At 42.7% G+C, this 102,373-nt stretch overlaps 13 protein-coding genes and 2 long non-coding RNA genes across 21 annotated transcripts; 9 read left to right on the top strand and 6 right to left on the bottom strand.

Moving 5' to 3' along the window:
• Positions 1–1,147: 1,147 nt before the first annotated feature.
• Positions 1,148–4,950, top strand: selenot1a (selenoprotein T, 1a). Its single transcript, XM_086129216.1, has 6 exons — positions 1,148–1,350; positions 2,168–2,278; positions 2,825–2,951; positions 3,218–3,305; positions 3,744–3,911; positions 3,982–4,950. The coding sequence occupies exons 1-5, from the start codon at positions 1,208–1,210 to the stop codon at positions 3,866–3,868; spliced, it is 594 nt and encodes a 197-aa protein (XP_085985342.1). The 5' UTR covers positions 1,148–1,207; the 3' UTR covers positions 3,869–3,911; positions 3,982–4,950.
• Positions 4,852–8,168, bottom strand: LOC147195151 (glutamate-rich protein 6). The gene is made up of 11 exons (XM_086129217.1): positions 8,093–8,168; positions 7,554–7,615; positions 7,354–7,455; positions 6,911–6,997; positions 6,632–6,819; positions 6,492–6,541; positions 6,244–6,405; positions 6,075–6,156; positions 5,828–5,986; positions 5,502–5,721; positions 4,852–5,231 (listed from the first exon to the last, which is right to left on the bottom strand). Exons 1-11 carry the CDS (start codon positions 8,109–8,111, stop codon positions 4,974–4,976), a joined length of 1,389 nt encoding a protein of 462 aa, XP_085985343.1. The 5' UTR covers positions 8,112–8,168; the 3' UTR covers positions 4,852–4,973.
• On the top strand, positions 8,165–11,919 carry LOC147195150 (uncharacterized). 2 transcript variants are annotated; one of them, XM_086129215.1, is made up of 4 exons: positions 8,165–10,467; positions 10,549–10,695; positions 10,806–10,927; positions 11,116–11,919. In XM_086129215.1, the coding sequence occupies exons 1-4, from the start codon at positions 10,209–10,211 to the stop codon at positions 11,884–11,886; spliced, it is 1,299 nt and encodes a 432-aa protein (XP_085985341.1). In that variant the 5' UTR covers positions 8,165–10,208; the 3' UTR covers positions 11,887–11,919. The 2 variants fall into 2 exon arrangements, with proteins under 2 accessions (XP_085985341.1, XP_085985339.1); XM_086129213.1 differs by having other exon boundaries at positions 8,165–10,695.
• A 1,415-nt stretch (positions 11,920–13,334) lies between these two features.
• Positions 13,335–15,675, top strand: LOC147195149 (uncharacterized). Its single transcript, XM_086128376.1, has 4 exons — positions 13,335–13,539; positions 13,882–14,028; positions 14,187–14,305; positions 14,815–15,675. The coding sequence occupies exons 1-4, from the start codon at positions 13,335–13,337 to the stop codon at positions 15,673–15,675; spliced, it is 1,332 nt and encodes a 443-aa protein (XP_085984502.1).
• Positions 15,676–17,003: 1,328 nt separating this feature from the next.
• Positions 17,004–24,076, top strand: LOC147195148 (schwannomin-interacting protein 1). 2 transcript variants are annotated; one of them, XM_086129857.1, is made up of 8 exons: positions 17,004–17,194; positions 17,319–17,589; positions 20,655–20,764; positions 21,228–21,345; positions 21,564–21,770; positions 22,259–22,382; positions 22,542–22,635; positions 23,165–24,076. In XM_086129857.1, exons 2-8 carry the CDS (start codon positions 17,398–17,400, stop codon positions 23,214–23,216), a joined length of 897 nt encoding a protein of 298 aa, XP_085985983.1. In that variant the 5' UTR covers positions 17,004–17,194; positions 17,319–17,397; the 3' UTR covers positions 23,217–24,076. The 2 variants fall into 2 exon arrangements, with proteins under 2 accessions (XP_085985983.1, XP_085985984.1); XM_086129858.1 differs by lacking the exons at positions 17,004–17,194; positions 17,319–17,589 and adding an exon at positions 18,319–18,481.
• Positions 24,077–25,043: 967 nt separating this feature from the next.
• LOC147195146 (zona pellucida sperm-binding protein 3-like) lies at positions 25,044–31,064 on the top strand. Its single transcript, XM_086128990.1, has 8 exons — positions 25,044–25,547; positions 26,555–26,667; positions 26,915–27,018; positions 27,087–27,264; positions 27,351–27,468; positions 28,155–28,240; positions 28,322–28,557; positions 28,716–31,064. Exons 1-8 carry the CDS (start codon positions 25,167–25,169, stop codon positions 28,751–28,753), a joined length of 1,254 nt encoding a protein of 417 aa, XP_085985116.1. The 5' UTR covers positions 25,044–25,166; the 3' UTR covers positions 28,754–31,064.
• On the top strand, positions 30,325–30,756 carry LOC147195147 (putative membrane protein C3orf80 homolog). The gene has a single exon (XM_086129452.1). The coding sequence runs from the start codon at positions 30,325–30,327 to the stop codon at positions 30,754–30,756; it is 432 nt and encodes a 143-aa protein (XP_085985578.1).
• A 150-nt stretch (positions 31,065–31,214) lies between the features above and the next one.
• On the bottom strand, positions 31,215–33,699 carry arl14 (ADP-ribosylation factor-like 14). The gene has a single exon (XM_086128993.1). The coding sequence runs from the start codon at positions 33,444–33,446 to the stop codon at positions 32,835–32,837; it is 612 nt and encodes a 203-aa protein (XP_085985119.1). The 5' UTR covers positions 33,447–33,699; the 3' UTR covers positions 31,215–32,834.
• Positions 33,700–37,436: 3,737 nt separating this feature from the next.
• Positions 37,437–43,971, bottom strand: ppm1la (protein phosphatase, Mg2+/Mn2+ dependent, 1La). The gene is made up of 4 exons (XM_086128992.1): positions 43,573–43,971; positions 41,132–41,306; positions 40,263–40,424; positions 37,437–39,790 (listed from the first exon to the last, which is right to left on the bottom strand). Exons 1-4 carry the CDS (start codon positions 43,969–43,971, stop codon positions 39,435–39,437), a joined length of 1,092 nt encoding a protein of 363 aa, XP_085985118.1. The 3' UTR covers positions 37,437–39,434.
• Positions 41,147–52,795, top strand: LOC147195143 (uncharacterized). Its single transcript, XR_015102826.1, has 6 exons — positions 41,147–41,279; positions 41,613–41,704; positions 44,988–45,083; positions 46,033–46,087; positions 48,982–49,154; positions 52,672–52,795. It is a non-coding gene; the product is annotated as an uncharacterized LOC147195143 (long non-coding RNA).
• Positions 50,335–58,208, bottom strand: LOC147195142 (T-cell acute lymphocytic leukemia protein 1-like). Its single transcript, XM_086128991.1, has 4 exons — positions 58,020–58,208; positions 56,295–56,960; positions 54,915–55,003; positions 50,335–53,182 (listed from the first exon to the last, which is right to left on the bottom strand). Exons 2-4 carry the CDS (start codon positions 56,858–56,860, stop codon positions 52,674–52,676), a joined length of 1,164 nt encoding a protein of 387 aa, XP_085985117.1. The 5' UTR covers positions 56,861–56,960; positions 58,020–58,208; the 3' UTR covers positions 50,335–52,673.
• Positions 56,702–63,135, top strand: LOC147195141 (uncharacterized). Its single transcript, XR_015102825.1, has 4 exons — positions 56,702–56,836; positions 60,869–61,078; positions 62,148–62,343; positions 62,991–63,135. It is a non-coding gene; the product is annotated as an uncharacterized LOC147195141 (long non-coding RNA).
• LOC147195140 (uncharacterized) lies at positions 59,698–71,658 on the bottom strand. Of its 3 annotated transcripts, none has more exons than XM_086128987.1 (10): positions 70,007–71,658; positions 67,853–67,916; positions 66,408–66,560; positions 65,397–66,325; positions 65,154–65,312; positions 63,831–63,969; positions 62,982–63,198; positions 62,708–62,820; positions 62,139–62,329; positions 59,698–61,058 (listed from the first exon to the last, which is right to left on the bottom strand). In XM_086128987.1, the coding sequence occupies exons 1-10, from the start codon at positions 70,935–70,937 to the stop codon at positions 60,865–60,867; spliced, it is 3,090 nt and encodes a 1,029-aa protein (XP_085985113.1). In that variant the 5' UTR covers positions 70,938–71,658; the 3' UTR covers positions 59,698–60,864. The 3 variants fall into 3 exon arrangements, with proteins under 3 accessions (XP_085985113.1, XP_085985115.1, XP_085985112.1); XM_086128989.1 differs by having other exon boundaries at positions 65,154–66,325; positions 70,007–70,839; positions 71,151–71,658; XM_086128986.1 differs by having other exon boundaries at positions 65,154–66,325.
• An 85-nt stretch (positions 71,659–71,743) lies between these two features.
• rc3h1b (ring finger and CCCH-type domains 1b) lies at positions 71,744–85,481 on the top strand. Of its 2 annotated transcripts, none has more exons than XM_086128984.1 (19): positions 71,744–71,902; positions 72,900–73,302; positions 74,708–74,828; positions 76,200–76,439; positions 76,535–76,710; positions 76,850–77,050; positions 77,727–77,859; positions 78,002–78,120; positions 78,189–78,301; positions 78,402–78,641; positions 78,910–79,121; positions 79,197–79,606; positions 80,174–80,374; positions 80,457–80,612; positions 80,701–80,920; positions 81,006–81,148; positions 81,734–81,955; positions 82,283–82,386; positions 82,487–85,481. In XM_086128984.1, the coding sequence occupies exons 2-19, from the start codon at positions 73,072–73,074 to the stop codon at positions 82,641–82,643; spliced, it is 3,399 nt and encodes a 1,132-aa protein (XP_085985110.1). In that variant the 5' UTR covers positions 71,744–71,902; positions 72,900–73,071; the 3' UTR covers positions 82,644–85,481. The 2 variants fall into 2 exon arrangements, with proteins under 2 accessions (XP_085985110.1, XP_085985111.1); XM_086128985.1 differs by having other exon boundaries at positions 71,745–71,902; positions 80,219–80,374.
• A 9,713-nt stretch (positions 85,482–95,194) lies between these two features.
• On the bottom strand, positions 95,195–101,093 carry LOC147195138 (presenilin-associated rhomboid-like protein A, mitochondrial). Of its 2 annotated transcripts, XM_086130160.1 has the most exons (10): positions 101,004–101,093; positions 100,486–100,675; positions 99,412–99,516; positions 99,200–99,332; positions 98,475–98,570; positions 98,229–98,378; positions 97,535–97,605; positions 97,352–97,453; positions 95,928–96,025; positions 95,195–95,533 (listed from the first exon to the last, which is right to left on the bottom strand). In XM_086130160.1, the coding sequence occupies exons 1-10, from the start codon at positions 101,081–101,083 to the stop codon at positions 95,380–95,382; spliced, it is 1,179 nt and encodes a 392-aa protein (XP_085986286.1). In that variant the 5' UTR covers positions 101,084–101,093; the 3' UTR covers positions 95,195–95,379. The 2 variants fall into 2 exon arrangements, with proteins under 2 accessions (XP_085986286.1, XP_085986287.1); XM_086130161.1 differs by lacking the exon at positions 99,412–99,516.
• Between the last annotated feature and the right edge of the window lie 1,280 nt (positions 101,094–102,373).

Here is a 102,373-nt window from a genome sequence, read left to right as displayed (position 1 = left end):
CACACTTTTCTGCTTCATCTGTTTCGAGCTGGCATAGCGCCCCCTTTTGCCACTACCAACCAATCAAATTGGACAGTCCTTCACAACAGTTCTGCTGCCCAGTGCTTCCATATGACTTTCAAAAAAACACTTCTCCAAAGGTTGGGGGTGAAAATGTATTTGGATGCTGTGCACTTGACTCGTACTATGGCAGATGAAGGAGCCCTGGAAAATAATTTCAAGAAAAGAGTGGGAACAGTTGTGTGGGGGCCTCATGTGAACAGTCAATACTCTAATAACATGGCTGTCTTTCTTGGTGTAGAGATGTGTTTCAATTGAATACAGTTTGGGACTTATCTGAAAGCAATTCCCAAACCAACCTGGGGAGTTGGCTTTATTCGGTATCTCGCACACTCTTGGTCAGACCATCTCTCCTTGACTGTTGGATTAAATGCCAGAAATTCAGTTATAAACTCAAGACTCCACATCTGGTAAGTAAAACAAAGTTAATGAGGTTTGGTTAATTATGCATTATATTTCATGTTTTAATACAATAAACTAGACTTTAATAGTACATGGCTAAATGAACAGCATACTGTTTTATTTTTGTTCAAGTAGCCCTGATGATGCAGTTATCTATCCTACTTGGTGCTGTATTGTTGTGGAAATCAACCCCAGTTAGGGCTTAAAACACATGTTTTGCATTTGTACTCATTATTATGCATCAAAGGACTATTCATAAGTGATTGGTAAATTATGATGAAAAATAAGACAATGGATGATAAGCAATGCTGCCGCATCTGGTCGTACCTGACATTTAAACTTGCGCTGAGCGCATCATTCCGTTCACTTCCTCGTTCTCCACCAATCACATAACTCGCATACAGTCACGACGATCAAGGTACTTTGACAATCCCTCGGAATTCAGACAACGAATTAACATCCAGTTTACCCTCCCCTATTCCTACCGACATAAATCCCGTCCTTATCAAATAAATATGAAGTCTTATTTCACTTCAACTTCACTTTGCCCCGACCGCCACCCCCGACCCTTATGTAATGACAACCAAAAACTCTAGGCTGTGCTAAAGTTAAGAGGCAAGTGGTTTACGGTGATGATTCGTTGGAGAAGAAGACTAGCGAACAATATTAAACCAACCGTCTCATCCGATTCAGCTGTCACTCACTCGGGTTCGGTCGAGTGGGGAAACACTCTACCCGGAAAGAAATGGCGATGAAGTGGATTCGCTTCTCCTTCCTCGCCCTCGCTGTCTTGTCGCTGTGCCCCGACGCGTCCGGTGACAGCAGCAGCGCCGTGAAGAAGATGAAAATGCAGTTCGCTGCGGGCCCGTTGCTCAAGTTTCAGATTTGGTAAGCGTGACGGAATATGGCGAGTCATCGCGAGCTAGCACGACGATGTTAGCTAAGGCTAACTGTTTTTAAAATCGAGTGTCTTTTTGAATCGTTAACCTTGGAGTAACACACACCAAATCGTTTGTGTCCTCGTTACAATGTTCAAATTCGGGGCGAGTATTTTATGTACTTTTGTCAGTTCTTGTTGAGGCCCTTCGGAGTGTTGACAGGGGGCAACTCGGTTTACGACGGAGGAGCGACGTAAGCCGAATGTCTACGCACCTGCTGTCGTCACATGTTACATTCATAATTGCAATAAATATTTGTATGACAATAATTTTGCTTAAATGTAGCACGACCAAACAACAAATCGCGAGTCCGTCCAGTGGCGATCCTTGCTTGAATGGTACACTGTGCGAACCCACTTCAACCACCACCATTTACACACCAATAGAAAACCCCTGTAGTTGAGTTAAATATTTTCTTTAAAATGCATAATTTATAAACGACAAGACTGCACCAGCAAAGAACATTTGAAACTAAGAAAACATAAGAAATGTCGTATTTTACAAATAAAATCTTAAACGAACCTTATTGCAATCATTGAGAGTTTGTTTCTCAGCGTGTTTGCTTTGTTTCATGTTTAGGTTTAGATTTCACAAGATTTATTGCGGCTGCACATATTCCGCATGCCAGAAACCATTACATACAACAAATGTTCTCCAGAGAAGTTAGCTCTGTAAGAGTTCCAGGTTAAAGTTTACACTGGAGCCGGAAGAATAGCAGTCTACTCTTGAAAACAGTTTGTAAAAACTGAATGTTTGTGTCCTGGCAGCATTTCCTGAGGGTACAAGCGGGTGTTTGAGGAGTACACGCAGGCCTTGTACCAGCGATACCCGGACATCCGCATCGAGGGGGAGAATTACCTTCCCATCCCCGCCTATCGGTGAGAGATTAACTGACAAGTCACGAGCGCCTTGTAATCTGCTTTAAGTGTCTGGCAGGACGACCTGGATTATTTGAAAGGCTCTTATAAATGAAATGTTTTATTATTATTATTATCCATTGAAGAAATTCTCATGAAAGGTGCTTGAATGTGAACACGTTCTAAGTTAAAGGAGACGAACCTTTCAACTCTTAAGTGTCAAATAACATGTTTGACACGCTCTTTTCTACCCTCAGATGTAGAAAAAAAAATTAAAGGAATTTAAAAGAAATTGTTCCTTGTCAAGACTGTGGCTACTCCGAATTAGGGGCTAAATAAGCCTTCGGAGTTTGAACAGTAGGGACATATTTTTCACAGCTTTTGCTTGCTAGGAAACAAGCTAACAAATTAAATCTTGGCCTTTTATCTGTGCTGCTGTCCATGTGACTTCAAGTGTGTTATCAACAAAGTTCGGCCTCTCGTGCATCAAGATAGCATGAATCAAGTTGAACACGTGGTTGATTTTAATCCCTGGTTATTGTCTTTGTTGTGTCTCCCCTCCCCCAGGCACTTTGCTTCCTTTCTGTCTGTCTTCAAACTGCTAGTGATTGGGATGATCATTATCGGCAAGGATCCGTTCGCTCTCTTTGGCGTGCAAGCCCCGGGGATCTGGGAGTGGGGCCAGGGAAATAAGGTACGGGATTGTTGTGGTTGAAGTCTGCTGTTTTGGTTCCTTTCTTTAGTTGGTGGACGTCCTCAAGGGTGTTGGCTGAAGGACGTGTCGCATGCCGGGTACTCTTAAAGCCCCACGGGAGTTAATTAGCCTTCAAGAGTAATGTTTGCGAGCGCTCTACGGACCGGGGCTCACATTTGTGTCAGAGGCTCAGAAGGAACAGCGAGTGTTGTGATTGGCTAGCCGCTCTTGGGCTAAATCTGGTTGTATTTCAACGTTTCTTTCAGATATACGCCTGCATGATGGTGTTCTTTCTCAGCAACATGATTGAAAACCAGTTGATGTCCACTGGAGCTTTTGAAATAACATTTAATGGTAAGTAACTTTGGACTCTGAGCCACGAGTGATGTGAATATGGACCGGTCTGAAGTTTTATAGGAATGAGTGGTCACTAACTCTGGGTTTTGATTTGTCTGTGGATCCACCTTGTCTTTATAATGAACGTACCGCGTGTATCAGTTGTGCTTACAGTTGAATGGGCCATTCAGCACGCGGACGAGCTAACAGTTAGCCAGTTAACAGCCAGTCAAAAACCCGACTCCCACATCACTCACCAGAATCAGGCCCCACCATTTAAAGCCGCACACACTCAGATATTATGTGGAACAATAATACCTCTCGTGCACATTTTACTGTTTAAAAATGGAACTCTATTTTTTTTAATCTGATTGTGTCCGTCAATGAGAATCAACAGAATAATGGTTTGTAAAAATATTCGACAGCTGCAAAACCCTATTGTGTGTGTGATTGTAGATGTGCCAGTATGGTCCAAACTCGAGTCGGGCCACCTGCCCTCCATGCAGCAGCTGGTGCAGATCCTGGACAATGAAATGAAGCTGAACGTTCACATGAACACAAAGCCGCTTCACCACTCCTAACAGCACTCCTCACTGTGCAGGCCGCAGCCGAAAGCCCTTCCGTGTAAGGACACTGCCATCTTCCCACTATTTGCGTTTCTGCTCTTTCTAATCCACTGCCCGCACCCCTCCAGGTTTGAGGTGGGCCTCTCGCAGGGCTGTGACGTGATATTTATGAAGGTCTGCGCTGAAGGCAGGACCACTGCTAGCACAGACTGGATGACCCCCCCTCACACAACACAGCCCTCAGAGATGATCTGCCCCTGACAGCAGAGCGGGCTTGATGGTGACACTGCCAACCAGTCGGTCATTTTCTTGAACTATTCACTCAACATTTGATCCAAGCAAAAAGTCGAATTACGAGTTTTACATGCTTGCGTATAAAGTAGTCCGATAAAACATATAGCACCTGAGCCAAATGTACACGCTGCTTAAAAAGTCACCCTGCACTGGCATTTTTTTGATGAGTGCAAATCTACCGTCTGTATTATGCATTGAAATCTTCAAGTTGGCTATATTCAAGCTTTTAAAAGACTTTTTGTCAACTGAAGTACATTAGAGAGGTGTTGGCTCTTCCTGCTTGAGGTTCTGGACCGAATCCTCTCCGCTTCTCCAGCGGCTCAAGTCAGGGATTCCTGAACTTGAGTGCCAATTCCACCGATTTGCCGACATAGCGGTAATAAGTCGGCACACACTCGCTTGTCGTTTTCTGTTCTGTTGTCTTTATTCATTACTTGCCACACGCACACAGTGAGAACTCAACCTGATCAGATATGGAATACCCATGAACTTCCTGCATTCTATTTTTGCGACATATACATTTTCAGTATCATATACCGTATGTACCTTGTGTAGTCCAGATTGCATCATGTTTTCAAAATTCAAGTGCACGGTGACTTCTCGAGCATCCTGTCGAATTAACTCTCAATTTATTGTCGTCAAAGTAGCTTCAGCCCTTGTAGAAAAGCGACTCGTCACGCTGTTGTCAAACTAACATCGGGTGGTTGTTTTTTTTTTCTGCTATGATTTCTGAGTAATTTTTATATTTGCATAACTTGGAATGAGTTGATACAGTGAATTAAAAAACCTCTTGTGACGATGAAGCAGTCGGGGTGGTCTTCTTCCATTAGAGACAGTCCTGGAGGCAGCCCCTGATGAAGGCGCGTTCGTGCTGGCTCATCAGTACGTTGGTGCTGACCTCCAGGAGCTTTTTGCCGAAGACGCGGATGCTTTGGGCCGGCGTGCTCTTCTGGTGCAGAGGTGTCAGAAGACTCCAGTTGAGATGCTGGATACACAGGTGGATCTTCACTCGAGCGGCCAGCACGAACAGCTCGTCTTTGAGCAGCGAAGGTTCGCCCGCGGGCGTCTCTCTTGTGCATTTACACTGCAGGGGGGGGAACGCATTTGCTCCTTAATGGAGCTGTCTGGATTTTTACATGCGCATTAATCTGACATTGGAAACGTTTATTTCAAAGTACGCATCACAGAATCCATTTTCCGAAAGGTTTTGAGCACTAATGGGTTAGAGAAGCTCCTCAGAGAGTCGTACTGCATTTATGAAAAGCTTTCAACAAAATATTACATTCAGTGCATTTGTTGGCCTGATAGCAATTCCTTTTTGAGGTTTTAATGAGGAATTTCCTGATTACGTTACCTGAGCGCTGCAGCTCCCCACGCTACACCGTGCCTGTTGACCGTGAGCTAGGAAGGAGACAAAAATTTGATCCTTCCCCAGGACCCGCACCCCGATGTGCTTATTGAGGGACAAGAAGAGAGGAGGCAGGTGAGGGGGCGGAAGCGTTTTCCAGCTCCAGCGACGAACCCTGGCACCCGTCTCATCCAAACACTGACCACCGGAACTATTTAGGCTCAACCTAAAGCGAGCGGAGAATCGGTGCGGTGTAAATGGCATGTCCGTCTTTCGATTATGAGCGAAGCGGATGAACGGCAATGTTTCTTTTTTTTTTACCCTCTGTTTACCATATATTTCCGTTGCCATGGTAACATGTTGCCTTGCCGTTAGCCTGGAAGATTGCTCGGATGGCTCTCGGGGGTGTCTGGTTGTTGTCGTACACGATGCAAACCCTTTCCTTCTTTTTGGTCACGACAAAGACGACGGCCAAGAGGTCTCCCGGGTAACTGTCGGCAACGATGAGTCGATGTGACTTGCCTACGTACAAAATCGTGTGCTCTGTGGTCAAAAAGGTACTTTGCAGAGAGCGCATACTAGAGCTGAGCTGAGCCATCTGGGAACAGGTTCAGAAAGGTCCTGCCATCCATGTAAAATTTCTGGTGGAATTCTCCATCCTGTCAACACAGAAATGATTAGAATGGCTGAGTGATAAAAGTTAGCAAATGTGATTTTTGCTTGAGAGCGAGAGTGTGTTTTCTCCCCTTTTGATGACAGATGCCAAACAGAGGCGGCTTGTGGTCGCAAACGGACTCTCTGGCCTCTTCCTTTTTCAGTTGCACAACATTCTCCGCGACATTCTTGAGTGTCCAGCCGCCCTCTTCCGCAGAACCGCCGAGCCGGAAGCTGAGGATTTTGGCCTCTGAGGCTGTGAGTCAACAGACAATAATCCCGGTGCAACAATACATCCCTGAATAAAATGGGACCACGGATGAAATGTCTTTCTCCACTCACAAGGTTCCTGTTGGGAGGCGTCGTCGTCTCTCTTTAACCCCGCCAGTTCCCTGAGGCGACACGTTGTTTCCGTTCAAAGACTCAAATCGTTCATGTCTGTTGCAGGCTTTTTTTTTTTTTTTTGGTTTAAAATGTCTTACATCAGTCCACGTGAAAGGTCACTAAAATTTTGGGCGTTCTTTTTCTCTCTGCCGCTGAGCAGCGCCTCTACGGCTTTGTCTTCCCGCCTGTGCAAGTCCTCGTCCAGTTCGTCCTTCACCGAAGGCCTTTTCCTCACCAGGGCCATGCATAGCCTCCTGCGCTGGGAGCAGCAATAGCTTGGCACCGCCTGAGTAGAGTCGGGACACACACGCACGGTCGACCATGAGCTTTGCCCAGTGGCACTTACGGTAAGAACACCCGCGTCCATTCTGTCTCACCTCCAGCTCGTCTTCCCATCTCACATCCAGTACGGGCCTGGCGGTTCTGTGGCAGTATTCACATTTTCTTGGACACTCAAATGGAGGCTGGGAGCATAAAAAGGAATGCTTCAGAAGAACGGTTTATCAGGGGAGGAGCTAAGATTAACCTGGGTTGTTAGCGGAAGTTCCAGAGAGTCTTTGCTGCGTTTGCACATGTATACGCATTTTTTTCCAAATCATATCTGCAAGCAAATTATTTTTGTGGATAATGGTTTAAAATCAGTTGCAGACGATTGATGTGATGTGAAATCAAGTGTTATGTGTTATGTCATCTTACACTTGAGAGGTGGGCACACCCTCCCAACTATTTGTAAACAAAAAGTCAATTTTCCATTTGATGCCCCCCCCCTTTTTTTTTTCTACAGATGGTCCGATAGCGCTGTCAAATTTCATCGGAATACCTCCAAATGTGCAGCTGTGATGGAAAGTCGGGGGTTGTCAGACTCGCGGTGGTAGCTCAGGACTCCCGCTCTGATGCAGTGGGTGGGCTGGTCACAGAAAGCCTAATCGAGGGAGCATGTCACTCTGATCAATCATGGAAGTGAAGAAACCAAATGATGTCAGCATGCAGTCATATCCTGCCTGCTTGGCTTGTACTTACATAGTTGTTCAGGTCACGGAGGAGCTCGCAGATATCATATTCTAACTTTGCCACTGCATTTTCTACGGGCAAAATAGATTTCTTTTAGAGTGAAGTGGAAGCTGTAGTCAAAACTCTGAAGTGGTACAATTTGGGAGTTCAACCACAATTATTTGGGATGCAAATCTTGGACTTCAATCCGTTAACATCAGTGATAGTGTATACTTGGGGTGATTCTCAGTTTACATAAGTTTGAATGTGATTGGTTCATTCCGAACGCAGCTACAACCTCAGTAAGAGGAGGGTGTGCACACTTGTGCAACTGCATTATTTCATTTATTTTTAATTTTCCTCTTGACAGGCAAATAAATCTTATATTTGGATTTTTTTTTGTATCCAGCTCAACAGGAGTCAGCGCCTCACTGGAAAAGGAATGTCACTGCAATGTTTTGTTTTGTTTTTTTCAATTGAACAGGGGTGTGCAGACTTTTTTTACATCCATTGTAGATGTATTTGCCCCTTCTTCAGGAGAAGTTACTTGCGTCTTGGAGAAAACTCACTGGAAATGCTGGACCTCATCGTTTTCTGTTTTTTCTTCTTCCTCTCCACGCTGCTCTTGCTTCTGGTGCAAAGCTTCTATCCTGCAGACCCAAGAGGAATTTAAGATGCATTAATAAGCAAGTGGTTTGCATTAGCATGTCTGCCAAACAGCCCTTTAGATTCCGGGTTTGAATCTCTTTGTCGCGTCGGATTTTCAGGCTTTTTATCTAGGTGCCCCCTGCGATTTGCTTGTATAATAGATGAATGGACGCAACATTTAATGACAAGTAAGATCATCATGTCTTGTAATTTCTTCTCAATTATGTTTGAGTAGTGTCAAGTGGATATGGCTGCCAAGTTGGAATCCATGCACTCCATACACACGCAAGGTATTTAGATTGTAACATGAAAGATAACGTAGAAAAAGAAGATAAAAGTTTGGTCAGACGTTAAGGTGCAAGTCAACTCACCCACGCTCCAGGCATGCATGCAACAATGTTTCATACCCCCTATTGTTGTCAGTAACCACGGAGATGAACTACTTGTGGCTATTATGTGTTACCGTAGCAACCTCAATCTGATACAATGTCCAGTGGAGAGGGGTGTTAGTTAGTAGCTCATTTTAGTTAATCACTTGTCTGTTCGTTTTCAAGTTAACCTGATCTCAACCAGCAATGTCCTGTTTGATTATCCACCCACTTACAGTATTTTCATCCTTACGAGCTGCAATTTTTGGGATGTAGAAGGAATTTAGTTGGACAAAATTCACATGAAAATGCTATTACGCGCAGGAAGTCCGGAGCCGAGATTCAAACCCAATATGAATATGCAAAAAAAAAAAAAAAAAGAATGAACTAACCAATTTTGCCATGTGGTGGCTGCTCCAGAGCGTTTAAGCAGCAGATTAATTTGGTTTTGTTTTCATGGAGAAATCCCTTTGATACACATTTAGTGGCTGAAACCTGGAAAAATCAATGACATAACCTTTTACTTACCAAGAATAGCAAATGACTGAAACGGCATACTGCAAACCTTTGTTTCGTACTTTCATTTATTGACCTGCGAACGTCACAAGCCCTTTTGGGAGCAACCATATCAGTTCAGATGCATGGTGTCATTCTTCATTTCTCCAGCAGATGGTGTCAATAAGCAAACTAATTGTGGTTTAACATTCGTAACACGAAAATAACACTAATTTGGGACATTTATTTTCACCCTCCGTGGACTTCAAAGGGATATTGCAGTATATCACACGTAGGTTATTTTCGGTAGGTCAAATAAAGTTGAAAGAGTGATGAACAACAAGCATTTTGCGAGACGGGACTGTAGAGCAGAGTTGAACGTCGATGCGAAAGTGATTAAAACGCGAGTATGACGCCAGATTGGTCAAAAGGCGGGGGGAGGGTGAACGAAGTCCAAATAGTGACGTTGCTCTACCTAGCTAGGCTTATCACAGCTATCTGTGCAGTACTGTACTTATTTATTATTATTATAAAAATGACATATTATTATTTACTTTTCTCACTTTTTATTTTGACACAATATATGAAAAGTGTATAGCTCAAAATAACTATCCATGTTATAATTTCATATTTGATGTTACAAGCCTTCCGGCTCCGACTTTCCCGTGTGGAATTTACATATTCTCCCCGTGCCTGTGTGGGTTTTCACAAGGTACTCCAGTTTCCTCTCACATTCCTAAAACATGCGTGGCAGGTTAATGGAACACTCCAAATTGTCCCTAGGTGTGTGTGTGTGCGCGTGCGCGCCCGGATGGTTGTTCGTCTGTGTGCTCTGCGATTGGCTGGCAACCAGTTCAGGGTGTACCCCGCTTACTGTCCGATGACAGCTGGGATTGAATGCTCTTGCACGCCCTGCGACCCTTGTGAGGATAAAGCAGATAGGAAATGGATGGATGGATGGATGGATGTGACAAGCCCCGCCTTTTTTTAACTCTGGTGCCCTGCCAGGTGTGACCAATTTGCAAATAATCAATTAATCCCTCCTACCCAGGCTTCTGATTGGTTGCTGCAGCTGCCACCAGTCACACTACCAGGAAGTGCTGCTCAATTCAAAAAGTAGCTCACACCTGGCACAGTCTGGCCTTGGCACGAGTTTCACGCATTTAGCAACAAGATGCACAAAGACAAAAACGCAAGTGCTACGTTTGGCCAGATTACCGCAGTACTTATTTTAGCCTGCTTTTTGGCACACACGGTTGATAGCTATCGCCTGAAGAAGGCGGACAGAAGAAAATATGTTCCTGATGGCTTTCGGCGGGGTAAGATTATGTTTGGGAAAGTTCCTCAATGGGATCCTTCAATGCTGGATGAAGAAGCCAAGAAGTCAAACACTTCAGTGGAGGATGACGATGCTTATCAGGCCGATTCTGCAGGTATGAGTACATTTTTAAATTGCCCCATTTTCCAGCTCGGCTTATGTGTTTGTTTGTTTTTTCACTTAATATGTTGCTTAGGAGGCTGGGCCGTGAACCCTCTGCCCGTGCAACCACCTGCATCGCAGGAGGCCTCATGGAGACGCATGACTTCCCTGCAGTGTGGAGATAACCACATGAAGCTCAGTGTCAGAAGACCAGGCCTAACCCACATGACAGTGCAGCAAGGTTAAGTGTCAAGCTTCGGACAAAGAAAAACAAAACCAAACAAAATTGTCATTATCAGTTGAGTTTGATTGTCCCCCTCCCACCCACCCCCTGTCTCTTTTATTCTGCAGCGCCCAATGCACCTCCATTGCCTTTGCCTCTTGTGCCCTTAAACTGTGGCTACAATATGCATCGAAATTCCTTTGGGTTCCTCATGTATGTTCCATATGGTGGTTGTTACATGCTTCAACAGGTAATGCTCACACAATGTCAGGTCTTAAATGTCCTCTCCAAATGGGAATATCTTATAAGGGCAAGCCTGCAACAATTAGTTTCTCAAATTATTATTTTTGGTTTAATACTTTTGTCGTCTACCCATACCCGGTGGTGCGCAGAGGTAATGGTGTCATTTCTCCCCTCTCCCCCCCCCCCCCCCCCCAGGCTGGAAGTTACGTGCTTCCCATGTATTGGCAGGGAGTTCCAGTCATCCTCATGTGCACCAGACTGACTCCAACTGATGCCCCTAAGGTTACCAGTCCATTTCACTTTGATCAAATGGTCACCAAGGGGCCTGATGCTCAACATGTCCCCAAGTGGCCCCCGGCCCAAGGTCCAGTCTCCCCACTAGGCATTTGGGAACCAGTTGACCCCCGCAGCCAGGCCCAGTCTCCGGTCATGAGCCCCAGGGTCCGATCTCACCATTCTGTGCCGCATGTGCCCAAGTGGCCGTTATTCCCCAGGTGGCCACCAATGCCCCATAGTCCAGGCTCCCAGCCTGGGCTTCAGAAGCCCCCAATGCCTCAGGACCCCATGTTCAATTTTGGGCTGCAAGCACCTCGGAACCCCTTTGCGTCGCAGTACCCCAACATGCCTCACATGCCCTATATGCAAAATCTGCCTCGCCCATACCCTGATCCCCAGGTGATGGGCCAGTACCCATATTTCAATCCCTCCCTCTGGACCTTCCCCGGACATCCAGCACCAGCTGGGAACAAGTACCCAAAGAATCCAGTTAAGACAGCAACTTTGTCAAAAGTTCCTACTTCGATACCTCCAGCGCAGACAACAACCAGCCCGCCATCGACCACGACTGCGGCAACAGCCGCTGAGACCACGCCGTTACCGTACAACCCATTGTACCAATTTCCCCCTGAGCTGATGCACTATATCTCCTATGAAGACTTGCTTGCTGCAATGTATGCTAATCAGTGAAAATTACTCCAATAAATTCTCTAAACAAGCGGCTATCATTTGTAACATTTCATGGTTGGTGCCAAATTTCTTCACTGACTTCAGAGAAGGGAATGACATCGCATGCTTTAATCTGAAAGTGACAACGTATGAGTTGGATTTTGACCGGCCTAGAACTCTCAACTGCAAGCGTACTTTTTTTTTTTTTTTTTTTTTTTTTTTAACTTTAATTTAGGTTTCATACCCAAATGTGTAACCGAAGCGTAAGGGTTAGTTTATCATGCTACATGCAAGATGGCGGGAAAATAGTGTGCCGACTTATTTTCAGTGCAATCACGCACCATCATTGCGTCAACCTGGAAAGTTGATACAAGGATCAGTTTAGTTTTGAGTAACTCTCGTGACTAGGGCAAGTTGCTATGGTGATAATTTGAAGACACTGCGCCCCCCCGCCCCCCCAAGTAATTTTTCGACATTTAATGTTTGAATATAAAAGCTGAAAAATGTACGGATTGAACTAGTGAGTTATATACACTTGTGTGAAACTCAACTGTTTTTGGGTGTGGCTAAAACGAGGCCCACTTCGGCCCCCCCCCCCCCCCCCGAGTTGCCCACCCTAACTACATAACGGACCGCTCTCATTTCATCATTTGCAAATGTGTTTATGATTTGACCCATTTCTACCTCTACAGCATGTAGTTTGCTAAGAAGCTATGTTAACAGTATCTGCTGTGTAAACCCATGCGCAGCGTAAGGCAGGGTATTGGTATATAATCCTGATCGAGACTAACATTCTATTTTTTTTTTCTGGTGTTAAGAGCGATTTTATTTTTTCCTCAATCTGCTCAGAAAATGAGGGGCGGTTGTCCCCAACAATTGTAAATGTAACCTGTTCAATTCACAGTATGTGTGGCTAACACCACGTCGGGATGAACAACAAAGTGTGATTTTGATTGAGTGTCGCGATGAGAGCTGCTTGAGGAAATGACTTGAAGCTTGCACTTGCCAAACGAGATGCGGACATGGTTGTGTTGAGTGTATCATATATTTTTTTTACAAATCATTCACCACCATAGAAATGTCAAGGACTACAGGGAGTACTACGGGGAGTGCAGTAATCAAATAAGCTAACAGTTAGCCTACCTTATTTCTTTTTCTACTGTAACAATATTTTATTACTGCATCCGGGCACACAATTGCCAATTTAAAAAATCAACGATAAAAACGTGCGTTTGTGTGTCCCAGGCATAAGTGGTTGTCATGACAACAGAAGAAGCGATGGTAAGGAAGGGATGGTAAGGACCTAACGAGCTCACCTGTTCTGCCCTTAATGAGCACAGGTGTGAGCTCCGGCCAGACCGACGCCCACCAGCTAAAGAGCAACCTTTTTTTTTTCCCTTTAAGAGCTGCTCTGCAGTCCCCTTGTCTCATTGTCGAGTGTTCCCACCCTTTGGTGAGTGTCCTCAAGTATGGCGGTGGACGCTCCGATATGTCGTACCGTAGCAGTTGTCTTGCTCCTGTGTTCCTTTGTGCCGAGTTTCAGCTGTTTACCGCAGAAGAGCCTTGGTAAATTTGTCCCATGGCAATTAGCTAGCGAGAAGCTCGGAGTAAGAAAGGGGAAGATTCTCTTCAATGGGAAAGAACTGAACTCCTTGTCAGAATCTGATGCTTCGGGTAAGTCTGTGCCTTCTCTTCCACTTGATTGCCTGAAACTAGATGGCTGGTTGCATTTGGCACCCGAGACTTCACTCTTGACCAAATAACATGACAAAAACATTTAAATAAAGGCATCTAATTACGGCTGGATGGCGGCTCTTGAGGATCGGCCCTGGTCTTGTGCTCTATTAATGTAACCATAAATTGCTTGCCTGCAGTATTGGGCCGAATGGCCTTGGGGCCCAGTAAAAATAAAAATGTTTATCTAAGTAAGAAATGAAAAGAATGCAACTTCTTTCCATGCTGTGAAATGATCAGCTTCATGTGACTCTACTTTGTACTCTCACTTTTTCTCTCCAGGAACGTGGGAGGAGGCATCACAGTCTGACGAGCTCGGAGAAGTTGAAGCAGCATGGCGGCTCACCAATCCCTCATTGCGATGTGGTCCTACAAAAATGACTTTAAAAGTCATGGGCCGTGGAGCTGTGAACTTGGAACTCGACCTGGGTAACGCCAATGTTATTAATTTCATATTTGAGCCACAGAATACCCGAGTGGGTTGACTCCAGTTTGTCATTTTGCAAATATTGAGCAACAACAAATGGCGTTAGCCCAATCTAGTTCTTGTTGGCGCACTTTTCATCTGCTAACTGTCCTTGTTTCAGGCTCTGGGCGTTCCCTACCTCTAAGCCAGATGCCGGAATCTTGTGGCCATTCGCTCCATCAGAATTCTCTTGGCCTTGTCTTGGTTGTTTCATATGGTGGCTGCAAAGTGATGCGAGAGGTATGTGGGTGTTAGTCAAATGGGAGATGCTGTTTTTTTTCTGGTTCACAATATTTCATGGGTGTTTTTATTTTTTTGGGGTGGGGTGTTTGCATGTGTGGTGTAGGTCTCCCTTGTTCACAGCTAACCATCATCCATCCAGTTCATTTGTGTGTTAGGAAACTTGGTCATCATCTGCAGTTAAATTTACTCGCTTGACCCTCCCGGTTGTAGTACTCGCGAGAGAGTCCAAACAATCACAGTGCACCATATTTTGCTCCTCCCACACATGTTCGACCCCTGCCCAGTTTCCATCAGGTAAAGGGGTTGTAACTATTCAGTGGCATCATAACATTTGTGGAAATTAGTTTGGTAGAAACCTGCCCCGGAAATTTCAAAGTCACTCTTTCTCGGAAGGATTTTAATTATTACCGGCACTAGTTATCAACAGTCTGCTCAGTTTTATTGCCTCAAATCTTAAACTGACCTCCAGTGCTGCTAGACATTTTTTTATTTTTATTTTGTTTCAGAATGGATATCATGTGCTGCCAATGAGCTTCATGGAGACTTCCGTTACACTCGCCTGCCCCGTGTTCCCACCCTTGACCCCGCAGCATCCCATCCCTCTAATTGCCCGAAACGTAGACCGCTCCAAGCGTGACGAGGACAAGCCCGCATCTGACGAGAACCTTCACCTCCGATACCAGCACTATCATAACTATTTAAAGTACCTGTACTACTTGCACATCCTAAAGAATCCCCACATGTATCCTCTTGTACATCGCGCTTACAATCCCATGTACCAAAGCCCGCATCTTGTTTCTCACGCCTATCCGTATGTTCCAGTGCATCATCCACTTTATGCTCACTATCCACAGAACCCCGCGGCCCCCTATTGCCACCCACCCGGGGCGCTTTGTCCTTTGCCCCATTATCTCCATCCCCATCCTCAAGCGCTCCAAAATAGTGAAATACTTATGGACACCAACCACGGTCCAGAAACATTAACGACGCCGCCCTCTCCGACCGCCGATCCCGCAACTACTACTACTACAACAACCACTGCAACTACTACAACTAGAAAACCTTGTAGACGCATCATCCCCACTACTACAGTTAGTCCTACGGCTGCTGCTACTACAACCAAACGACGGTGTCGACCCAGAACCCATCCGGAGAATAAGCACTTCACCCCTTTTGCCACCAACCCCTTCGCACAAGAAATCTCGTACGACGAAGGCGCTCCAATTGCAGGTAACCCTAAGAGTTCACCTCTTGCTGGCTACAAATCTGGACCACTACAGAGCTACCAGTACTGGCAACAGGAGCCCTGGTTTTCCCAAGAGGAGGATAAAGACATCCCCTTTGACTGGGATGATCTAGAACCATAGCCCCTGGGTAAGAGTCACTTGGTCGTGAAATCGTTTTGAATGGCGGTGTGGTAATGTCTACTTCTCTTTTTAGGGACTGGCATTCAATAAACGTTTTAAGGAAAAGTTGGTTTGTAGTGTGTGTCATCTTTGCTGTCAAATGTTACTCAAAGCGCAATGCAATCATGGATTTCAGGAAATCTTGAGACCTCAATTCGGCTATTGACTAGTTTTGCGGGGGTTTTTTTAAACGTTTTTAGAGCAGGCTACTACCAAGACGAAAATTGTAGTAACCCTGCAGTGGGCAATGCATTTGGTCCCTGGGTCTTCCGACTTAATCCACCTGTTACTGTCACATTGCTATTAAAACACTAGTAAAACTGCTGATTGAGACATTTCCCATGTGTCAAGTCAAAAATTTTAGTTGCTGTACCCCGCTAGTCTAAAGATTGCATTCTGATATTTGTGGAATAAGAATTAAGCAGCAGAATGCACCTATTTTTATCAATCTCGTGGGCGTCCATTTAGATGGTTGCTGTAGACTGTAAATGACATCGCAGGGCCTCGGGGCTCAGCGACCGGCCAATCGAGGCTCATCTGTTTACTGGGTTTGGTCATGTGACGGTCACAAGCTGAGCCTTCATCTATTTTGATGTCCTTTTTTTGGCCAGCAAGTGACAAAATGGATTTTGCTGCTTCATATTCCGCAAACACTATCAGTATGCCAAGTTTAGGATGTGTGGTTGGCTTGAATATATTGTGAAGAAAAAGTTTGAGTGTATTTGCGTTCATGAACTAAGTCTTGAGGCATCTCAAATCTGGGCAAAAAAAAATTAGAATTCTGTTTGAAATCAACCTCCATCATACAGAAATGTAGATACTCTAACCCCCCCTCCCACCCTCCAATTTTTAACGTAACCCTTGATGTTTAACAAGCCTCCTGGAACGGATGCCATGTGACTATTTTTTCCAGTGACCAGAAGGAGCAAAACTGGTAACTTCAACCGTGCTGTCATTGCATGTTTTGAGCACGAAATTGAATGTAGCAGTATTTTTCTTTTTTTTTTTTTTTTTAAACGTGGATTAGATGCAGTCAAAAATGGTAATAGTAAACAAAAATGAGGAGGGGATAAACTGCCCATTGTTTTTCTTTTTTTTTTTCTTTTTATTAATCGTTTATGTGCAAAACTTGCTTTGCTTCACAGTGCGCATGCCCCCTCCACCCCATTCTGTCCGTTCATATATATTTCCACATGGCACCATCTCCTACTCCGGGCACCCCTGGCCCATGATGCGCATCTCCACGCATCATTGGAGCCAGGCCGCACGTGACCTCCTAGTTCATGTAGCATTGCCAACACGGGGGATGCGCGCTTGTGTTGCTGCTCTTCGCCGGGCACTGAGCCTCATGACCCTCCTCTAGTTGCAAATTACAACCACAAATGCTTTTATAAATCCCATTAAGACATTGGAGAGGAAGCTTCTTGTTTCATTTGCAGCGCTTGGAACTACATTGAAAACCAGACGGTCTCCAATGAAGGTGAGTGCTTTTTGTGATATTTGCGGCCCGGATGCATTTTAATTTCAGGAGCGTTATGACCGCAATGACACTATCGCATCCATTTTTAATGTTCTGTTTAATTTCCTTTCCGTTTATAATCCAGAGAACATGAAGACGGATACAGCCATTGTTCAGGTTATCTGATTTTCTGCACGTCTCGGGGCAACCAGGCAATCCTGTCCATGGAGGAGGACTATGACGTGGACATGGGTGAAGTGTTCATGGGAAGGGTCGGAGCAGGTCAGTGGTGGATGGACTTTGGGAAGGCGGACGGCACAGAGTCGGAAAGAGGCTTCATGGTGAATAGTCGCAGCTGGGCTGAGGAGCTGCAGGAATGTTACAGCGGTGGAGCAGGCAGACTGTCCAGCATTTCGGTCAGTTGTGTTTTTTTTTTTCTTTTTGCGGTAAGGGTTGCATGTATCAAGTCTTGGATCTGTAAATCTGAACAGAACAACTATGTTTGAGCACAGATTTTTCACTCTCTTCTATAAACAAGACATGCTTGATGTAAGCAACCAGAATTGGTCGCAACGATTACCCTGATGCACAAATAGGTCATTTAATCATGTGTGGGGAAGATGATAAGCACAAACCATTCAAATGAGGATCGCATTGTGCCATCTGGACTTATTTTGCCCCTGAATTTGGTTATCATTTTTATAACCAGTTTTTAAAAGGAGGCAGAACTCCCTGGAGAAAAAGCGCAATTGAGCAGGAGCTGGGATTCGAACCTCAGAACTATTCGGTAGACGTACTAATCATTCCATTGTTCTCCTCGAGGATAAACCAATCATTCCAAATGCATGGCGCGGTACAGTCGGCCCAGCCACTGACATGCAATCAAATCAGCTCACATTTACTCAAAGTGACTATTGGAGCAATTGATTCGGTATCGACATGGGTTGCGGGTCACATTCATCAGACTAGTCAGCCATGACGGGCAGTTACTCGTGCCAACCATTGAGATCGATGCGCTCACAGTTTTCGGACTTGAAAAAGACAGCAAGAATGGAACCAGTGAAAAAGATGGAGGAACAGATAGCACATCTGGAGGCCAACAAGCACCTCCTTCCATCCTTCCTCTCCCGCATTTGTCTTCCCAGGCTTCCCCCTCGCCCCTCCTCCGTGCCTCTCCCTCCCTCTTGCAGTATATGAGAGGGTCTCCAGGGTCCGGCTCCACTGCAGTGGAGAGGAAGGGCAGGGTGTGCTTGCGTGTTCAGTACGATGCGATGAAGGATGGTGCACCAGGAGAAACGCGTTTACCAGGTGTGTGTCGCTTCGTATGCGCGTGTGTGATGTCGTGTCATGTCGAAGCAGTTGTCAGGTGTTACGTGATTGGCACCCATCCCTGTTGTGATGCTTATGGATGATTCAGCGATACAGGGGGGCGGTCGTGTTCTTGTTGTCGTCTGTGTATCTCTCCGACTACATCCATTAGATAAGATGTCTGCGTAAAAAAGGTGTTCAAGTGAAATGTATAGTACCGCTACGTAAGTGTATGTGAGTCTGATGGAGATCTGTGATCTTTTATCACACATGATGTGCCACTAATGAGTGTGTGTGTGTGTGTGTGTGTGTGTGTGTGTGTGTGTGTGTGTGTGTTTGTGTGTGTGTGTGTGTGTGCGCGTGTGCGCGCACCATGAAGAAAAAAAAAATCTGTCATACACATAGGTAGCCTTGGGACATGCATCTCATTAGGCAAAAAAAAAAAAAGCCAGAAAAGAAACATAGGTGCTCCGCTAAAGCTTTGTGATGACATTTCGATAAATGGTGATGCTAGAATGCAGTAATAAAGTGCATTTATGGGAACACGGTGAAAACGTGATGCATGGTTGAGGTGAATGAAATGAAGGAACTATCTTGAAATGGGTAAAATATCAAATATATTGCTCTGCACTATACAACAATAAAGCAGGAGCTTTACCACAAGTGGTTAATGTGGTTCGTTCTAGAAGGTTTCGAGACTGAATGTGCCTCATCATTCCTTCATCCATTTCTATTGCATCCAGGGTGCTCCCTGTCACTCTCATGATTCACTGCCAGGGCCGACATGTCACCTGTCCATCCAATATCTGATCATCTCAGGATGCACGTTGTGCATTGTTTTTTTCTTCACAGTTGCAATCAGTTCCCTCCTGTCAGCACATTTGTCGTGGTCTCATGCAAGTGAGCGAGCCCTTATCCCACCCCGCACGGTGTGAGGCCAAAGGCTATACTGGATTTCGCTACCATGACAACCGTGTGGAGGCAGAAGCTTGTGCACGCCACCAATCGCAAATTCCAAACACGTATACAGTACCCACTTAGACTCCGGTCGGTGTGTCAGTTAGCTTCATTGTAAGATCCCATAAGGGTGGAGGTCCAGAATGGCTTGCTTAAAGGCACATACGGAAATATGCAGATGGCAACATAATTACTTGCTGATTTAGTTTCACACTTGATCTGTGGGCATTTTCATGATAATACTGAATGCCGCCTTTAAAGCACTCTATACAGTGTTATATATTGTCCCCACAATATCTGAGAGTTGTGATGTTGTTAACAGATGTCTATATTCAAGAGTTACAGGGGATTAAACTCTGGCTGGCTGGTTCTATAAATGTAAACAATTAATATAGTGGTGCCTTGAGATACAAGTTTAATTCGTTCCGTGACTATGTTCAAAATTACTCAAATAATCTCACAGATACTCTTTCCCCATTGAAATGAAAGGAAATACCATTAATCTGTTCCAGGCCCCTCCTAAAAAAAAGGGAAAAATGTTTAACATGCTTTTAATAAGGAAAATAACATCTTATAATCTTGCAATTGCCCAACACGCAATAATGACATGAACAGAATGTGAAGAATTGAGCAGGTTTTGACACATTTTTTCCCCTTCACTTTAATGGACATTGTGCTACTCCTTGTGGTGTGCATATCTTGGCCACCTTGGCAGTGTAACTGACTCATTAAGCTGTAGTAATAGAGGTCAAATTTCACAATGGATAAAGAATATCTGTAAGACTATTGATTTACCCGCTTACATGTGTTGCTCCACCATTTCTGTTGAAATAGCCATTGCTTAAAGGGATGATAACACTTTGAGTCAGATGCCAATTGTTAGGCATTTTGCATTGTTAAACCGACTTTCTTCAGGCAACACTATGTGGTTATTTTAAATACTTTGTATACTCTTTATTTTATGTTTAGTTTGACAGTAAACCTGGAGTGGCATTAAATAACTTGAAACTTTTTTCTAAAGTAGAGACTGGCATTAAAAATCAAAATAACTCCAAAAACGTCATCAAAACCAGAGAAGAATATAAATTTGAGAATATCTGACAACAATATATTAATCCAGAATGTTCGTGTTGAAGAATGACCAGCATCATCCCGTAACCAGGACATTAGTTTCCTTTAATTGTATTTGTCTTTTTTTTTTTTTTTGTCCTGACAGGCCCAGCGAAATGAGAGAGAGTCTATTAGGCAGAAACTTGCCCTGGGCAGTTTCTATGACGACGAGCCAGTCATCTTCACCAGCTGCAGCAAAAACGACCCGTCCTCTCGGTGGGTTTTTTGAAAAGGAGCCTGTGAAGTCTTGTTTTTCTTTTCGATTCTGACTGACATGTTTGATCTCACCGTCTATTTTCGACACCGGCTGCTGTTCCCTCCCGCTAACATCATGGATATTTAATTATGTTTGCCACTTGTTCTATTTTTTGTTTTTCAAAGGCAGCTCTACTCAGTATTGAAACAGCCGATGAATACTGTATGAATGCGTACAAGGAGGCCTCAAGATTCAATTTACTTCGACATAATGCTGTCTTTATAGTGTGTCCGTGTGCATGTGTCTGTCAGTGGTGCCCTTCATATTTAAATCCTATTTATATCTGACCTCATTCTGGATTCAATTACTCTTCAAATCAGATTTTTTTTGTGTGAAATAATGATGTATCAAAGGCACCTTACGGCGATTCGTATCACCTTCATCACAAACCCTTTTTTTGTCTTGTCTTGGTTCTACTATCAGGTTCTACAGCGGAGTCAACCTGCAGGTGTGTTTTGTCAACGACAGCAGCAGCGACAAGGACAGCGATGCCGAGGACAGCAGGACAGAGACCAGTCTGGACACACCCTTGTCACCAGTGGTATGCACAGCTGGAGCGAGCCTGGACTGTACTTTGAAACTCTAAATGAGGTTCAGTACAAGAGCTATATCAAACAAAATTGCCTTTACATAGATGATAATGCTCAGGCAGTCCTTGGAAACATTTCCCCCTCTCCAACAGTTTGAGAATCCACGCAATGTGCAACCAACGTCTTTCGTATGTTCCTCATGACACTAATCCAAGTCCTTCTGCTTCAGAGCAAGCAAAGCTCGTCATTATCGGATCGAGACACGGCGGAAGAGGACTCGGATCCGCTGGACGACTGCGGCGGCTTCTGGCGGGTGCAGCGGAGGCTTCAGGAGGAGGCTCGGGTGGCTCTGGCTCTGGCTCGACCCATGGCCCGTATGCAGGTGGAGGTGGAGAGGCAGATTCAGCAACATAGACGCTCGCCTGTGGCAGATCTGGTTAGTCAGGAATTACATTTGACTTGAAAGGGTACAGCACGGCTTCTCAAACTTAGCTAAACAGCTAAAAAAACAAAACAAAAAAAAAACTTTATTCTCCAAGTGTTAATAAAAAATATATATACAGTATATATATGTAACGATGGATGTCTTGAACTTAAAGTTAAATGCAACTGAATTGTAGTCAAGGTAATGGGGCGTTTGCATACCACTAAAGCAGTGCTTCTCAATTATTTTATTGAGTTTTACACCTCCCTGGGAAGAAAAAACACTGAGCGTCATCTTTAGGCATTTTGATGTCATTTTCAGGTGACAGCTAGTAGCAAAATGCCCCTCCACCCCCGACATAATTAAAGAGGTTTGATTTTGCTACTTAATTCATGAAAATATTCATCAGAATGCCGTGTTTGGGGCCTTTTTTTTTTTTTTTTACTTCCCTTTTAAATTGGTAGCAAATTAATGCGTTTCGCTTTTGTGGATGCACGCAGCTTCCCAATCTGCCTCACATCAGCGAAGGTTTGATGAAGAGGAATCTGAGGCGAGGCGACATGAGGGATATGAGTCTTGGGCAGCTACAAGTCATCACAAACGACCTGCACTCGCAGATCCAGAGTAAGTAGATCAGACTCGAGTATTTCAGTCACGCTTCGTAATCCATTTCTGCCTTTGGGCACAGAATGTGGGTAGCTGCTTTTACTCGGATCTCCTTTACGATGCACGGTGGCTTTGTGGATAGCATGTCTGCTTCACAGTTGTGAGTGTACATTCTAGGTCTAAGTGAGGAGCTGGTGCAGCTGCTGCTGCTTAGAGACGAGCAGCATGTTGAGCAGGATGCCATGCTGGTGGACATCGAGGACCTCACCAGGTGAACGCATTCCGCCCAATGGCCACTCACTTGATCACCTACAAGCATTTAAAACAGCTAACAACATCCAGAGGCAAAGCGGAAGGAACAAAAAGATTTTTAAATGTTTAGATGACCTTAACGAAAGGTATGGGGGAGTGGGGAGTGGGGGGGGGGGGGTGGAATCAAAGTTTTTAACCAGGTTTTAAAAACATTTACTCTTTGGGGTGACTTCACTTCTGTTGGCACGTTATTCCAATTGTGTGCAGCATAACAGATAAATGCCGCTTCACCATGTTTACTGTGAACCCTGGACTCTGCTAATTGAGCCAAGTCTGCAGATCTTAAATCCCTACTGGGCTTAAATTCAATCAGCATGTTTTCAAGCCCCAAACCATTCACTGATTTATAGACCAGGAGCAGAATTTTAAAACACCTGTATATTAGCTATTGCATTTCAGGTTGGGAATGTAGGTCAGCGCTCGTAGGCGGCCCACCTCTGATAAATCCACATGCACTGTACGAGCTCTTTGTCTTTGTCTTGATACAGACATGCTCACAGCCATCAGCGGCACCAGGCTGAGAAGGCAAACGCTAAATGAATTCCCGTGTGTCCATCTGCACGCCGTCCGACGTAGTACCCACTCAATGGATTGTCACTTGTGTTGCCAAGGAAACTCCGTCTGTGCTGTCTGTGGAGAAAAGAAGAGGCCATATCGTGTTTGTACATGCACATAAAGTATTGCACCACTGGACCCAGTTGACAGGCTTTTTTGCTTTCCACTCTGCTGGATTAAAGATGGCATATTTCATAGAGTTAAAGGAATCTTCCTGACATATTTCCATGACAAAACCAACCTTATGGGTTTTTGCAAAGTGCATTCTTAGAGGGATAGAAGGGGAGCACTTGTACACTTTGTTCTTTATTTGTCCGTCATAGTTGAAACTGGAATTCACTGTTGCAATAGAAGTGTAGTCTCCCATGTTCATTTAAAGCATCGCTTCAACGCTGCAGCACTACTGAGAATTCCGAAGACACACAACTGGATGTACAACAATCGCTGCTATATAGTGCATACTTTTATTTGTACTTTTTGAGCTTTACCTTTGCACATTTCCATTGCGTACATCTGTACAACCCATAAAGCATATGAAAGGTATTTTGTCCGAGTCGAAAAAGCATCATGAACTGCCTCAAAGCAAACGTTTTTTTTTAAGGCTCAATTTACAAAGCAAGAAAAACTGAATAACTTCATCCCAGACTGAACATATATCTATTTTTTGTGATTGAAAGGTTTATGGACTGAAAGGATGCCTCTTCAAAAAAACAAAAACACTTATTGCTCATTGTCAATGTGTCCTTTTAGCACAAAGTCAACTTTGTTTTTCTATTGTATGCTACGTGGATACATGTCCTGTATAACGACTGTAAAGATATGGGATAATAAACATTTTAAGTGTGTGCAATAGCCCTACCTCGTGAGTTTTTTTGGAAATTGCATATGACCCAACAAAATTGCTACTTTAAAAATGGTGTGACATTTTGGGTTATTTTAAATTAAAACATTTTGAGTAAAAACACATTTTGTTCCAGCTGTTCATCCTATTACAGTGGCCTTGAATTTGTTTTTTTAAATTCAAATACAATACTTTTTAGTGCATTTCGGTTGTATTTAACATTTAAGTACAGTACTTTTGCATGTAATGATTTCGAAACGTTTGTTTTCAAACTACTTTATTATTTATCATTAAAGTGGTACGGGGGAAGCCGTTTTTTTTTTCTATTTTGAGGTGGTACTTGATGTTAAAAGTTTGGGAGCCACTGGTATTGATATCTATTGCTGCGTTGTGTCCAAATTTGGCCTCGACACCCCAGTGTCCAAATTCAGGTGGCCTTCATTTCCATGGTGACGGACGCTGAGCAAACGCTACTTCATAGCACTTTGATAGCCTAAATTACGTTGCGCTTCCTGTACACTCAAATTCTACACTTTCTTACGTCTCGTCTACCAGCTGAGAACTTTGCCGGAGGATCAGTCAAGTGTAAGTCGGTTGCCTTAAAACCACCAAAAACACACACTACAGTCTTGTGAACTCTCAAGTATACTGAACTCAAGTGTAGTCTTCCTAAGAACATAAGCAAGGATGTTCTTCATAAGAAGGCCAGTCTCTTTGTAAATTGGAACGACTGTTTATTTTTCAGTTTACACTATTTTACACGTTTTATTGCGTCGTGGATCTGGATAAATACACATTGAGATAAAACAAATAATGTTCACTTTAATTCCTGTAAAAGAGCGGCTGCAGTGACCGGAACCGGAAATGGCGTCGTGACCCCACAACTGACGCCAATTGTGTCTAATTAAGGGTGGTGGTGGGGGGGTTAGTGGTGACAATCAATAAACGCCATAAGGGAATAAGAGACTGAACATAGCTGAACGCTATCATCACTTAGCCGGCATAGTTGCTCGTTGGTGTTGACGAGAGACTTCCCGGAGCGGTGGGGAGGCTTAGCTGCGCTTTTACCGACTTAACCACTCCAACCTAAAAAAATGAACCGCTCCCGTTATAGGGCCTTTTTCGTCCTCTTTGCCGTTTTCACCGTCACAGAAAGCCGCCGCTACCACTTGGTATCATCCAGCCGAGGTGGAGCTCAAGGGCCGAGCGTGCCTTTACCTTCCGCCGGTTCTCATGTGCCTTCACAGAAGGTGGAAGATCAGCCCAAAGCGGTGCGTGTGAAATGTCACTCGGACGCAATGGAGCTCGTGCTTCAGGCGGACTTGTTCAACACGGGGCTTCCCGTGGAGCCGGCACACCTGCGTCTCGGTTCCGATCCAGCGGGTGCAAGTGGGGCATGCCGCGCGCGACCCACTGGTGACGGCGACTCGTTGACCATATCGGCCGACCTGCTGGACTGTGGAACTCGGCGCTCGGTAAGCACAAGTTTGCACAGTTGGTATTTTGAAGTCATTAAAAAAAAAAAAAACTCAATTGTTTTAACATCTTAATTTTGATTGCGCTCCGCCATCATGGTGTAACTTGAAAAACTTTACGGTGCATTGCTTTGTTAAAATTGCTTTTTAGGGACAAACCGAATTTCTCCATAAAGAATAACTTGGCTTTTAAAAGTCTTTAATAACGTCATGTGAAAGTGGAATATGTGATCCAGGGATGGGCAATTTAAATGCTGGATTTAGCCATCATTTTTCTGCAGTACTGTGTTGGTACTACTGCACCAAGTGCAAAAGACTCTTGCATAAAAAAATTGCAAGAACAGCACAAAACTACTGAACAGCAAACGAAGTGCTCGTTTGATGTACCCCCCTATGAAATAAACTTGCTCGATTTGAATATTGTTAAGTACTATGGTTGTCTTCATATCATAGCCAATCTGCAAAAGAAATTTAAGCCTACTCAAGTTGTAGTATGGGGCCCCCTTCCTGATTTCTTATTTTTGTCACACTTAAATGTTTCAGATCATCACATTTAAATATTAGTCAAAGATAACACAAAATGCACTTTATAAAGGGAAGTCTTTATTATAAATGAGAAAAAATAATCTCAATTTACATTGCCCTGTGTGAAAAAGTGTTTGCAAACCCACCCCCCAGGTCAATTTCTCTAGCCAGACCCAGGCTTGGTTGCTGCGACACTTGTTCCCAATTAAGAAATCACTTAAATTGGACCTGCCTGACCGAGGGAAGTAGACCAAAAGCTGCCTGAAATCAAAAGAAATTCAGGATCAAATGAGAAATTGAGATCAATCAGTCTGGTAAATTCTAAAGCTTTGGGACTCCAGCAACCCACATTGAGAGCCATTATCCACAAATGGCAAAACCATGGGACCGTGGTGAACCTTCCCAGGAGTGGCCATCCGACCAAAATTTGTTCAAATGTATGAACCCTTTAAGACCAACTAAAACCGCTTTTCTATCGCTAGTCAACACAGGACAAGATAATCTATTCGAATGTGCTGGTCTATTCGCCTGAGCCATCTGATGGCTTCTTTCGACTGGACGGAGCAACGATTCCGGTTGAGTGTCATTTTGACAGGTAATTTTTAGTTTCACAAAGGTCTTGACTGAATGCCATGATTTGACTACTTACGCATGCGTTGGATTGTCAAATGTGTGTTCATTGTGGGCCACATTGCAGACGTTTGCTCTGAGGGGAATTTAAACACACATTCGTATGACCATATTGCATAGTTAAGTCCAGCATCATTTGGTTCTCATTTTAACTAATTGGATGCATTTTTAAATCATGAAGTAAAATTGAGATTACGCTATTCTGTTTCCAGGAGGTGTTCTGTGGGTGGAATTTCCCTGCACCCTACCTGGATTCCTTCGGTCTCAGTAGGCTCAGCTGAGAGTAGCATCGACTTCAAACTGCGCCTCATGACTGGTGGGCAGCATTCCATTTTTCAATTTTATTTGTACCACTGATTTATTTATTTTTAAAAAATGTTTTAGACAATTGGCAGTTTGAGAGACGCTCGCGTGCATACTTCATGGGTGACCCGATTCACTTGGAAGTGTCCGCGGCGGTCCGCAAACACCAGCCCATGCGCGTCTACGCGGAGCGTTGCACTGCCACAGCCGGCCCAGACCCACACGCCGCCTTAAGATATGACTTTGTTGAGCGAAATGGGTGAGTGCTGAATGGTACGGAATGCATCATCCCGCAACTCTAAATGATAATGAATAACCCACCCTGATTTACATTTCCACCACCAGATGTCTCACCGATGCCTTGCATACAAACTCCAGCTCTCACTTCCTGACCAGGCAGGAGGGGCACACGCTTCAACTTCAACTCGAAGCATTCAGATTCTACCAGCAGCCTAACAGTCAGGTTAGAATCTCAACTGTGTTTATACAGCACTTTAAAACACCCGCTGTACATGAGCAAAAATAATACGTACAATATAATGAAGATGGAGAAAAATAAAGCCTCATGCCGAGTCAAAAGCCAAAGAATAAAAAGTTAAGAGTCTTAAAGATGACAGCAATGCCTAACGTTCAGCGAGAGGTCCTTGCAAAGAGGAGGACAAGAAATGGAAAAGGCTTGAGTCCCTCTTTTATTCAGAGCACTTACTCTTGCGCTTTAAATTATTTTGAGTATTTAGTTTAAAAATATCCTCTTGTACATTTTTGTCTCTTCCCCATGTATGTCGTCATGCGAACCTATGAGAGCTAGCATGGTGCCACTGGACATTCAGAATGAAAGAAAAGTCCAAGAAGCTAGGCTAACTCTTAGCTTATCTGCTAACTATATGGCAGTTGCAAACTCTTGCCTTGGTGTGCACGTTATACGAATACTCAACACAACCAGTCGCTCCCATTTGTCTGGCACAAGCATCAAATCTGACTTGTACACTAATAATCGCTCGATCTTTTAGGGACCTCTGAAAACCGTACCTTTTTTTGTCGCCTTTGATCGCAAGGTGAAGCTCAAATTCATTCTGATTGGCATGTACCACGCTTTAGCCAAATGCAATGTTTGGAAATGACTAAAGTGCTTAGTTGTGTGTGCCATAGGTCTACATCACTTGCTGGCTGAGGGCTGTTCCAGACTCCTTAGCTGTCAGCTCTCAAAACAGGGCCTGCTCTTTTATTGACAACAGGTAATCCTTCGGTGCGACACTTGTTACAAGCATGACAGTGACTTTCACTTTTTGGACGATCACGTTTGCTCTCATGTACAGATGGAGGTCCGTGGACGGGGACCACGGTGACTGTAGCACCTGCCATCCACTGGCAGCCCCAAAGGAAACGACCACTACGACAGACAGGAGGCTGTATGCAAATTCGGGCTGGAATTTTGCTCCTAACAAACCGAGGCAACCAACTACTTCTTTGCGCTCCCGGCCTGAAAGGTTGCAAAGCCACACGTATCGGCAGACCTCTTCTGGTCTGATGAGGCAAAACGATCACAAACCAGGTGAGAACAAGTGCACAAAAAAAAAATCAGGAAAGGTAAGATGGTAACGTTGATATTCAGTTCTCTGCTTCAGAATGTCCGTTTAGAGGTTAAACTTGTGTGGTGTGTTTGGTTTAGTGTTACTGACGTGTTTCCTCATTGCCATGTGTGTTTTACAGTGAGATTCGTCCAGCTTGGACCTCTTACTGTTGAATAGACATCGTCACTCAGGATATTTTGACCGGCACCTCCTGCCTGCTGTTGGATGCACAATCCAAGATGAACTTCGCACAATGGAAATTGAATATCTTAAAATTCACTCTACTGGCCTACATGTTTGTAGTTTTTTTTGAACTACCTGTCTCCAAAATACATGTTTTACAGTAACCCTGAATTTTTTATTTTTTTTTTACCCACTTGACTGGTTTGGCTCGCTTGCGATATCTCGGTCCGAATGACATTTGATTAACGTTGGGTTTCGAAGCACTCAGCATAATTAGCCCCAAGAAAACAAATGGATTTAAAAGATGCACTCTCTCTCTGAAGTACACAAACGTACTTGTGGAGCCTTTCGGCATCCTCTGATCAATCAAACATATCGTCTGTTCTGTACAGAAGGATGCTATTAAGCGCTTCCTTCCATTACCACCCACCACATGCCCATCATGCAGTCCCAATATTGATTGTTTGTTGTGAGGAGGTGCCTGATGTAAGCAAATGAAGGGTTCGCTTGAGAGATAAAATGTGGATCTCTGGGCAATTTTGTACATTAATTTGCCCAAATAACAGTGTGCGAGACTGACACAGCAAAACTGAGATGGTGAAATTTTAAGACGTGCACCCGCGTTGCTTTTAAAACGGTACAGTACAACTACAGCGTTTATGCTGCCTTGTTGAACGAAGATGGAAATCCGGTACTTAAAGATTGAGACCATTTGCCATAAATCCCCCCAAAAAAGTAACGTCAAGCATATTTAAAGAGTCCATTTGGAAAGGCCACTGAAGAAAATGGGTATGGGATGTGGAAAGTCAATGTTAAATCATTGAAATGTTTAGTGTGTTTTAAATTTATAGAAATGTATGAATCGGTGAACTTGGACTGGGTCATAAATTGAGATGCCAATCAACTTGGATACGTCATTTAACGCCCTGTAATTCTGTAGCATTTTAATTTAAAAAAAAAATCCTAGAATTGTAAGAATAAACTCCAAACAACATCCAAGTATCCATTCCAAAAACATACAATTACAGCGCACCACTAGGGACCGTTTTACCACACAAGACCACTTTTGTAGACGAGCTTTTAATCCATTAACATTTTATCCACGGGGGGCTTTCGGCGTGTGGCACAAATACTTTTACGAGCATCTCCTTCACCTCTGGGCAGCATCGCTTACGTTAAAAGTTGCAGGGGGGTGTGAGGAGCGCTGGCTGTGGTTCTGAAGCTTGTTTTTGTTCCTCTGATCATGCATTCGTTGTCTTTCAGTGCTCGGTAGATGACCCCGTTCGATTTCCCCGGCGCCCATTTACTTTCATAGCAAATGAATACGCATTGGAAGGCTTTTGGTTGCAATTCACGAGAAGCTACGACGAGCTCACTAAGTGCCTCATAAATCTGCCGAGCCTTTTGTGTTGCGGACCACATGCGAGTGGCGGACGTGGTGAGGAACGAGGCGCTCTCCTGATGCCTCGGTGACTCGTCTCCGATGCACCCCGCCTCTCCGCAAGCTCGTTTGATCACTCGCAGCAATGTTTTCCCACCGATACCAAATGTTGGCTGTCCTCACCATGTGTCCTGTTCTTGGCACACACTCCAGCCAGAGATGCGGACCCGCTTTTTGCCGGGATGACCAGGAATGCTGCCTTCGGGGAAACGCCAGCGCCTGTTGCAACCCCTTGGAGGACGACGCCTACTACCACGTCGCCATGGCTACTCGCAAACTCTCCGGCGTTCTCATCATGCTGCTCCTCTTCGCTTTGGGATACTTCGTCCAACGTGTGTTATGTTCCCGATCCAGACAGCTCAGCTCGGACAATGGCGGAGACCCGACCGTCGCGACTTCCCGGGAGCTGCTGGTGGAGCTCGCCACGCCGGACAGCCTCCTGGACGGCCGGAGCGCGGCTCATCTGCCCACGTACGACCAGTGCAAGCGTCTACCCACTTACGAGGAGACGGTACGGTATGGACAATCTCAGTCGTCTGTGGGACAAACTACCTGACGAGGACCGATGTCTTTTAGAAAGACACTTGCGTTACTTTCGGATGTGCCTCAAAGAAATATGGTCAAGAAAACATTTCCTCATGAGACGCCACTGATGCTGCATAAGTAGCAGACTTTAATGGCTTTTTTTTGGGGTTTGTTTGCTAATGTTTATGAATAATTCACCAATAGCTGATAGCAGATCTGGAATAAACTAAATGACGTTGTTTCCTGTGTTTTAGTGCTTTCAATCATAGGTAAGGAATGTCTCATATAATACCCTGCCATCTTATTCGATGCGGTCTGTTTCAATGTGGGAAGTAGCAATTTGCTTTTATAACGGGCCAGGGTGAAGAATATAGCACTGCATCACATAAGATGCTGAGATATTGGCAGTAGTTTTATTTTAGCCTTTTCTGTAGACAAGGTAACATAATCCAATTTCAACAGCACCGCCCAATAACAAATATCCCAATGTGAGAAGCTAATAGGTGATTTTATTTTCCATGATAAAATTAGAATCAAACAGCCACATGACCGGTCCCCATATTAAAAATGAATACTGTCGTCATATTAACTCAAGTGATGAACATGTTTTAATACAAATGCATAGCCCTGGTTCTGTTTAATATTCCTCAAAATGATAAAACATCTCAACGCTGCTACGTCTACCACTGAAATGTGAATCAAACTAAACGCCTCTACGTTCATTTCAAATGACCTATGTCCATGACTCCAGTTTCAGGGATGCAAAGTAATGAACTGTATCTGTCTGCAGCGTCTTGCAGCATAACAAGGATCATGTTACAGTCAAGTGATGTCAGTGTTGAGTTATTTTAGCCACTCAATTTAATGCCAGCTCATTGTTTGATCCACTTGACTTTTTTTTTCTTCTTCCCCCTTTGCTAAATTTGGCAATGTGTCACTGTCGGCGTTCATCACAGAAATGTAACATTGTAGACAAAAAGAATGAGCTGATGGATATTTGGGGGGGGGGGGGAGAGAACCGAGTGAAAACATTCCTAGAGATCCAATGTGTTGTCTGGTAAACATTTACCCCTGAATTTATACACCCACTGCTGGTCATTGGAAAGAATGCAGAATTTTACAAAAGTTCCCCAAGCATAAAAATTGTAATATTTAAACATTGCCCATTTTCATTCAAAGCAACTTGTGCTAACTTGATTTCAAACCAAATTTGAAATTAAATATATTTAACTATCATACTAATGCACTTATAAAAGTAAAATGCTGATTGTTTATCCATCCAAAGCTGTTAATCTCATGAGAGTAACATTTCAATATACGTCTATTTTTAGTAGAGTACAAAAACGTTTTAAGAGTATTTAAATGTTGTGGTTGAAACATTGCCACAATTCAAATCCAGTTGACAAAGCGGTGTAGATGTTCATTTTTGGATTGATATAAGTGGTAACTTTTCCAAACCATAATTCAAATGAAATGTATGACTGCAATATATTGTATATCAGTGTTGAATATAAAATTTCAATAATTTCATCCATTTTCATCAACACAAAGGCTGTTACATGTTTTGTGTGAAACATGCCACAGTTCAAACTAAGTTGCTTACAAAATAGTGTACATATGTCCAATATTGACAATATCCCCAAACCACAATTCAAATGAAATGTATTGCCTACAATATAGTCATGTTCGTTCCATAACTTTGTTTTTTTTCTTTTGCACGGCACTTTGAGTTGCAGATTTATGTATGACAAGTGCTATATCAATAAACTTTGATTTATTGATATGAAGGAAGATTTCAAAACGTCAGCCCATTAGTGCACTATAGTGTGATTGCATTTGATGAAAACGGAATAAAGTAATGCTGCAAGTGTTTTAAGATTTCAAAACTGCAGTCCATGTTTAGTTTAAATGACGTCGACGTTTCAATTACAATATTGACGTTTACCCAAGTTAAGCTCGCTTACAAAAGTGAAGTGAAAATGAAATTTGAATCGTGGGAGATGTATTACGTTGCCCACTTTTCAAGACCGCACCTCAAATCAATTCTGGTACAAACCACAACTGTGTCAGTGTTAACATACCGAGGGAGTCCAAAATCCAAATCCACCTTCATCGATTAACAGACTTAGTTCTTATGTAGTTCACGGTGTCTTTAATGTTCTCCTTCATCGTGGCCGAAGATTCCGACGGGAGTTTGACCATGTGGCCGATCCTAGTGAGAGCCTCCGCCAAGCCGAAGCCCACGGACGCGGAGCACGGTTGGATGAACCAGTCCCTGTTGCCGCAAATCCTCCGCAGGTTAAATTCGTCCATGATTTCCATCACGGTCATAGCGCCGTCCACGTCCTGCTTGTTGGCGAGCACGGCGAGCGGGCTGCCGCGGAGCTGCTCGCTCCTCAGCGTGCGCTCCAACTCCCGCTTTGCCTCCGCCGCCCTGGCCCGGTCGGCGCTGTCTACCACGAAGACGACGGCCGCCGTGTCCTGGTGGAAGCTCCGCCAGTGGCGACGCATTTCCGCCTGGCCGCCCACGTCCCACACGGTCAGAGCGAAGTTCTTCTTTTTCCTTTTCACGTCGAACATTTCCACATTGAAGCCGACTGTGGGGACGGTGCCGACCAACCTGTCGTGTTTCATCTTGTACAGGAGGGTCGACTTGCCCGCGTTGTCCAGCCCCAGAATGAGGACCCGGGCCTCGGGTTGCGTGGAGCCTCGCTGCCCCATTCAGGTCATACAAGTACAGGCACGTACTCACGCAGTCTGATGAAGACGTTTTCTTCTGGCTTAGTGTTCACCTTTTACCTGCTCAAATGTCGTTTAAGGTGTGGCATCATTTCCTGTGGAGAGTGTGTCTGACGTTAATAGATCAACTGTTAGCTGAGCTGACGGGACAGTCTTTTTTTTTTTTTTCAACCGTGTGGACACCTTGAAGGAGAAACTGGTGGTGTTTCCAAATACTGTCGCCAAGTGTAGTGCCTCACTGTGAGTATAATTATTTTCCGTATGCATAAAGCTCAATTCTTGTTGTATACGGAACACTTTTGGGCTTCCGATCAAAATATGAATATGAGACAAAAGTTTATAATGGCAGATTTTATTTGATATTTACATTTAGTTGTGTTTACCCACTCCGGACAGAGCACCTTTTGTTTGAAGTCACCCATTTTTTTCAAGTGAGCAAAAGTATGCGAACCGACATTTTTAAAGTGAATAACACTTCATGTTTCAAGTCAAGTCAACTGTATTTATAGAGCACTTTCAAACAGCCATCGCTGCATACAAAGTGCTGTACATGGAGCAATTTAACATGCACAATAAACAGTAAGACAAATCGGTAATAAAGGCGGTAGAAAGCACCAAACAGTAAAACCAAGAACAAATCTAAGTCATGCTGAGTCGAATGCCAAAGAATAAAAGTGAGTTTTGAAGATGGGCAGCGAGGAGGCTTGCCGAATGTTTGGTGGTATAACCCTTACTTGCAATAACTGTGTCAAACTTGCAAGCCATTGACTTCACCAAACTGTTGCGTTCTTCATTTGAAGTCATTTTACAGGCCTTTACTGCAGCCTCTTTCAGTTCTTGTTTGCTTCTGGAGGTTTTTCTCCCTTCAGGCTCCCCTTCATGGGGTGAAATTCATGCTCTGTTGTGTTACGGTCTGGTGAAGATTAACCTCTACTAAATTGATGGAAAGGCCAAAGTATAGAGAAATGAAGGCTTTGCTTTTGACCCAAAAGACACAAGCTCATTTGCGAAGCATGATGTAGGGCGGAATGTTCTGGTTTACGCTTGCATGGCTGTTTTTGGAACGAGTTCCATAGTCTTTATTGATGTTCGTCTCTTCATATCAAAATAGGGTGAAGCATAAGTACAGGTTGTGGGTCAATTTTTATTAGGATTTCTTATACTATAACATTGTACGTTCAATTTTCTCATATTTTTGTGAATTGTGTCATAATGCCTGCATATCATCATAGCTTGGAAACATTATCGTTTTACACATACAGTATGCCAATAAAACTTGGCATGATTTGATGAGTCAACGAATTTTGTCATGTCAACTCACATTTACTCGTGAGATGGCTAATAGCTCAACCACATCATAACAATAGATTGCAACAACGCCAAAAAACATTATTGTCCATCACACAGTGCCTAAAAATACAAGCAAGAGGCTTTATTGTTCAACATGATGAAATGTCGACTGCTTTATTGGTTGTGCTACAAAACAGTCCACTTGGAGAAGTCAAACCTGATTGTACAGGCATGTAGTGACATGTGACAAGGGAAGAAATACCATCTGATTTCCACGCCCTTCAACACACCGCAATTTAGAAGACTTCACGGGCTCATTCAACTATATTACATCCACAACGAACCATAGTCAGGTGCTTCTGGAAAGAAAATGAAATTGGGCTCATTTGGCCCAGTGTGGGACAAATAAAGGATATCTTATCTTATTTAACCCTTTGCTGGAGACCTTCTGAACAACTTGCCATTTCCTCAATCAAACCCAATATCATTCTCAGTCGATAATACAGAAAAGCAAATGTGTTCAAACAAAGGGAAGACCAATGCCAGAGACAATAAATACATAAACATTGCGTTTACCTTGACAGTGTATCTCTCACTTTCTCTTTTATTCCAGCCCATTTCATTTGTATAAATACCATGCATGTAAAGAATACTGTGTTGTGTTCTCGGTTCCCTAGAACACAGCTGCAGAGTCTGCATGTAAACAAAACAGGGTTTTTTTTCATCTGATGGCCCACTTCTCTTCATCTTGGGCTCACGTTCTCCCCCAATGAACTCCAGCATTGACCGCATGAATGTGTCAAGTGACTAAATCAATAAACGCGATCGATCCACTCAAATCCAAGGTGGACCAGGAGACAACCATTATGAATCTGCTCGACTTAAAAGGGTGCAGATTGTCACATGTTGGGCGTGCCAAATCCAAAGGCCAACACACCTTGATTTGTGTTCTTCCTCACTTGATTTACTGGAATCATTCCGTTCAGGGTGCATCCGCGTTCAAGTTCTCGTCCATTGCTCTCTCGGCTTCACCCACACGCCGCCGGTCGGGTTGTCCACGATATACACCAACCCTGTGGTGTCCCGGTGGTCGTGACTCCGAGGTGAGCGGCCCGCTGGCCTCTCCGGTGCTGGCCGCTGCGCAGGGTGTCGGCCGATCGACCTCTGGATGCATGCGTCCTGGCTTTGAGAAGAACCCGCGTCTGCCTTGTGAGACAAATCCACCGCGGCCAAACTCTGGAAAATCACGCGTGCCTCCGATAGAGATTTGGAACCTTGGTGACCCATTTTTGATCCAAACTCCACAAAATCCAGAACTTGATCTCTTAAAAGGCCACCGTGTACTTCAGCCACTAAGTCCGCCCGTGCGCCTCTGGCGTGTTTAGTGAAGTGTTCCCGTTAAGCAGTAATGTGACTCAGTGGGTTTTGTGGTCACCACACACTTGCGTTCTGGTCCGGACTATTCTGAGTGTGTGCACCTGGTGCAGTCTATCACTTGGACATGCAGGATCACGCATTGACGTAGAGGAGTTATAGGATATCTCTGCCCTGTGCATTGTTCACATCGTAGACTTTTTGGCGGACACGGTCGTCACGCCGGTGATGTCACCACTGTTCTTATTGTTGATGGAACTCCAGTCCTCCCCAACTAAAGACTCATTTGTCCTCCTGGAAGCTCTACTGTAATACTGCCGTATATAGTAAGCCTGTCAGAAGAAAGATTCCCATGGAAATTTTAAAAGGGTCTGCTACCGGTTGCAAATCTAAGTAACATTTGGGAAAGATTTATGGTGAGTTACGCTTGCTTTGTAGAACTATTCTAATTTTTGTCTTCAACACAACGTACTCGTATATTAAATGGGAAGACAGTAGCTCAAATTCCAACAGTTGGTATGCTAGCATATAGAGGGGTTTGGGCTTTTCTCCATTTCCCACAATTCCCTGCCGGCGGACATATTTACCGCACTTGTCGTACTTCTTCATCGCCACAGATTGTCATAGTTCACTAAACACTTCCAGCAGCGCAAACTAATCTACACACTTAAGAGCATACCAGCCTTCGCAATGAAAAGGTGAAGTCGCGCCCCATGCCCACTATGGTTTGCCGCATGGAATTGTGGGATATGTTACTATGTTTGGTAGAAGGGTCGAACACATCTGTCGCAAGATGGCATCTGCCTGAGTGCAGAAACTACAGAAGCAGATTGACGAGGATTTAACATTGTGCCCATTAGTCAGGTACCTACTGTGTCAAGAATAGTTTAAAATGCTAATTAGCTAACAATTTTTACGCACATACTGAGTACAGTAACCTCAAACTTAGATTGCTAATTAACATTGTGCTCCGTTGGCACGTACTACAGCTTTATTGAAAGAGAATATACTTCAGTTGTTAACATGCTAATAGTCCGTATGCTAACTTATAGCAAGATGGCGTCTGGAGTACAGAAAACACAAAGGCAGATCGAGAAGGATTTTAAAATTGTGCCCAGTTGTCAGGTAGTAAGTATTCTGAAAGGCAAATATGTGTAAAGCAAATACTATACATTATGAGCATTCTTGAGTTAAATGCTTTGTTGTTCTGATAGTTTTATAAAACTTATTTTGCGTATCGGCCGGATGCAGTCACGTGGTCCACGGGTCATGAGGTTCCCCTGAACCATTTAAATGATAAAGTCCACATTGTAGTGATGGGTATGTGTTTTATTGTAAAACAGAAGAACAAAAATAACATGAATATACAGTACACAGATTTGGCAATCTGCTCGACGCCAAAAATTCAATAAATAAGGCATATAAGGTAAATTGAAAATAAGCGCTTTGTCTTCGTTACAAAGAAGCCACCTTTCAAGGGTAATTTAGTTGGAATTTTGCATGGAAATGTTTTAAAGGAAGAACCTTTAAAATTAGCGCAAAATAATGTTTGTGGTTAAATTGCTTAGTTTTTTTTTTAACGTTTGGGGAATAATGCTGGCTCGGACAACATTAAATTCCAGTGAGAACACAAAATTCATTGAAATGAATATACTGATATTTTACCACTGCTTTTTCTTGAAATGTGTCACCTCTGACTACACTGCTCATACTGTATATTGTTTCAGGAGCTCCCCACATGACTTTCACTGTACGGGTGCAGCTGCAACACCATGTCTCATCCTTCAGATTCTCATGGCACGGGCTGCTTTTGTTCATGAGCTTCAGAGACGTGCACAGAAGGACCCGCTAATAAACCGCATCGGGTACTCTCAAGTCAAATCCTCTTGCTTCATTGCGGAAGTGACTGATGTCAGCAACTAAAAGTGCATTTTAAGTGTGTACAGTGGTGACTTGAGATTCCCGATTTAGGAGTTTTTCGGGATACAAACTGCCGTTCGGATGATTTTTTTTTTTGCATGCATGCATATGTATTACACTACCTCCAGGTGGCCAAGGCATGCGCACCAGATTCTTTACATTCTATTTAATTATGTCATTACCGCATACTTTTATAATGTATACTGTATTATGCAATGGAATTTTTAAAAAATCGTTACGTTTTTTTTTTCAATTCTTTCGATAGTCCGCCCCAATTTTTATTATTATTATTATTTTTTTATTGCGTGGGTTGGGGCAAGTGCTGGAATGGATTAATAGCATTTCTATTGATTTCAATGGGGAAAGATGATTTCAGATAGTTTTTGTTACGAGCGTGGTCACGAAACAAATTAAACTCATATCTCAAGGCACCACTGTATTATGACATTGAATATGATTCCAGTAATATGTGGGAGCATTGACAAGTTCCTCCTGATCTGCAATGTTAAGATCAAACTGTTTCCACATGTCTTAATTTATTTTACTCAACTGTAGCATACCTGGCATCTTTTTAAGGGAGATCACTTCATTTGTACAAATGCCGTTTCATCATTAAATGATTTTATAGTAGTGTAGTATATATTGTATAACAAATTTGCATGTTTTACTTGTTTCCTTTGATATCCCCTAAATAAACGGCTTACGTTAATTGAAGACTTAATTGCTCATACTGTAGGTGTGAATGTGATTGTGAACGGATGTTTGTCGTTATGCGCCCTGCGATTCACCGACATCCAGTCCAGGTGATTACAAAAGTCAGCTGGGAGACCCACGAATGTAATCAACTTGAAAATCATTCGGTGGAGTTACTCGCTAACATTATTATTCCAGCGAGTCATTTTTTCTTGTCGGTGAACCGATTATTAGTTTTCCAATCCTTAAAATGATCAATGTCAATTGCTCTGGAATGTTGCACAATGATAACCAAATGGTTTTGATGCAGAGCGGTTATTTGTTAAAGCCTACTTTAACTGGGGCAAGGCGTCTATTAGGGCGAACGCCACTATTTGAGGAAATCTGGAAAAATCAGAACATTGTTGCAATGCAGCAAAAGGGCTGATGTTTTCCCCACACATGACAGTTAGGCACTAACTCCTTCTTGAGAAACTCCCTTTGGACTGCACCAATCGTGTACAGTAAGCTATAATACTTGAATGATACATGCTGGTACTTTTTCTTAAGCACTGATTAATGGTATTTAGACTCCCTTGTCTCAATTTGATGTGTTTGATTCAACCAGTTGTACACTTTTCCAATACTCGTGCTCGTCTCTGTCCTCCTGTAATATTGTACACAATGAGTCAAATCACATACGGTCCACTTGACTCATTCCCCCGCCTTGCTGCTCCCTCCCGCCCCGCTTTTGAACTTGACCACCATGACGGTGATGTTGTCTGGGCAACCGCGATAGAAGGACTGCAGGACGATGCTTTTGGCGCCAAAGTGCGGCTCGTCCAGGCGCTCGCGGACAAAGCGCACCGCCTCCTCGTTGCTGAACGCGTCCCACAGGCCGTCGGATGCCAGGATCATGAACTCCGGCTGTAGTTTGTCCAGGTCGAACGTCATGATGTCCGGGTCGGGGATGACTACGTTGAGGTTCTTTAGCGGGTAGTCGCCGAGTGAGCGAGACATGGCCAGAATTCCCTGCACTCGCCAGGAACCGTTAAAACTGATGAATCCTCCTATGGAAGGGTTAGAAGTTGCTGTGTCAGAATAGACCAGGAGGTGGCATCCAAGCGCTGCAAAGTACTAGCTCATTGGTTCCCATTATTTTTTTTAAAGAGTCTTCAAGCTGTTAGTCAGTCCCAGCCGAAGTATATTGTCAAACTAAACATAAAACCAGAACTACAGTGTGTATTAAAAAAAAAAAATCAAGACTACGAATACATGTCGTTTTTAGGTGTTTGCGACCAACACGAATGGGTCCACAATCCACTTTTGGAATCCGACCCACTAAATTCCAGCAACTGTGAAATAGTTTGTGTGTCTCTGTATGTCTCTATGCAAGCAAATTATTATGACAGCTAGAATAATTAAATGCTGTTCATGTCAGAATCTATATTCTTTATTTAAAAAGGGGCCTTGAAAGTTTGGAACCGCTCCTTGAGACAGCACATTCATCAGTCACTATTATAAGTTTTCCTCTTATCTTACCCGCCCTCTTGATCCTCTTACGCTCTTTGAGCTGATAGGGTTTGTGGTCGTGTGACAGTGCAACAGCGTTGCCGTCTTTGTCGCACAGGACACCGCGGGAGTCGCCGACGTTGGCTACTGTCAGTTCTCTGTCTGACAGTAGCGCCACCAGACACGTGGTTCCTGGACAAGGCATGTTTGGGAAGCACATAAAACATTTGAAGTAAAATTCCATATAGTGTCTTCACTGGAGATGCATTTAGTACAGACATCAAATTCGAAGGTGAAACATATGCTGACAAAGATGATTTCAAAGACTGTTTTTAGATAAAGCGCATCCCCGTAATGTTTCTTTCGCACTGGCTTAAAGAGCTTCTTATAAACGGCACACACTTGACTCCTTGTTGAAGTTGATGCGATGGCAGTGGGTAATTGTGTTTGGTGATATGTCAAGGTACCACATGGAGTGCATGAAGTGCTGCCTCCAAGAGTGAAAATAACATGTTGTTGCTTTACAGGCCAAGAAGCCAGTGGAGTCGCAAAAGAGTTCCTGCTCATTCCCCTGGTCGTCATTGGACCGGAAGCTGGAATCTCCACAATCTCACTCGGAAAATTACAACAAAGCTTGCTTATTATTCGCGTGCAACGCTATTCAATACCGTTGCCCTCCTTACCTTCATCAGGGGGTCACGCTCACAAAATGTCAGCTAAATTAAGAAACGTATTCATTCCAATTGAAGACCATATGAATGTTACGCTTATTCTTGCGCATTAACTAACGTACAAAATGGTCCTCGAGCCTTTTTCATCGCCTTAGACAGTCGCATCATTTCAAGTTCTTTATGATATGCTACCTCTCTTTAAACGCAAAGAACTTCCTGTATACTGACCCGCCTCATCGTGATTGGCAGACAGCTTGTCCAGCATCTCTCGGTCCACGTTCAGGATGCGCTGCTCCAGGACGCCGGCGTAAAACGGAGCGCTTTCCTTCCTTTCTCGCTCCAACGCCTGCAGCTGCTGCTTCAAGGCTTCGGGCAGGTGGGCCTTCACATAGTCAGCCGCAGCCTTGTGAAAAGGGGGCGGGGCAGTTGAGGAGACAAAAAAGGAGTGAACAGATGCTACGTCACAAAGCAGATTGTTCTCATTTCTGAAGATTGAGAGAAGACCCAAAGTAATGTAAAGGCTTTTATCAGAGTTTTTAATTGTACAGTTCATCCAAATTTATCAGTGACAATTTCTCGACTGTTACCAAATTTTTATCCATCAATCATTTGTGATGTCAGTCAATCTTGTGAGACTTCAGCTCAGTGAGCAGCCAAAGGATTTTAACTCCACATACTTTTTGTTTTTGTGTGTGCGTGTTTTGTGCAGAGACACCGCAGAAGTGTACCAGTGACAGCAAAGATGGAAACTGTTCTGAAGAAAATGGACCTTTTCACGTGCCTGTCAAGCATCTTTATCAGGTGAGCGGTTTCACTTTACTTTCACTTTATTTAGCTTTTGTCATTTTGATTGTTAAAATGTTAGTTGCATTTAGTGGTAATACACATTTTTGATGGTTTCAGCCAGGGCCGTATTACTTTCTATTTATCCATTCTCCATCCCGGTTTGATTATTGCCTTCATGTCTTCGTGCTCCAACTGAAATTACGTTACTGTAACTGCTAACTTTAAGAGCAGCGGCTGGTCAGTCTCAGAACACAAATAAACATGATCAAAACGATGACAAAAGATTACGGCCACAGAGAAACCCAATAAATAAAATATAACACGGACTGATATTGTTAAAACGAAAATGAAGAAAAGTTGGAGTAAAATACAGGAAGGAAAATGGACGGCGGGAGAAAACCAGAAACGTCCTGTTTGGGTAGGTTAAACATTTGTCTATAAGACAGGAATAGAAAGAGGGGGTCCCGTTGAATCAATGCACATTTATAGTCTCCAACTTCCTGTCATCAAAAAGGGCCTAACAAACTGCCAAGAGGGACAGGAAATGAAAGTTTGTTAAAAGATATGGAAGGAGAGCGTGTCGAGTTCCGTGGTGGCTCCGCAGCAGGAGGATCGCATTAAAAAAAAAAAAAAAGTTCATTTAATTTTTCAGCCAGAGAAAATTCTTCAGGAAATTAAATCCTTAAGCTTCAAATTGCTATGCCAACAGTCTGGAAATGTGTACAGTAAGTCTAACCACATTAAATCATTTCAAAATAAACTAACAAAACAGAACTTGCAGTTGTTCTCAGAATAATAGCACTTTTAAAAAAATTCCTGACATTGCACATTCTATTCCAAATCAAAATACCACATAAGATGCGTGTCAAATGAACAATTCTTCAAAAAAGGGGCTTCAAGCAGCTCAATGCCACTCCCAGTTGAAATTTACTGTCAAAACGAAATTATATGTTGTTTAAAACCGATAGCTTTGCCTTATGAAAGTCTGCTTAGCTTAATGCCAACAAACGATCCACTTTGACATGGACGCAGTTAGCATCAACAATTGCAGTTTTCGAAGCAAAATATATTTGAACACACAGATAAAATAACAATATTCACAGGCATGCATTCTTTATCCTCTATTAAAAATGACTATTACTGTACAGCATTTTACGGATCCACTTCTAGTTGTAGAAGTAGTGTTATTCTTTGTCTGCATGACTGTATTATACTGCCTCCTTGTGGCCAAGGCGGGCACACCAGAAGGGGCGGCTCTTTATAAACTAAATTGCAGCATTAAATCATCATGCACAAATGGTTTAATGCTTTAAATTCTATTTATGTAATTACACTGTTTAGTAAAGTGCTATTTCTCCTCATTTGAAAAACCCACGTTTTTGTTTTTTGGGGGGGTGCCGGGCTTTTAATAGGAAAAGCTTATGTGAGAAAAATTCAACTTGTATCTCAAGGTATTACTTTATATTGCGATCTCCGGGGGGCGGGGGGGGGGGTGTTCCTGGCGACAGATGGCTACAATGGGACGCCCGGTCTGACGATATGAAATCCACTTACCCTTGAGGACACATTGAGTGGAAGGACCCCCCTCACACACACACACACGTGAGCTTTCTTTGTCATGCATTAGCAGAAGGAAGTGCACACAAAGATACACAAAGCAGTGGTAATGATGGGAACTTCTCTATTACTCTAGTATTTCACTGAATATACTACTACTACTGTGGCTAATTAAAGACCACATTTGTGCACTACAGTCTAATACCATAACACACAGTCACTTTCTGTGTAGCCTCTCTGCATCTAGTGATGCTGATGTATATTTTGGGGTTCAGATGAGACCAATTGACGCATTCAGGTGTAACACGGAGGCCCGTGCCGCTTACCTCCCCCCCGTGGCCGTCAAAGATGCCGAAGATTGACGGGTGGCTCTTGTTGGCGATGTCGGTGAGCACGTCGTAGCGGTCCTCCATGTGGTCCCTTCTGCCTTGTATGGAGTACACGGCCACGTTGTCGCTCTTGAACTCCCAGGTCTTTGAAAACTCGGCGTCCAGCACGCTGAGGCCTCCCAGCCGCTCGTTGTGCATCATCTCGGCCACTTTGCCCTTCACCATCTTCACGGCGTCGCGGCTTGACTTGACGATGGTCTTCACCTCATCCGTGTGGAAGAAGTAGCTCCACAACGCCAGGCTGATGCACAGAAGGAACAACGTCTCTGGCCTTAGGAGAAAATAGCGCATGATCCGACCCAGAAGAGACAAGAGCGTCATCGTGTCTCCTATCATCACACGCCGCCCAAAGCACGGTTCACTCCATCAACGGGGGACATTGAACGCACCACCGCCGCCACCAAGGCCTGCCGGAGCTCCTGCGGCCGCGACTACCGCACGGTGGGCGGCTATGACTCAGACGGCGGGGCCACCTTCATTCGCTTCGGGTTTAAATCAGCAGCGAACTGACTCCCGACCTAAGCCCGAGGTCTCGCGGTCCATCTCGGGAGGTGGACGCGGATGTTGGTGGCTCAGACCCACCCCGAGGAGAGCGACACGGGGGGGGCGGGGGTAGGAAGAGCCGGCCTCCTTTCAGCTGCGGCGGACTCTGGTTTTACTTCTCAAAGCGAAGCAGGACGGCGTTTAACCCCAAAACACACACACACACACACACACTGCACTCTCGTGGAGAGTAAAATAATACAGAAAGAAGACACACGTGTTACTGAAAGAAACACTTTGTTTTGAAAATCTAAATCGGATGTATCGACATTCGAACGCTCCCTCTGATGCGTACTACTCAGTGATATCAAGTGCGCAGCCGCAACACTTCGGTCGAAAACGGTCTGTGTTGGGAAAGCAAAAGTACATTTTTATCACTCGCCTTGAATTTTGTTTTTGCGAAATCTCCATCCGAACCATTCCGCCATACACCAAAGAGTATTAGTGACCGCTGCAGAGAACGAAGATTTCACCTTCCAACCAAAACCGGTTTAATCTACGTCCCTTGCAAGTTCCTAAAATATGACTCTTTGAAAAGTAACATAGTTTAAGTATGAATTGGGTTTTATTCTTGCGTCAGGTTCCTTTGCATTAACCTGCAAAAAATAATTATAGTAACTGAAATTGAAATAAAATTGCTCCACAATTATATTTTTTCAGTCTTTTTGGCAAGCAAAACCTATGCTAAACAATATGGATTTTCTGTACTATTCCATTTGTTTGACTGATGATGATGTAATCATCTTAATAATTTTTTGTTTGTTTACTGTTATTATGAATGTTTCCTGTCCCCTGTTCTGTCATTACAGGTATTTGATATCAGGTGCTGAAATTGCAGGACTGGGGCAGTGGCGGGGCATTGGAGGATGACTCCAAAGCAATGAGGCGCACCTTTCCTTCAAAAGGTAACATGCAGGTCTTTTCAATCTGTACTTCGTGATTGCGTGTTGTTGCTCTTGTAAAGATCAAAAAATCCAAGCCTCATGACTGTGAAGCGGTCTGCTATACCTACAGCTGACCACTAGGTGACAGTGTTGCTTTTCAAACATCTGTTAGTTGTATCAGAGGTTAAAATTTTGCTTTGCTTTAGTTTGACTGACCTCGACCAAGGGGTCACTTGTCAAATGTCACTCCTTGTATTTGAGATGAAGTCATGCCTTATCTGTTTGTGTGGCGCAGGCATTTTGAACAAGTCAAAAGAGCTCACCAGTGTCAAAAATGTCACAATTGCCCGCTAGTCATCGAAGACTCGAACATGTCCACAAGTTTGAATGAACCTGTGAACCTTTTTCCCCTGTGATTAACTGGCGACCAGTTGAGGGTGTACTCTGCCTCTTGCGAGAGTCATTCAGAAAACGGATGGGTTGATCTCTCAATGGAAATTATCCACGTAGACACATTCTGCTTATTTTCTAAATGCAAACTTTCAATAGTTTTGAAGAGCAATCACATACCTGACATTTTCTCAATTGTTGTGCATTCTTACTGATCTCCATGTCTCAACTTTGTAGACATTTCTACTGGTCTTTTAATCAAAAGTTAAAGGTGAATTGCATCCTCCCATCGCACAGCAACTGCGATAAAACGGATGCGGGTTAAAACAAAGCCCGGTTGACGCGACACAGAAGAGCTCTCTTTGTGCACCCCGGCACGGATAACCCTCTGCAGTAAAGACACGACATGACATCGCCATCAATTACCACTCGGCCGTGTTCTCGGCCCGTGAAAAATGGCATTGACTTTTACAAATGTTACATCCCTGCTAAGAGAGACACTAACTCACTCGGCTGCACACAACAGCAATCTATCTAAGAGACACGTTTCTAAATATATATATATTTTCTTATTTTACAGCGACATTCTGCTGGAAGTCGCCCGGCTGTGATGAATTTCCTACCGAAGAGAGTTTGTAAGTTCCATTTACATTATTAAGGGTTGAGCTTTGAAAATGTTATTAAAAAAGTAAACGTAGAACTCTTTCGACACGTATTATTGATGAGAAAAACGGTCATAAATTCAGATCTGGGTTAAGGATTGTATTGCAGGTACATCTCCAGTATTGTCTGCCCTTGGTTACTTAGACATGCTCAAACGTGTCATATAAAAAGACATAGAACACAATGGGTTCCCAACATGTTACAAAATGATGTTTTTTGTTCATAATTTTTACGTTTAGTCCAGAAAGTTTATTTCTTCTGGTCAAAATTTACTGATTCAATCATAGTACTGTATCTCAATTTATTTGAATATCTTATAACGTTTAAGTTATCTGATTAGTTCAATTCAAAAAGTGGCACATTTTGAGTCAGGGAACACAAACTGGAATCTTTTTTTGGATTTTATTTTTCATATTAATGGTGACAGGTATCTACAATGCCAAATTCACATCAAGAAAGAATCCAAATGATTTTTCTGGAATAGATTAGCCCTTTAGATTATTTTATGACATACACAGTAGCAAAGTCTGACAAATCAACGTTAATTTATGTTGTGTAAAAATAATACAGTATACGATTTTATTTCATACGATGTGCACACAATCCACAGCAGGGTTTTTTCCCCCTCTGAGAAGAATTAATAAGCACTCCCATCACACAAATGGACACAAGTTATCTGTGCAAGTGCACTTGGTGACTACATGACTGATCACTTAGCATGTCCGCAATCTATTCTCAGTTTGACGCAGCGCAGGTGCACCCCACTGGAAACTCCAACCACAATACTAAATATATTGTAAGTAATAATAATAAGAGTACTGTAACACCAATCAACACAAACATTATTTTTTGAGTGGCATTTTTTTTTCATGCATTCTTCATGCCACCAGTCTTGCAAAAACTGATCTGTAGTTGGCTAAAATGAAGAGAGAAATACAATTTTGTCAAGGAATCCAGTACAGACAACTGACATAATGTTAAATGTGAATCCACATGCAGGTACTTTTTTGAAGAGTGTACATTTCTTCCAAATTACCCCCAATTTCATATTAGTGGTCTTGCGTGTCGGAGTGTGCGTGTGTGTGTGTGTGTGTGTGTGTGTGTGTGTATTAAAAATGCATCCTGCTTGTTTGTTTATAGGCCGGTTTGTAAATATGTGTGCGCGTTTATGTATTTTAGACTACTGGGCGTGAATATATAAATAACTACGTTGGCAGTGTGTGCAGTGTAATCTGTTCCCAGCAGGCTGGATTCCCACTGAGAGAAAGACAGTATATTGTTCCTGCAGCAGCGCAGATAACAACTAATTAGCATACTGAATCATTTGGCTGCAAGAGCCACTCAGCCACCCATCTGCACAGAGCTGATAAACACGCACACCCGCGTGCGCACGCACACACACACACACACATGTACGTCTATGCGGAGCGTGCACTCCTACTCGGACACACATGCGCAGGCCTCCCTCTCTTTTTGGCAAGTTTTCGGGAGCGTCAGGAACAGTGAGGCAGGTAGAGGGATTAACCCAGAGGGCCCCCTCGGTGGAGCCGGAGCGGGCAGCACGCTGCGGCTTTTCAAACACATGCGTGTCTCGCAGGTTTTCCGGAAGTAATTGCCTTTTTTTTCCTTTTTTTTTTCCATTAAGGTCCTAAGGCGTCTCTAACTTATTCCGATCAGTTTTTCCACTTCTTAACCGATTTTTGAAATGTAAGAGACCTCACGTGAAAAAAAATGGACATGGTGTGCTTACTCTGCTGATGTTAGTGTGTGGTGTGCTCAAGATGACCAACACAGCACACCACCACTCACATAACAACACTTCCACCCAGGGCCAGTCCTAGCCAATATGGCGACGATATGCATGCACTTACGAAAGAAGTGGAATCATGATTGTTTTTACCATTTCCATGCTCAACAATAGTTGTGAAGTTGCGGTAAGAGATTTGTTCATCCGCACAAGATTTGATCTGGATTTGACTAAAATCATAAAGCCAAGTCTTGTCTTCTTATTAGTGACTGCGAATGAGGTGCATGAAACGAAGTGATATTTCCGTTCAATTGAGGATGGAGAGAATTCGGCCTTGAGTGACTTTGTTACAGCTGCAACTGTTGAGAAAGTGCGGTACAAATAAAGATTTATTTTATCGAAAAGGTGTGTAGTGGGGGGCGGGACGGGAGAAAAACTTCGGCCTGATTATCGTCATGTGTCTGTCCCGCTTTAGCTGTCCTCGCGCTTTCTCTAACATTCATTTGCCTCACTGTCAATGGTGTTCCTCTCCATTTTCACAATCTCTTGTGAATATTGAGCAGGTTTAACATTTGTGATTGTTTTACGAGTTAGATCGGGGAGAAAAAAAAATCACACTAACCACTCCCCGCCACGCCCCACCCCAGAGGATAATCACTCAGGATCCTTTTTTGAGAGGCATTCGAGAAACAGACCCCTGTTGACTTTGATCGGAAGGCCTGAAAAGAAAATGGCCCCTCTTATCTTATGTGTGTACCGCGCTTTAACCTTTTCTCACTTTCTCTTGCTCATTCATTTGTCTCACTTTCTATGGTTTCTCAGATTCAACATTTACAATGTTCAGCCATGGCCGTCCTCTGAGCCGATCCGGGGAAAAAAAAAATTCCATCTTGACACAGTCCCGACCACACTCACATCCGATAATAGGGCCTTAACTTTTAGACTTCACCAGGCGGCATGCTCAAATTTGTTCTAATTATCGGTACGTGTGGACTGCACTTTAGAGAGAGAGAGGGAGCTGGATTGGCGCATTGCAGACACAACAGCATGCAGTATATGCGGTCCAAGTGTAGGGGGGAGGCTGTCGAAAGCTCCTGACAATGGCAGGATATCCTGCAGGTCACTGAGCCACGATGACCTCGACAGGAAGTTGTCATTTGACGGGAGGAAGTGAAGATTCCAGCGTCCACGGAGGGAGATGCATGACGAGGTTGCGGCTTTGAAGAAGTGGAATGCCACTTTCAGCCTGCGAGGGTCGCTCAGGAATCTACGCCGACTGGCCACAACATTAGGTACACCTGCACAATGTAATGAGATCCAACGCAAAGAGTCGCCACAAACATTTGCTTTTACGATGTTTGATGATCGACAAAAGTTGTTGGTTTTGCAATGGTGTTTTCCAATATTTTACGCTGTAGAAAGACAATCAAACGCATGAAACACTCACGATGACCGAAGCGGTATTCTACGGCATCGTCTCCACTTTGCTGCAGTGGCCTTTTTTTTCTTTTTCTTGCGCCACCGATCCAGGGCCATTTGTGTTTTCAATGATTAATTTAAAGGACCTTTCCCAATGGAAAAATTGCATTTGTTGCTTGTCGCTGCTGCCTGAAATGTAATCGGTTAAATCTTTCAGAAATGTTCTACTTTTACATATCGTTTCATTGACAGGAAGTGACATCATGCAGATCATCAGCAGGCTATGGGAAAACCAAAAGTAAATTCATTCATTTATTTTCTGCATTTTTTTAAAAATGAGATTAATCTGCTTAGTGTCAACATAATATTAGCATCTAAGGCTATACAGTATTTAATCCATTTGCTAATTCAATGCTAAACTTTTTATTTTTTAGTCCTGTTACTCAAATGAGGACTTTCAGGACAAATGCAGACAATTCTGAGTACTTTCATGTTTTTGTTTCGTTCTTAAAGCAGATTTAGGATTGAACAAGTATGCAAATTGTAATTTTGGTGGAATGAGCCTAATGCAGTTGTCACCTCATCATGTAACAAATAATTGAGCTCTCCGATTAATTGTAATATATACTTCTAAAAAATAAAGGGGACACGTAAACAGCGCAATGTAACTCTCTTTTTATTTTTTTGGAGCAGTATATAACGTTCTCAGCAAATTAACCCTTTCGTGCACCCTCTCACCTGATCACATGATAAACTGACCACTGTAGTAACCGCTGTCCCTGAAAGGGTTCAATATCAAATCACAAGTCGGTGAAAATTGTGACACAGAAATATTTATTTCACGACTATAGTTCACTTTCTGTTAGTGTGGAAAATGCTTGCAATCTGTGAAAAGTGAAGAAAATGAGCCATTTTGGTTCCGGTTTTCTGTCCAAATGAAGGGAAGAAACCCAGGCGTTTGTTCCATTCACACTTGTTGACAATTCATCCGAGGAGTAGTCCAGTCCCGATGTCATTCAGAGTGAATCTTTCTCAATGATTGAGCACATCGGAGACTTTTTGGTCTGCATCTTTTATTCGGTTTTTGTGTAAAATTCAATGGATTTAACATTGGATATATTCATAGATACATCTAACATACAACAAATATGTCATAACCAAACGTACAATGTCCCTTTACCGCAATTTATCAAATACCATAGTTCCCAAAGGTACCAATATCGCTGACTCACTTCTGCGGAAAAAGGCAGAATGCACAACACCAGTGAGCAAATAATGTGGACCGTCTCTGTCAGAAAACTGCTGGTGCTGTCACTATGTTTGTCGTCGTGGTTGTTTGTCTGTCGGGGTTCAACTTGGCAACGAAGGGGCTTGTCTTTGTACCTTTCTAAAACTACATACGCATTAGTTAAGAAAAAAAAACACATTCAAGTCAAAATGACGTCATGGCCGACATTTTGTACACCTCGAGAATCATCATGTTCTTGTACCTCTCCTGCAAAGTTGCGTCAATTCGTTTTGAGTCCATTGTCGTTTTCTCGCCGCCAAACTGGAACGAGATTTTAAATGGTACCAACATTTCATATTTACGAGTCCCGGCCGCTTGCTTTACATATCTTTTCAGCTAAACCTGTGAACAAACAGCACACGATAGGTACATCTTAAACCACATTACATTGTTCCGTGGGAATATAAAAGTATTTACAAGACACCATTGCTTGACTACGATAAGACTCGAGGACTTTTTTTTCTTCTTCTCTATACTAAGCTGCGTTTTCACGGGAATTTTGTGGAAGTGCTCCCCCTGAATTTCTATATTAAAAAAAATAAGTTAGGATTAGAGCCGGAACAACTAAAGATTGAACTATAATGATGGTCAACTGTATGGCTTTATGTGTTCCTAAACATATTTTTGACATCGGTTCCAAAAATGCATACTTTTTTATTTCCCCAGCACATTTGGTCTTTGAGCTATTTCTATTTTTTGTTTTTAAGTTTGACCGATAAAAACTTGCGCAATAGAAATGTTGCCATCCATTGTTATTCATACCTATGACGTTTCAGGAAGAAAAAAAAATCCACCTGCAACTCAACCAAACACTTAATTCATAATTCCTGAATATGAATAATATTACGTATTATTGTGATTATATTGTGATGAAAATCGGATGTGCTCGACAAAAAAAAGGAGGGCAGATTTGGAATTGGTGCCAAAAAGAAAAGTGTACTTACATCTGTGATATTTTTCCAGTACAGTACAGTGGTACCCAACCTTTTTTTTAGCACCAGCATGGAAACAAAAAAATAAATATTTTTTTTTTGATTTGATTTTTTTTGTTGCTGTTTCTATTTCACTTATGCTTTGATTGTATTTGAGGCCAGCCTTTGCCGGACTGCGAAAAGTGTTCCGACACAGTATCGTAAAGCAAGAAAATAGTCATGATGTTGGTTGGTGCTTGTTATGATATGAAAAAAAAAAAGTTCTCCTGATGATACAGACGCAGCCCCCACACATTATCGGACGTAACATGTTGCAATGAAGATGGAGCTGCACTTCATGCAAAAGCCTCCTCGTCGAGGTCCGGTCTGAACCAGCGGCAAAAACCTCCGTTGTTTACTTCCTGCTAGGCTGCTACGTCTGCACTTCCAAATATGGGCACGCTGGCAACCGGGTGTTTTGTGTTGCCACCCTGTGACTTTTTCACACTGAGCAAGCACAGTCTGAAAAGTGCTGAATTGTTCAGCCCGATAAGATTTGGTTCTTTTCATGTGCATCTTGATATGATTTTTTTTTTCCTTCTCTGTAAATGGGGAAAATGATTTCAAGGACTCTTAGTAACCTTATGAAATTCTTGTGAGAACAAGCTCATCGTGTCCGTATTCATTTTGGTACAATTAGCATGAGTGCCCAATTTCAGCTTGGATATTTGCCTCAATTAAAGTCACGGTCAGTGTTCTTGCCTTTCGTTGTTCAGTGTGTCATTATTGTTTGGTTTGATCTCGGTTTTGCTTTGATTGCACATTGTTTCTTCTTTCTAATACCTTTTTTTTTTTTTAACAATACAAGGGATTTCAGATTTGCCCCATAGGTTTCTCTGTCGCTACAGAACCTCTCAGCACCTTCAAAACCAAGAAATGTTTCATCCGCATGCCACTCGCTCAAAGACATGCAGAGTTTACAAGTTGGTGGACCAAATTCCAGCATCCGGCCAACCGAGGCTTTTTTTTTTTTTTACATGCTGTCAAGTGTGGTGACGGGAAGGTCCATGTTGTCACACAATGCACAGCTTCATCCTCCCGTCTCAAATGAGCCCACAGATCAAAGCGGACTCTTTTCATTGCGCGAAGTTGAAGTCTCACGTCTTGTGTTTTCAACTCTTTCGACATCAGAATCATCGTCGGCCGGAGCCGTCCAGCGGGCGTCCATTGCGTCTGAGATGGAGCGCAGGGCCGCGCGAAGCCGCGATAGTCCTCGGAACGGGAGGCGAGTCCTGATCCTCCACGAAGCTCTCCGGGCTGCCCTCGGCATCCCCGTCGGGCAAGCTGCCGCAGCTCGAGCCGGGCGACATCGTCTCCAGCAGGTCGTCTCTGGCCAAGCTTACCACCGTGTCCTGACGCGGCCCGCCCTGGGGCACCCCCTCGTGGGCCCCAACCAGGATCCCGGTGTCCTCTTCAGTTGTGGTGCCAACGTTGCGGCCCCCGTCCTGGTCCTCCAGGAGGTTGGAGAGGAAGCTGATGTACTTCATGGCCAGACGCAGGATCTCGTTCTTGCTCAGCTTTTTGTCCGGAGGGTGAGTGGGGATGAGTTTACGGAGCTCTGCAAAGGCGCCGTTCACGTTCTGCTGCCGCCAACGCTCGCGGCTGTTGGTGAAGATACGCCGGACAATCTTTGGCTGGCCGGCTAGGAGGCGAAACGTGAGACGTGAGTAAACTAGACAGCAGTCTTAAATTAAGAGGTGTTAAAACAGCACGTTAAAGTAAATACAGTAACCCCACTTTTAAATTCCCTTTGATTTCTGAATGCCTCAACTTACGAGCCGTCACTTGATCGATTCTTCTTTGTGTGTGCGTGTGTGTGTCTTTGGGTTGCTAGCCAACCTCTTAGTTACGAGCGAGCTTCAGTCAGACTGCCGCTCGAGTGAAGTGGAAAGAAAAATGGAAAGTCAAACTCATTGAACAGGACAAAACCCTCAAGATTACAAATCGTCACTGTCGGGAGGAAACCCCATATGTCCAAATATGCTGAGTTTCATTTATTTTCGAAAATCAATCTTATTGGTCCTTCCCCCTGTCATCTATTATTTCACATCTACTTCACCAATTTAAAATGTTGAACAATGCTTGAGAATGAATCTATCAATGCTGTTGGAAACTTCTTCTGTCTGAAAGTCTGGATGTTTCTCAAGTGTCATAGGTAGAAAATAGTTAGCTAAGATCCATTTGAGTAGGCTTATTTTGTAAAATTAGATTGCTCATGGTTTGGTGCAGGAGGAACTGGTCAGCCACAAAGGTTAAGTCCGTATCCAATCCTTACACTGCTTTTTCAGCTCAATGTTTGATTTATCATATTACTTCTGGCGCTAAGACCTTTGAAATGAGTTTGGGAAGATGATGAAACCACAATTGCTGGCGTTTGTGAAGGTATTTAAGGTTATTTTTCTGATTGTTGCTGTTTGAGCCTTTATTCAACACTCTTGGTGTCCATCTTAAGGAACATTTGACCATTAGTCACTCTTTGCAAAGGATAAAGACTAAGTCTCTGGGTATTGCTCTGTCTGTCTACATGTGTTGCCCCACTATTTGTGTTCAAATATCCGTTGTTAAATGAGTCACTGAAGCTATTTGTTTGTGGATTTGGAGTCTTTTGGAATGTTTTGTTAGCATTATGTGTTAAATACACTATGTGTAGTGTGACATTAAATTTCAACAGAGAATTTATTTTTTTATTTTTTTTGGAAGAATCGTTCACTCTCTGTGTGTTGTTACTCACAAGCCAAAGCAAAAATATCGACCAAAAGACGGCTCCTATATGTGTGGCGAGCTACCACTGGAAATGAACTCACCCGCTGACTGTCGGCGAGAGGCATCGATTTAATTTGGCTCTACAATTCAAGTATTTACACGGTATTGATCTATACTGCGGATATAAAAGGCCCGAGTGCATGCAGTCGCATCCTCACACCCCCATCCATGGTGTCTTCCAGGCTTTTGTCGTCCTTGGAACACACCCAGTCTGTCTTAATCCCTCAGCCCACTCTGCAGTAAATGCTTGGCATGGAGGTGGAAGCAGCAAAAACAGCCCCCTACACCCCGCCCCGCCCCCCAACCCCCAATTCTCCCATCCTCCAACCTTGCATGTGTCACCATGAGTGGTGGAGAAGATGGTTCACACCAGGAAATCGACCTGAAAAGGATCTCACTTTAATTTGACACTATTAATTATAGCTTTGGCAGTGATTTTTTTTTGGGGGGGTGGGGGGCGGTTGGGGCAAGACCTGGTAGGTCCATTTCAGGGGATGGATGACAGATAGTGATGAAGAGGGAATGATGAAAGGTGGTGTTATAACCGTCAGGTGGGAGGACACAGCAAAAGTGCGTCTTACCATACTTATAAAGATCTAAAATGCGCCTACCCTCGTCGAGTTCAACCTCATAAGGCGCCGGGCGGCGTTTTACCCTGTTGCTGGGGTACATGCTGTACTGCTCTGAATCCCCTCCAAGACTACACGGCCAAAGAAAAAAGAAAACAAGACAAGAGCGGCACGTTACAATCTGCGTCATTTCACATTGTGGAAGCGTACAGTATGACATATGTTTTATCATCACTTAATTTTAAAATGATATTTCACACATTCATCATAATCAAGATAAGAGCAGGGAAATGCATGTGAACGCTGATCATCTGGCCTTTAGCATCATAACATCACCATTATATGTTAAAATGTAACATGCAGGAAAACACATTTATTAATAGCTTGATCATCATTATGCATTAATTTGTTAATCATGATCAAAATTAGGAAAATCCCCATTAACTCTCAAAAACCCTTAAAATGTTACAATATAACATATATTATTATTATTATTATTATTTTCAGACTGACAAATATAAGACCACATGCGGGAAATGCATGTTAACATTATAAATGTTCGTTTCATCATTTTTTTTTACTTCCAAACGTTTTTTTTCACATAATCATCAAAAGATGTGGACACTGCCTGTTAGCCTTCCCATTATTGTGTCATCAATTACCCTTAAAATGTTCGCTTTATCATCATTAAATATTTTTTAAGAATCTCTAATCATCATTACATAACCATTATGTTAAAAAGTTATTGTTTTTGCAAATAATGATTAAAATAAGGCCACGTGGAGGCAAACACTGATTTGGGCACATGACATCATCAATATTCATTAGAATGCTACTTTTCACACCTAATCTTCCTCAAATTAAGACCAGGCGTAAAATGTATATTAACACGGCTAATATTTTTATAAAATGACAAATTCTTTTTCTGCGCATCAGTGAGTGATTGCATCACATACATGGAAAAATGGTCTGGGGGGGGGGGCGGTGGGGGGAATAAGCAGGAAAAACACCTATTTTGGTCAACACTAATGCTATCTTAATCTTAGTCATTACACATTAAAATGTTTATTTTGGCACTTAATTCTCAAAATGAGAGCTTATGTAGGGAAATGCATCCTACACTTCCAATATGCTCACTTTGACCTTTGAAACGTATTATACACTGAAAAGAATGGTATGTTGAAATTGCTCATATCTATCTATCTATCTTTATATAGCCACGTCATTGTTGCTTCCTTTTTGCATCATATCACATGCCGATCATCTACCTCATCGTTGCATCATCAATCTGCAAACCCCATATAAATTGCCTCCCCAGGATGCAAAAACGGATGCAAATTGACATTGTTGTTCGTAACACACGATGATATGTTTTCATTGAATACATGCACCAAATGCTCCACAGAAATGTGTGGTGTGTACCTGTTGATGGCGGCGAGAGGCTGCGCCAGGTTGTAGAGCATGGCCCGGGCCGGGACAGGGAACGCGTTGGGACTCAGCTGGACCATTCGAGCGTCGTCTCGTTGGGTGTGCGGTAGTGCAGGAGGAAGAGGAGGAGGAAGAGCGGGAGGAAGAGGAGGTCTGCGGAGCTCCGTGATGGGCACCAAATGGCTCTCCGCCCTCCTCTCCAGCGCCTTTATAGCGTCCCTCCTGGAGAGCTCGATCACCGGCACTTCCCTTTTCAGGTCAAGGGCGTCGCGAGAGGCGGTTTCCTTGGCAACGCCGTTGATGACGATGACGGTCCCGTTCGTCGAGTTCTGCACGGGTACGTCATCTATCTCCTCGACCCCCGCGGAGAACCCTCCCCCCTGTTTCTCTTCCTCCTCCTTCTCCTCTGCCTCCTCCTCATTCTTCCTCCTCCTCCTCCTCCTCATCTTCCCCTCCTCCTCTTCGTCGCATCTGATGATGATGGAGTCCTCGGGCTTTCCACGACCGGACTCTGCGTCTGGATTCCCACGACAAAGGTCCGGCTGCCTTTTTTCCATCATTTTTGTTTTGGGGTCTCTTTTCTCACTCTGTCCGTATTAACATTTATGCCATAACTCACGCGCCATTATAAAATCACTGGTGGGGTGTATACGTGCAACCCTATGTGGAAGACAAAAAAACCCCACACACACTTTTGATTTTATACACTTGATTTTACACTTTATGGGGTGTTTAAAAACAAGCCTTATTTTACAGTTTTTTCGGGATATTTTTTTGTCCGCAGTCACCTGAATTGTCTGAAGAATACGTTTTTTTCAAGTGTACTTTTATGAAGAAAAGTCACGTGTGTGACAACATGACAACACAAATTTTTATCTTTAAAAATGTTCAAATTTTTGCTGACAAAATGTGTAAATACGGGAGCCTTCATGTTTAGTTTCAAACCGTCAATAGGATTTTCGTTAATTTGGTAACAAAAACGAAAGTAAGATCTTATTTAAAAAAAAGAATAATTCGAATTATCTCAATAGACACATTTTTTTATTAGTCTCAAAAGTCACATTTCTCGTGAAAAAAACATTATGAATGCTGCTTTTACTTCTCTTTATTTTTAAAAATCCAATTTTAGTATTTAGTACACGGTTCCTTTTACTTATTTCATCAATTTATAGCAAGCTCTTTTGACTTGTGCAGGTCAACAAAGCCTTTTGGAGCATTTTCTTTTTCTTCCAGTCATTCATTACTATGATGCTATAGCAGAGAACATGATGTGTTAGACTGGCACAGAAAAAGATGCATCATCCATAAAGTCCAACATTTATTCGTATGTATATATATATATATATATATATATATATATATATATATATACTGTATATCGGCACATCATCAAAAATATTTTTTTAACCAAGGCCGTAGTGCTGTTTTTTAAGCGATCCAGACATAAAATCGACACTAGCCTTGATCGATAAATAAACTAACATTAAAATAATATGTAACAGTGAATTTGACGGCTTAAACGTCCCCAATTCCTCCAGAATGTCCCTCGTAGGCCTTGCATCCGTTCTATTAGCCCTCCGAGCGCCGTCCGAAGCAGCGGACATCGCATTAGCGTGTGAACGAATCATAATCCCACATTTGCGCCGATTGCCGTTAAAATATGAGAGTATTTTAAAAAAGCGACCCAAAGACGACTAACGCCCGTTTGGGAGCACTTACCGTCGGGAGTGCTGCTGTTGATGCTACCGCGTAAGTGGAGCCATTTTGTGAGTGGGTCATCCATGTCTGACGGTTTTTTTTTTTTTCCCTGGGCTTCCAGTGTGTGTTTCGTGGGTGTGTGTATGTGTATACTGTACTTGTGTGTATTCTGCGCCGTATCCAAGCGCGCTCGCTCGGCTGAACCCAGGCCGCAATGTGGTCGAAGGAGATAAGCGCACGGCGGCGGCCTCTTCAGTCGCGATAAGCCCACCCCTCCACCCCCCCAAAGCCATTATTTATGAAATGATTCATTATTATTTGCCTGTCACGGTGGGGGCTATGTATGCGTGTGGTGTGGAGGGGGGACATGTAACGACGTGAGGTAGTATCCTGTAACAGCGGTGGCTATCGGGGTGTGTCGTTTATTTATTGAAAACGATTTTAATAGAAAAGAAACAAAAGATCAGGTTAAGTTTTTGACCGTATTCTCTTTTTGTCCGATCGGCTCATTTCTCCTCAAATCAGATAAAAGACTGTCCTTTATCCCCCGCCCTAAAAAGATCAATATGTCTTTTAATCCATCATACAATGGATGGGGCTTCAATTATCCAGAGATGGGTCTTTAATGGCTAATTGACACCATTCCTTTAATAATATAAACATAGGAGACACCAAAAAGAAAGTAAAATACAATTGAAGTTGACGGGCATATAATGCTGCATATATAGTCGTATGCATGTGTACATAATAAATACAAATATATATTTTTACATTTTGATATATTCGGAACCATCCCTCACCCAAAAAAACTAAACATGTTATAATATATAAAATGGATGACTTGATGGAAAATTTGAGAAATAAATCGCAATGTTCAATTTTAAAGACTGTTGCCACTGAAGAATTAAAGAGGCATCACGATCCTAAAGGGGCCCAATAAAATTGTGCGTGCGCCCATGTGTGCGTAGGGGCGTACCTTTATTTGAAATAATCCTTTTAGGGGCCTCAACGGAATAATTAAAAACATAAACAGGCAATTTCTGACCATTTTGTGATGTCAAATGTTTATTATGAGACCCCCCTTAAAAAAAATCTAAATCAAATAAGTGTCACTGTGTTGAAGGCCGCGCGTGGAGCCTGACTGGTGGCGGTTCCCCGGGGGAATGGGGGGGAGTCATGGCCGGGGGAGATAAACTGCGAGGCTATCGTCTTGTGGTCACACGCGCACATCAGATAAATAAATAAAGGAGCAGCATTAACGGCGACACGCTATCACGGAGCACATTCGCAGCAGCTCCCAAACAGCGGCAGGTAATAACGGATGCCATTCATAACGGATTCCTGCCTGCTAATTTGATTGTATTAAATGCAACACAATGTGCGTCGTTGGTACAACTGGCGCAAAGTGAACCGTAGATAGCTATCATTTGTTTTATGCATTGTGTCTTCTCGTGATCCGACGCATGTTTGTTCAGCACAACGGTCAGTCACGACGTCTGCACGCTGCACGCACGAGGCAACGTACAGTCACGACCGCAGTAGTCCTGCATCCAGTCACGACCGTCATCCTGCATCCTGTCCCGCATGGGGTTCACAAATTTGAGCTTACCGTTTTTACGTAATTTAAGAAGCCACACATCTGCATTCATCGGTTGTTAGTCGGTCGTTTCCCAACCTTTGAGACTGGAAAGGACAACGATTTTAGTTTCCAAATGTGCTTTTTTATCTTTTATTTTCTAACTTCCGGTTCGGCAGAATTTTTATTTTGAAAGCTCAGTTAAAGGATCACGAGTTTTTTTTGAGAATTGACAGCGTGAAGAGCGTTTCAGTTTTGTACAAGTCAAACAAAAGATTCACAGACGAGAAATGCAACGGTTTGAATTTACTTCGGCGTAGCTAGCATAGAGATGAAGAGATGTATTAGTTGGAGGAAACGGCCAATAGTTTCCTTGATTCAGTGCAGGCAATTCTGCAGTGAAAGAGTGTCATTTCACAAAATGTAAGCTTAAAGTTGATATTTATCTAATATAGCACATAACCAACGGCAAAGCAGCAAGACATTTTTCTGTGGGGTGGCCAGTTTGAACACATCCTACATGCGTAGATGCATGTTGATTGACATGCTTGTAACGCCCTCTGTAACGGAAACGTCGTTTTTCATACTATCTGCACCCAGGTTTTCATGAAATAAAGAACAATGTACAGATGGATGGAGGTTATAGTCAGATCTTATTGAGAAACAATTGAGAAAACCTTTAGTAAGATATCCTTATTGTAGCAAAAATATAATATTTTGACATATTTCTGCACATTCTGTATGTCAGATTGTGGATATAATGGTTATATTTGCAAATTGATCACAATACAATATATTGCCAATGGGTATATCATACTGTTCATTTTGGACAAAAGTATTCCTGATCATGAAACATTACAAAAATATATCACCTACATATTTATATTGTGTTGTGCAACATTCCTGCAAGGTAATGATCACTGGATTTTCTGATCAAATGTGGAAAACAAATAACACCTTGCTGCAGTGAACCCCTGGTATTTGACCAAGCCCGACTATGAATAATTGTCATCACCCCCAAAAGGTTTATACTTGCCACGAGATGTTAGCAAAGCACTACTTTTGTCGAACTGAAGCTCCTCAACTCAATTCGGCATATTTCCTTGGCACCAAGACACCACTAGATGGCAGCAAAGTAATACCTTTACTTTTGTTTTGGCCTGAGGACAAAAAGCTAACTGAATTAGCATTAGGAGTTTCTAGAAAATAACAGAGGCCCACTGCATACAGTATAATTGTCCGTGCACAGTGTTTACATGTCGGTCAGTTGCCATGCTGTCTGTCGCCCATTCAGCGTGGGCTACGTCGGGCCGGCATGATCCTTAGAGAGGCGATGCTTTCCCGCGTCATGAGCCGGGTCACCTGGTCCAGACTGAGTCCTGCCACCATTTCCCCATTCACCTGAACAATCTCGTCACCCACGCCCAGGAGACCCACGTAGGGCACGTCACCAGTTCCGTCGCCTACTTTCTCTACATAAACACCTGGAGGAACAAATTGAGAGGTATGCATGGTCATCAGTATAATGTTTCTTATTTTCATCAGTGCTACTACTACTATATAGTATATATACAGGTATATATATATATATATATATATATATATATATATATATATATATATATATATATATATATATATATATATATATATAGTAGGCAGCCTTCAGCAAGTGCTCTTCAAGAGCCTTGCTTTTTTGTTCTTTTTTGGTATTTTTGTCTTTTGTTTTGTCACATGTAGTTTGTTGTTTCATCGTGTGGACCTGATATGGACTGTTTTCAGCGCTTTTTGGCCACGACATTCGTCAAATGAGAAGTATCTGTGCTTGGTGGTTGCGCCTTCTCGGCAGCACGCCTGTACCAGCACAGATGTTGATTTGGAGGAATGTCGCCGCCATTGACTGTCGGTGCTGGACAGACCTGGGGTGCTTGTGTTTTTTGCGCCTGTAATGGGCAGCATTTTTCACAACCCCGTTTTGTTCAGTGGCTATGTCGGCGCTGTTGGACAGTCGGCGTTGGTGCGGCTGGATGGATGGCTGCTGAAGTTGAGGATGAGGAGAGAGGAGCGTTGGCGCAGAGCGCCGATGCGTATTTGGAACCAAGAGTCGCCGCTTGGAATTGAAATGGATTTCCATGGGACAGGAGAAGTGAACCAATCTCTTTTTTCGACAATGGATGCTACAGCTTCTTGTTGACTTTGAAACTTAGCTTGTAGCCGACGTGTGCACATTTTGAGCATGACGTTTCTGATCCACTGGTTAAAGGACACTTTGATACTCTCCTCTTTCATCTGAAACTGCTTCAAACAACAAAGCGTGTGACGGAAAAATGGTTAGGACTGCACGACTGCCCGTGTTTTATGTTATGTGTTGTGTTTATTATTTTACTTTATGTTAACTGTTTTGTGAAGCGCTTTGTTACAGCTGTTGCTGTTGTGAAAGCGCTATATAAATCTGCATGTATTGTATTGTATTGTATTGTATATATATATATATATATATATATATATATATATATATATATATATGTTTGTTTGTTTGTTTATATGCATTGTAAATAATGTACCTGTGTCAGGTCTGCCTTTGCCCCTTGAGATAACGAAACCAAAGGGCCCATTTGGGGGTCTGATGAGCTCCAGGAGAAGAGAGCCATCAGGAAAAGCCTGAGAAACCCTCCCCGCCGGCCGCACCACCCTGGAGGGGATTACGTCTTCAACACTCAGGGTCCGGTGGAGGTCCAGTTGGGGGCTGTCAGGACTGCAGTCGAAAAGGTATTTCTGTTGTTTCACTCCTTGTTACTCTCAACGCAAACCACTATCCAATCATCCATTTTCTTTTAAGCCTTGCCTATTAGGGTCACGGGTAACTGTGCTTGTCCCAGACTGACTTCAGGTAGACCCTGGACTGGTCACAGACCAATTACAAAGCAACAATCATTTGCCTTGTATGGATGGACACAACCATAATGAGGGCAAGCACTAAAGAAAATGGATGGGATGGAAGTTCTTGTTTTATCAAAACTCACTAAAGGCAGCATTGTTGATTCATCTCTTGTACTGGATATCATCAGATGGTGCAGTTGAATCTAAAACTAGTCTTTGTGCTTTTCATGCCATGCCTCTCTAGTTGACTTACCTTGGCGCTAGGCCATAAGGTATCTGCACCTCACCCAGGATGGTTGTCCGTTCTGTTCTCCTCTCTAAACTCTGCACAGAGGAAGCTTTACGTAGTTGGGCAAGTGGCAGCGCCTAGTGGCAAAAAAATAAATTAAAAAAAAGAGAAAATGAAGAAACACTTTGGAAGTGCAGTTCAACACTACATTGTGCAAGTGCACTTCATGTTGTGGCCAGTTTGTGTGATGCAACTCATTTGGTACAATCGCACCAGACCAAGCAGCTGTGTTGCTCACCGTGTGCAGGGTCTGCAACGACGGCGTCCTCTGTATGCGGATGGTGGGATGCGGTCTGCGTGTGGGGCTCGGGGAGGTGGTGTTGGACCTGCTGGTTGGAATGCTGAGCTGTTCCATGCTACTGGAACGGCCTCCCTTCACCAGTCTGCCGACACCGTTCAGGCCGATGGAGGAAAAGAAGCGACGTAAGAAAAGCTTTGGTCGCCCATCCAGCTTCCTGTAAAAACACAGGTACACAAAAGTAGGATGTACAAAAAAATATATTCTTTGTGTAAAATTAAGCTTTAAATGTTGAACGGGTGTCATTTGTGGTAACACAAGATGGAAAATATTTTGAAATGAGGTAGTTACATTTCTCATCCCTGACACTAATATTTGTCTCATCATAACACATAAGTAGCCTTTAAAAAAATCATTTCTACTAGTTTTGAACAGAAGTCAAGAAGACTCTTTCCTGTGTTAAAATGTTGCTTTCAAATTGTCTGAATGCTTCTTCAGGAGTTACAGTGTTGGTAATTAGAGCCTGCAATAAATGAATTCCCAAACAAATTGGGTTTGATTTTGGAGGTTCAATTGCAACTTTCCTGATGAATTCTGCAATTGCATTTTATTTCCACAGGAGGGCAGCCTTGCTTTCATTCCTTTTCACAATGGCATTCTGTTGACTTTATGCCATGTTTGCGGCGGTGATGGGAGGGCGTCCAATCAGTATTTATTAAGCCCTCCACACTGACTCTGAAATGTGATGAGCATGCCGTTGTTTGTTTTTAGAAATGGAAGGCAGCTTGTATATTCGTTTCTCACATCTAAGCTCTGACCAAAAAAAAAAGTGTTCCTGTTTTTGCTCACCTGGAGCTATCCTCCCATACGGCCTCAGCTTTCAAATGCTCTGCTCTCAACAGCTCAGCTCTGAGATCCTCAGCCCGAGACAAGGCCAGGCTGCGCGTAGCGGGATGGAACTCTGACCCAGCACCCGTATCGGTAGTCACTGGTCAAAAAAATAGGAACGTGAGGAGGAGATGCGTTGTATTGAATAATACCATCTCAGACGGGGAAAGCAAAAAATCCTAATACTATCTTTGCATTGGAAACACGGCAGAGTCTATTTGTTCTTTTTTTTTCTGAAAGTAATGAAGAAATCTGTTAAAAAAAATAGCAAGGTTTGCCTTTGCTTTCGTGTAAATCACACAATTAATATTCGATTGGAGTTCAGCAGTACACCAGGCAATGATGAAATGACATTGTACATGCTTTGCCCGTTGAATCATGTGAAATCAACAATTGTCATTCTTTACGATTGATCTAAATTGGAGTTTGGCAGGGATGTGTGCGGTGTCAGTGTGCCGCAATGTCAGAGAAGCGGTCTTTTGATTTCTATTGGTATCAAACACAGGATGTCCCAGGAAGCTTAAATCAATGGGGCAAACAGTCAAGTTTTCTTTCACAGCACTCTTAGCGGCCATAATTCTGAAGCAAAGGTCAAAGCAAGGACTTGACGGCAAAATAAAATAAAATAAAAAAGATACTCGACTTTTGAGGTAGTTAAAGTTAGATCAGTACACATTCCTCAATTTTGGTCTGTGGGAGCCTGGCCAGTTAGCCTCAGTTTCAACTTCATGTGCACCAAATAAGAAGATGCGACACACACACACACACACACACACACTGATGTTGAATGAATGTCCTTCAAGCTACAGTGTAGATCAGGCGTCACCAAATTCAGACCTCCAAGGTCCCCTACTGCATGTGTGAGATGTTTCCCTCCTCCAACACACCTTATTCAAATGATCAGCTCATCAGTAAGCTCTTCAGAAACCTGATAACGAATCAGGCGTGTAGGCGTGTTGGAGGGTATAGATAGTACACGCAGGAAAAGTGTAGTGTAATGAAGGAGGACCAAATGGGACGGGAAATTTGAACAGTATATTTTCATTGAGCAATCTGGGTTACACGCCAGCGGACAAACTGACGTTTGTGATTGTGACAGATGTAAGACACCGAGGAGGCGCTGTAGGATTATGTTTACAAGGACACATCCTGAAATTACAACCAAAAACCAAATATCCCGAAATGTTTCTTCATAGTCTTTATCAGTGTCTCATCGGGTGCAAAAAGTACATGTTGTTAACTATCTGGTCCATGCAATTCTTTTTTTTTTTCACGTGCACTCACCCGCTCCTTCCAAAGTGGCATCCCACACATCAGCAGCTGGCATGTCGGGGTTGAGACGAGCGGGGGAGTACCTCAGCGTGGAGGGCCTGATACATGCCGCTGGGTTGCTGATCGCAAGGGATACTTGCGCCGAAGACGCAGGCGACTCCCGTCTTGCCTCTGGACAGTCCAAGAGGGCCAAATGCTGAGGCCCGACTTCACCTCCCTGATTTGATGTCATCTGGAACTGCACGGTTGACTGACCTGCAGCAGAGCGGTTCCTTGAGCTTGACTTGAGAGCAGATTTGATAGGCAGGGTGGGTGCTTCCTTCACTCCGCCGCCGGCACCCATCAAACGTGGCTCCAGAGTCACGGGGCTGTCTGGCGCGAAGGAAACGGCTCTGCTCAAGTTGACTCTGTTCCTAGGATTGGAGTTCCGCCTCTGAGCCCAGGATGGACCGTAGGGACCATTGCCAGACTCCAGTCGACTTTCTCCTTTCCTGCTCCTTCTTCTGAGCTTCCCAAAACCTGATGATTTCCAGCCTGTGCTTTTTTCTTTGTTCTCTCCCAGAACAAAAGCACCCGCAAATGTGACCGTCAGAGGTGCTTTAGGACGGGCGCTGACGTCCGGCTTGTTTGGAGGGACCCAATAAGGAACTGTTCTGCCCCTGGTGTCCTCGGGGTTACCACCCTGCTGTAACTCGATGACCTGCGGGTCTGTTAGTGAGGTGCCCGGCTGAGGTTCCTTCACAACAGAACCACACGCCTCGCATTTCTTCACCAGGACTATGATCTCTCTGATCACCGTCATGGTTTCAGCATTGACACCCATCTCCGGCTTCTGTGGACCAGGCATCGAGACACTCCTGTGACTCCGACTCCTCTCTGAACCACTACTGCTGGAATCCGTATTGCTGCCCCTGTTTTTAGACTTGGGCACGGCAGGTCGACCACGTTGACGCACCCTGTCCAAGTATCGAGATTCCGCTTCTCTCTCTGATTCGTCTTCGAAGCGTACCCGAGTGGGTGAGCAGCCATACCGCCTCAATCGAACGACGTGATCGCCGGGCGGGGCGTCTCCTTGATCGGGGACGAGGAAGGGACCAGATGCTCTTTGAGCAGTGAGATCCTCTTTGGCTTGAATGGCTTTCTGCACCAATGCTGGATTGAGAGCCTCAACTTGCTGCTTCTTCCTACAATAGATCAGCGACATGGATGATCCCACACCCCGAATGCATTTTTATGCACGGTTTCTAGGATACGCAGCGAACTTACGTGGTGGATCTGTGATCAGAATGGGAGCGTCTGCTGGGGCGGTCACCCTTAACGTGGTTGGCCCGAGCCTTGAGGCGGGCTCGCTCGAGGAGACGCTTGGCTTGCTCGTGTCTTGGACTCAGAGGGAGGTCATCGCTGATGACCAGGAGTGATCTAAACATCGACATTGATGACAGGAAATGTCGGTCAGGACTATAGTAGTAGTAGTAGACGATATGTATCTCAATCCTGATGATACTATTCTGTGCAGCCACTTGATCATAAAATTGAGTAAACTCAACACACCATTTTTTTTCGGTGTACGTCGTACTCCCCAGAGACGCAATACACGTGTTAATCCGCGACAGACTTGACTTTGCCAGTCAAATTTTGCTGTAACAAGTAGCGCTGTGAAAAACAATACGAGGACAGAAATGCTGAGAGTTGTGGGCCAGCCAGTGGGCCCTGTGAGGCAAATTTGAAATCTGACCGGATTCAGAAACAGTCCCATTGCTTATACTGTTTGAGATACGTGGTGAAGTGCAAAGAATGCAAAAAAAAAAAAAAACAAACAAGAAAAATGCATTGTTGGGAAGATTTGAACCCTACAACCTCAGAACGGAACGACTACCGCCATAATCATACGCACATTTCCAAGTAAAATCTCATAAGAACCCCATTCGATGAATTGAAAGCCGTTCAGCGACATATGCGAGCGCATCATATTCCGCAGATTGACTTTATGAAAAGTGAATCAAGCTTCCCGAATCTGTCTTACGCAATCATAGCTAGGTCGGGGGGCGTGGCACTGGCGTAAAGCGGCAAAGCGACACGTCATCTAGCCGTCCCCTCCTCCTTATGGCCCACGGCTAAGCTCCTCTGCATTGTGCTTCATCATCTGTACTCGTCTTTAAGCCCTGGGCCAGCGATAAAGATAAAGATAGCATGATACACTCACCATGTGGATTATCCTTGCCATGGCCACACTGGGATTCATTCGCCAGTGCGTATAAAGCGAAGAACATACTGTTGTTCACTAGATTAAAGTTTGCCATGTCAATGTTTTCATCCCAACATTGACAAACATGGGATGGCGAGCAGCCTGTTTTGGTTGACCATCTGTTCCAGTCTTAATCGTGATTACTATAATACCCTCTCCAATAATGATCATGGCTGCAAGAATGTCACCTTTGTTTTGAAACTGAAGTGGGAGATTGATCACTCAAGTCGTCGGTCAAGCCTCGCATCGAAATGTGGCGGTTTTAAGGTTAAGAATCAGTTTAACTGTAATCAAAACTATTTGAGGATTGATCCTTTTAGCCCAAGAACTGAGAAACTGCTATTGGTATTTAGAACAAAACTCACATAAGAACAATCTCATGTGTAACGTGGCCATAATGAGAATCTGAACACAACCCATGAGCCGTGCCGCATTGTACGTGCAAAATAATCACATCAACGCTCACCTCAAATAGGGCTCCAGTTCTTGAAGAATGATTGAGTCTTCAAAACCACCACATGCTCCTTCATCTGCCACAAAAATACAGAAAGAGGAGTGAGAGGTGTTGCTTGCCTAACCCTAACCCTAACCCTTGTAGTTGTCACGGTAAATCCCATCACCTTATTTCAGTCGAGCTGTTCGGTTGGGCTCGTTTTGATGGTGTTGATTTGAATTGGCATTTTTGAACGTTTTTAAACCGGTGATTCCCAAAATGTGGTACACAGCCTCCATCTAGTGGCACGCAAAGATTCCCTGAATTACAAACCCGATTCTAATGAAGTTGGGACGTTGTGTTAAAACATCGATACAAACAGAATACAGTGATTTGCAAATCATGTTCAACCTATATTTAATTGAATATACTACGAAGAGAAGATCGTTTGTGTTCCTCAACATGCAATTGCAAGGCCGAGCTCATCCGAGATGGATTGGTGCAAAGTAGAAAAGTGTTCTGTGGTCTGACGAGTCCACATTTAAAATTGTTTTTGGAAATTGTGGAGGTCGTGTCCCGGAGAGCAAAGTATTTGGAGGTGGTACTTGGTGGAGGTGAAAATTTTGAGAACCGCTGTTTTATGACATGGGATTATGTCATCCGTTGCCTCATTCTAGTCACAGCACACACTTCTGATTGCAAAAAAAAAAACCCCACTCCTGCGACCCTTGTGAGGATAAGTGGATTACAAAATGGATGGATGGTCGGACGACTCTGTGAATATTTAGCGCAAATCAGCGTGACTTTTGCTGTCGCCTCTCAGGGAAGTTCAGAAATGTGCAGCTTCACCTTGGCAAGTACACTCGTTCGGTTTTTTTTTTATGTCTACTTTCATGAAAAGGATTAGTTGTAAAAATGTGACAACGAATGGTGTCAGGATCTCAAGGTGTTTCTTGAGCTTTGGTTTAGCCACTGAGACTGTTTTGATGAACCCCCGGTGGTCGAGCCAAATCGGGTTAAAAGAACCACTGGGTTGGACAAATATAGAACTGTATGACTTGAGTTCAACTTTTTATTTTTTGACGTTTGCACTTCTTCATGCTACTTTAGTTCAGCATCATTTTTATCGTGTTTCTATTTGCAAGTGGTGGTGTGTTACAATTTCAGTGGATATCCTTACTTGAATAAAAGCTTTTATTAGCACTCTGAGCTCGATTTAACAATAAATCACATGGCTTGTCTTGTCGTCCTAAAATTGACATATACCATGAAAATACGACCTATCCTATAAACAGATAGAAGGCGATATCAAAATATGAAAAACTGAATCACCTCCCCCCACAGCTCCTGCTTGCTAATAATAGCAGCATCTACATCTCTCACATCTGCACGCCTGTTCAGTAGGAAACATGCCAGGTTACATATTGCGCTTTTATGCAACACGACATAGCAGTGAGGACTACACTGTAAAAAAAAAAACACCAAAAAAATTAACAAAAAAAACACAACTTGTATTTTTGGGGGCGACTAACTTAAAACTGTAAATTATTTACATTTGTGCCAACAATGTTAGCACATCAAAGGAAGCAAGTTGATTGCTCCAATACAGTTTTCTTATTTCTTTGTTGTGAATTATAGAAAGGCAAATTTCCATAACAGCAAAATATAAAATACCGTCTAAAGTTGAATTGCCCAACTTCAAATTTTGTCCATTTTTTTGCCTTGAAATTTGGAACTTCACCCAACTAATTATTTTTAATGTACCTCTGCAACAATTCACACTATTGTTCCATTTATGACTGCAATAATTGTGATTTTGACAAATTGTGGAAAATCTTTTCATATTCCTGTTATACTTTTGTTATGCATACTGAACTTTATATATTAAGTATAGTTTGTCAAATACGTATCAATTCGCATCTGGGAAAAAAAACTGTTGCAGATGCATTCGCCATGTATGAAAGTTGGTATTAATATGAGAGTAGAACAAATATTCAGACTTCACATTTTTTGTTCATGGTCATTTCAACTGGTTCAAAGGCCTCCGATGCAAATTAATTCACCAGTTAAAAGCAACAATGTCTGTCAAAGTCAAAAAGCACATCAACCTTCACATCCTGCTTTTGCCACAAATCATGCAAGCTACTAAGCCAAGCGTTTGGTTCAGCGGTTTCTCTCCAGACGTACCTTCGTAATCCACGCTGTCTGTTGCATGCCCATCTCTGTATTCTTCTCCTTCTCTGCACTTTTGTTGTCTTTCTTTCAATTTCTCATGAGCTTTTTGCCTCCCTTTCTCATCAGCGGAGAGGCCCCCGCCTGGTAAAGACACACACACCCCATCATGCTTGTCCACTTGCGATGCCTCGGCGTCATTCACTGAATTTCCCACAATGTCTCCCTGGCCTGCTGTCTTGTCCTCTCCTTGAGTGTAGTCCTTGTAGGGTAAAGCCGAGGCAAGGTTTTGGGGGTCCATGCCATTTAGAAGTAAGGTCTCCGGCCGGGCCACCCTCCAGAATCCCTTTGGGGGTGCCCAGTGTCTGATTGTGGAGGGGGGAGTTGTTTGTGGGCTGGGGGATGAGATGGAGCAGGAGAGCACAGGTGGTGGAGGTGGTGTGATGGGGTTGCTCGTCTTATTATTGGAGTTATCGGGTAGAATTTCAGAGGGGGGTGTTTTGGGTTTCTCCTGTTTGTCTTCCTGGAGCTGCACAGGTGGATCCGTCGGCGGGCTGTGGATCTCCAACCTGACTTGCATTTCTACCTCCTCCTTCTTTTCATCTTCGTCACTGCTGCTCAGTGCGCCCGACTGGCAGGAAGTAGCAAGTGCTAGACTTTTCCCAGTGGGCTGCAGCCTGAAAGGGACATCCGGCGGCTCCCCGTCATCCGATTTCTCGCCATTCCTCGGAGAGGCTGGCAAGAAATCTGAGCCCCGGGGTAAATTTGAGACAGGTTCCTTTTGAATTTCCCTCGCCGCCTTCTCGTCCTCCATTGGTTGCTCATACACAGTGAAGTCCACTTCAGCGCTGTACGGATAAAACCAAAAGAATATAACCAAACGACAACTCTCTTTCTGATATGCAGTGAAGAGATATGAAAGGTGGATTTGGTCACGTTGCTTCATCCACTGATTACTTTGCAGGATAATCCTTTCGAATGAGAATAAGCAAGTGCCGCATGCAACTGAGTCTCTTCACCAACAAGCAATCGAACAAAATGACAAAAGATGCTTTGGTATGGGGTAATCGTGCACAATATTTAATTAGAACCCTGCATCATATGGGAACAAAGTAGCAAACAAAACAGGAACATAATGTTTCATCAATGAGGGAATTACCGTCATTTTCAGTTAGATTTATACGAAAATGTCAGGTCCAAGAGTGAATTGCCAGAACGTCCCTCCAATGTTTCTTCTACTTCCATGATGTGCATCCAGTTCGGTCCCTCTGTCGTGAATGACGCGGTAATCCCACCCAGAAATGATCACATCGGGATTACAGGAGACAAAAAAAAAAAAAACTGCTTAAATTTCGCTCCTGCCTCGCGCAGCAGCTTTCCCGAGTGGAGCTCCTCTTTACTGTTGCGTAACGCGCGATCCGCACATTGATATGTCAATGAGGAGGATTAAAAAACAAAAAGAGGGCAGAGGGTGCATCAACTCTTTAATCTAAATGGTGTTAAATCATCGAAAAATAAAATGACACAAGAGTGCGTGCGTCTTATTTGTCATAACATCCGTCCAGGCTCCCCTCCCCCTCCCTGTTTTCATATCGAATGTTGTCATACGCGCGCGCGCCCATTCGTGCATGCGCGCCTCCAGATGTGATTTGTTTAGGGGTCTTTTTCGAGTGCAGTCGCAACCCCTCGCCACTAGGGGGAGCCCCTGGCACGCTCACGCGCACTCGCGCGCGCACGCGCTCCCAGCTAGCTGTAACCGGCTAGCCCCGTCTGGTCTCGCCCCGTAGAGTTGACACCCTTCCCCGACAAACCCCCCTCCCTCGGCAGCGGCTGTGCTGTACCATCGACATGGCAAGGAAATATCGCATTTTCTTAACCAAAGATGAAAATCTTCCAAGCCGTTTGGAATGAGTGAGTAGCGGCGCTGTTACAGAGAACAATTGTGTGGGGTTGTTTTCAGTGGCATTTGCGATGCAGAGCTCGGAACGGCAGCCTTGGTTTGTTCGTTAGCAAATTAGCATTGCTTGCCTTCAGCCGAGCGACGGGAGTATTTTGTATTCGCACCTTCTGCAAATCGCCAACAAAGCACTCACCCATCGCTTCTCCGAACCGGTTAACATCATCGCAAAAGACAGATTTCACGCCATTTCGGTTGCTTTGGTTTCCCAATGTTACATAATCTCCCTAGCCTCACTTTTCGCTGCTTCGTCCACAGTTTTCTTGATATAATACATGCCGCATTATATCAATATCCGTCGAAATGTTAAGAAAATGCGAGCGTCCTAATCCCCCCGATGATATATTGAATCGTGAAAGTAACTCAAGTTGTTAATTGCCACGGCGTTTGCTCGCTAGCTCGCTTAGCCACCCGTAGATAGCCGCACGGTGCTAACAAGTCAGCTTTTGCCCCCCGTAAGTCAGCTGAGTGAGGGCTTTCTATCAGTTACCCACACGGTACGTATGACACGATAGCTACGACAGCAGACTGCTGGAGCCTACAATCAAAGAATGCTTGCGGCTTAATGCTACTTTAATTCTATTGGCAAACGTCAGCTTCACAACAAGTTCGGAATAGCGTAGAGAGGCTATTAGCTAATTCAAGCACCCTTTGTCCATAGGCTCAGTGGCGAGCAGCACGAATAAGTAGGCCACATAAGTAGTTGTTTTGGGCTTGTTTGCTCTTGAACCCACACAGATAGTTGCTCACAATTCTTCGGATTTGCATTTGGGACACTTGAATACCTCTGGCGTTTTGTTTGGATGTTGAATGCTTAAACAGCGCTAAAATAGGGCAAGGACTCGCTAATTGTTGTGAGTATGAATTATTGGGTTGTTATGTGACATGAACATGCATCGCAATGTTTACTGACAGTAAAATGTCTTCCCCCCCCTCTCCCCCTCTCTCCAGTATTCATCGTGTGATGTGACCCAGAATCCACAATGTGTGAGGACATTTAGTTCGGAAGAAAACAATTCTTGATTCCAGTGGAATCTTTCATATATATTATTATTATTATATTTTTTTCTGTCATAGTTTATACATATTTGCACACACTCGTCCCCACCCACTTATAATCATCATGCCAGTTCAAGCACCACAGTGGACAGAGTTCCTGCTCTGTCCGATCTGCACACAAACGTTTGAGGAGACCGTTCGACGGCCCATCAGTTTGGGCTGTGGACACACCGTCTGCAAGATGTGCCTGAACAAGCTGCATCGCAAGGCCTGTCCCTTTGACCAAACGGCCATCAGCACGGACATCGAGCAGTTGCCTGTCAACACAGCCCTGCTGCAACTGGTGGGAGGCCAGGTGGGACACCTTAACTTTTTAATTGCAATGTTTCTCAACTTTTATTGAGCCCAAGACACATGTTTTACATTAGAAAAGGTCCAGGGCACACTATCAAGTAAAAATTGTCCCCAAAACTACAGCGCTACCTTGATTTAGGAGCAGGAATGACATCACAACACATTTATTTTAGTGTACGTCTAACCTATTAGAGCAAAACATTTGTGGACAATCTGAGTCTGATACAGATTAATTTATTGCCTGTCTTGGTCTACATGGGAAGAGGACTTTGAATGCAAAATCTCATTTTAAATCGCAATATTGAGGAGAGAAAAAAATCGCAATGAGGTTGTTTTTCAAAATCATTCAGCCCATCATAGGAATTGTATTCGCTTTGTGAGCGTGCTCAATTTCCTTGTATATCAAATCAATTTTTGAGTCGGATTCCTCTGCAATTCATGAAGACGCATGAGCACCAATAATTCCTAGTTGTCAGACATCCATTTGAAGGTATGCATAACATTTGTCAAAACCTTCCCTTTTTTTGACTGATGATGCAGCTCCGCTAGTGAGATGTTTGGCCATATTGTTACCTCCAATGGTCTGTGTGGCTTTGCACACTTAATTGCAATAAATTCTGTTGCATCGATGGCAACCTAACCTAAATTTGTCAGTTTCAAGCTCAAACTGTAATGGCGTGTGATCTCAGAGGTTCACTCGACTAAAAATAGGTGAAAATCAAGATGATTTCCTATTGGGGCAGCCAGTCTAATTTGTACGCCACCATTCACCCAAAGTCAGCAGGAATAAGCTTCAGCTCACCTGTGACCAAAATGAGGACAAGTGCTAAAAAACATAGATGGGAAGATATTTTGATATGGTAATGAATTCTATTTCTAGTACTCTCTAATTTGGGCCTTGAATTGAAAATGGCAGTGCCTCAAAGGAACAGCTAAAAATAGAAATGGTTCTTCGATATTTCCATGGTGTTTGTTCATGCTGTATTGGGTGATGACAGTTAAAAGATCAGTACATGTGGCCAAGTCATGAGCTTCCAATGATTTGAGAGGCTTATTCCTTTAACTCTAATGACGAATGATGAAGATGGCGTCTATTTTGCATACATTTGCCTCAATTTATACAAAATAATCATCTTTGACTGCATCATGTGATCTGATCGGCTGAGACTTTTTGGAGAGGGCCAAGGAATAATCTTCATATATCCACTGAGAGCAAAAATAAATAAATAAAAGTATCTTCCTCCTCCAATTTCCTGTTGACAATCTCAGCACATCCAGCATGTTCTACTCTTAGTATGCCATTTGCAAACTGTTAGTTGGTGTATTATTTAGTTTGGCATTGACCCAATTTCACTGAGAGCTTTGTGCTTATTGAGCCTTTTTCAATTCCCCCTCATTGTGCGCAGGTTCCTAAGGCTCAGCCAGTTGCCTTGATTAGCAGTCCTGAGGACACTCAGCACTATGAGGAGGCGAGGCAGTGCGTGGAGGAGCTGGCCCTCTACCTGAAGCCCCTCAGCAACACACGAGGTGCTCCAACGGGCACGTGCGCCATATGTGCTTGATCATCTTTTATGACCAGTTCTCATTCCTACCCCCCTTTCACAATAATCTCGGCAGATCCATTGCAAGCCGTCGGTGTGCTATCCGAGTCGGAATACAATAAATAGCGTTAGTGTGTAATCACTGGTGTCGACACCACATTGTGCATTTACCGGTGCGGTTGAGTCGCATGCCCCGACCGCTTACTCACGGCAATTAGTGCACGCGAAGAGTGAATTCTACATCCCGATTGACCAGGCTGCTGTTTGCTTGGGCACAAGCTTACATCGTCAGTGTGATTTGTGATGAGATAATTTTGGACAAGTCAACCAGATGGTGCGTTGTTATTCCACTAAAGCGCTGCTACTAACATTTTAATGATGATCTAACAGCAAAGAGCCGTGTGTTGATCGTCATTGGCACTTCAGCTCTTTTTAGCAGTAAAACCTTTAGTTTCCAAAAATAAAACGAGATTTATTTTTCGATTTGGCAACCATGATAGTCATCTGTAATGGCATGCCAATGGCATGTTGTGATACAACTCCTAACATGCCGTTCCGGTCCTCCTCACTAATCAGGTTGACTGTTCGTTGTGTTCGACAAGTGAAATTTGAAAACGTTCAGTTGATCCTGTAAAACTTGAGTCAGCGTGTCATGCCTGTGAGCTGTTGCTGCCAACATCGACACATGAGAGAGAACAAACATGTTGAGCCTCATAAAAATGGACGAAGCAACAAAACATTGCGTGACTTGTGACTGTTAGTTAGGAATTATAAATGTCAGGACCAACTCCTTGATAAGTTTCTTTAGCACAGCAACAGAAGACCTGGCTTGTATCCACCTTTAGGGTGGTCAATGCGACTACGGCTTCACTGCCACAACCGTTTTTATACAGAACAGCAGAAAAATACCAGAGTTTACCGTTTTAAAAAGGGTTTTCATTTGTGCACTCTTGCTTGAAATTATGATTGTCAATGTCAACATGATGGTGAAAGTCATGTAAAACAAATTCATGCAACCTGCCATTATGGTGGCTAATGTATTTAGCGAACTGCAGCGAGTGTACTATTTCGATTTAGCTCACCAACTTGGCATGCAATAAATTAAAAATGCATAAGTCAATATTGCAAGTCCTTAAAATAAGCAGTATTGATTGTGCAATGTTGACCTTAGCCCTGTTTAAAACATGTACAGTGAAGAACCACCCATGTGGTTGCACTGCAAATTAACATGGAACTACAAATAGGAAGGAGGGAGGATGGGGGGTTCACTGTACTTCCAAGGCACACGGGCGCTTAAAGGGTTCATTTCTCATGTCGGAAAATGGCTGATGAATCTCTTGGCCTAATATTTCACCAGGGGTTGGTCTGAGCAGCACGACCCAAAGTATGCTGAGTCGACCCATGCAGAGGAAACTGGTCACTCTGGTCCACTGCCAGCTGGTGGAGGAGGAGGGCCGCGTCCGGGCCATGAGGGCCGCCCGCTCTCTGGGTGAGCGAACGGTTACGGAACTCATCTTGCAGCACCAGAACCCCCAGCAGTTGTCCTCCAACCTGTGGGCTGCTGTCCGTGCGCGCGGGTGTCAGTTTCTTGGCCCAGGTAGATTGCCCGCCACCACAGCACCCCCCCCCCCCCCCCCCCCCCCCCCAAAAAACAAAAACTGACTGATGTCTAATTTTGATCATTTCTCCAAGCGATGCAAGAAGAGGCCCTGAAACTGGTCCTTCTTGCACTGGAGGACGGCTCGGCTCTGTCTCGGAAGGTTTTGGTTCTCTTTGTGGTCCAGAGGCTTGAACCTCGCTTTCCACAGGCCTCCAAGACGAGCATCGGCCATGTGGTGCAGCTCCTCTACCGGGCCTCCTGCTTCAAGGTACGCCAGTGAAACTTTTTTTTTTTTTTTCCAGTTTCTTCAGTACAACAATTTTGTTCTTTTGAGTATCATTCTTTGGTCCAGTGAGAAAAACGGACACTGTTAAAAAGAATGTGTATGTTCTTCTATGACTGTCTAGGTGACCAAACGTGACGAAGATTCTTCCCTCATGCAACTTAAGGAGGAGTTCCGTACTTACGAGGCTCTGCGGCGTGAGCACGACTCCCAGATCGTGCAAATTGCCATGGAGGGCGGCTTGCGCATCGCACCCGACCAGTGGTCTTCTCTCTTATATGGCGACCAGTCGCACAAATCACACATGCAGTCTATCATAGATAAGGTGTGTTCCTTTGTGGTGTACTTAAAGTGCCGTGATCAAGTATTTGTCCCTTCTTAAATTAGAATTTTTTTTGCCAAGTATCTCTCACCGTGGTTCGTTGACGTCCTCTAACGCTTTAGAAATGGCTTTGCGTCCCTTGCTCGAGGAAGAGATGTCACTTGCTTTAGTTTTCATCTTGAATTTCTTTGGATTCGGGGATTTAGTTGCAGTTTAAGATATTTTTTGGCCCACTTCTTTTTTGTCAGATCTATTTATAAGCCGTTTCGGTTGGTGGTATTCAAACTTGGGTGTGGTCCGTGAAAAGTAACTCAGCTTTCCCCAAAAATGTGATGAACCAACGTTATTCATGGCTTGACAAGGGATTGGCGGGTGCTTTCTTTCACTCGGCCAAAGTAGCTTTGAATATTTTTTTCTTCTTTCATATATAATGTTACCATTTACAAACTTTTGTTATTTAATTGGATTAGATTTGCCCGATGTTTGCATTTGTTTGATGCTCTTAAACATTAAAGCATTAATAAGATAAAAAAAATGAATTTGAGAAGGAAGCAATTTTTTTCCCACGGTACTGAACATACAATGTTTTGCACGTTTTTCAAAGCGTATTTGATAAGGCGGCCTGCCAAGCGTAGAAGCACTGACGCGTTGACTCCCTGTTTCCGTGTGACCTACATAGCTGCAGACCCCAGCATCCTTTGCCCAGAGTGTCCAAGAGCTCACAATTGCCCTGCAGAGGACTGGAGACCCAGCCAACCTTAACAGGCTGCGGCCTCACCTTGAACTGCTCGCCAACATTGATCCCAGCCCCGGTAAGAATAAAGCAAAAGCGTCCCAACTATTTGTATTGAGCAAGACAAAATAGCTGAGCTGCGAGCTGAATTGTTAAGTACCGTCCAGGTATGAAATTGTACTATGAAAACATAATCCCCGCTTTGCAAATTTCACACCCAGACGCTCCCCCTCCCACGTGGGAGCAGCTCGAGAAGGGCTTGGTGGCGGTGAAGACGGTCGTGCATGGACTTGTGGACTTCATCCAGAACCACAGCAAGAAAGGAGCTGACCCTCAACAGGTAGTCGTTGGTCAAAAATGAATGCAGCGGTTGTTTTCCATGCAGTAATAAGCAAAATGTGTTTGTAGCCTCCTCAACACAGCAAGTACAAGACGTACATGTGCCGTGACATGAAACTGAAAGGAGGCTGTCCCCGTGGAGCGAGCTGCACCTTTGCTCACTCTCAGGAAGAACTGGAGAAGTCAGTCTCAATTAATTCAATATTGGTGTGGAATATATACATTGCTTTCTCTCTCTCTCAAAGTATTTAAACGTCCATTGTTTTTATTTGTGCACTTTAGATATCGAAAGATGAATAAGCGCTTGGCAGCTCGCCTCCCCGGTTCAGGCGGCCCAGAAGAGGGACTTTCCCTCGACGTGGCCATGACCAGGAAGCCTTCGCCCCTCACTAACGGGAGCATTGCACCCTCCCTGCCCCAGCTCATCGCACGCGGTGCAGACACGGTCCCATATGAACTGCTGCGGAAGCCCCTCAAAATGGACGGAGGGAGTCCAAGTGCTCCCGGATCACCACCTGATCTGTGAGTTGACAATTTATGATACTTCTGGGTGCATTCTTGTGCAGTCGAGTAAGCTGAGATATTCAAGATCCATCTCTGGCACAGGGGGGAAAAAAACTTGAATCAAAATGACAACGTGCCAGAAAATTTGATGTTTTAAAAAAAAGCAAAACGTTTCAAAATATTGGCTTCCGGATTGTCTAGCATTCATAATACTTGTGCACCCGTGGATGTTGCTGAAGAGGATATTTACTGACCTGAAGATTTTGACTCACTATTTTCTACTTAGGCTGGACCCTGTGCCCAAGACTGGTATACCTCTGCCACCTCATGCCCTGGCTCACCCGCGGATGGCTCCAGAGCATCTCTCCGGTGTGAAACAAATGCCTGTCGCCCGAGGTTCGCCCGTGTACCCCCAGCAGCAGCTCCCTGAGATGTTTTACTCTGACACGCGACCCCCACCATCTGCTTCCCAGTATGAGCCATCACAGTATCCACCAGGTATGATTTAGCTAAACACACTAACGCGCATCTGTGTTGCTTCTGTAAACTGACTTTTCTTTCCTGATTTTTCAGGGTACCCCTACCAGCAGCCACCGCAGTATGTTTCTCGCGATTACATCCGTAACCCTCTACCCCCTAGCGACTCAGGAGCACCTTACCACGACCCATATCCTGGTTACGGCCCATCAGAGCGCCCTTACCAGTCCCCCCACTCGGGTCCCCCCTTTTCGTACCCTCACCCGTCACACTATGAACGTGTACGCCACGGGACCTACGCTGGCCCGCCGCCTCCCACGCAGCCGTACCCATCTCAGAGGGATGGTCTCGTCAGGATAAGCTCCACGCCATTGGATGTTTCCCCGCAATCAGCCGGACAGACTAACTCCATGTACCACCACGAGCCCAGTGTGCGGGATAGATACCCGGCTGAAAGCTACTACCCACCTGGAGCCCAATCACAAACCATGAGGACCTGTGTCAGGGTGAGCCGTTTTCAATCATTTGTAGTTATTGATGTATCCCCGCTCTATCCTGGCTCATCGTTAGGCAGCAATTGTTTAACTGGGGTTTAACTGAATACGCCACTTACTTACTGTAATGGGCTCTCATGACGGAAGCTGTTTATCGAACACCAGGAGATGCAACGCAATGAACGCGGTCACGCAGGAGCTGCTGTCAGCCACAGCTCACACTCACACAGACTCACCAATGTCACGTCACCCCACCAGGCTCTGCTCGTGTGTCTACCAATACTACAATTCACACCGTTTTGCAGTGTGACTGTGTGCAATGATTAATTGATCACTAATTATCAAATTAATCAATGTTTTAAAACACAATTAATCATTTGCGAGACCCCTCTTACTTTAAATTGGCCAACTCTTGGAATTACAGCCTTTTAAGGGTAAATATTCTCAGATTGGTATAGTCCTCCATGAATTAATTCTTAAAATAATCATTAGTTGTTGTAATCATCCTTGTTCAAATACATTTGCGAAGGTTTTAAAATGTGTTTTCACTGCATGTCATCTTTCAATGTGGTCATCCAGCATTCCAAGCAGTCCAGCACCTTCATGTTTCGTTCCATGTCGCAGGCATCATATGCCGGGTCCCAGCCCAGTCTGGACTATCTCCACCGCCGCCGCCTGGAGCTCCTCTCCCAGCTGGAGGAAAGGAAAGTCATCTCTCCTCCGCCCTTTGCGGCCTCCCCCACTCTCTCGCACCCGTTTCCCAGCGACTACCCTCCTGAGGTTAGCATTGTGTCAATTTCTTCCTTCTGTTAATGATTTCAGTTGTAACACAATGTGATTTGTTATGCGGGTACTTCTGCAGTATGGCGACGAGAGCTCCAATAGCATCGGGAAATGCAGAGAGCCAGACTACGCTGGCCAATACTCGCCCTGGTCGTGTGATACCATTAGCTCCTACATTGGCTCTAAGGATGCCAAACCCAAAGATGTTATGGTTCCTGACACCATGGACATGATGGTGAGTTGCGAGTACAAACCGAATAAAGAGAAGCATCAGCACCGTAAAAAGTTCTTGGAGCTTTACTGATCTTCATGTCTCCTGTCAGAATGTGGACGCTAAGGTTCTGAGGGAACCATCGCTGGATGCTCCTCGCAGGGGGGCAGAAGTGAAGGACGATGACCCCATTATTCCATTTGGTCCCCAGCCCACCGTGTCACGCTTTGGTGCCATCTCCCGTACCTCCAAGACGGGATACCAGACCGGCCCTGTCCAAGCTATGCTCTCCACAACCCAGAACCCAAACTCTAAACACATGTCCATGGCCGGTGCGAGAAAAAAAACATTCATACTATCGCGGCACAAATTTGTTTTCGTCAGCCGCACGTTAATGTACGATTTCCGTTCCATCAGAATACATGTATGGAAGCCATGCAGGGTGGGGCGGAACTTCGTACCCTTCCCACCAGGCAGCCCAGGACAGAGAACAGTTAAAGATTGAGCTGCAGCAGGTCAACCAGCAGATCAACCAACAGACACAGATGCAAAGCATGGAGGTACATGTTCTGTGCAGAATTGATTTATTTATTTTTTCGAATGATGTCACATGGATGTCGTGCTTTGGCCTTGCGTGTCTTAAAGGGGAAGTCAAGGGACAAATTATAAAATCGTCTATGCCAAGTCAGTCAACAGCCAGCCAAGTCTAAACTCTCCTTTGCGATGTCACACTTGCCAGCCCGGGCCCCTCCCCTTCGAAAGCGTCTCACACACAGTCACAGATGCAACAGTAGAATGTGAGGATGGCAACTCCAAATAGACAAAAATAATACCTGCTCCTCCCATGCGCGTGATTGTTTAACAGTGCTAAATCTTTTTTCCCCAAAATTGATCAAGGGGATAATTGGTAGACTGCTCCACTGTTTAAATATTTTTTATTTTTTTATTTTAACATTTGACTTCATTTGTACATATGTATTGTTGCTCTTGGCGAGAAACCTACATCCGAACTTGGTCAAGTTCATTTTTGCCCCCCTCACAAAGCAATACTATTGAATTGCCCCCACGTGGGTCTGTTCATTTCACAACCAAATCTAAAAAGTGTTGAAAATAGCTTGACCTTAGGTTCCTTCTTGTGTTCACAGTCTGCCAGTAACCCTTTACTGCTGCAGAGAGAAGCCAGTGCCTTAGCAGGCCCGCCGGTGACCAGCAGCCAAGTTCAGGCTGCCGCCGCCGCTCAGTCGCAGCAAGGCCCCAAGTGGCCAACAGGGGGGGGCAGTGCTGCGGTAGTCTCCAGCGAGCAGCTAAGCCTGGAGCTCCACCAGGTGGAGAGAGAGATTGGAAAACGCACCCGTGAAATGGCTCTGGTGAGGATAATTTTTTTCATTTGGCCATTTACAATGATTCAGATACGTTTAGAGCACAGCTGCAGATAGCAAAAGACCACATGAGTAGCCTGTAGGCCTATTCTCAACAAGTTCACCAGTGAATGGGACATTGTGATTTTCTTGGAATGGTGTAGAATGCAGAAGTGTTCATTTGAAAATGTAAACATGGCTTTCGACTCTCGAAACAGTGTTGCTATTTGAGATTTCCTTCCTATGGGTGCGAAAGTAACATGATTGGTGTTATCATTTCATCAACATTAGAAGCGCAGACATTTAACACAGCAAAATGTTGATTTGTGAATCCAGGAGAACCAAGTGGCCCACGAGGTCCAGCAGTACAAGATGAAATCGGCTGAGAATGGACAGCCTGAGCACAAGACTCAGCTGGAAGAAATCTCCCTTGCGCTCGGGTAAGTTGAAGCGCAATTGTATATTCTCACATCTCCCCAAGTGCTCTCTCTCGTCACCTGGCTTCCTTTTTTTTTTTAATGTGGTGGAATGTCTGTGCAGTGAGGTGTCAAACGGCTCCAGTAGTCTGCAAGAAGGTGCAGTGGGCGGGTCCATGCTGTCACTGACAAACAAGACGTCTACGATGAGCCTGTGTGCTGACCCGGTCGGCACGGGCTCAGAAACGCAGAAGAACGGGGTTGTCCATTCCTGCTCTTAAGCAGTACACACACACACACACGCACACACACACACACAGAAGATGCTCTGTTAAAAAGCATGCGCAGGCATACATACACATTCGATTTAGAAGATGAGCAGTATCTGCCGTGATATGTACTTTCTTTCTTTTTGTTCTGTGAATGAGCTTTTTTTTTTGTTTTTTTTAATTAATGACTTTCCTCGCCTGGAAACCAGAGCAAATGTTAACATTTCTTTGTGTGTTTTTGTTGTTCCTTCTCTTTTTTCCCCCCCTCTTTGAATTCTAGACTTAACAAGGCTCACATTCAGGAAGAGGAACAGGGTGGTGATGGTGACAGTGGCACTGAAAAGGGAATCACTTGTTCCACCTCTGAACGCCCCCACCGCCCTCCACACACACACATAAACACGCACTCAACATTCTTATCACATGGCGTGCAAAACAACAATAACAGAAAAACGGTTATTGAGGCAAGCAGCCTCCGGATTCTATCGCCATACTTATGCGTGGAGGAGAGCAGCAACACGCAAGTCAGCCCCCCCCCCCGCCCCCCCCGAATTGTTTAAAAAAACACACACACAAAAAAGTGGTTGCACAGATCCAGATGGTCTGGGAAGGGAAAGAACACCACCTGACTGCCACAAGAAGCATGAATTATTTTATTTTATTTTTTAATGAATGCATTTTTAGGATGTCTTGTCTTTTTTTTTTTTTGCATACTTAACAGCAGTATATTAAATATTTAATGGAAGCATTCTGTTTTAAAGATTGCAACTTTCTTGATAAGGGAATGTGCTTCTTCCTCACCCACTGGTCACAATATTGCACCCCCCCAAAAAAACACAAACATGAAGCAAAAGTGCTTTGGCTGAAAGCACATCCTCAGGCCGGCTGCATCCTGCATCAAAGTCAAACTTGACAGATGAGACTTTCCCTCCTCAGAGCTTCTCGTCTGGCCACTCACAAAAAGCCTCCCCATTGGGATGATCTCATCGCATGGTCGCCTAACTTCTATGAAGTTGCCCCCCCTTTTTTTTTATTTTTGGGGTTTGGTTTTTCATGCTTTACATTGTTAGAGTTTTAGGGGACAGGGAAGCTCAGGCAGGCTGTTTTGTGTGCACTCCAAACCATCAGGAACTGCCAGGAAATGTTTTCACAGTAGCAGCGTTCACTGCACGTATTTAAGAATCATCACACGCTCCAGTGCTGTCATCATCACCACCGCCATCATCACCACTAGGCGTGGCGCGTTACGTTTACTGCCGTCACATGACACAGGCCGCCACGGAGTCTGTTGGGAGGTGGACGCCAATGTTTTTTTGTCTGGAGCTCTTCTCGACACTCGCCTTGTTTTTAACCCCCCCCCTCCCGCAAAGTGCTACATTTATCGTTTAGGTACACAGCTCACTTATACATACGAGTATGTATACATACATTAATATACTAAAGCACTATTAACGTGCCACCTCTTATTCTACTCGCTCAGCATTTATATTAAATGATCTCTACTTTAGAATCGAGATGTTTTTTTGTTTTTTGTTTTGGTTTTGACGGTTTATTTTTCTGTCCACTGGTTGCCAACACAGACTTTATCCTTTCCCAGACGAAGGACTTTCTGTGCGCATTTGACGTGTGTTCACTTAAATCTTTTGTGTTCAAACAAAGATAAGACTATGCTTCCGAAGAAGACAAAAACAATTCTGTAACTTTTGGGGGGAGGGAGGGGGAGAATTTTTTTGAGGGGGGACTTTAATGGAGCTTTGTGTGTGTTTGTTGTATTGTAGAAAACGTACCCTCGGTTTCCCCCCCACGTTTTAATATAATTTGCCCTCAAATTGTGCTGTAATTGATGAAGATGAGAAAAGCGTTCACATCGCTCCTGAAGAGAATACTCAGCAAGATGACTAGACTGACCTCGGATCATCCTCATATTTCTAAAAATTAAGGCCTAAATGGTATGATGCCGCAATGTCATAATCGCCCCTTTACAAACAATGAAATGCTGCCAAAACAATATATTTTTCAAGGAACTGTTTTTGGCCCCCTTTTTTTTTGCTTTCTGCAATAGAATGAATGTGACCTGCAAATCAACAGCTGATGTACTTGGGTAACATTCACAGTCATTTAAAAAAAATTATGCTCTCCGTTGAGCTGTTTTTGTCACTTTATCAAAGTACAAGTCAACAACAACAAAAAAAGTCTGCCTGACTGCTCTCCCAACACCTTTTAGTTTGGATGTCATCACATTTGGGGCTTGACCACATCGCGAATAGCAAGACATGCCGATTTGATGTTTCCGAGGGGAACTGCTGCCTACTGCCCGATCACTGCCCAGTTAAATTCCCAGCTCCTTTTTATTTTATTTTTTTTTTTAAACCTGAGCTGTGTTACCGCTGTTTGTGGCTCGCCTTTTATTTCACTGACTTAGTGGGCAACAAAAATTGCAAAATGATTTATTTTATTTTTATGATTGCTTCCCTTGTAAAAATAAATAAAAGTTTAAAAAAAATCTCTTAAATTAAGGTACAGGTTTAATTTCAGCAAGGAAAAAAAGGTTTTATATGTATATTATACTCCATTAAGGAATGTCTAGAATTATCTTCCTCCAATGTGGATGTAGCCATTACGACGCCATTTTGACTTTGTAAGAGAATTCACTGTGTGAAAATTGGTTTGCATTTTTGTATAATACAATCTGCTTTTTTGTTTGTTTGATACGAGCAAGAGGTCAAACTGGAAGTTTGAGGAGGAAAAAAATAAAATGAACCTGTGAAATTTGACACAAAATGTAACTTATATACGACAGTGATTCCGAGTTTAGGGGGGAAAAGATTAAATGAGATTGCTAACTCTTGAGTGTGGGTGTCACTTTATTACAAATCTTCAGAAATCGTGACATTTTGTCAATGCATATTTTCAAAGCTTTGTGACCAAATTAGTCATCGCGATGGGGATTTTATGCCACGATGAAATTACCTGAAAAACGACCATGTATATAGTAAGGCGTTTTTTTCGGCTAAAACGCCTTACTATACATGGTCGTTTTTTTCGGGCCAAAAAAGCCTTACTATACATGGTCGTTTTTTTCGGCAAAAAACTCCTTACTATAGTAGTTTTTTTCGGCTAAAAAAGCCTTACTATACGTGGTCGTTTTTTTCGGGCCAAAAATGCCTTACTATACATGGTCGTTTTTTTCGGCTAAAAACGCCTTACTATACTATGTCGTTTTTTTCGGCCTAAAAACGCCTTACGATACTATGTCGTTTCTTTCGGCCTAAAAACGCCCTACTACACTGTCGTTTTTTTCGACTAAAAACGCCTTACTATACTGTTGTTTTTTCGGCGAAAAATGCCTCACTATACTATGTCGTTTTTTTTGGCTAAAAAAACGCCTTACTATACTGTCATTTTTTTTGGCATAAAAACGCCTTACTATACTATGTCGATTTTTCGGGCTAAAAACGCCTTACTATATACTATGTCGTTTTTTTCGTCCTAAAAACGCCTTACTATACTATGTCGTTTTTTTTTGGCCTAAAAACGCCTTTCTATACTATGTCGTTTTTTTCGGCCTAAAAATGCCTTACTACACTGTCGTTTTTTTTGGCTTAAAAACGCCTTACTATACTATGTCGTTTTTTTCGGCTTAAAACGCCTTACTATACGATGTTGTTTTTTTCGGCCAAAAAATGCCTTACTACACTGTCGTTTTTTTCAGCTTAAAGACGCCTTACTATAGTGTCGTTTTTTTCGGGCTAAAAAACGCCTTACTATACTATGTCATTTTTTTTGGCATAAAAACGCCTTACTATACTGTCATTTTTTTCGGCTTAAAAACGCCTTACTATACTATGTCGTTTTTTTCGGCTTAAAACGCCTTACTATACTGTGTCGTTTTTTTCGGCCTAAAAACACCTTACTATACTCTGTTTTTTTCGGGCTGAAAACGCCTTACTATACTATAACGTTTTTTTGCGGCCTAAAAAAGTCTTACTATACTATGTCGTTTTTTTCGGCTTAAAGACGCCTTAATATACTAGGTCATTTTTTTCGGGCTAAAAACGCCTTACTATACCCTGTCGTTTTTTTCGGCATAAAAACGCTTTAGAATACTGTCGTTTTTTTCGGCCTAAAAACGCCTTACTATACTATGTCGTTTTTTTCGGCCTAAAAATGCCTTACTATACTATGTCGTTTTTTTAAGCTAAAAATGCCTTACTATACTACGTCGTTTTTTTCGGCCTAAAAAAGCCTTACTATACTATGTCGTTTTTTTAAGCTAAAAACGCCTTACTATACTATGTCGTTTTTTTCGGGCTAAAAACGCCTTACTATACGATTCATTTTTTTCGGCCTAAAAATGCCTTACTATACGATGTCGTTTTTTTTTCGGCTTAAAATCGCCTTACTATACTACGTCGTTTTTTTTCGGCTTAAAAACGCCTTACTATACTATGTCGTTTTTTTCGGCCTAAAAACGCCTTACTATACTATGTCGTTTTTTTAAGCTAAAAACGCCTTACTATACTGTCATTTTTTTTTGGCATAAAAACGCCTTACTATACTGTCGTTTTTTTCGCCTTACTATACTATGTCATTTTTTTCGGCCTAAAAACGCCTTACTATACTATGTCGTTTTTTTCGGCCTAAAAACGCCTTACTATACTGTCGTTTTTTTCGGCCTAAAAACGCCTTACCATACTATGTCATTTTTTCGGCTTTAAAACGCCTTACTATATATACTGTCGTTTTTTCGGCCTAAAAACGCCTTACCATACTATGTCGTTTTTTTCGGCTTTAAAACGCCTTACTATACTATGTCGTTTTTTTCGGCATAAAAACGCCTTACTATACTGTCGTTTTTTTCGGCCTAAAAACGCCTTACCATACTTTGTCGTTTTTTCGGCTTTAAAACGCCTTACTATATATACTATGTCGTTTTTTCGGCCTAAAAACGCCTTACCATACTATGTCGTTTTTTTCGGCTTTAAAACGCCTTACTATACTATGTCGTTTTTTTCGGCATAAAAACGCCTTACTATACTGTCGTTTTTTTCGGCCTAAAAACGCCTTACCATACTTTGTCGTTTTTTCGGCTTTAAAACGCCTTACTATATATACTATGTCGTTTTTTCGGCCTAAAAACGCCTTACCATACTATGTCGTTTTTTTCGGCTTTAAAACGCCTTACTATACTATGTCGTTTTTTTCGGCTTAAAAACGCCTTACTATACTATGTCATTTTTTTCGGCATAAAAACGCCTTACTATACTGTCTTTTTTAAGCTAAAAATGCCTTACTATACTTCGTCTTTTTTTTCGGCTTAAAAACGCCTTACTCTACTATGTCGTTTTTTTCTGCTTAAAAATGCCTTACTATACTATGTTTTTTTTTTAAGCTAAAAACGCCTTACTATACTATGTCGTTTTTTTCAGGCTAAAAACGCCTTACTATACTACGTCGTTTTTTTCAGGCTAAAAACGCCTTACTATACTACGTCGTTTTTTTCGGCTTAAAAACGCCTTACTATATACTATGTCGTTTTTTTCGGCTTAAAAACGCCTTACTATATTATGTCGTTTTTTTTAAGCTAAAAACGCCTTACTATATACTATGTCGTTTTTTTCAGCTTAAAAACGCCTTACTATATTATGTCGTTTTTTTCGATTTAAAAACGCCTTACTATACTATGTCGTTTTTTTCGGCCTAAAAACGCCTTACTATCCTATGTCGTTTTTTTCTGGCCTAAAAACGCCTTACTATACTATGTCATTTTTTTAGCTAAAAACGCCTTACTATACTATGTCATCTTTTTTTTTTTAGCTAAAAACGCCTTACTATACTATGTGTTGTTGTTTTTTAGCTAAAAACGCCTTACTATACTATGTCATTTTTTTCGGCCTAAAAACGCCTATACTGTCGTTTTTTTCGGCTTAAAAACGCCTTACTATACTATGTCGTTTTTTTCGGCCTAAAAACGCCTTACTACATACTGTATCGTTTTTTTCGGGCTAAACACGCCTTACTGTACTATGTCGTTTTTTTCGGGATAAAAACGCCTTACTATACTATGTCGTTTTTTTCGGGGCTAAAAACACCTTACTATACTACGTCATTTTTTTCGGGCTAAAAACACCTTACTATACTACGTCGTTTTTTTCGTCCAAAAAGGCTTTACTATACATGGTCGTTTTTTTTCGGCTAAAAACGCCTTACTATACATGGTCGTTTTTTTCGGCCAAATATTTCGTCCAATAATGCCTTACTATATACATGGTCGTTTTTTTTGTCCAAAAAGGCTTTACTATAAATTGTCGTTTTTTTCAGCGAGAAAGGCCTTACGATACAAAAAACTACTTCAATAAGCTTTTCTTATTATGTTGGTCAAAGAAAGAAGGGATATGGTTGCAACCTCTGGGGATTGATCACCCAAACGCTAGTTTGGGACATCGTTTCTCTACCCTTGAGCCACACCACCACATAACGTCTTGTATGTTTTTTGTTTTCTTCAATAAAGCTGCAAAGGGTGGTTTCAAGAAAGATGTGACCTTGTTGCAAACACTGGGAATCGAACACCCAACCGCTGGATTTGGAACTTCAGCTTTCTACCACTGAGCTAACCTACCACAATGAACCTTTGGGTGTTTTTGTGTCTTTCCTCAAATAAGTAGTATATGGTGGTTAAAGATTCGACGAACAGGATTTGAACACTCAACCTCTGGTGTGGCACTCCATCACTCTACCACTGAACCAAAGCACCACATAGAGCAGTTGAGTTGTGTTTTTTATTAATCGTGGTCGTTTCTTGTGGCTAAGAACTGACTGTACATGGTTGTTTCTTCCGGCTCAGAACTGACTGTACAGGGTCGTTTTTTTCGGCTAAAAACGCCTTACTATACTATGTCGGCCCTGCGATTGGCTGGCAACTGATTCAGGGTGTCCCCCGCCTACTGCCCGAAGACGGCTGGGATAGGCTCCAGCACCCCCCGCGACCCTAGTGAGGATCAAGCGGTTCGGAAAATGGATGGATGGATATACTATGTCGTTTTTTTCGGGCTAAAAACGCCTTAGTATACTATGTTCTTTTTTTTGGCTTAAAAACGCCTTACTATACTGTGTAGTTTTTTTTCGGCCTAAAAATAACTTACCATACTATGTCGTTTTTTTCCGGCCTAAAAACGCCTTACTATACTATGTCGTTTTTTTTGGCTTAAAAACGCCTTACTATACTATGTCGTTTTTTTCGGCGTAAAAACGCCTTTCTACACTATGTCGTTTTTTTAGCTAAAAACGGCGTACTATACATGGTCATTTTTTTCAGCTAAAAAGGCTTTACTATACATGGTCGTTTTTTTCGGTCTAAAAACGCGTCTTTTTTTTTCGGCCTAAAAACGCCTTACTATACGATGTCTTTTTTTTCAGCTTAAAAACGCCTTACTATACTATGTCGTTTTTTTCGGCCTAAAAACGCCTTACTATACGATGTCGTTTTTTTCGGCCTATAAACGCCTTACTATACGATGTCGTTTTTTTCGGCCTAAAAACGCCCTACTATACTATGTCGTTTTTTTTGGGCTAAAAACGCCTTACTATACTATGTCGTTTTTTTTTAGCTAAAAACGCCTTAATATACTATGTCGTTTTTTTCACCTTACTATACTGTCATTTTTTTCGGCCTAAAAACGCCTTACTATATACTATGTCGTTTTTTTCGGGCTAAACACGCCTTACTATACATGGTCGTTTTTTCGGCTAAAAACGCCTTGCTATACATGGTAGTTTTTTTCTGCTAAAAACGCCTTTCTATACATGGTCGTTTTTTTCGGCTAAAACGCCTTACTATACATGGTCGTTTTTTTTGGGCTAAAAAACGCCTTCCTATACATGGTCTTTTTTTTCGGCTAAAAACACCTTACTATACATGGTCATTTTTTTCGGCTAAAAAAACGCCTTACTATACATGGTCATTTTTTTCCGGCTAAAAACACCTTACTATACATGGTCATTTTTTTCGTCTAAAAACGCCTTACTATACATGGTCATTTTTTTCAGCTAAAAAGGCTTTACTATACATGGTCGTTTTTTTCGGTCTAAAAACGCCTGTCTTTTTTTTTCGGCCTAAAAACGCCTTACTATACGATGTCTTTTTTTCAGCTTAAAAACGCCTTACTACACTATGTCGTTTTTTTCGGCTTAAAAACGCCCTACTATACTATGTCGTTTTTTTCGGCGTAAAAACGCCTTTCTACACTATGTCGTTTTTTTAGCTAAAAACGCCGTACTATACTATGTCGTTTTTTTCGGGCTAAAAACGCCTTACTATACTATGTCGTATTCTTCGGCCTAAAAACGCCTTACTATACTATGTCGTTTTTTCCGGCTTAAAAACGCCCTACTATACTATGGTACATGGTAGTTTTTTTCTGCTAAAAACGCCTTTCTATACATGGTCGTTTTTTTCGGCTAAAAACGCCTTACTATACGATGTAGTTTTTTTTCGGGCTAAAAACGCCTTACTATACTACGTCATTTTTTTCGGGCTAAAAACGCCTTACTATACTACGTCGTTTTTTTCGGCTAAAAACGCCTTACTATACATGGTCGTTTTTTTCTGCTAAAAACGCCTTACTATACATGGTCGTTTTTTTCGGCTAAAACGCCTTACTATACATGGTCGTTTTTTTCCGGCTAAAAACACCTTACTATACATGGTCATTTTTTTCGTCTAAAAACGCCTTACTATACATGGTCATTTTTTTCAGCTAAAAAGGCTTTACTATACATGGTCGTTTTTTTCGGTCTAAAAACGCCTGTCTTTTTTTTTCGGCCTAAAAACGCCTTACTATACGATGTCTTTTTTTTCAGCTTAAAAACGCCTTACTACACTATGTCGTTTTTTTCGGCTTAAAAACGCCCTACTATACTATGTCGTTTTTTTCGGCGTAAAAACGCCTTTCTACACTATGTCGTTTTTTTAGCTAAAAACGCCGTACTATACTATGTCGTTTTTTTCGGGCTAAAAACGCCTTACTATACTATGTCGTATTTTTCGGCCTAAAAACGCCTTACTATACTATGTCGTTTTTTCCGGCTTAAAAACGCCTTTCTATACATGGTCGTTTTTTTCGGCTAAAAACGCCTTACTATACGATGTAGTTTTTTTTCGGGCTAAAAACGCCTTACTATACTACGTCATTTTTTTCGGGCTATACACGCCTTACTGTACTATGTCATTTTTTTCGGGCTAAAAACGCCTTACTATACTACGTCGTTTTTTTCGGCTAAAAACGCCTTACTATACATGGTCGTTTTTTTCGGCTAAAAAAACGCCTTACTATACATGGTCATTTTTTTCTGCTAAAAACGCCTTACGACACAAGGTCGTTTTTTTCGGCTAAAAACGCCTTACTATACTATGTCGTTTTTTTCGGCGTAAAAACGCCTTTCTACACTATGTCGTTTTTTTAACTAAAAACGCCGTACTATACTGTCATTTTTGTCGGCTAAAAACGCCTTACTATATATACATGGTCGTTTTTTTCGGCTAAAAAAACGCCTTACTATACATGGTCGTTTTTTTTCGGCTAAAAAACGCCTTCCTATACATGGTCTTTTTTTTCGGCTAAAAACACCTTACTATACATGGTCATTTTTTTTCGGCTAAAAACGCCTTACTATATATACATGGTCGTTTTTTTCGGCTAAAAAAACGCCTTACTATACATGGTCATTTTTTTCATCTAAAAACGCCTTACTATACATGGTCATTTTTTTCAGCTAAAAAGGCTTTACTATACATGGTCGTTTTTTTCGGTCAAAAAACGCCTATGTCTTTTTTTTCCGGCCTAAAAACGCCTTACTATACGATGTCTTTTTTTTCAGCTTAAAAACGCCTTACTATACTATGTCGTTTTTTTTTTCGGGCTAAACACGCCTTACTGTACTATGTCGTTTTTTTAGGGCTAAAAACGCCTTACTATACTACGTCGTTTTTTTCGGCTAAAAACGCCTTACTATACGATGTCGTTTTTTTCGGGCTAAAAACGCCTTACTATACTACGTCGTTTTTTTCGGGCTAAACACGCCTTACTGTAGTATGTCGTTTTTTTCAGGCTAAAAACGCCTTACTATACTACGTCGTTTTTTTCGGCTAAAAACGCCTTACTATACATGGTCGTTTTTTTCGGCTAAAGCGCCTTACTATACATGGTCGTTTTTTTCGGCTAAAAAAACGCCTTACTATACATGGTCATTTTTTTCTGCTAAAAACGCCTTACGACACAAGGTCGTTTTTTTCGGCTAAAAACGCCTTACTATACATGATCATTTTTTTTCGGCGTAAAAACGCCTTACTATACATGGTCATTTTTTTCTGCTAAAAACGCCTTACGACACAAGGTCGTTTTTTTCGGCTAAAAACGCCTTACTATACTATGTCGTTTTTTTCGGCGTAAAAACGCCTTTCTACACTATGTCGTTTTTTTAACTAAAAACGCCGTACTATACTGTCGTTTTTTTCGGGCTAAAAACGCCTTACTATACATGGTCATTTTTGTCGGCTAAAAACGCCTTACTATATATACATGGTCGTTTTTTTCGGCTAAAAAAACGCCTTACTATACATGGTCGTTTTTTTTCGGCTAAAAAACGCCTTCCTATACATGGTCTTTTTTTTCGGCTAAAAACACCTTACTATACATGGTCATTTTTTTTCGGCTAAAAACGCCTTACTATATATACATGGTCGTTTTTTCGGCTAAAAAAACGCCTTACTATACATGGTCATTTTTTTCCGGCTAAAAACGCCTTACTATACATGGTCATTTTTTTCATCTAAAAACGCCTTACTATACATGGTCATTTTTTTCAGCTAAAAAGGCTTTACTATACATGGTCGTTTTTTTCGGTCAAAAAACGCCTGTCTTTTTTTTCCGGCCTAAAAACGCCTTACTATACGATGTCTTTTTTTTCAGCTTAAAACGCCTTACTATACTATGTCGTTTTTTTTTTCGGGCTAAACACGCCTTACTGTACTATGTCGTTTTTTTAGGGCTAAAAACGCCTTACTATACTACGTCGTTTTTTTCGGCTAAAAACGCCTTACTATACGATGTCGTTTTTTTCCGGCTAAAAACGCCTTACTATACTACGTCGTTTTTTTCGGGCTAAACACGCCTTACTGTAGTATGTCGTTTTTTTCAGGCTAAAAACGCCTTACTATACTACGTCGTTTTTTTCGGCTAAAAACGCCTTACTATACATGGTCGTTTTTTTCGGCTAAAGCGCCTTACTATACATGGTCGTTTTTTTCGGCTAAAAAAACGCCTTACTATACATGGTCATTTTTTTCTGCTAAAAACGCCTTACGACACAAGGTCGTTTTTTTCGGCTAAAAACGCCTTACTATACATGATCATTTTTTTTCGGCGTAAAAACGCCTTACTATACATGGTCGTTTTTTTCAGCTAAAAACGTCTTACTATACATGCTCGTTTTTTTCGGCTAAAAAAACGCCTTACTATACATGGTCGTTTATTTCGGCTAAAAAACGCCTTACTATAAATGGTCTTTTTTTTGGGCTAAAAACGCCTTACTATATTACATGGTCTTTTTTTTCGGCTAAAAACACCTTACTATACATGGTCATTTTTTTTCGGCTAAAAACGCCTTACTATACATGGTCATTTTTTTTCAGCTAAAAACGCCTTACTATACATGGTCATTTTTTTCAGCTAAAAACGCTTTACTATACATGGTCGTTTTTTTCGACTAAAAACGCCTTACTATACATGGTCGTTTTTTTCGGCTAAAAACGCCCTACTATATATGGTCGTTTTTTTCGGCTAAAAACGCCTTACTATACATGGTCATTTTTTTTCCGCTAAAAACGCCTTACTATATACATGGTCGTTTTTTTTCGGCTAAAAACGCCTTACTATACATGGTCATTTTTTTCTGCTAAAAACGCCTTACTATACATGGTCGTTTTTTTCGGCTAAACATTTTGTCCAAAAAAGCCTTACTATACATGGTCGTTTTTTTCGGCTAAAAACGCCTTACTACATGGTCATTTTTTTTCGGCTAAAAACGGCTTACTATATATACATGGTCTTTTTTTTCGGCTAAAAACGCCTTACTATACATGGTCGTTTTTTTTCGGCTAAAAAACGCCTTACTATATATACATGGTCATTTTTTTCGGCTAAAAATGGCTTACTATAAGTGGTCATTTTTTTCGGCTAAAAATGCCTTACTATACATGGTGGTTTTTTTCGGCTAAAAACGCCTTACTATACATGGTGTTTTTTTTCGGCTAAAAACGCCTTACTATACATGGTAATTTTTTTCGGCTAAAAACGCCTTAGTATACATGGTCGTTTTTTTCGGCTAAAAACGCCTTACTATACATGGTGTTTTTTTTCGGCTAAAAACGATTTACTTTACAGTACCTGGTCGTTTTTTTGGGCAAAAAATGCCTTCTATCCATGGTCGTTTTTTTCGGCTAAAAACGCCTTACTATGCATGGTTGTTTTATTCGGGCCATACACAAATGAAATGAATACCACAGGTTAATTTTTCAGGATTTTTATTGATTTTAGAAGCGTTCCCTGAAAATTAAGGACAATTAAGAGCATAATTCCACAACGTCTTTTTTAATGGATTTTTATGGACTTTAAGAACCCGTGTGAACCCTGGGATGGCTACTTGCATATCCTGAGAGGGATGACGTTTTCTTCGGGGATCCCAGCGAGTTTCATTTGGGTCCGGGTGGTCTACAGTTGTTATCCTTCCCAGACCCGCCTCCAGGCCTCGACCCGCCGCCACCAGGGGGGCGAATGCTGTGCCACATCTTGACCACTGAGTCCCTCTTGCCCCAGATCAGTTTGTGACCGTACGTCACATACCAGCTGCACAACAAAACCACAGTCAGTGTTTAGTGACAGTCAAATTCATGTTTAAAGTTAATATCAGATTAGTTTTGTTTTGGTTTTATTTTCTTTCAAATTTTAAAACAGACTTCTTAATGTAGGAGTAAGCAATATTTTTTTTTTCTGCTGTCGGGTGACAAATGCATCGGATCATGAAACACATTGAAACCCGATTTCTCAGACTTTAAAGTTTGAAAGTAACTTACAAAGGCATGAGTTACTTTGGTTCCATTTAAATCAGGTTTTCATGTTGCTCAAGGCAACATTGAAGGAATTGCAGGAATTTCTGGCAAGCACTGGCTGTTTAAGCATGTGACAACAAATTCCCACTTTCTTCAAATCATGATTTAAACTTCCCCTTTCCTTCACTTACATGCCAAAGAGAGCTCCGCCGATGTGAGCCGCATGGTCAAACATCTGCCATCCCAACAGCAAGCCAGCCATATCCAGAGCAACAACAGCTTTCAGCACCTAAAGAGCAGTACAATGGAATTTACTCGCTAAACGTGCATGAGGCAAACACACTGTCATTTTAGACAGTCAGTCATTCACGCACTGGACTTTATTCTTCTCAGTCTCGTACAGTGTACAGTATTTTCCCACACTCTCGGGCGCATTCCATTTTCTCAAAAGCTGAAAGCACGCCTTGTAATCCGATGTGCCTTATATATGGATCAATATTCAGATTTCTTGAACATATTTTAAATGTTCTGTAAAGCGGTTTGTTACAGCTGCAGCTGTTGTGAAAGCTCAATATAAGTAAAGCTGTATTGTATTGTATTTCCTTTAGCGTAGCTCCATCTAGTGGATGCATAACGCAACCGCAGCCAGTATTGTCGCTTCTATTCTATATGCCTTATAATGTGGTGCGCCCTACATGGTCGTTTTTTTCGGCTAAAAAACGCCTTACTATATATACATGGTAATTTTTTTCGGCTAAAAAACGCCTTGCTATACATGGTCGTTTTTTTCGGCTAAAAACGCCTTACTATACATGATCTTTTTTTTCGGTTAAAAAACGCCTTATTATATATGGTCGTTTTTTTCGGCTAAAAACGCCTGACTATACATGGTCGTTTTTTTCGGCTAAAAAACGCCTTACTATACATGGTCGTTTTTTTCGGCTAAAAAACGCCTTACTATACATGGTCGTTTTTTTTCGGCTAAAAAACGCCTTACTATACATGGTCGTTTTTTTTCGGCTAAAAAACGCCTTACTATACATGGTCGTTTTTTTTCGGCTAAAAAACGCCTTACTATACATGGTCGTTTTTTTCGGCTAAAAAACGCCTTACTATACATGGTCGTTTTTTTCGGCTAAAAAACGCCTTACTATACATGGTCGTTTATTTTCGGCTAAAAACGCCTTACTATTCATGGTCGTTTTTTTCGGCTAAAAAACGCCTTACTATACATGGTCGTTTTTTTTCGGCTAAAAAACGCCTTACTATACATGGTCGTTTTTTTCGGCTAAAAACGCCTTACTATACATGGTAGTTTTTTTCGGCTAAAAATGGCTTACTATACATGGTCATTTTTTTTTCGGCTAAAAACGCCTTACTATACATGGTCATTTTGTCGCTTCTATTCTATATGCCTTATAATGTGGTGCGCCCTATTCATGAAAACTATTTTAAAATAGGCCATTCATTGAATGTGGGCCTTATACTCCAAAGTGTCTTATTGTGCGGAAAATACGTGTACTGTATATAAAAACATAAACAGTTGTGTCGAATCAAAACGAAGCATTTTGATCTCTGAAAGCGCAAGGGGATCTCATCACACTGTTCCACTCACATTTCCCGCTGTGAACATGACCATAGGGAGGAAGATGACGCTCAGTTTAGCATCTGGCACTTTGGAACAGACCACAGCTACCACTGCCATGACTGCACCTGACTGATGGGCATCAAAAGCTCAAGTTAAAAAATGTTTTTTAAAAAAAAAAGGCTTGTCCTGCACATACTGTTATTTGCTCACCGCTCCTAATGAAGGGAAGATGCGTCCAGAGGCTGTTTTACAGACGTAGCTGAACATAGTGGAAATAACACCTGGAGGGAAATAAGAAGACGGGCAGCCGAAGTACGTTGCTTCTGTTATTCAACACAATGAAGGGCCAGACAGAAAAATACTACACCCACACACACACACACACACACACACACACACACACACACACACACGTCAATATACTATTTTTTTCACAAATCGATAATATTGGTCTGTCCCCACATGGTGTTGTTTTTACTTATTATTGACCAAATCAAAAAAATGTAAAAGTCTTGAGAACAAATTCATTAACTCCGAGTATTGTACAACTCTGCCTACTATCAGAGCTCCGTGGGAGCCGTGCAGGCATCAAGTCGCCTTAAGATTGAAAGTCCGGGTAATTTTTATCCAACAATGAGAATGAGAACAAAAGCTTTATCCGCTTTTGTTCGTTTGTGAACGAAATGAAGACTTATCATCTGGTTGAAGGGGTGACAATGAAACGACTATATTAAAAAAAGTCTTTATAAATTATTAAAAAATATATAAAATATACATTATAACATTTATATATATATATATATATATATATATATATATAAGAATAATAAAAAAAAAGGTGTTGTTGTTTTTTTGTATGAGCTGAATTAATGTGATGAAAAATCCCTCACTCCACCCAACTTACCGGCTGACATGTAGACGGCGAGAAACTGCTCCTTCCCTAAGAGCGAGACGACCCCTGAGGAGAATGTCCACAGGACGTACATGTTGGCCATCAAGTGGAAGATGGAGTAGTGACTGAACGAGGACAGGACCATGGGAAGGCACTGACTCTCTGACCACAAACAAAGAGAAAGAGTTGGGCTCCCTTTCATTCACTCAGACAAATCATGTCATAAAAACTTTTTTTGAACACTTTCATAATACTCACTGGCGGCGGGGTTTGAAGTGAAATATTTCATCATGGTCCTTTGCAGCGAGGGGATTCTCCAGCAGCACAACACCAATGTGTTGGCCACGATAATACCTGCAGAAGAGCCATCAAGTAGACTGAATATCTCAACAAAAAAAAAAATACCGTGGATAGAAAAAGTCGACAAATGCCTGCTTTTTGTGATCTCAAAAATGAGATCAATAAAACATTTCAGAACGTTTCCAAATGTAGCCTCTTACCTGTACAACTCAGTTTAAATAATTATTTTGATGTGGGCAACAATAACCCCTTCATGCACCCTGTAACCTGATTAGCTCTCTCCACTATCGTAACTACTGTCCCTGAAAGGGTTAAATGAAACAAAAAGAATCATGCCCTATTAAAAGAAATCTTACACTTGCTGAACAGCTGAACTTTATTTGGGATTAATCAGAAACACTTTAAATGATGGCGCATTTAAACATGATTTGAAAAGTGATTGGTTAATTTGGAGCACAGGCATATCCCTAGTTAGAAGAGGGTGTGCACACTTGTGCAAACACATTATCTCAGTTGTTGGTTTTTACTCCTAGCTTGAAATGATTTTTTAAATTCAATTGATTGATACTGGTTCTGTCACATGAATGGCGGAAAACGTTCAGAAATAATTTCTCATTTGAAGGTGTGTGGATCTTTGCATACCCACTTTCGAAAGACGCATGTAAACTAAATATGTTGCTGACCAGTGACGGTCCTCTGGCCTTCAGTGCGTCTGCCCCAGAAGTCATCCACCACAGACATGAGGATGATGAGCTGGCGCTGGAAGACCGTCAGTTGGTTCCACCAGTCATGCCAGTACGCCATGTCGGGGGAACCCTACCAACACAACACAAAGATCCTCAGTGATTTTCCAAGCGGAGTCTTTTTTTTTTCTTTCTTGAAAACAAAACCTCACCGCTAAGAGGTTCTCGGACTCCTCTTGGTCCTTTAAAGTTCGTAGTCTCGACTTAGTGTTCTCGGATTGCAGAATGGCTGCGGCACCAAAAGAGCAGCCTGTAAACTGACGTGGCATTAGGAGAGCTACTTCATGTGTCGAAAAGTTGAAATATTATGTGGCAAACAGCTTCATATGAAGACAAAAAGGTTATAGTATAATACACATACTATATACATCCATCCATCCATTTTCCAAACCGCTTGATCCTCACTAGGGTCACGGGGGGTGCTGGAGCCTATCCCAGCTGTCTTCGGGCAGTAGGCGGGGGACACCCTGAATCGGTTGCCAGCCAATCGCAGGGCACACAGAGACAAACAACCATCCACGCTCACATTCACACCGACGGACAATTTTAGAGAGTTCAATCAGCCTGCCACACATGTTTTTGGAATGCGGGAGGAAACCGGAGCACCCGGAGAAAACCCACGCAGGCCCGGGAAGAACAAGCAAACTCCACACAGGGAGGCCGGAGCTGGAATTGAACCCGGTACCTCTGCACTGTGAAGTCGACGTGCTAACCACTGAACTACCGGGCCGCCTACTGTATATATATTTATTTTTTAAAAATCTCACATGATAAAAGAACCAATTCACAATGAAATGTTCAATAGGTCTATCATTAAATTTAAGGGAAAAAAAAGAGGAAAAAATCGGCAGATTCCTCAAACCAATATTTCGGACTCCGGTGCCAAAAAAAGCATGATCAGGACATGAATGGAGTTGTTTTGTTTTTTTTTTGCTGTTGTTGTATTTCTGCCATAATAAAAATTGAAACAAATAAATGCTTGAAATCTTTCAGTTTGTGTGTGGTGAACAAATATCATACAAGCTGCAGTTTTTGAAACAATTTACGGAAATTGATGGACTTGCCTAGATATTTTTGGCCAATATTCTCACCGACATTGAAGTCATTGTGTGTCTATTAAATCCATGGTACATGCTGGATAAAGCACATTAGCTGCTTTTACAATATTGTTATTAATCATTCTCCAGGCATTCGTCAAAAAACAGATTGGGAAAAGGGGCGCTTACCCCCAGTGTGAACAGCAGAGGCCTGAGTAGCTTGGGCCGGGGGACATGAGGGCGAAGTGTCGGTCCTTGTGGGCTTTCCGGAGGTGCAATGTTGTTGGTGTGTGTTTCATGTCTGGCATCGCCTTTCTTTGTTTCTGGCCTTTTAGAGTGACGACGGAAACCACGAATCGCTTGACAGTAAAAGTCGAGCCTTTGAAGCAACAGGGAAACATTTCAGAGGACCGTTAATGACATACACAGCCTACGTCACGATTTGAGTTGTTCAATGAGAAATTGCATAGTGTAAGGTTATGCATGGCATGTCAAAAGTACGCTTTATGTGATTACAATAGATTAAAATGAAGAGCATGAGCAGACACATGACATGCAAAAAGGAGAGTTAGCCGTCATTCATTGACACTTGGTTCCCAATGACAGTGGCTAGCTGTTAGCTCAGCGTCACGCACTCACAAGCATTCTGTCGGTGTTATTCTTCTCAACAAATATAAAACATAGTATATAATCTTTAATCTACTTGCCTGGAAGCTCGCCATGCGACGTTTTTTGCAGGGATTTGGTTTATTCGGGTCCAGTTTACAATGCAACTGCTCGACGCCATTTTTTGTGTTTGTATATTTAATATAAGCTCCGCCTACTTGCCGGGTTTCAGCCAATTGAACCCCAAGTTTGGGAACGTCATCGAAACGTCAGTTTAGTTCGCTCATAACTACGTAACGTATGTTTGCTTTAGCTGGTTAGCCAAACTAGGAATGGGTTTAAATGTCAAAGTCAATGAGGAGAAGCAAGAAAATGTAAAGTACTGTCCTCCCTGTGTAGCAAGTTAAAATGTAGCCCTAGTGGAGTCTTTGAAGGCAGCATATCTTTTGTCAAACACATGCAGCACTTCCCTCTTGTGGCCGAAGTTGACACTTCGGAATGCGTTTAAAAACTCAACGTGACAAAACAAAATGAAATAAAATAAATGTCAGCAGCGAATTACATTTGGAGTACCGCGTGTATTAAATACAAGTTCTGATGAATTATAAATGCATTTATACCCTAAATTCAAAGAACAATGGTCAACCGCGAATATTAATTATACAATTATGAAGATGGGCTCATGTGTCCCTCAACGTATTTTTGACGATGACATAAAATGAGTACTTTTTTCTAGCACAATAGGTATTTGAGATATTTTAAATTTTTTCTTTTGAAGTTTGACCTGTAAAAGTTTGTGCAATACTGATTTTACCATTTACAACTTCATAAAAATTCTCACCTGTTGTTGAATTTAATGCAATCATTTGGATCATTATTCACAGAGAAAAAGACGTCAGGGGTTTGTTTCTATGTAAACAAGAGAGAAAGCAACAGAGGCCTATCTGAGCTGGCATCCCTTCACTGGCTCCCCATTCATTTTAGAGTTATTTTCAAGATCCTCTTATTTGTTTTCAAATCTCTGAATAATCTCGCGCCACCTTACCTCTCTGAGCTCATCCGGCCCTACACACCTGGCCGGCGCCTCAGGTCTGTGGCCCAGACTTTATTAGAAGTACCAAGAACTAAACTGAGGCTCAGAGGGGATCGAGCCTTTTCTGTTGCTGGTCCCTCTCTCTGGAATGACCTCCCACTGAACATTCGGCAAGCCTCCTCGCTGCCCATCTTCAAAACCCTCCTCAAAACTCACTTGTATTCTTTGGCATTCGACTCAGCGTGACTTAGATTTGTTCTTGGTTTTACTGTTTGGTGCTTTCTACCGCCTTTACTACCGATTTGTCTTACTGTTTATTGTGCATGTTAAATTGCTCCATGTACAGCACTTTGTATGCAGCGATGGCTGTTTGAAAGTGCTCTATAAATACTGTTGACTTGACTTGACTGAACAGTATTGATAGCGGTGGGCGTTGCT

The sequence above is a fragment of the Hippocampus guttulatus genome, chromosome 14 (assembly GCF_054856545.1).
Source record: "Hippocampus guttulatus isolate MCC_2025c chromosome 14, RoL_Hgut_1.0, whole genome shotgun sequence".
In the NCBI taxonomy this organism is placed as follows: domain Eukaryota; kingdom Metazoa; phylum Chordata; class Actinopteri; order Syngnathiformes; family Syngnathidae; genus Hippocampus; species Hippocampus guttulatus.
This window is presented reverse-complemented; position numbering and strand designations above follow the sequence as displayed.

Bases quoted from the DNA above. Each gene is read 5' to 3' on its own strand.
- LOC147195149 (XM_086128376.1), top strand. From the start codon at position 13,335: ATGGCGGTGGACGCTCCGATATGTCGTACCGTAGCAGTTGTCTTGCTC. The intron at 14,029-14,186 runs GTAACGCCAATG...TCCTTGTTTCAG, and splicing joins GAACTTGGAACTCGACCTGG to GCTCTGGGCGTTCCCTACCT. The intron at 14,306-14,814 runs GTATGTGGGTGT...ATTTTGTTTCAG, and splicing joins GCTGCAAAGTGATGCGAGAG to AATGGATATCATGTGCTGCC.
- ppm1la (XM_086128992.1), bottom strand. From the start codon at position 43,971: ATGATAGGAGACACGATGACGCTCTTGTCTCTTCTGGGTCGGATCATG. The intron at 41,307-43,572 runs GTAAGCGGCACG...CCTTTTCACAAG, and splicing joins TTGACGGCCACGGGGGGGAG to GCTGCGGCTGACTATGTGAA. The intron at 40,425-41,131 runs GTCAGTATACAG...TGCCTTGTCCAG, and splicing joins TGCCAATCACGATGAGGCGG to GAACCACGTGTCTGGTGGCG.
- rc3h1b (XM_086128984.1), top strand. From the start codon at position 73,072: ATGCCAGTTCAAGCACCACAGTGGACAGAGTTCCTGCTCTGTCCGATC. The intron at 78,121-78,188 runs GTAGTCGTTGGT...ATGTGTTTGTAG, and splicing joins AAGGAGCTGACCCTCAACAG to CCTCCTCAACACAGCAAGTA. The intron at 81,956-82,282 runs GTGAGGATAATT...TTGTGAATCCAG, and splicing joins GCACCCGTGAAATGGCTCTG to GAGAACCAAGTGGCCCACGA.
- LOC147195151 (XM_086129217.1), bottom strand. The intron at 7,456-7,553 runs GTAAGTACAAGC...TCCCTCGATTAG, and splicing joins TCCGTGACCTGAACAACTAT to GCTTTCTGTGACCAGCCCAC. The intron at 6,998-7,353 runs GTATTCCGATGA...TTATGCTCCCAG, and splicing joins TCACAGCTGCACATTTGGAG to CCTCCATTTGAGTGTCCAAG.
- LOC147195147 (XM_086129452.1), top strand. From the start codon at position 30,325: ATGTGTCCTGTTCTTGGCACACACTCCAGCCAGAGATGCGGACCCGCT.
- LOC147195142 (XM_086128991.1), bottom strand. From the start codon at position 56,860: ATGATGGAAAAAAGGCAGCCGGACCTTTGTCGTGGGAATCCAGACGCA. The intron at 55,004-56,294 runs GTACACACCACA...TTGGCCGTGTAG, and splicing joins CCTCTCGCCGCCATCAACAG to TCTTGGAGGGGATTCAGAGC. The intron at 53,183-54,914 runs GTAGGCGCATTT...TTCGCCTCCTAG, and splicing joins TGAGGTTGAACTCGACGAGG to CCGGCCAGCCAAAGATTGTC.
- LOC147195140 (XM_086128986.1), bottom strand. From the start codon at position 70,937: ATGAAGCAACGTGACCAAATCCACCTTTCATATCTCTTCACTGCATAT. The intron at 62,330-62,707 runs GTAAGTCAACTA...TTTCGACTGCAG, and splicing joins CCTTATGGCCTAGCGCCAAG to TCCTGACAGCCCCCAACTGG. The intron at 61,059-62,138 runs GTACATTATTTA...TTGTTCCTCCAG, and splicing joins CAAAGGCAGACCTGACACAG to GTGTTTATGTAGAGAAAGTA.
- LOC147195146 (XM_086128990.1), top strand. From the start codon at position 25,167: ATGAACCGCTCCCGTTATAGGGCCTTTTTCGTCCTCTTTGCCGTTTTC. The intron at 25,548-26,554 runs GTAAGCACAAGT...TTCTATCGCTAG, and splicing joins ACTGTGGAACTCGGCGCTCG to TCAACACAGGACAAGATAAT. The intron at 27,265-27,350 runs GTGAGTGCTGAA...TTCCACCACCAG, and splicing joins GACTTTGTTGAGCGAAATGG to ATGTCTCACCGATGCCTTGC.
- LOC147195150 (XM_086129213.1), top strand. From the start codon at position 10,209: ATGCACAAAGACAAAAACGCAAGTGCTACGTTTGGCCAGATTACCGCA. The intron at 10,696-10,805 runs GTTAAGTGTCAA...TTTATTCTGCAG, and splicing joins CCACATGACAGTGCAGCAAG to CGCCCAATGCACCTCCATTG. The intron at 10,928-11,115 runs GTAATGCTCACA...CCCCCCCCCCAG, and splicing joins GTTGTTACATGCTTCAACAG to GCTGGAAGTTACGTGCTTCC.
- LOC147195138 (XM_086130160.1), bottom strand. From the start codon at position 101,083: ATGGCGTCGAGCAGTTGCATTGTAAACTGGACCCGAATAAACCAAATC. The intron at 99,517-100,485 runs GTAAGCGCCCCT...ATGCCACGTCAG, and splicing joins CTCTGCTGTTCACACTGGGG to TTTACAGGCTGCTCTTTTGG. The intron at 98,379-98,474 runs GTGAGTATTATG...GTTTGTGGTCAG, and splicing joins CACTTCAAACCCCGCCGCCA to AGAGTCAGTGCCTTCCCATG.
- arl14 (XM_086128993.1), bottom strand. From the start codon at position 33,446: ATGGGGCAGCGAGGCTCCACGCAACCCGAGGCCCGGGTCCTCATTCTG.
- LOC147195148 (XM_086129857.1), top strand. From the start codon at position 17,398: ATGGAGGAGGACTATGACGTGGACATGGGTGAAGTGTTCATGGGAAGG. The intron at 20,765-21,227 runs GTGGGTTTTTTG...TTCTACTATCAG, and splicing joins AAAAACGACCCGTCCTCTCG to GTTCTACAGCGGAGTCAACC. The intron at 21,771-22,258 runs GTTAGTCAGGAA...GGATGCACGCAG, and splicing joins GCTCGCCTGTGGCAGATCTG to CTTCCCAATCTGCCTCACAT.